The sequence below is a fragment of the Anomalospiza imberbis genome, chromosome 1 (genome assembly GCF_031753505.1).
Source record: "Anomalospiza imberbis isolate Cuckoo-Finch-1a 21T00152 chromosome 1, ASM3175350v1, whole genome shotgun sequence".
Classification (NCBI taxonomy): Eukaryota; Metazoa; Chordata; class Aves; order Passeriformes; family Viduidae; genus Anomalospiza; species Anomalospiza imberbis.
The window spans coordinates 23,590,700-23,712,595 of record NC_089681.1 but is presented as its reverse complement, the minus strand read 5'-3'; the positions used below and the strand labels follow the sequence as shown (position 1 = coordinate 23,712,595).

Here is a 121,896-nt window from a genome sequence, read left to right as displayed (position 1 = left end):
TTACAAAATACACTAGTTCATGGTGTTTTGGAGACTGTCCAAACTAAATTTTAAAAGTTGTATCAGGTCTGAAATAAGCACCCGCAAAAGGAACACCATCAGCTTAAGTATATTAGGTTATCTGTATAGATACAATAATACAATCATAATTGATCAAACCTTCTCCTGAAGAATACTGTACAGCTCTCAGCATAGATTTGCTGCTTTGATAAATGCACAGGACAAAATCTACATTTCAAAGGGAAAGATTTTACTCATTTCTTGCTCTGAGAAGATGGATGCCTTGTTGCAAATACCTTTTCACTGCTGTCAGTTAAATGGATCATTTTGTCACCCTGCTTGTTTGGTGGGTGAGAATTAAATCAGGAACTACTTGTAACAACTCAGCCCATACAAAACCATGGAAGCCTGTACTTAATGTGCTGAGAGAGCTAGCTGATGTCAGTTCAAGGCCAATCTCCGTGATCTTTGGAAAGCCACAGAGATCAAGGATCCCCAGTGACTGGAGGCAAAAATCCCCACTCATTCATACAGTTTCAGGAAAAAGCCGTAATAACAACGTGGAGAAGATCACTGAGCCCATTTCTCACATGCAAGGATTTCCTGTATTTCAGCTTGCACACACTGCTTTTTATCCTTTCACTAGGCACCACCAGAGAAGAGTCTGGCTCTGTTGTTTTTATAGTACCCTTCAGCTGTTTATATACTTTGCCAAGATGACCCCTGACTTTTCTTCCCCAGCCTAAAAAATCCCAGCTCTCATCCTCTTCTGGTTATTTCAGTTCTTCAATCCTGTTGTGCCCTGGCCTCTTGCTGGATACCCTCTAGTACATCCATGCCCTCTTGCACTGGGAGCTCAGCACTGGATATGCCATTCAGATGTGTCTCACTGGCCCAGGGTGGAGGTGTAACATCACCTCCCTCCTCCTTGCTGTTAACACCTGCCTGATACAGCCCAGGAAGCTCTGAGTTTCTGAGCCAGCTCCTTCACCAGTCATGGGTGCATCCCATAAAACTGTGTATGGTGCATTTCTTTAATATTTTCTTACCTTGAGACTTCTCATCCAAGGGTTTATCTTCATTGCTTTCGCATTTCACATCCCAAAGGGTGGTCTTCCCAGTAGACACCGAGGCAAAGAAGACATGGAGTACCTCAGCCTTCTCCACATCCTTTGTCACATGGATTCTGGTCCCCTCCACATCCCTTGCCAAGTTCAGCTGCAGGTGACTTTGCTTTGCCTTCCCTAACCCCATCCCTAAGCATCTGCACAGGGTCTCTGCCCCCTCATAGGATACCTGTACTGGCAGCTTTCCATGGCAGGAAAATTATAGGCAGTGGGGCATGAGTTGAAACAAGAGAGGTTCAGCCAAGATATAAAAAAAAATCCCCCCCCACCCAATGCACATATCATGTGGTTTTTATCTCTGCCTTGTTCACCTACGGAGCTCCTGCATGTTGGTCAGGAAAGGCAGCAGAGATGTACATTATCACCTGATCAGCAATGGAAACCAAGTCCCAGAGCAACTGCTGTACTACAGCAAGCAATGAGACACTCAGCAATTGTACCTGCCACCTGGACAGGATGCTCAGGCATTTGGATTTTTGTATTTTCACTAACCTGTAACATTAAAGAACAGACTGAACAATTTTTAATAGGCCATTTTTTATTGAGTTAAGAGCATGTTTCCCCACAGTGCGCAGAACGCACTATGAAAACAAAATACAGAAGATCACTTTAGTAAATACACACTGGTTAAGCAATGCTACCTCTTTTGGCAAAGTGCTGTATTTTGTCTGTTTTCAGCTTGTGTTAAACTATTAAAAATAAGAGCCACAGATTCTTCCATATCAAAAGGACTGCTACAAATAGAGAAGTGGCTCTGGAGAGAAGCTGCCATATATGCATAGACTGAAGTACAGTATTAATCCCAACTGAAATGTCCCTTTTGAATCTTCAAGTTTGCTGTGTAGAAGGCACAGTTTAAAATGCAAATCTGTCCATTGACCAATACATATGAAAATACAATTTCAGCAAGATTCATGAATATCAATCAGTATGAGACAGTGCAAGGCCTCCACTTTTACAAGAAAAAACGCACACTTTAATACAATTCAAAAAACCATATAAAAAGCCATACAGCTCACTATTAAAACAGTAAACCAAAACAAATCTAATTGCCCAATAGCTCCAGGCACAAAACAGGGCTAGACCAACATAAATATGTAAAACAAATTAACAAAAAGCCATTGATGTAGTACTATCTCACACAATAATATGGTTTCCAATATTACAAATTGAGAAGCACAGCTTTGTGCAACAAAATAGTTTATATCCTGAAAGATATAGGTTTTCATCACCAGAAAGTCATCTAGTAATGCAGTATAAAAAGATCAGTATCTCCCAATTCTAGGAGCAGTCTAAAGTTGCATTTAATTGCCTACTGAGAAGAACAGACCAAGGCTCCCATTTTAATGCCTGGGAGCCTTATACTCTCAGCTCCATCTCCCCATTAGGAGTTAAAGGATTACTTACTCCGTCCAACACAGGGAGGTGGAGACTCCATCTTCCTTCATTGCACTTTAAGAAAATTAAAGCCGAAGGAAAGTACTTACTTTTATATAAAGAAAAGTAATACAGGAAAGCAAAGAATTTTCCTGAGCTAGAAAGTTGGCAGAGAGGATAAGGAAGTTTAAGCTAGACAAAAAGTTGGAGTGATAAAGGTAGATAATCTGAGGGAAGTAAGAGTACTTGTGAATGGATAAGAGACTGGTGAAACTACAGCTATTTGCAGATAAACCAAAGTATTTAGACCACATGAGAATTGTTGTATGGACATGGGCACATACTGCTAAAACTGCAGTAACAAAATATCTCTTTTGGAAAACCATGGTGTGACCAATTTTGTTTTCTTTCAGTGTCCATGTGAATTGAATTTGTAAAAAAAAAAACAAACCAAAACACAAACAAACAAAAAACCCAACAAAACAAACAAAAAAAACCCCACCAAAACCCCAAAAACCAGTGCGTCCAGGAGAGCACCTCTTGCTTTTGTACATTTAATTATTTTCAACATCCCTTACATCCCTTTGTAACAATCCTAATTGCAGTGAAGCAGCACATCTGCAGTGAAAGATAGGTTATAAATGCTGTTCCCTGTATGCTAAGTAGGCTCCACAACAATTCCAGCTGCAGAACACACAACAGTACCACTACATCAAGATCAAGGTCAATTTGAATTGTTGGGGTTTTGCTTCAGTGAAATTGAAGCATCTGGCTGAATTTAAATACTTCATAGGTCTGGAACAATTCACATTATCGACCTTGTCTTATTTCAAAGACTCCTTGTATCACCTTCTGTGTAAGGACTACTGGAAGACATAGGTGAGTGTAATATTAACACTGTAATGCCCTAGGCACTAAACACAAGGGAAAACAGCAAGTCACATTAAGCACTGGCAGAAAGGAAGATAAACTTACTTTTGGCTCTCCTCCTTCTTTCACTGAAGATTTCTGCTTCCTTATTTCCATACCCATTTAATCCACTTCAAAGACTGATCTATCAGGGTTCAGCAAACCACTGGCTGCTGTGTAACACAGCTCTTGTTAACAGGTGAACTTTACTTTGCCTGTAGTTGTAGTTGGCAGTGCCTGCCAACTTCCAAAATATATTGCCCAGTGTTCTTAAGAAAACTACTTGATAGTTTTGAATGGCTTTTCTTTCCTGTTGGCCCATGGAATTGCTATCAAGTCCTTCTGCCTTCAGTGGGCTGGGAGAACAACCATGGCTGATTGATCAATTTTTATACACTCTGTTATCACTGTGTTTAGCTCCGCATCCACTTCTCCCTGCCTCACACTGCCCTTCATTTCCAGTACCCATTAACTTGGATTTCATTTTCATAGAAAAAAAAGAGAGAAAATTAGGAGAATTTAGAATAAAAGCTTCCCTCTGGCTACTTCCACGCTACTCCCAATCTGTGAATATGAGAATCTAATAGCAATTTGTAGCTCAGAAATAGCTGTTCATTAGCCTGACTTCTTTGACGAGCAGTCAGCTACTGACAGGATTAAAAGAACGGTCAATCCACCATCTTTCTCCTTTAACTAGACTAAAGATTAAATGAGATAGGGTAGGGGAAATACATGTTTCAAAGACAGAAATAGTTAGAGAAACTCAAACTTTACCTAGTAAAACCCAGTTCAGTTCTCTGTGTTGTGCATCTGCACGTTACCCAAAGGCTCATTTTTCTTCCCACTCCACTGTGAGGTACTACATCAGTAACACCGGTGCCATATTGTACTGCAACAATATTGGTGGGACATTTAACCCTCTTTCAATATCCATATCAAGTACCCAGAACACCTACACAGACCCCATTAACACAAGTAATTCTAGGAATTTAGATGAGATGTCCTTCTTGAAACAGCTCAGCACAGCTATGTAATATCCACTGGCAGCTATAGAATTTCCTTGTCAGAAAGTAATCGTATATGCTGAATACAGACAGATACACAAGCTGTCAAGTACTGGTCATCAAAGCATATGGCTAACCTCAAAATTTCTAACTCCGTTTTGATTAATGCAAAATGTAACTGATTTCCATCTCAGTTAAGTTTCTTTAAAATACCAACTAAGAACCCATCTATACATCAAGGTTTATAAAACAGCACACAAACTATCATACTGATAGGCTTCCAAGACATGGATATGTAACATCAACATTTAGAACTTGATGCAAGATGGTTGGAGATTTATGTGTCTTTTGAAAATAATGCAACACTAGTTACGATTGTGTTTGAGGGATTGACAATCAACTTCAGATTGATCACTCTTACCTACACATGAAAATAAAAGCAACCTAAGAAACAATTAGACCATAGATTAAAACCACAAGAACCATCAGTAATTGAACTGACGCTGGCAAGGCTGGTGAACAAACAGTCCGTTGTGCTTGATTTGCCGAGAGTGGCAATCCCTGGTAAGGTTTTGGCGACGGAGACTGTTTCTGTTGAGATAGTGTCTTTCATTATGTTCTTTTATCCAGTGGGTAGGACGAAAGCTCTTGTTTTTTTCCAGAAAAGTTGAACTAGTAGCAAGAGCCGTGACATAGCAGTGAACACGCTGTCCCGTTTCATTTCGGGCCTCCTGTCTAGAAATGTAACAAGTAGGTAACAGTCACCACTGAGGTGCATTGGAAAGACAAGCAAAACAAAGGGTAGAACATGGATATCAGCATTCAGCATTTCAAAAGGGTACCCTGATTCTACTGGACAGAGAAAAAGTCAAACCACTTACCACACTGGTAAGTAATGTGTAGTGCTGCTAAATCACTTTCTGTGTGAGGGCCCCACAACAGCCTTAAGACTTTCGGCATCTTACTCTACTGTGCTCTTTCTTCCCCACACCACCTCCCTAAGCCCAAGATGCAATACAGATCAGAAATATAAGGCAATGTGTGTCACACTGCTCCAGCTTTACAAGACTTGAGAGTTATCCACTAGGCAAAGTTTGGTTTAAAAACATCTTGAACATAGGTGGTTCAGCCTGAAAACAGAAGCACACTAACAAAAGTGCATTTCAAATGCCAGCCACACAAGTAAATCCAAACAAACAATGTTCATGCAGAGGAATGGAAAGGCAGACCAGTTGTGACACACATGAAAAATAACTTAGAAGGATTGTTCCTCAACCAGCCCCCTAAATTTCATGAGCAGTGAGTCAGCAGTTTTGGCAAACCCTTGCTTCATCATGCACTAGTGAAAAACAAACCAGCAGCCTATGCAAGCAGCGACTGACATATTGGAAAAGGACTTCCCTACTTGACAGAACAATCACTGGCATTTCCTGAAACTTCCAAAGTAAAGTTGAAAATAGCCTAGCCATTTTAAAAGCAAAGCAAAGCCCTAATCTGAGTGCTAGAGCTGGTGTGAGACCAGTGACAGCAGAGTTTCTTGCCTTTTCTTTCCCCACTCAGGGCCCAACAATCAGCTGTCAACTTGTCAGTGGTGCCCAGGAAAGATGTCTGCAAGACCAGGAACTTGCCCAGGAATGAGCAAGAGGTCTCTTGGGAAGTCTGTCTTTTAACATTAGCATGACTTTATGATAAAGTCTCTTCTGGAAGAGTTTAACTTGCAATTATTGTATGATGTCTCTCTAGACATAAGTCAGGTCTGCCATGCCCATGGTACACCCTTTATAGCCTTACTCTGGGATGCTGCAGGTGCCTGACATGAAGTAAACTCTTTTGCCTCCTCCCACTCCACACTGGAGGGAAATACTCCTTGTTATCAAGGGAATACTCCCTTTTACTTTTTTATTTTAAATATCCTAATCTTGCTTTTGGATCCTTGGGTAGTTTGATATGACTGACTGAAGACTAGAGACTGCAGAACAGTCACATGTGACATGCTGGTCTTCCCCTGTTTATTCACTGGATATTGTTCTAAACCTAGCACTTGAAATACCAAGTGAAATGTAAGTGAGTAACAAGCACAAATCAATTCACAGTGCCTTGTAAATACATTCTTTGCAGACAACACCAGTTTAATTTACATGAGGGTACCTGCAAATATGGGACTACTATTTTCTTTGTGGAGTGATACCCTAGTGCATCCAACAGTGCTGGAGGTGGAACTGCAAGTGAAGCCTTTCTAGGGAAAGCTATTACAGAGCCAGGAAGACACACCACAGTTATTGCAACCTGTATTTCCTAAGTATACCCTTAGCTAGCAAAGGGCAGCAACTGTTAATACAAGCTCTTGTGGTTTTGTTATGGAAAAATATGACTAATCTGACAAATAGGGAAGTTTATACAACATCCTTTTGCTTTGAAAGGAATTTAAAATGAAAAAAAGATTTCCTCCATGAAAAACTGGTTTAAACTTGCTAGCTGAAAATACTTCAGCTTTCCCCCCCTCCCCTTATCAAATACCCTTCCAGCAATGGTTTGCAAACCAACACTCTTCTATTTGTCAAAGTGACACTGGGATAGCAGAGGTGGTTTGATTTAGGTAAACAGCCACAGACTCTTCCAAAATGCAGCCTTCAGTACCTTAGGTGCATTTGGTAGGCTGGCACTAGTGAGCTCCATGCACTGAGAGAACAGGGTTGATGCGACTCCATAATATTGTCAAAATGGAATTTTAGAGGGGCTGTGTCTTAAGCCAGACCATCACTACATACATTTGCTGCTGCACTTCCAGTGTCTACTTTGCTAGAAAGCAGAAGTGTCCTGCTCATTGTGCTACACAACCACACCTCACAAGAAACATTAAAGGCTTCAGACGCCCAACGCAATTATTTCAGTAATTTTTCTGCACGTAGCATTTTGGCTTGTTAAAGCAGATGTAGTTAGGCTTGATCAAGTAATCATTTGGCACAAAGGTTAGTCCTAAAACCAGTATTGCTTTGGCAGACAAGGCTCTAGAGGAAGCAGTGATGCTAGCAGCCTGATCAAACAAAAAGCACTGTTCCAAAACAGTAGTACTTACTGTGCCAGTGTGCCTTAAGCAGCTTTTCTTGGCCCTACAATATTAAATGGCCAACCATTAAACCACTAGAGACTTCACAACAGCTTTTGAAATGTACTCCAGTATCACTGTAACCAGTGTTCCCAAATTCTGCAGTCTACCTCAGCTTTAGACTTAAGTCTCACCCCAGTTGTCACACAAAATACCCTGTACAAGAGCCTAGATCCTCTGATAAACCAACAGCACAGAGTTCAGTGTGAAGAAACTTAACTACACACCAGCTGAAGAGCACACCTCTAGCTTCCTCAGACATTGAAGCAGCTTAACTGTAAAGTATAACACAAGACAGGATCCTTCTCTGGCTGAATTTCATCAGGATCCCCAGTTCAAATGACTGAAAAGTCAGTATCCAACTTTTGAGTGTTACTATTTGCTGCAAATTGGTATTTTAGATAAAGTGGTTTACTGTCTATTGCTAGGGTATGCCTTGTAGCCTACAGCACTCTTGCAGATTCCTTCAGACTCTCATTTTAAAGGTGCTGTCTGCTCATAGTTTCCCCCAGTTTAACTTAAGCTAGACCCCTGATGCTTAACATCATAAACTGGCTTTCCCAAATAATTATACAAATCCCACGCCAATATCAATAGTATCAGCACTATACTTCAACATAATACAGCAGCGTGTCATCTCAAAGTCACCCGTTTATTTCAACTAAAAACTCAGATAGGGCAAGGGGCTGATCAGACTAGTCAATAGGCACCTACCTACAGCAACTCAATTGCTATACTGATTTCCTCCTGTATATCAAAGCTTAGTATACTGTGATCTTTCTTTAGTGTTATTGTTTCTAAACTTAAGAACTAGATGGTATGAAAAGTCAGTCTTTGTTACTAACTGGGATTCACAAAATACCCAATTATTTCAAAACCAATGAACACACGGGGTCATAATGGAAAGAAATAATGTGTTTGCATACAGCCATGTATACTATACTGGTGTAGCTGCATACACCAACACCAAAGAATGGCAGCACATGGCAAACGTACCTCTACAATAAACCCACATGGATAGATTCTTAGGACCAAAAAGCACTTACTTCACTAAAAGTAAAACTTTGCAGCACAGATTTTCACATTGAGGGGACTAAGTTTTGTGGAATCTTTCAGTTGACTTTTGCTCCATAAGCCACTTGTGAGCAAATTTAATCCTGTCCTTATCATTAGGTTGAGGAATGAAAAAAAACCCCATAGAAGCCTCCCACCTAAACCCCAAGGCACTTCCCTGTCAGGATCAATAAAGTTCTATGTTTCATCTCACAAGATGACTGAAAGAATACTGACTTGCAGTTATGAAAACACACATAGCTGTGAAGGGGGCAAAGTGCTTTCATATCTACGTTACTGGCTATACGGTTAACTGCCACCAGTTTACACAGAACTGGAACATACTCTGCAAGGGAGTAATAAGATTTCATTAATATTTACTGCAGTGCCAATATGCATACCTAACTGTTTGCCAACATGGCCATCTTCTACAACATTTTTCTGAGCAGGCAGGCATCTGACCACTCTACACACCTTGTGGGGCATTCATGCTTTATTCACCTCCCCTGAAATAAGCTGGAAAATTCAGTATTAAGTGTCTAGGCTGATCAAGGAGAAACCAGATATTTTCAGCACCAGAGCTCCTTGACAAGAGAATTCAGACATACCTGGGACTACCTGGGCTGTGAAACTCCTCATCCGCACATCCAGTCTCATTAAGGCCGTGACAGGTATTGTGGACAGCATACACAGACATGCTGGGGTGCTCTATTAAGAGGTTCTCCATCGGACTGGTCTCCACTTTGATAGTGGTTAATCCACCTGCAGTAAAACATGGGGGAGGGGTAATAAACCAGCTCTCCTCCATGGGACATGACTCAAACTGGATGAAGCAAGACTCGCTGGCCTCCGGCAAGTGTTCCAAGGGAGACGATAAACAAGAGAAGACGGGCGAGCTGTCGGTGGCTGATGCTTCAACAATGTCTGCTTCCTCCACGGAGCAATTAGTGCAAGTGTCTGCTGTAGGGGACCATTCAACCATTCACCAGTGGAGAGGAACCACGGATGTTGGTGATCGCAGAAGGTCAAAAACAACACAGTTGCACACAGCCAGAAATGGGATAGGAAATAATAAAAAAAAAAGCCCAGTTAGCACATACACAAGTCTTTACTTTTTAAAAGTAGGGGAGGGGAAAAGGGAGCTCCCAGACAAGCCATGTTAGACATGTGAAACAACTGTTATCAGTAAAACTATATAATTGCGAAATAAGTCAAATACATTTGATTTGGACAAGTGGTTCTGCTGAAGCCTGTGTCAGGCTTATAAACCTGACATCATTTTTCTCACCAATTCACACAACATGTAACATTTGTTTGGAAGACACCCTACACTCTAACCCCACACTGGTTTTGCTGAGATAAAGTTTCCCCAGGCTACTGGTTTGTTCACATGGAAGTAAGACAAGTAAGAGCCAGAGCAAGACAAAGGCAGAACTTATGTCTGACAGACATCTTACCTATAAAGTCAACCAGAATCCACTCGTCATCTTCTTTCTCACTGAACTCTGGCTCTTGGCTGGACAAGCTATCAATCTCTCCCATGAGCATGTTATTTAACCTCTGGAACATTACTAAGGCAGGAACAAGACTTTGGCTGGTAGGTCTTTATATCCAAGGCACAGCTCACACTACTAGCAGAGTGGCATAGACTTGATATTAAAGTGCATAGATGCTTTATCAGCTTAGGTACAGGACATGCAAAAGCATGACTTGTAAACAGTTTACGTGAAACCTGTAAAAAATGATGACAAGCATCTTAATGACAAAACCACAGGTAACATCCCTAGGGAAACAAATTAGAAGCCCCTTGTTAGTGCAGTCTGAGGTACCATTGAACATTTTTCCCTAAGAGGAGAGGCATCTTCAGTGGCATTTGCCATCCCCTCCCAGCTAGATACATACAAAAAGCCCAATCCTAGGTCTCTCCCTGGGAGCTGACTGCCTTTGTCTCAGAACTCCTCCCCAAAAAAGGTCTGTTTAGGTGTCAGTCCCACCTTCTCCTACGGGAGGAGGTGTACAGGACTCTTGTGTCTATGCTCCTCCAGCTCCTTCCATGTCAGAGATTCACCAAGGGCAAGGGCATGTTTTCTGCTCCAGACAACTCATCTTCCCTGTTGACACAGGGGAGGGCTGTGAGGGCTCCCAGGGAAGCCCAAAGCAGTGTTTCTTCTCAGTTCCACCCTGACTACAAGTTAACACAGTAGCAAGGCACATGCTGTCTTCAGGTTCAAAGTACACCACAGAGTCACCAGTGAGATCATTTTCATAGCAGCCACCCAACTAGCCATATATCCTAAGTCTAAGGAACATGCAAAAGTATTGGATATGTTTAACTAAATCCAGTGCTTATTTCTCAATTCACTCCCCTAAATTTACATGTAATTGGTTACTGTAAGCCTGACCTCTGCATCTGGCAGTTAAGATAAAAAATCCCATTAGTACCAAAAAGCTGAATGTTTAAACACCCCAGATCAGCACATTTAGAGCCTTTGATATAAACACCCCAGATCAGCACACTTAGAGCCTTTGATATTTATGCATGAGCCAATAAATAAAAGCCATTAAAGCAGGTGAAAAAGTAAAAACTATGGGGAAAATATTCACCAACTTCACTACAAGTTATTTTTGCCCATAGCAATATTTGAATCATCACAGCAGGTCAGAATTATTACAGATAAAAATATCTGTTTGATAATTAAATAGGAAAGCATATATCCATGTAAGACAGTATGAGGACCTGCATTCAGAAAGGGAGCAAGACACTTGACAGTAGACAAACACAGATATTAAAAGATGAAACCCATAAAGAATATTATTTATATATAGGCCAGTATACCTTGCTTCACCCTAGAACTCTCAGGCCACACTAAAGAGTTGTTTGAGGCTCCTGTGTCATCTTATCCCAGGAAACCAGACCCCATCACCCACTTGTTCAAGGTAAGGACAAACACTTGCTCCATGCAGCACTGTACACATTTATGCAGCTTCCTCCTTATTCAGACAGCACAGAAAGATAGGAGCAGGATTTAAAGTAGTCTTCAGGAGCAATATGAAAAGGTACAGTGAAACTCAAGAAGTTATGTTCAAGAGAAATGACTGACTGCAGGAAAACACAAGACTAGAAACAACAGGCTCAGCTGTAATAGTGATACAGGTCTATTTTTAAGGACCATACTTGAAAATGAAATATCAGGTCTCTGCTAAAGAGACCTACAAAAAAAAATCAGAAGTCTAAAGAAAATCAACAAAATTTTAAAAATGGAAAAGCTTAATAGAGGGAAGGAAAAAAATTACAACAGTAGTCAATTATGTGAAGAAAGAGGCAAACATTTATTGCCTTCTTTTATACCCAAAGCAAGCAGAAGTGGCTTTAAACTGCAGCAAAGTTCAGCTTTCAGTGGTTACTAGCAGGAAACACTTTTAACCATTAAGGTCGCTAAGCCCTGGATGGGTTACCTAAGGAAATGCCAAATGTCTACAGTGCTCCTAAACCTTCTTGAGAAGGTTTGAGTGCTTCAGTTACAGGCAGAGCTTGCTATGGATAAGGAAATGAACTCTAAATGAAAGCTTGAAGTCAGTAGTTTTTCAGTCACCTTCCACATCTTTCCCTCTCTCCTGGCACCAGACCAATGAAAAAATGAGTTTGTTTTTTCTTTAGGCTAACTAGTAAGCCATTGTGTGGCTGCTGATCAGCACTGGCTTTCCCTGTACTCCCACACACGTGTGCTGCCTCCTTCCTAGATCAAGCCTGGAGGCACCTTCAGGCAGAAGCTGTCTTTTTGTTCCGTGCAGAATGTGAGAGCTCACACTCCTCTAGTAAGGCTCCCAAAGCATCACAGCAACATAAAATAATTACCCCCTAACAAGGAAGAGAGAGATCACTGTTCCTGAGAATGTGAGCTAAACAAACTTCAGCTTTTGACCCACAAATTACTTTCTGTAGATCAAAAGCAGTTTGTCCCATTTTTCCCTTCCCCCGCCCCAAGGAGGATCCAAAAAAACATCTGAATCATTTTGTCCTGGTTTCATCTCCAGCTGGGCTTAAAACCAGGGCACATTTAGAACGTGGTCGATGCTCTGACATCCTTTTGGACAAGCGCCTTTAAAAAGACCACGTTTGTGTGCTATTGTGCAAGCCAGCCAGCAAAAGAGAAGCCAGGCTGTTATCAAGGGCCATCGTCCGGGGAGGAAAACAGGACAGAGACCGACACAGGCTTTCGAGTTCTTAGTCAGGAACTGTCAGCCGCAGGAAAACACAAGCCTGGGAACAACTGACTCAGCAACAGTAATGATTAAGAGGCTGTTATAGATAACACACCGAATGAATGTCAACAATACAGTATCGCTGCAATAAAAAAAACATTGCTTCCTTTTTTGCGTTTTTTTTTTTGTTTGCTTCAAATCTAGCAAAGGAGGTGAAGTACGTGCTAAGCAAAAAGAAAACACAAGCAGAAGAAGACCCCTCCCGTCGCAGCGCAGTCCCGTCTCAGAGCCGAGCCGCTGATCCCCGCGCCCCCAGCTCGCAGCTCCGTGACCGCCACCAGGAGGCTCCACACGGCCGCGTCCAGCCGCGCTGCTGACCGGCGCAGCCCGCAGCAGCTGCGCACCTTCCCGGCTACGCTCCCGAGGCTGGGCGGGGGGCGGACGGACGAGACCACCGGCTGCTCCACAGCCGGGAAAACGCCGAAAGCCCCCGGCCTCGGCGCCTATCCCAGCGGAGAGAAGCCGGGATGGACCCACGGGAAAACGGGGGCTCCGCCGCTGCTGCTCCCCACCGCTCAGACCGCGGGAGACCATCCCACCCGGGACGCCGGCAGCGCGCCCGGTGCCCGCAGGTGCCCGCAAAGCGCACTCACCCGGACCGCGGTGACCCCAGCCCGCGCCGCCTCCGCGGAGCCCTTTGTTGTCAGGGCCCGGCGCAGCTGACGGACCGGCCGCCGGCCACGCCCCCCCGCCCCTCCGCCAATGGGCGCCGCCGCCGCCTGTCGCTAACGCACGTGACGGGCGGGCGGGCAGCGCAGGGGGCGGGGCGGAGCCGCCGAGCCCCGCCCCTCGCCCCGCCCGGCGGATTGGGCGGGCAGGGAGCGGGGCGGTGGAGCTGCTCCCGGACCCTGCCGGGCGCAGGGACACCGCCGCCTGAGCAGGCTGCTCACGGCCCCGTCCAACCTGGCCTTGAGCGCTCCCAGGGATGGGGCAGCCACAGCTTCTCTGGGAAACATGTTCCAGTGCCTCCTCACCGTGGAAAACTTCATGGTCTCCCTCGAGCCTTCTCACGGCTAAACAATCCCAACACTCCCAGTATTTCGTAGCAGGAGAGATGATCCATCCCTCCAGTCATCTTGGTGTCACTCCTCTGAACTTGCTCCAACAGGTCACAGAATCACAGAAGGGTGAGGTTGGAAGGGAGCACAGTGGGTCATCTGGTCCAACCTCCCTGCTCAAGCAGGGCCATCCCAGAGCACATGGCACAGGATTGTGTCCAGATGGTTCTTGAGTATCTCTGGTGAGGGAGACTCCACAGCCTCTCTGAGCAACCTGTTCCCATGCTCAGTCACCCACAGAGTAAAGAAGTTTTTCCTCATGTTCAGGTGGAACTTCTGTTCCTCAGTTTCTGCCCATTGCCTCCTGTCCTATTGCTTGGCACCACTGAGAAGAGCCTGGTCCGTCCTCTTGACACCCTCCCTTCAGAAACTGACAGACATGGATGGGGTCCCCTCTCACGTGCCTCCTCTTGAGGCTGAACAGGCCCAGCTCTCTCAGCCTTTCTTAATTAGAGAGATGCTCCAGTCCCTTCACCAACTTTGTAACTCTCTGCTAGACCTGCTCCAGGAACTTCAGATCTCTCTTGTACTGAGGTCCATGTCCTTCCTGTGCTGAGGATTAGATGCAGGACTCCAAGTGGGGTCTTAGGGGAGCAGAGTATAGGAGAAGAATCACATCTCTCAACATTTATTAGGCTGAAGCACCTTAGCTGGGCTGTAAATCCCTAGAGAACTCATGCCTTAGATCACTTACCCCATCTTTTTAGGAAAAAAAATGGAAGAGGCAATGAATGTAAACGCAGCAAATTTCATTTTAGCTGCTCATCTCTCAGAAAGGAATTTTCAGACAGTGAAGTTACAGTCCAGGGGAGCTGGTGTGGTTGTACTGCACAGCTTCAGTCACTTAATTTAAGTGGGTATATCAGAAAGTTAATAGTCACTTCAGGCTGCAGTGAGTACTGGGTGGGCAAAGATCTGTGTCCTTCAGAAGATGCTGAAATGAATCAGTGATATGTAGCCAAGCAGCATTTTACATGCAACATGTCCTACCAATTTAGGATATTTCACTGTTTCAGTTGTGCTGTGGAACTTGGTTTATTACAAAATAATAGCATTTTGTAATAAAATACTGTGTGTGCAGCACGAGTGTGCTGATTGCTAGAGTCCAGATAAACTTAATCTTTGAACCTCAATGTTTAATGGTATCTTTTTTGTCTGCTTTTTTGCTTTCTCTTTTTTTCCCCCCTTCATTTTTTTGTAAGGACAAAGCTTCTCTATGTAAAACAAAAATAGAGAAAGTAGATTTTGGAAAAATGCTGCAGAGTGCCTTCCTGTGGCTGGGAATAGGCTGTGTGAGTTGACCAAGAGACTGCCTAGCTGGACAATCTGTAGTATTTTTGCAAAAGCTTCAATTAGCTAGCATTTGATGATACTTTCCTATGCAGAACTAGCAGTTCCTCAATTAAAAGATCAACTTTATAACATCAGCACTATCAATGGACATAAACAAATAATATATTTGATTGGGCTTTCAGTTCATAAGTTGAAGCAAGAAGTGAGAATGCTTACACAGTCTCTTCAATTTTCAATGATAGTGGCTTCAGTATAGAAGGGGGAGGGGAGAAGTAGCACATATCTGCAAATTCAAGATAGGCGGCGAGACAGAAAATTAAATGTACAGAATAAATGCCCCAAAGGACTAATCTGTATTGCAAAATTACATTGTGTTAGAACACGTTAATTAAGGTGATACAAACCACTTAGTGTAGACAAGAACTGTCATGTTTGGCAGCTGGGTTACCTTGGGTCAACAACAACAAAAAATGTCAAAGCCTCAGTCTTTGTTTGTACTGACTGTTATATTAAGCATTAAATGTTATCAATTAACATAATATATTTTTCCAGTGTAGGCAAGCCCTAGGAAAGTTTGGATTATATTTGAGACATAGACTCCTAATGAAGATAAAAAGTCACTGTTTATATTTTTGAAAGTCCCCTGAGAAGTAATTGAAGGAATAGAAGCTCTCTTCTTCCTGTAGTGTTGCTCTCAAATTCTTCCATTTTCATTTCACTTATTTCTTAATTCTCTGTTGTAACAAAATGGTGGGAACAATGAACTTGCTTATTCTTTCTCTCATATATCATTGCTGTTAGCAGGAGAAAGGCAGTTCTGAAAGATACTCTCTTTCTCAGCCTGGCAACCATCACACTTTTGTTCCATATCTGGCAAGTACTTAAGCATATGAACGGTTTATAATGAAATAAATTATGTGTGTGGACTCAAATACCTGATGAGCAAGAGCCCAGGTATTTCATCCTGCACTCACTGAGGTCAACGATAAATTTTCTGGTGATTGCAGTAGTGCAGGTTGTGGCCTTAGATGCTTTATCCAAAGCCTTTCAAATCAATTAGCCTTTCTATTGACTCTAATGGTTGTCAGAGCATGCCCTCAGCAAAAGAGATACAGTTGCTTAGGTCTGGGACTTGCTGGACACAAAAATTTACTCAGAAACTGGCCTTCCTTTGAGGAATTTGATGTTTATATTTGTATTACAGAAAATACTCTGAAGAGATCTCTGGAGCAAGGGAATATTTGCAATAACATGTGCCCATGCATGATTCTGGATTTATTGGTATGAGTTAGCAATGAGCACATTGTACTTTCCGTGTGCTCAGTGGCAGCTTAATGGCACAGCCATTGCTGCTCTGTGTGTCCTGGGAATAGTAAACAACTGGGCAGCAGTCCCATGTTATTTGAATTGTATTGATTTTTCAAGATCCTACACATTAATGCAAGGCATGACCTATTGTCTGGGTTCCCACTGAGATGAAATACTACAGCAGTATTTAGCAGGCACAATATGTGTCTAGCCATGGAGTAGAGAGTGACCTTCCTACCACAAGACCTGTGAGTTACAATGAGTGCATTGAGCTTACAACAAAGCACTGCCATGTGTTGTGCCTCTTGGAGAGGCCCTACTCCACATTCGTGCTTCTTTCAAGGGTACGTGAGAATGCAGATCTGTCTCTGTATTAGAAATACTGAGTAGCGGGAGGGAGTACCACACCAAATAGACCTTGTACATACTAAAAAAATAATCTCTCTCTAAACTTTGGACAAGATATATCCTCCAGACAAAGATAAATAAGAATTCTTTCCAAACAATGTGTAAAAACCAGCTTGACATCACTCTGAGTGATTTGCATAAACCCACCCATTGTTCCCACACAGAAAAACCTGGCATATCAGTACAGGAACCTCCACACCAGTCACCTTTGCTGAAGTGTGCCATTGTTTTAAGGTCAGTCTAGCACAGCTATCAAAATGAAAGTTTCTGTTTAATGGTAAGTTATAAATCAATGCTCTGAACTTAACCCTGGTTAAGACGATGTCTAAAACCTTCTGCCCTACCGCTTCCATCTGGCTGTGGCAGGAAGTCCTGTGCTGTATGGGAAGAGATTCTGTGTGATTCTGCAAGATCACAGCTGTCAGATAGATCCTGGTCTGTCCTACTGAATGCATTATGCAGAAACAGCCAGGGCTTCTAATTTTAAAAAAACTCAAGTTTATGATTAACCACAATGAAATACTGTTGTGTTGGTTTGGATTTTTTATTTGTTTTTCCTATGGAGAAGATACTAGCTACTGTTCAAAAGAGCCCAAACTATTCTGTCCAAATTTAGGTACAAACATTTCAAACCTGCTGTTTAAAGCATGAACAGTCTAAACAGATCCAAGCCTAAAAAAGCACAGTCTGACATTTGTGTGCTTGTGCAAATGTCAATCCCATTTTTGAAGTGCACTTCTAGATTTAAACATCAGTCTCAACTAAAGCAGGCACTTACTTTACTGCTCTTTTTCCCCTGACTTTATTTAGTGCAAAGATTTCTTCAACATTGGCTTCAAGATGATAGATTGACTGTTTCTGCTATAAGTCACAAGTTTCTAATGCTATTTTCCCAAACAGCAAATTACAATTTGAGTAAGAGCAGGCCTTTCCAGACTTTTATGCAAAACAGGTGTTAGAGACCTGTTACTGTATTTCTACAGCATGAATTCAGCAAATTCAAGAATCCAATTTAGACATGACTAGAACACTCATGATTTGGCTGAGCAAGATCCAAGGAGGCAGAAATTACTGAATATGATCCTCCAAGACAGACTGAAAAAGTTGAGGGATTCCATTTCCAGGAGAACTATTATCTTAAAACATCCAATGTGTTGCCCTTTTCAGCAGAGTGCATGTTAGAAAAAAAACTCATTTTCCTTCAAAACTGTCAAAATGCAAATCCTGCTTTTTGTATTGTTTGAGAGCAAAACCAGGTACAACTCTGCCTTCAAATTGCCATTGGCAGGAAGCCATTATAAATCATAGCCAGACTGAAAAAATAATGGTAAGCTTTAGCCGCACTTTTCTTCTTGTCAAAATAAAAATCCTCTCAGAAGTCAGTACAGACTTCAGTGGTCTGAATAACTCTGTTTTTTTTTTCTAGAGCACCTTCAGTGGCCGCATTTGAATTGTTAGCTTGGGCTAAAGCGGGTTGGACATCACAGTAGGTAGTGCTGTACCGCAATGGCAGCCAGCAGAGAGCCAGCTCTTCTTGTCATTATGGGAATGATTTTTCTCCTGAGCCCAGAGGCATTCATCAAATATTTTCCATTGGGATTGTCTGTCCTCTCTCATATTTGTTTCTTGTACTAGAAGTCCAGTGCATTTTCACTATTCTTGCCTGAACCTGTCCTCTCCTTCAGCACTCAGTAATAAAAAACTCTACTGTACCTCTGGGTACAGCCAGGAATACTCTTCTTCTGTTCTCTTCTTTGCCATGTGATTAAAGAGCCTTTCCAGAAGCAAACCTCCCACCTAATACAGCCAAGCAAAATGTTCTTAACATCCAAAGGGGAAATGAGCTGTGAATTTTTGACTATGGCATTGAACATGCATTTGTTACATTTATTAAATTCTTGCATGCTTCAGATGCTGATGGGTTATTACCATGGTTATTAACCCTTCAATTTTTTGTTCTTCGTTTCAGTGGTGATGTTAGGATGATCAGCACCCCAAAGTCAATGTATAGGCAAGTCTCCTTTATCAGTTAATACAGGTTGTGCTTGCCTTGGTCATATAATTTATTTTCCTCAGCTGGATTTACCTTTTAAAGACTGTCAGATAATGTTCAGTGAGAGAATAAGCAGTTTGTTTAAATCATGTAGGAAGGACGGACAATGTGCAAGATCACTTCCTCCTTAAATTGTCAGCTCAAAATGTGGGTTTTTTTGTGTGGCTAGCCATGCTTACCCTTTCTTTAATTTTTTTTCTGCACAGAGTCAGCAGAAACACTGCTCACATCTCTGAGGCAATTTTAGTCTCATCAGTGATCCATTTGTTTCCTTTTTGGCTCTCCCACTGATTCATATGCTTCCTAAAATAGAGCCCACTATCTTTGTTCTGTTGTGACAAGTTACAAAAGAATTAGCAACATCAGTTTAGCACCAAGTAACATGAATCATATCATATTCTTAGATGTGCTTAGAGTTCAACTATAAGAATCCATCTAAGTGTAAATTACCATTATTTTTGAAAGATTTCTTAGTCTTTTCAGGGTACAAAGCCACACACCATAATTCTGCATTGTTATTCTTTTCAGCCATAGATGCTTCTTACAAATACTGAGCTCAGTGTTCCTCACCATAGCTCAGACCAGTCCCCATTAAAAAAAAAAAAAAAAAAAAAAAAAGCCAAATGCTTCTGAGAGAACAAATAATGTCTATTGCAATGGAGGCTGAGGTGATCATGGTGCATAAAAAAGACATGAACTTTCCTGCATCCAGGTTTCAGGCACTGCCTTTGTAACAAAGCAGTCAATACTTCACAGTGTCCTTAGCTTGCATGTTCCAACACCATTTTAACATGGGATATATACAAATATATATGTGTCTTTGTGTATTTCATAATTTATTTATGCAGTGCATTACAGCATATATGCATGTTTATGAAGCTCACACACAAGAACACCAGCACTCTGTGCCAGCTGAGTGTGGCTGAATGAATAAATAACATGGGAGGTCTTGTCTGTGGGGTTAAGCATTTCACAGGAGCCAGGTGCGAGCATCATCCTTGCCTACTGAATCTCTGCAGCTCAGGATCTGGTATTACAGCTATTTTTTCAGATAGCATTTCAAATTGGTCCTGCACAATAATGAATTTATGAGGTCTCAGTCTCTTCAAAATTAGTGCTAATGAAGCCTTCAGGCAAGGGACAGATTGCCCCTTCTACACGTCCTTCCAGTTTGGAAAAGTCAATGTTCACAGAAAGGTTTAGCTTCCCTACATAACAATATAACTCCCTAGGTGACAGCAAAGTTACAAGCACGTAGAAAAACTTGCTAGCAAGGTCATGTTGTCCAGCCATTACAGTGAGAGAGCTGTAGCTTCAGATTTAGTTGTTAACCTGTTGCGTGACTTTGGGCAGACTACGTAACTCTGCCTGAGTTCCTCATATGGAGGATGTGGTCAGGCAGCCAGGTGCTCCACTGGGATGATGCAAGAGAAGTGTTTGCACTTAACCCTTTTTTCTCTAGGCTGCCTAAGAACTTTTCAAATGGCTGTAAGTTGCTGGAAAGGTTTTTGGGTAAGGTGAAGTAGAGCTGCTCCTGGGATATTCTTCCAGCTGACAATTCAGCAGGTGTGAAGTCCAAAACATAGAGAAAGTAAGTTAGTATTCAGCTCTTAAACAAATACACCAAAACATGTGTGACAGTATGACAGAATGTGACAACTTGAGAATGTTGTCCTTCTAGGATCTGGTATTTCCCAGGGCTCAGCCCCAACAGCTGATGTGCTACAAACCACTTCTCTCACCCGTGTCAGTGCTTCAAGGCATGATACCCAACATATTTTAAAGATACACCTTTCATCCTGCTGTAGTGAAAGTGCTGAAGTATAAGAAATAGGTTTTTATGAAAAAATTTCTGGCTGAAGCAGGGCCTTACACTGTCTTCCAGGGTTTTTGGAAAAACACAATGAGTGGTTGTGACAGAGTGTGGAATGTGTTGTAAGAAAACAGGCAGTTCAAGAGAACAGATAAATAAAAGACTCTGAAGTTGAAAGAACCCTTTTTCTCTGGATCTGAATTTTGGACGTAATATCACTCAAATGTCAGTGTTTGAGTTATTAAAATGGTGTAATGAGATGTAGTGGTCAGAGCTGCAAGGACAGTAAACATAACTGCACTATTATCAGGACAAGCTGAACTTCCAGTGGTGCAACAGGTCAAACAGCTATAATCATAACACCGTACCTGGAACAGGGTAAGGGGAGGCTGCACATGAACATAATGTACCTGGGCTCTGGGACTATAATTAGAGCAAAGCTGAAGGTTTATAGATCCAGGCATATACCAGCATGATAAAGTTTAATAAAATTTGAATGTAAAATGGAAGAAATATAAGCTTAGCATTCAACTAAGCAATTTAACACCAGTTAACATAGCTGGATTGTTACTGAAAAAAAATAAGAGGCTATTTAACAACAGGAAATCCAATATTTTATGTCTGGTCAAGAATAATCCACTGCAAAAAACACAGACTGAGGAGAAAATGAGTAGGGAGCAGCCCTGAAAAAATATTCTGGATGTTGCACACTCTTTCAAAAAATGCAAACTACATACTGAGAGGTACAAATATAAATAGAGGCAATAAAGCACATGAAATGATTCTTCCACCTTCCTCAGTATTGGAAAAGATCAACAGGAACTCAGCAAGCCTGGCTTGGGCAACTATGCTTGGGAGAGATAAAACATTCATCAAGCTACAGAGGAGACCAATGTGTATGATCAGAGTTCTAGAAAAACACAAATTACATGGGAAGACTGGACAAACAGGGGTGCTTGCTCTAGCGAAGAGAAACCTAACAGAAATGTGAGCACAGTCTTCAAAAATAAAGATATTGCAGATTAATAAGACATTCCATTGCAGGAGAAATAGCCTTTGGTTAGACATTAGGAAAAACTTTCTAAAAATAAGGCTAGTGATGCATTAGGCAAGATTGCCTGGGGACTGTAAATCTTTTTAAAAGAGATCAGATAAAACTTAGTCAGTAATAACAGAGATAAAATTTATCCATCTGTAAAGAGTGGGATGGTATAGATAACTTCTTGAGATACCTTTTAATCTCTATTTTCCATGTTCATCCACAAGATGAGTGTTTGTTTTTTTTCAGACTTGCTTGTTTATTCATGCTAGTCACTTGCTTCATCTTAGAAATGGAAATCCCATTATTCAGTCCCAGTCAGGGCTGAGTTCAGGTTTTTCTTGTACTCTGTAGCAACACAATGTGACTGTTCAAGGTGCAAAGACATAAAGACAAAATTTAAAACTGTGTTAAATTAATAACTATGAGCAAACAATCATACCAGACTTATCATTGGCTTAAAATCAAAAGAGTTCATGAAAACAAGTCCTAAGTCATGAGTCTTGGGTAATTCACACAGTCCCTTTGACACTTCAAAGAGACTGTGATGCTTGGATGAGATGCACGGTTTTACTGGGACAGGCAAGACGGAGTCAGGAACAAACCATTTGGATCCACTCTGCAAAGCAGCTGTTCCCACTCTTTCCACATGGGAAGAAGATCTGCCATGGTTTCACTGTGCTGCCAGCACCATTGACACTTTTATACATATCCACATCCACTGCCAGCAACATGGAGCCCCTCTCACACAAAGGAGGTGGCAGGTGGATTTCAAGTCTGCCAAGGGTGCTCCTACTGAATTACTGGGGTCTTCAGCAGGAAGACTTGAGATGAGCTCAGCAACATAGGCCTCTTCTTGCCACCACGGATGACTTTGGTGGTTTTCTTCCTCCAGTGCTCCTACAACAGTGGAATCCAAGCATTGAACAGCTAAGCCTTCTGCCTGTATTCCAAAAGATTTGGTCAACATTTGACTATGTTTCTGTTTTGATGTCATTTTGGTTGCTACTGAGAGAATTTTAGCTTGGCATCAAATTATTTGAACTCCATTACAGTGATCCTTGTTATGACATGTTAAGGCACTTACCTCCTGAGCAAGTGCCTTACAAAAAGGATAAAGTGCATCTATCTATTATGATTAATATTATTTTGCTAAATATGGAGGGCACTTTGGCTGCCCTCCCTCCAGGTTGCTACAGCAACACACATCTGCAAAGAGTCATTCTTCTAATTGTACCAATTAGGCTTATATAAGGGTATTTCAGTGATCCAAATGCTGTGGAAAGCACAGTCTGAGGTCTGGCTGAAGACAAGCCTCATGCTCCAAATGTCTAATAATAATGAAATTATTTTAAACCTTCTTCTGGTGTAACTGCATTCGTCACAGTGAGCAAGGAGCAGTGCAGTCGCTCACTGAGCTGGGCAAGTTTGCTTTACCCTCTGAGGGAAAGAAGCACAACAGGAGACTTCTGAAATGCATCTCTGAAACAGAGAAAAAAGTGAGCTTGCAGTTTGTTTGCAAACATTATTTTGCTATCAAATAAAGGAAATGAGATTAATGATTAATACTTTACATCCAAATGGTGCCAGATTAATGACTAATACTTTGCAGCTATACATAACTTTTTGAATAAAGCCAACCTGTGAAATACAGCGAGGTGCACAGGATGGCAACAGTGAAAGTGCAGCAACTGTCTGATTGACACCTTTGACTGGAGCAATGTGGGCCTTGGGGAAACCGTGCAGGCAACAGCAGAGTCTTTCTCATGCAAGAAAACTATTATTTACCACACAATAAAATTAAGCTAAGAAGTTTGTAATAACTAGCTGCTTATTTTATTAGCTTTATCCTCCAAGGGTGTTTTTGCAACCCAGATCATTATGTGTGATTAAGAAAAACTTTGTGAAAACCTGGACCACTTGAGACAGTTGTCATTAAACATTAGCAAAAGACACTGATTTGCAGTTATGTGACATTATAACACCACACTTGACACGTTTTGCCAATGGTGTGACTCATCATAGGAGTTTCCTTGAGACCAACTGTTGGAACACCATCCAATTGCCATAATTGCTGTCTGAAACCTCCTGAAACAAAGAAAATTATATCAAAGAAAATGAAGTGAGACAACTGTGTCTAATTACAGCCTGTGATGGTCATAAAATAACTGTCCAAACATAACAGTACAATTGTTCAAATACATAATTATATTAATCCAAAAGAAATTTAAAAGTTTCAAAAATCAACATGCTGACTCTTTCCAATTTTCATCTTGTGTAGCAATGGACTTACTGGTCAGGCTGGAATATTACTTATTGTGTAGAATATGGAGATACAGTCTTTGCATACATACAATGTTTTCAGATTATACAGTCACAGAATCATGGATCAGCTTGGGTTGGAACGGACCTTAAACATTATCTAGTTCCACCCCCCTGCCTTGGGCAGGAACAATTTTCTACAGGAAAGTATAACAATGTCACTTAGAATAAAAATTTATTCTCACTTTGTTTTTCATCCAGTTACTGGAGGCCACAAAGTAACTCACATATGCATCTTTGTATAAGATGGACCTTGAAATGTCTTTATCTTAAAAGGTGATAGTGGTTTATGTAGAGTAAAAGATGACAAAAAGACCCCTTACAGATGACAAATCCCAATGCTACCTACATTTAAGAGCTTCCTAACTCTCGGTTAAAGTGTGACTCATCGGGTTGGAGCAATTTATTTTACCCTTGCTTTAGGCTGCCTAGCGCTGCAGCCTTTGGTTAGGAATTAGATTGCGGAGCTGAATGTGAAATGACAGCACCAAAATGCACTGGCTTCCCTTCGTGAAAGAGGGAGTAGGGAGGAGGCAACATGGTGTAAGAAAGCAACCAGAGAGGTTCCCCAGCTTAGCATTTCCAGAGCCAGCGCTGACCTACATTGACCTGCCTCTCAGAACCGAAGCTTTGCCATGCTGGTGCTGAAAGGATTACTTCCCCATGGTTTTCGGTCGTCAATCTTCCAACCTAAAGCTCCTTTCTCCTTAAGATTCTCAATAATTGTTCTGCTTCAGCAACCAGAGAATCACCATAAATCACCTTTCTACAGTACTTTTTACCCTTCTACGCTCTCTCAGGGTGTTTTGTCATTGATCTTGTCTGCTCTGCAACTCTTTTCACTATTTTAGCTGCATTTAATTAGCATGACCATTTATAATGCTCAGAACTGGAGTGTTTGTGGATTTGAAAAGAGTTGATTTCTAAAAGGTGTTTTAGAAATGCTTTGAGATTTCACATCACCAGAAAAATGTGGGGAAGTAAAAAGCAGGGCAGTAGCTAGGCACCTCATTCTTTCCAGCAAAAGCTGTACTCTGCTAGTTACTATGGTTGGCTGATAAGGAACACTTTTGAGGGTGTTTGTTTCTTCTTACCACTGCAAATTTCAGTATCAAAATTCCTATGTTTACTTGTGCCCTGAAGCCCTCTGCAGAAGATCCTTCTGGCTTCTGCCCAAGTGTGTCCCCTCTCCTAGGCCCCCTGGATCTGACAAATTACTTTGTCCAAGCAGAGCTGGGAGGGATTTTCTTTGAGGAGTAAGAACACCATCGGTAAGAATGCTCATGTGGATGGTTGAAAGAATAGGATCCCACTGTGAGATGGAGCAGAACAATGTGACAGGGTGGAAGCACTCTGTGTGCCCTCTGAGGAACCAGGCTGAGTTTTAGAAGGGGATGTTTCAGAATTTATACCTGAGATAAAGACTAGGCAAAAAGCAGTTTGAGTGGACAGTCAGGCCCAGGTTGTTGATCTGAGGAGCTGGAAGTGCCCAAGTTTTTGTCAGAAAAAATACTTAAGACACCCAAGATCCTGCTTTTCCATGTGACATTATCTTGGTACAGCCAGCTGCCACAGGACCTCTGGCACATCAGCATCCCTTTCTTACCTCAGGAACCAATCCCAGGAAACCTCATAATCTCTCAGCAACCATTTTAAAATGAATACAAATATAACAAATGCTGCACAGTCTCAGGAGCCTAGGCATGTGTCTTTACATTATATTCTGCAGTACTGCCCTACAATAGTTCCTTATGGCCTACATGGTATAAAATTGTCAGATCATTTAAGGGTATTTTAGTTGGGTTAGCAACCCTGCACGCTTGCAAAATGGGTTTCAATTTTTTTTTTTTTTTTTCAAAAAGAAGCTTGCAGGATTTGGGGCAGTCTCCTGCTAAGCAGCTGACTCTACAGCCTGTTCTCACTGAGACTGCCAACACCTGCCATGAGGGTCTGGGATGCAGAAAGGAGAGAGGAGGAGAGGTTAGTTTCATATCATGAGTGGGGAGGAAGACTGCCACTGTCACAGAGAGCAAAAGTCAAGATGCAATGAATCTGTCTGTGTCTTTGTAGCTCTACAAGTTTTGAACATGTTGCTGCCAGTCATTTGTTACAGGTGAGCTTCTCAAAGCATTGTCTTATCCCTGGAAACTGGCACACTGCCTGGTCTGCAACATCCTAGGAGTGTCTCTTCTGCACAGAAAGTTTACTCTGAGCCCTTTTACAAGCTGTTACAAGGGCCTTGGAGGCAGCAAGGGTGCATGGGTTGCTGTAGCACTGCCAGCAAACCTGTAATGTTTTGCCCAGCTGCCTGGCAGCACACCCAACCCTGAAAGAGTTTGGAGCCTGGTTAAAGCTCTTGGACAGGTCAGCGGTTAGGCTGAACTGACCATAATAAAAAGGGATCCCCTTGGGCCACCATTTTTTTAAACAGCAGAAGACATCAGAAGTTCCCGGCTTGCGTCTGGTGGAATGTATCCAAATGCCAAAACATGCCGTCATCTTGGACTCTGCCACTTTATGAATTATCCTTGCTGACTGACAAGGCTTGAGCAGATCAGGTGAGGGATCCTTCCTAGCTCTTGCAGACACAGACCCCATGTGACAAGCAGCCAAAGGAATGTGGGTTCTAATTCTGTCTTCTTTTGGTGAAATGGCATTAGATAAATTCCCTTGCAGGTCACTCCTGATGCCAAGTTCTACCCTTTACCTCATTCTAATGCACAAAAGTAACAAGCCCCAACATGCCTCCACAGGGAGCACAAGGCAGAAGAGCAGTAGAAGAGGGAGCTGTCTGTATCCAGCCACAGCAAGCACTGCTGGTCTCATCTCTTCTGCCTCAGTTAGCAAAGCTGGACACAGGTCGGGGGATCTTTCCCAAATGGGACAGCTCTCATACCACCCTGTATCCCCATTAATATGCAGTAGTGATGTGGCCTGTGCACTGAGAAGGCCCTTAGATGTGAACACTAAAGATGCAAGTCAGTTAAAATGACCTGGCCTAGGACCATTGCAGACAGTACATGTGTTGCCACAGGAAGTCAATGACAGGACTTCAGAAGCCCAGCTGCAACTTTGTGCTTTAATTACTCAATAATGGTCCCTCCTGTATGTTCCTAAAAAAGAAAACATAGGGAAGTGTGGAGACCTCAGTAGAACACGATAAGGTTCTATAACAAGTTGTTCTCTCCACTGTTGTTGCCTTGCCCAAATGCCTGAGGCCTCTCTCACCATCCTGTATCTGCTGTCACTTCTTTCCAGGCTTGTCAGGGATAAGTCCTAGTGATGCAGTTTCTCATTACTCACCTTCCCTCCTTCTGAGTGCTAGTCTGGTTTGCAGGGCTCCAAGCAAAGAGATATAAACAAAAGCAGCGTACACAACAAATAGACCTGCCTTCAGCACAGCAGACAGAACATTTAGGTCAATTTAGGTTCTGGTGAAGAAACATTCACTTGGTGAAATCATTGTTATATTTGCAGTTGACTTCATCTGCATGCCCCAAACAAGTTTGCACACCCTCAGCTTCCTCTCTTTCTCTCTCTCATCTCCCTCCCAACAACTTCACAAGAATTTCAAAGAAAAGGCTGGCAACTTGTTGAAAGAACACAAAGACCCTGTCCTTGCTAGCCAGAGAGAAAGTGCTGGTACCTGTCTGTCAAGAACTTGTGGCTTTTCAGTTTGCATATTTCTTGCTAACACTGTTTATCCAGGTAGCCCAGATGGGGGCATATCATTTGGCAAGCTTACCCCTAAGCTTTTTACAACAAGGATGATAACAGGTGCAAGATAAGGGATACAGACAAAACCAGGAGTTCATTACAAATACATTTGCATCCAAAGCAGCAGTAGAAGGACTTGGCTTTACTTTATCTTAAAAGCACACACTTTGTGAATTCCATTCAAATATTCACTGTATTTGCATTTGATACTCTAAGTGTGTGACACCAGACAACAACGTGGAACCAAACTGTGTTTGTGTGGGCTTACACTCCTGTGCAAGGATGGCCAAGTAAGTAATCTCTTCTCATGGCAATATGGAAGTTTTACGATGGGTGCTGAAAAACTAGAGACAAAATTCTAAGGAGAGTACATGGTCTCACAGAGAATAGGATTTTTGAAGGAAATTGTTAGATTAATAGCAAAAGCTTCTTAAGTCTGATGGTCTTATTTTGATCCCAAAGTTGAAACTGGGCAGTTATGATGCACGAAACACTTGAAAACTTGGCCTCAAGTTCTGCATCCATGTGTTTGTGTGTCAAATAATGTGGCACAGCTATGGAGAGGCTCCTGATCAGAAATGGTCAGTAACCTACATCAAGGAGAAAGACTAAGCTGATTAGCTGAAGCTATTCCTTATTCTGAACTACTCTTTGTAGAAGTCCTATTTTAGTCTGCTGTCTGAAAAGAGATGAGACTAACCTAACAAAAGATAGGTATCAAAATGTTGCATAAGACACTGTTTCACTCACAAGTCTGCATGCAGTCTGAATCAGAAGTAATTGGAAGCTGGTAATATCTGGCTTTTTTTTTTGAAGGTGTATGTAAAGTGTGTTGATAGATCCATCCGTTTCATGGGAGTATACCTGAATCCCAGGTAAAACCCCAGGAGGCTTGAGAATATCAGATGAGCAGCCATTCCTATTGATAGCAGTGGCATATGCCCACGGTTGGCAAAGGTGCCAGCGGATAAGGAAAAACTGCTGTTTCCTTTCCCTCTGTAGGACAGTTGCTCCAGTCCAGTCCTGCAGCACAAAGCCAAGGAAGCTTGCAGTGGTTCTCACTCTCAGTAAATCACTGAGACCTTTGTCTCCCACTGCTTTTAGCATATTACCTTGTACAACCTCATTTGTGCTTGAAACTGGGAAGTGAAAGAGCACAATAATAACAAGAAATAAACAAAGGTTAACTGCAATTCATCTACAGAGAAACATACCAAAATTTAAAAATGCAGCAGCAAACGAAGATGGAACCCCTTCACTGCAACATCCTTTGGGACAGCTTTTCATCTTCTTCATAATTAAAGACTGAGATGTTTAAAGCATGAAAAAATGAGAAAATGTGTTTTAAAGTGGCCCAGTATTTATTAGCACACACATTAATGTATTATTCATTGGCCAGGACTTAAATGACTGCCATTAAACTAATTTTCTTAGTGTTCTCCTTAAACAGAGATTTTTGATTGGATACTTTTAGTAGTTCAGGTAAAAATAATTGCATACGCCTGTTCACTGTGGCATGGAACTCGACAGGAAATACTATCGTTCGTACACACGGATTTTTCCTTAACTCTGATATTGGCATTAATCCAGGATTATTCAGAAAAGGAAAATGAGAGAGAGGGAGAATATATCCTTGGCCATGTGAGTGTAGAGAACTGTCAGATCTCTTTCTGCTCTCATCGCTAGAGATGAGAGATCCCAGTGACTGTCCCCCATATCCCAGTTAACACCCCAGTCTCCAGTCACTGGATATTCTGTGGGAGATCTCTCTCCTCCCTGCTCTGTTCTCCTCTGCATGAAGACTTTTGTGTCTACATGAGTATATGTAGACATCCTAAACTTCAGCCTCTGTTTGGCCAATGGGACAGCTGAGGGGCTCTTTTCTCATTTCTCTGTGGACAAATTGAATCTGGATGCTCTTATAACAAAGGTGGGCTATAGCTGATCAGTATTTCCTTGACACAGAACTTGGGTTTTTTTCCAGAAATGCCAAGTTAGAGTAATAACTGAACTATCTCTGCCTAAACTAGCCATTGCCATCACTAGCACTGCTGCCCAAGGATTTCAGAGTTTTGTCTGAGAAGTCAGTGGGACAAAATATTCTGTAGGAAGTACACATCAGAGAGGCGGTCACCTTTCTGCTTCTGAGAGAAGTATTGAAAAAGGTGATGGAATGTGTTTTTTAACACAGTGAGATAATGAAAAATAAGTTTAGGGATGACTCTTACAAAGCTTCAATTTTCATCTATAGTGTTAAAAACTTGCTAAAACATTAAGCCAAATCATTACTCCCTGAGCTGGTGGCACAAAAAGCTAACTTACTGGAATCTATACAGTATTGAGGAAGATTTTAAGTCATTACACATGACACTTAAAATATTTGTTTAAAGAAAAAAGAAGTACTTTAATAAGAACAGTAAAGTACAGAACAATAAGAAACAAATGACTGAGAACAAGGTCAGGATTAATATTTTATATAAACGACAAGTTTATTATTTTCTTAGTATGGGTTTAAATCAGTTCAGCACCCTTTTTGTTCAGAGACTAAAAAAAAGGTTAGTATTTTATAGGATTTATTTATAATACCCTTGAGGTTTAGAGTATGTTTATGTAACCCTTCTGCCAGGAATTGGCAGCAGCTGAAAGAGCTGGATTCGTTTATCTAGGGGTTCTCCCTCTGAAAACTTAAACAACAGCGGTTTCAGCCTCCACCCAAAGCTAAATGACCTTCTTTGGGTGCCCTGACAAACAATAAATCCTGCTCAATGCATAGCAAGGGTTTAAAACAAGGTTCAGAGTTTCAAGACAGAGAGAACTTTAGGCATGAGAAAAAGGGAAGAAGAAAGGCTCAGAGTAAACCCACAAGAGCCATTATCAATAAAAGAAATAATGTTAAAGTGTGATCCCTAACCTCCTTCTCTTCCTCATCTCTGTGACACAGAATAAAGGCTTGCTCTGATTTCCAAATAGATGCTTTGTCCCTTGACCATCACTGCCCACTCAAAACTGTCCCTGTATTTGCTGCATGGCTTCACTTTGCAGCTGAGCTAATGAACACATGTATTACTGCCCACAACCCAGGAGAGCCCACCGTCTCCCCAGCCCACAGCCCCTTGCTCAGCTGACCATGCAGTGAAATAAGTGAAGGCCCCAAACTGGCAGGAAAGGAACCCATGAAAAACAAAGGTGAGCAGTGGATGTGTCTCTGCTGGTCTAACTCCCTGTACTATAAAATGAAGATCAAAGTTGGCACCAAGGAAGAGGATGGCACAGCTGGGGCTAGAAAGAAGAGCCAGACTGCTGTTGTGCCTCTTCTTGCAAGAGCTAGAATGAGCTAGTTACTAAAAGCTTGGGCTGGTGTAGTTTTAAGATGAAACTGCTTTTAAGCATAGTGCCATTTTTGTATGAATCTGCTGCCTTATCCTCACATAGGACAAACTTTGAGGAAGCTGTTCTGTCCATGACTACATGGCTAACAGATCCATTGTGTCTCTAGTTAAAATCCAGCCAGCCTGTATGGTGAGGAGCCCCTCTGCCAGCTAAGAGGAGGAAATAGGGCTTCTGCTGCAAAGCTTAAACACATTTTACCAAGGATGGAGACCTGGGGCTCGTTTTGCTGCCTGGGCAGAACTGCTCTGCCCTTCTGCCTCGCACAGCACACCAGCCTGAGGCTTTTCCCAGTCCCACAGCCACTCCTAAGCCACACTCCTATGCCCAAAACAGGGAGGCTTTTACAACTCAGCTTCATTGAGTTTTTTGTGCACCAGGTTTAAAAACTTAATCACAGAATCAATTAGGTTAGAAAAGACCTCTGAGATCATTGAGCCAAATCTGACCAAACACCACATCAACTAGATCAAGGCACTAAATTCCATGTCCAGTCTTTCCTTAAATATCTCCATGGACAGTGACTCCATCACTTCTCCGGGCACCCCATTCCAACGTCTAATCATCCTTTCTGTGAAGAAATTCTTCCTAATGTCCAACCTAAACCTCCTCTCTCACAGCTTATGCCAATTTCCTCTTGTTGTGTCACTTGTCACCTGGGAGGCCAACCCCACCTGCCTACAACCCCCTCTCAGGCACTTGCATAGAGCATTAAGGTCCCCTCGAATTCCTCTTCTCCTTCCTTTTCTCCTAAACGCCTTCAGTTCCCTCAGCTGCTCCTAATCAGGCTTGTGCTCCAGCCCCTTCACCAGCTCCACCGCCCTCCCCTGGACACGCTCCAGCACCTCAATGTCCTTCTTGTAGTGAGGGGCTAAGAACTGGACACAGCACTTGAGGTGTGGCCTCACCAGTGCCGAATACGCTCACTGCCCTGGTCCTGCTGGCCACACCACTGCTGATACATGCCAGGATGCCATTGACATTCTTGGCCACCCGGACACACGCTGGCTCACGTTCAGCCAGCTGCCGACCCACACCCCGAGCTCCTTTTCCGCTGGGCCTTTTCCAGCCACTGTGCCGGAGGAGCCTCGGGCGGCGCTGCAGGCTGAGGCGCGGGCTGCCTGCGCCGGGCGCCACTCGCAGCGCACAAAGGCCCCGGCGCCCCCACAGCGTCTCGGCCGCGGGCGCCCCCTGCCGGCGGCCCGCGCGCGGCGCGGCGCGGCGCGGCGCGGGGCGGGGCGGGGCGGCCATGGCCATGGCGGGCACCATGGCGGGCGCCGTGGCGCGGGCAGCGCTGCGGCGTGGTGGGATCGGCCGCCGCCTGGAGCGGCCGCCGGCGCTCGGCGGGAGGGCGGCGGCGGGCTGGAGCGGCCCGGCGGCCGGAGGAGCGGTGCAGTACTGCGCCGAGCTGGTGCGGTGAGTGCCCGCCGCGGGGGGCTGCAGGCGCGGGGGTGCGCGCTGCGCTGAGCGGGGCGGCGCGTCCGGCCTGGGAAAGCTCGGCAGCGCTTGCCACCCGACGGGAACGCTGACGAGTTCCCGGAAAGGAATACTGGGATTGCCCAGGCCGCCCTCGGGCTCTCCTGGCCCCGAAAATCACCCGTGTGGCCGGCGGCGGTGGGCCGGCGGGACCACGCCGTGTCGGGAGCATGGAAACCAGGCGCATATTTTGGGCTGCGTGGATGATTCAGCCTGCACACAGAATCACTGATTAGTTTGTGTTGGAAGCGACCTCTGGAGATACCCAGTCCAAACCCCCGCCCAGGCAGGGTCACCTAGAGCAGGTTACACAGGAACGTGTCCAGGTGGTGTTGAATGGGCCCAAAGAGGGACGCTCCATCACCTTCCTGGGCAGCCTCCCACGGCAATACCCTCCCTCTCCTCCCGCCCCTTCGTGGCTGCCTTTCTTCACAAGTACTGAACGTTCTTGTTTCCTTGTATCGGTGTTTTGGAGAGCGAAATCACCGAAGTGGATGTTTAAAAGCATGGGGTGTTTTCAGATCTTGGCTACTGAGAAGTAGCCATGCTTCCTGAGTGCTTGGGAAAACGGGCCGAAGGACATCTGACAGCTGGAGCAGCTCAGTACCTTCTCTATCCTAAACGCAAGAGGAAGGCTATGTTTCCAAAGCATCCTTTTTTTTTTTTTTGTCAAATCCAAAATGCTCCAAGAGGAGCAGGAGTGCCGTCAGACACTTCCAGGTCAGGTCACTTTTTGTTCTTGGATTCTGGGCCGTAAACTATGTGTAGGGCCCCTTAGCTGCTTTGGAGTTCCCAGAAATTCAGTTCTTTGTAAAGTAAGATGTTAAACAAGTCTCTTAGTAAAGACCTAGGTAATTTCTCTTTGAATACTGTTGTTCCAGATGATTGACAAAAGCTGGGAGAAGGGTTCCATGTGTGCATAGAAAGAGTGGAACAGGATTATCTTCTCCAAACTGGTGCTTGTAAAAAGATAGAAAGGTGTGTGTGGTCTGCCGTAATGTCTGAGGTAGGAAAACTGAGGGAAAGAAATGGGACAATCTTAAATGTTCAGTGCAGCACCAAGAAGCTGACCCGTTCATATGTACCAGAATGGATAACCACATTGCATTTTTCATGATTTTCAGAATACAGCTTTCTTTTCCTAGTCATTCTACCCAGGATTTGTTTCCCTGATACTCAGGAGACCAGAGGCTGTGTGTACAGCCAATATACAGGTAAAGTTAACATCTGCAGGTGAAATGTTTCCAGTAACAAGCATTTGTGAACAGAATAGGTTCCAATGAGATGGTTGAATTAAAACGTTTTTTATATGTATTTTTGTTAAACGATAAAAGGACTAATTAGAAAAATACATAAGCATTCAGAATAGTAAAATGAAAGGTGGTTATGCTTTTGGCATTATTTAATTGAAGCTGCTGTTCCCAGTAGTTCAGCTATTGCATGGAAATAATAACTGCAAAAAATAAGTGGAAGGAATTGTTATTCAAACAGAAATAAAACACTTGGGGCTATGCAAGTGTCAGCAACTCCCTGTTTTTGAATTTGATTCTCCAGCACATTAGGAAACACAACTGAGTTGTGCTTTACTAATGTATATTTATTTTGCAATATGGAAGATGCCCTTTCTCTTCAGTCTTCCTTTTTCTTAAACAACTAAACTCACTTCAAGCTATTTGACTAAAAAATGTTTTCCTTATAGGTATGTTTTATGTCTTTTACTGTCAAGGATGCCTGGTCTCAAAGACAAGCTTGTGGATTTATAGCTTTATTATAAATTCATTATATGGAAAGTCCAGTTATGACCATTACTAATTTTTCTTCTGTCTTTGGGTTCATATATAAGTTCGTACTTACTTGAAAAAAACTCAATTATTTTTCAAAAAACTCAATACTTGACTTAAGATCATTCCTTCCTTTCTACATTCCTTACACTGATACATGAAGAAGGTTGGGGTGGAACGTGATCTACAGCAATATCAGTTTTATTTTACTGAGGCTTAATGGATTATGCTGCACTAAATTTTTAAGCTTGGAATAATTGAAAAAAAACCCAAAACAACCAAAACCCCACCATGTCAACAGCATTACCAGAGGGAAGACAATTTTCTCTGTTGTGTTGCTGTGTACTTTGTGTAACGTATTTCTTTGTTTTCTTTCTGAAAATAGAGGTAGTTCTGGGTTGTGTGAACAACACAGACAGACTGGAACTGGGAAAATGTGGCTGTAAACCATGCAGCTCTGTCTAGGGTGGGGTATTTCTACAGTTAATCTTGGAAAAAATACTAGGTTTTGAGCTGATAATACTTTTCAAAAAGTGTCTTAATTGAGGGAGGTTTAATGTATCTGTTCTGTAATACGAAGGTGTCCTTCATAGCCTACAAAAGCTCAAAAATGTAATCTTTTTTTGGTTGATATTTCTGTATTTGCATCGAGGTTTAAAAGTGTCTGACAACAGTTGTGGAAACAAAGCATTTGCTAGTTTTCAGCTGCTGTGTATTGTAGGGTTAAGCATCTCTGTTAAACTTCACTTCTTTTTTGTTTGATGCTAAAAGTAGCAACCCTAATAACCCTTGGGTTTAGTTTGGCTTTCTATTTTAAGGTCATATTCAAAAGAAATATGAGTACATGCAAGAACAGCAAACTTAATGAAAATGAGTACATGTGTTTTCCTTGACAACCTGCTTCTCCACTCTCCAGGCTAAACTTGAGAGTTCGTCTTGTTCTAAGGAAGAATCAGGTTTCAGGCTCATCAGAAAGTACACAAAAATGTTGTTCAAAACAAGCAGTTTAGCTTTTCAAAGGTGGTCAGGTGTTTTTGTTAGCTGGAGTGATTTTGTAGTTCAGGATTCTGAGCACTGTGTTTTTAATTTTGTGGCACACCCACGTGGCCAAACGAAGGCACATCACTCCAGGTTGGCAAGGAGTTACCTGCAGCGAAACTGCCAACTTCCAGAGGTTTTATGCTTTGAATATAGTTGCCAGTAAACAAAAACTTAATGGTTAAGCAAGCAGTATTCTGCCAAGCTCCAAAGCACAGTCTTTTAAAGAAATATGGTTTCGTGTTTGGAACAGAAATCTGGAAGTTGGACAATCTGGATTCTATTTGCAGTTCTGCCGCAGCCTTGCTCCATGCCTTTAGCCAGATGTCTTGAGATGTGGATTTCAGAGGTGCACTGAGAGTTCAGACAGCCTGCCCTCTCACTTGGAGTTAGTCTTACTTTAAAACAAGCCTAAAAGCCGCTACTTTTGCAAAGTCAGAGTTTTGAGCTATAACTTACTGCAACCCTTTCAGGAGTTTGGTGCTAAGGAATAGCACATCCAAGTGACTTAGAGCTATAAATAATGTGCATTTTGATTCTTTTATAGGAAGCGTGACTATGAAGGGTTTCTGTGTTCTCTGCTGTTGCCTGTGGAATCTCGAACCTCTGCTTTTGCCCTGAGAGCCTTTAATGTGGAACTGGCTCAGGCAGGTATTAAAATACATTTGTGAAGTCTGGAAATTTAAAATAACAATTTTGATATTCTAAATTACACTTGTAAGTACTCTTTCTGTAGTCGGTGGTGTTTTGCCAAGGTCAACTTTTATACAGTCAAGGGCCATGAATAAATAGTGCAGTACAAACCTCCAGTTTTGAGTGGCCCATGGAAATTACCCAGCCTGCCCTATTATTTTGTTTATGTGTATAATTTTTATGACATTTTTTCTTTATGCATTTAAAAATCGAATTATAGCACACAGACAGTGGTTCTTGATACGGTTATGTGATTGCATCTAAATCCTGGCTTCACATGCAGTTAATAGGTAAAGTGCAGCTAAATTTTAACTGTAGAAGGTTGGTCAAAAAACAGGATGCTGTAATCAGGACCAAGCCTTTGTTGACAGAAGCGAGGTGATGAAAAGGCTGCAGGAGGGAAGTTTGTTATTAGAGAGCTGTGGGAGAGGAGTGGCTGCAGTCTCTCCGATTTGTGAGGTGGCCAGAAACTGCCAGTGCAACCAGGAAAGTTGGCAGTGCTTGTCCGAAAGGAGTGATCCAGAAAATGAGCTGACCAGGCCAAACCCCTGACCAGCTTCTATAGGCTGGGCTTCTGGCAACCCATGGTGTGCCCTCCCTCGCTGCTGTCACCACTGCTTTTATTCCTTCGGGGAAGAAAGCTAAAGTGAGGGTTGCCCAGCACTTAATCTCTGTGGGTTTTTAAATCAGGTTGTGATGAAGATTTTGCATTTACTCTATGTAGTGTTCCTAAGCTTTATGAGGAATAAATGTCAATTCAGAACTGAGCTCTTTCTCTGCTGAGTTTGACTGTGCTCTGTGTCTGTCTTTTCAGCATAGATAGGCTAAGTGTCCTAAAGACACTGAATTTCACTCCTGATGTATCCTTTCCAGATTAAAGACTCCATAACTCAGAAGACGACAGGTTTGATGCGGATGCAGTTCTGGAGGGATGCTGTGGAGGACATATACAACGATAACCCACCACATCAGCCCGTTGCTACAGAGCTGTGGAGGGTAAAATATACCTTTCTTGTCCTAAAATTGGCTTTAATATTACTGTGGGAGGTAATGTCAGTATTTTGTGTGTGCTGTGCTGCATCCATTCTAACCAGCAACACTTTTTCTAGACAAATCCAGAACACAGCGCCATAAAAGTGCTGTGAAGAAAATTAACTCTATCCCAGCCAAAACCAGTAGAGTATTCAAATAGAAGTCATTCTGATTCTGGGATACCAATTGCAATCCTCTCCAGTAGCTAAGGCTGCCAGATGTACTCCTTTCTCACAGAACAGAAAATTGGTTTTGAAGTGGAAGAAGAATGGTCTTTGGTAAGATTTCACCTCAGGTATGATTCCTATATAGGAAGACCAATATAATACAATCCAAGCAAAACTGCTTGCAAAATAAGATGATGAAAAATAATCCAGAAAGTATTTTTAGGAGCTCTGATAGCTCTGAGCACTGCAGAGCACTGGAGTGAACTAACAATTCAATGTGACTTGGTGACTTTTGCAATCAAGATGGGATTTTATTTCCATATTTCAACAAATACCCCAAGAGTGACCTATTTGAAGCCCATGACTTCACAAATGTCCAAGAATGTCATTGCAATTCTTAGAAAAAAGGATTTGGAAAGACACCTGAACTCACAAGTGTCGCAGAGCTATTGATAGAATTAACGTGTCTTTGCACAGCATATTCTATGTATATTCCTTTGTTTCTGTTGAGTTTATATGAGGACAGTGTGGTTTTCTGGAAATAATTTAATAATAATTCTGGTTTTCCAGAAATTAATTTAATGATATTTAAATGTGCTCCTGAAGTTTTGTATATGCCAGAATACTTGCATTTGGGTTTCAGATTTTTATGCACTGGTAAAGTAGATAAATAGCCTTTAATTTCTAGAATTATTAATAGCTCAGCTCTTGGTGACTTTAATATAAACTTACAGAGCAACTGTATGATGCTTGATCTTTTCTGTTTATTTTGAATGTATGTAAAGTGAGACCTAGTTCTCTTTTCATTTCTGTGGAAGAAGCCAATTTTTTCAAACTTTGGAGAAATGAGGACCCATGTGTTTGAATGGATGTAATGTACAAATTGGGTAATTTAGCATAGTTGAGTTTGGTCCTTTAAGTCTTGATCTGTTAGTATTTCAAGGTTTTCATTTACAAAATGATACTTGAGATGAACAAGTGAGACTAAAAACTGACATTTGTAGTTATAACTTAAAATTTGCCTTTTCCTATACCAAGTACTATCTCAAGCAGAATTTATAGAATCAGTGAGATCTGGTCTTGTCAAACCTTGAAAAAATATGTACTAATATGATGGATGTGAAGAAGAAGTTGAAAGTGAGGAATAAGGACTAAATTGTGAGAAATCTGCTCCGTAAATTTTGTTTATAGATGTTTTTACATGTGATTGTAGTCTTTCTGAAAATGTGTTCTGAAAAATTCAAAGTGTGGAATTAGAGGATTGAAGGTAAGATGATAGAATGAAGTGGCACAGGAAGGAATTCAAATATAAGACAAGAACCAAAAGAAGAATGCATGAATATGAGATGCTGTGCGATATTTTTTAAACAAACCCATAATATTAATTGTATTGTTTTGTTAGCATTCTGTCTTTACAGTACGTATTGGTATGTTGTACTGACATTTTCTTGAGAATTTACAGGGGAAATATTTTTATGGCTAGACTCTGGAGGAAACTCTGTTCTTTTTGGAAAGTGAACATAGTTACCTGCAAATATTTTGTGGGAATATATGACTCCAAGAATAAATTAATTTCATAAACATTTTTAAAGAAATACTTTCAGTTTGCTGGCGTGATGTCTGGTATTTCATTTTCTGTATGCAGCAACTTGCAGTAAATGCCAGTTGAAAATTTTTGTATTTGAAGAAGATTCTCATTTTCCACTGACTTGCCACTTTGATTTAACCCAGTGAATACAATTCTTTTATTAAATACCTAAAATGTATTTCAGCCTTCGGAATGCAGTACTGCCATCACTTTGTATACATTAACGTGGAGGTTTTATTTGATAATTTTCAGGCTGTCAAGAGGCATAACTTGACTAAAATGTGGTTCACGAAGATCATAGATGAAAGAGTAAGTATTTACCCTTCAGAGTCTGATTCTGGCTTTAGTCATATTTGGATTTTCTTTTCCTTACATTTTTATAGGTTTGCATGTAAAACAAAAGCGTATGTAATTTTCTAGACAGTAGTATTTCTCTTTAAAAATGATACTGCTACATTTTTTTTAAAATTCTTCCTTGATGCTACTCTTCATAGTTTCTATTCTTTCTGCCAAAATGGCTAATAGAATTCTTTGTTTATTTTTTCATCTTAAATTGATGTAGTTTGTGAGTTCATGTGGCTATAAAATCTCAAAAATTAAATGACCTATCTTCACCCTTCTGCCACACTTTCATGTTACTCCTTATCATGGCTGTGGAGTTTTTTCTAAGCAGTGGTGTAAACTGGAGCAATCAAATTACATGAAGTTTAAAATAGCCACCTTTTCCCTGGGAAAAAACAAGGAAAGAACATCATTGGTACAGTAATGTTGCTACAAACTCTGACACAAGGACAAGAATGAAAAGCAGAGTGCAGGAATCTCCTAAGCTAATTTTGCTGCTAAAGTAAGTGTCTCGTGAAGCTATAAATTGACCAGATTGATGGTCAGTTACTTGCAGAGCGTCATTACTATGAAAGACTTCAGACTTTCTTAATGTTAAGACTTTTTTAGTCTTTAAGAGTGGTATGTTTCAACAGAAACCACTAGGACAGGAGGAATGCTGGAGGATGTTATAGTTTTGGGTGTATTTCATTATTTTGGGTGTATTATTTATTATCACCACTAAGTTGTTCAGAGGCTAGAACACCTCTCCTGTGAGGAGAGGCTGAGAGATTTGGGGAAGAGAAGGCTCTGGGGAGACCTTAGAGCACCTTCCAATACCTAGAAGGGGCTTACAAGAGCTGGAGAGGGACTTTTGATAAGGGCATGTAGTGATAGGACAAGGGAGAATGGCCTTCAGATGAAGAAGGGTAGGTTTAGATTAGATCTGAGAAAGAAATTGTTTACTGTGGGGATGGACAACAAAGAGTTTGTGGGCTCTCTATGAGGTGTTCAGAGGTTGGGTGGACCTCTGAGCAACCTGGTCTGGTAGAAGGTTTCCATGTCCATGGCAGAGAACTTGGAGCTAGGTGATCTTTAAAGTCCCTTCCAACCCAAACCACTCTATGATTCTGTGAATCTATGGTTTTTCACATGACTTTAACACTTCTGTGCATTTCATAGATTTATTTTGTTTTTAAAAAATGCATTCCTATTTATCTAAATTTCTCTCTGCTTCACATGTAAATTAAATATTAAAATTGACAACCCTATAATGTAAGAATACCATAAAAGGTTTTGGTTTTGCTGTTTCTTTTTTTATGGAGAATTCTAATTTCATACTATTGCAGAAAGTTGTATTTGCTCCTTGGCTGCAGTTGAGCATAGTTATTTGTTAGGCTTGCTATAAGCTTTAATGACTGCTTCTGTCTGAGTTTATACTCTCTGTCTCTCAATTTTGTCTTTTTTTGTTTTCGGTAGTGCACTGGATTGACATGGCTGTAGTAGTAAGCCTGTACGAACAGCAGTTATGTTTGCGTTCTACTGAAGCTCCGTGTTTATGTTCCAGGAGAAGAATTTGGATGATAGAGCGTACCGTAGCATCCAGGAGCTCGAAACGTACGCTGAGAACACTCAGAGTGCTCTCTTGTACCTCACCTTGGAAACGCTGGGTAGGTGTTTTCCCCTTTCTAGGTTTTGCTGCTGACTCGTTAGTGCAAGTACAATATTTACTGATATTTCAAAAAGCCTTTTCTTTTCCCACTGGAGTTTAATTTCAGTAAAAGTTGTCCTAGGTAGAACTTCAGATATCTTTTGAATGCTGAACCATAAATGTGGAATTGTACTGCAGCTCTCCTAGAACTCTGTGCTTTCCTTGGGAGCTGCACAGTGCAGAGCTCATTGAAGTGCAGTTTCCTACTGTTCTTTGTTCCTTTGTTTTCTCTGTTCTTGCTCCTCTTACAGAATGTGGAAAATTCAGCTCTTCACTGTATTTAGATTGTCCTACTTGTCAGAATACAAAGTGCTGTAGGTGTCCTGCAGCTGTTGTTCTATATTGCAGTGATGGACGCTGATTATCTGGAAACAGCCAGCTTCCCAACCTATAAACTTCCTTCGGTGATGTTGTAAATTTGGGTCTGAATCCTCTCCTCTTTCTAGAAGTAGGTTAACTATCAATAATTGAAGAGCTAGAAAAAAATGCAACAAAGATGATCCCTGTGATCAAGAGCTACTGTCTGTGTCATGTCTAATGTAAGAACCACAGATTGGGAAAGAACTGTTCATTTGTAGTGAAGAAAAGGGTAATTTTCATATAGGTGTGTGTTGCATTATGGAGGTATTCCCAGTATGAGCTCTGATTGAAACAATGGGTGAAAATTATTATTATTATTATTATTATTATTATTATTATTATTTAGTGTTTAGTATTGTAGTAGCAATATTTTCCTCTTGCTTATCAGACTAATCTGATGAAAGGCAAATACTGATGTTAAAAGTTAAAAAAATAGAAAAAAGAGAAGTAAAGAGAGAGATGGTGAGTACATTCTTTGGAAGAATTGAGGAACTTATTTCTTAATATCTGGTGTTTGCTTCCTCAGTAGGAAGTCAGTGAAATGTTGCAAATGTCTTTCTGAACCTCTTATTGAAGAAATGTAGGAGTATGAGAAATGTTAGTATCTTCCATTCTGAGAAATCCTGAATAAGTTCAGTCATGCTTGGATCACTCACTCCTCGTACAAATCAGATAAACTGTCTTTGAAAATCTGTATGGAGACTCTGGGTATTCTAAGTGTCCTATTGTCATATTTAACTTCTCTTAAATATACAAGTGTAACACAATACTTAAGCAAAAGTATCCTTCACTGCATATTAAACAGTTAACTTTTGTTATTTATTTTTCCTCACAAATTGAGAAACTAATCAAATACAGCCCCTTTCTTGGTGTTGCCCATCAGCAGCGTTTTCTAGACTAGGTGCACCTGGTTTCACTCAGGTCATCTTTGCTAAATTTCTTGTGCTTTTTAGACTCCTATTCCTGACCAGTCTCGTGTTGTATCTCTCCCAGTGTGTACTCTCCCAGTACTAGTGCTGTTTTATTCTTACTGATTTCAGGTTATTTCTTTTGTCAAGCTCATTTTGGCTGGTAATCCTGTCGTCCAAAGTCCTGATACTTTCTCTCAACTCCTGTCATTTAAAAATACTAATATTTGTGCTCTCTAACTAATTACCTAAGTAGTTAGTAAATAATATCTGTTGATTCCTCCAAGCCACACTTAGCTTTCTGCTGCCATTGCCAAAATCAGTCCCTGTAGTGTGGGTATGGTCGCTCTTTCACACAGGGTTCTGAGACCCAGACAGGCTTCTGCAGTGAATCTGCTACCCCCAGTGTTATTTCCAGATGTCAGTTAGGCTCATTGATCTGTAATTGTTGTATCCTCATTTCTTTCTTTGTAGAATGATGCTTCTGTTAAGAGTTTTTATAAATTTTAATTTAAATTTTAATTTTATCCTGGTTCAGCTTTATAATCGGTCTAAGCCAAGCTTGTATGATCTTTCCATGAACAGCAATGGTGCTACTCTGCCCCACTCATCTCCCTCTTTCAGTGCTCACAGTTATGTGACTGTGCAGTAACTAACATTAGTTTTCTGTTGTTTTGGTGATCTGATTGAGTTTGCCTCATTGCTCCTGACAGCACAAGGGAGGGGGCAGAAATATGGGATCATTCTCTTTGACTTCACTACACTGATGAATCAGCTGCAGCTAATCATGAAACCACACTGTAAGCATTAATGCTTGTCAGGAATCTCACACTTGAATGACTTTTTCTGGCAGGAAAAGCAGTTCTTGGAATACTGTTATCTTGGGAGTGGATATGCCAATGAAAGTAATTTTGTGTACCAGTGTGTTATATCTGAATAGGTGCAGCTCTGCTAAAGTATACCATTTGCAGATACTGCAGCAAGAGGCATCTTGCTCCTGGATGTGGAAATGAATGAATTTTCCCGCTGTTCTGCACCTCTGAGATGAGATCTCAAGGCAGTTTATGCACATGGAGAGTTGTATCACAGACCAGTGCACGTAGCTTTCCTAAAGTATGACTGTGTTTGGCATCAGAAAAGACCGCATCTCTCAAAAGGCCTGACTGCATGTTTCTAAACATATTGTTTCTGTAATTTTAGGTGTGAGGGACATCCATGCTGACCATGCAGCCAGTCACATTGGGAAAGCACAAGGCATAGTTACCTGTTTAAGAGCAACTCCTTATCACTGTACAAGACAAAAGGTCTTTCTTCCCATGGACATTTGTATGTTGGTAAGAGAAGCAAATAGTCTGAAATTGAACAGTATAGTTTTTCTAACTCTTGTTTCTCAAGGCTAGGTATGAGATGCTAATTTATTATGCCAGAAATAAATGGTATGTTTTTTCTTTATTTTTGTTCATTCTGTTGTGGCTTGCTAATTGTCATGGTTTTATATCTTCTGGGAAGTGAGAGGAGTGATCTTCAATAAACTTCAAGGAACTCTAGATTTCCCTTTGGGGTTTGTTTGTTATTATTAAATGTTTTAATATTTTAGGTTTCAGGAATTTTTCCAATAATGTATAAAAAATGCATGTACAGAATGGGTCCTGGGGGTTTGTGTTTTGGGGTTGGATGTGGGTTTTTTCTTTTTTTTTCTTTTCCTATCACCATAAAGGAAGCACTGTGAGAAATTTTACTTTGAACAATCTTCTTGTGCTTCTCTTTACTACCTTTTCATAATGTGTTGGTGGTTTGTGGGTTTTTTCTGTTCCATTTTTTACAGTTATAGGCCTATATTCCATACATTTCTGTAGGAGACAGTATAGCCCTCCAGTTTAAACTGGACATCAAATTTGCACTGCAATTTAGCAGATCTTTCAGTTTAGGTAAAATGGGATTAAAGCTCAGAATTTTTCATTAATGTTTCATGGATTAATCTGTAGGCATCTCAGCTGTTAGTCCTTCATTTCCAGTCTTTACTTTTAAATGTTAATGCTGTTCTTTTTCAACTTAACCAAAATTTCTGCAGTTATGGTGATGCCTAAGGTGGTTGTGTTAGTATTTTCTGAATATAATTTCAATACAGTTAAAGGTTTGGATTGGAAGTTTAGTAATGTAGGTAGCTGAAAAAAATGTAGATATTAATATAGGTCAGGGTTATAAGACTGCAGAAAGGAATTGCACTCTCCTTTCAGCCGTCCTGGGACTGCATGTTATGGGAGGCCTTCCAGGTTTTCAGCTTTTCAAACGTAGCCTGAAAATTCAGTCATTCCTTGCCATGGTAGGTGTTCTGCAGTGAAACTGTAAAAACAGCCTGTATCCCTTCTCTGCAGACAGTCTTGTAAGCATTTCAGCTGCTGGCAAGAAACGTGGAGTTCTCCTGAGTCTGTACCTCCTGTGAAGCCTTTCTGCCCACCTTCATACAGCTCTCACATGCCTGAGTGTTGTTGAGAGGAGTGGGGACTGCTGCAATTCTGAATATGCCATATTTTGTCTTAACATTGGTCACTGTAGTCGAAGAATAATTTGGAGTTGGCTTTTTGGGGTTTGGAAGGGCTCTTTTTTGGTGGTTCTGGGGTTGTTTGGTTGATTGGTTTTTGGAGATGGCTTTGTTTGATGGTTTGTTGGTTGATTGGTTTTTTTGTGAGCCTGGGATGTGCACACCAATCCCAAGATTCAAAAGTCAGCATGGCTTCTGTGGTAGCTGTCACTGGCTTGCTTCTGCTTAATATTAATTCTTGAATTATGGTTTTAAAAATTGTCTATCTAAACTGATCTAAATCCCCCAAACTTTGAAATCTGACTTTGTTATCTTACTGACTACAAAATTTTAGGAAACAAACTTGTGCAGATAGTCTGTACCAACTGTTCTCTTTGTTCTCTTGATTTTGTTTTCCAAGTGTCTGACCAAAAGAAAGGGAATTAAAAAATGAGAGAGCAGTGGTAGAACACTTAGGTTGTTTTAGTTTTTAGTCCATAGCTTTGTTGCTGGGACAGGTTTTTGAGAAGCAAATACGGAAACTTGTTATTTTTAGAGGTTCTTTTCTCTTTTTTGATTTTGGTTTTCCTTCCTATGTCTAGCATGGAGTTTCACAAGAGGATTTCATAAGAGGCAAGCAAGAGAAAAATGTGAGAGATGTAATTTATGACATCGCCAGCCAGGCCCATATTCATCTAGAACATGTGAGATTCCTTTCCTTTTATTTATCTAAATAAACATAACTGATGCTAGTCTTCACAAAGCATTTGTTGTTAGAAGACTTAAAGCTGCATACTTAATTTCAGATATTTTGCCTTTTATTATTTTGAGAGTTTACATTAAAAAAAAACCCCACCATGCTAAAGATTCAAATATTACAACTACTTCTGTATGAATATTATCTTAATGTACAGGAGACAGTTTACGCACAGCCAGGTCCAACTTCATATATATAAATGCTGCCTAAAATAATTATTATTGGAAGAGAAACTTTAGGTAGACTTTTATAAATGCAGCTATGTGGCTGCATGGGATGAGCACCATAGAAAGAACATCTACATATGGTATTTCACAGCACAGTGGAATGGCTGCCAGGAAAACAGAGCATGTAGCCTTTAACTGCTGGTTCATGTGTGTGGGAGGGGGGATTCATTCCCTGACGTGACCAGCCATGCCCAAAGCTATGTTGAGAAAGGTGCTTTCTGTTTATTTCTTTTCTGGCATGCAGCCAAGTCAATTAGGAAAGTCTGTTTGGTTGGAACAGTGGATGATGAGCCCTGAAGAACTGCAGAGTCCTACTCTATTTTTTTTTTCATGCTTTTATTCTAGCTGCATTATGAGATGCTTGCCTACTGCACAGTACAAAAGCAGAAGAATGTTTTATTGGCAATGCTTTGTCTTCCTCTAGCTGGAAAACAAAGCACTACAAAGAGTTTCCTACATCTGCAAGTACATGTGCACTCTTGAGTATTGCACCCAGTGGTTCCAGTCAAGGTAGTCTGGAAAGATACCACTTCAGAGTAAAGAAATGCCAGATTTATCTCTGTATTTGCACTATTAATATAATCCTCAATTACAGCATTATCTGTGGTCACAGTATCTTATGCAATCGGAGAGTCCTTCATCTTTTTTCTGAAAGTCAAATATGGCATCCCTGGTTTGTTTCAGTGCCTACTGAGCTGGTTAATGTTTTTCTTTTTTGTTAATAATATGTATATGTTGTAACAGCCCTCCAGTACCTAAAGGGAGCCTACAACAAAGCCAGAGAGGGACTTTTTACAAGGGCATTAAGGACAAGGGGAAATGGCTTTAAACTGAATGACAGCAGGTTTAGATTAGATGTTAGGAAGGAATTCTTTACAATGAGGGCGGTGAGACACTGGCACAGACTGCCCAGAGAAGCTGTAGATGCCCTATCCCTGTAAGTGTCCAAGGGCAGGTTGGATGGGGATTTGAGCAGCCTGGTCTAGTGGGAAGTGTCCCCTGCCCATGGCAGGAGGCTTGGAACCAGATGATCCCTTCCATCCCAAACCATTCTGTGATCCTTTTTACCCTTCAGCTTCATTTTTCATACACTAATTATAATTCACATTTAAGGCATTCCTGTTTGTGTTGTTTAACCTGATGTCTTAATTTTTGTGGACACATGCCCAAGAAAACTGTTTATTTCATTTAGAAGCAGGGAACGGAGACAAAGTACAACATCAAAACTGTCAATTATCTTTGTTCAAGCTGAAATATTTAGATTTTTTTTTTAATTCTCCACCCTTGAACCCATAATGTACAGTGTATAAAATCCATTGCCTTTTGGCTAAGAAAAATGCCAAGTGTATGGCCTGAAATGCTTCATATCAGGGATGGGAGGCATGGAAAATGAGTCATGTGTATTTATTGTCCACATATTTAAATTTGGTTCCTGGTATTGTATGGGAACTTTGGGACAGAAGCAGGAAGAGAATTTGGTTCTTGAGAACCTTTCAGGTAATTTGATATAATTCATAGTGCATTGGTCCCCTGGTTCCCAACATGAGCCTACCAACTTCTGAAGAGAACAGGCCTCCTTTCTTCCCACTTCATTCCTAGAGCCCTGCCCATGTTATGCACTGGGAGGGTCCTGTGGAAAGTATGCAATGTGATCATGTAATTGGAGACTAAAGAGAAAAGTATAAATACAAAGAAACCAGATTAGGGCAGCATTAGCATTTTATTCAACTGAATGTTGGTCCTGGCACTTCTCCCATTTTTCTCCCCCTTTGTATGTTTTTAATGGATGGGTTATATAACCTTAATTAAAATTTTAAAATATTCCTCTCTGAATACTTGCTTCTAGTCTCCCATCATCAGTGAATTGTTGACAGTGCAGGAACTGTAGTGTTCAAACCACTTGAACTGGCCATTGCTGGCAGCAGTAACAGAGTATTGGCCTCCTTCATAATCAGATGGTGTCTGTTAATGCAAGGACAAGGATACTTTCTGCTTAATGGATGAAATGGGCTTTTGCTGGCAGCATTTTTGCTGGGTGTTTCAGGACCTTAGGTGAATGTAATGGGCTGGTGCCTTTAAATGCATCTGTTCTGCTGTATAAAATCACCATTTTGTTTTGCCTGAGGGTCTTCACAACCACTTATCCTTTGTTTTAGTTGGGATTACAGGGTAGGGTAAAGTTCAAACCTGCAGAGAGGTTTCAGCTATCTCAGCATTTGTTATACAAACCATGTATTTTAGAGGATGAGGGTAACAATTACCACCCCCATTTCAAAGCCAGAAGACTCCTAAATCTGAAATGCTGGATGGAGTCTCAGCCATGTCACATGAAGCATATTGTAGTCGTGCGGCCCTTTATCTTGAGAAAAAATTTCTGGAGTATGGTCAGGTCTTCCTGACACTGCAACTGCTGACCAGCAGGTGGCAAAATATGATAATGAAAATTGCAGTTTTCCTTAGGAATTGTGTGTTTTATCAGCATAAAAGCATATAACAAAATGTTCAGTCAGTCCCCCAAAGTGTTCCCTTTGAAAGCCTACAAATACATTTACACATTCTCCCTCTTTTTCTTCAGCACCCCTTCCCCAACTCCTCTTGTGAAAAAGGGTCTCCCTTTTGGCTTTTTACGTTTATCTCTTGTCCTACATCATTATGGGACTCAGTTTATCAAGGGAGATAAAATGCTTTCTGAATGACATGTGAGCGATTATGGGTTGAGAAGGTCAATAAAGATTACTTTATTTTTTCATCTTGAAATTAATAATAGAAGGGCAGAGCATTAGATCAGGGAAGAAAATTTTTCTGTTCTAGAAATAAATATACACACACAGGTGTTATTATATCTCAACGTTTTAAAATAATTTATCTTCTGAAAAGATTGATAATTTTTTCCTCCTAAAGTTTCAGGCTCATTTTCTCAGTTGTCTGGAAAGATCCATGAAAAACTAAACTTTACAAACTCAAACATTCTTATCAGTATTTATAGAGAGTTAGTTTGTTTTAGGCTGTAAGAAAAGGCAACATAGGAAGGAAGGGATTTTTTTTTTATAGACAGGCATTAGAGGAAGACTTTTGCAGCTCTGTTCGATGTACTGACTTGAATATGAGTTTAAACTGCAGATTTGATGCAGCCATGCTTTAGATTTTCATATGTAGATACTGAGGAACTGAGATCATTTTGATGTCTAAGATACGTAACCAAAACATTTACAACTGGACTCCTGGAACTGATGGCAACGTTGAACCAAAAAAGATGCACTCAGAAAAATCCATTTCTGGTCTTCCATCATTTCTGTCTGTTGGGGGGGGGAAAAAAAAGTTAAACTGTATTTACTAAACCAGATGCAACTTGGGACTTTGTTGGAACAAGGCATGCTAATTTACCTTGGTTTATAGTATATAGTCTTGAGGTCTGTCAAATCATGTAAGTATTTTTGCAAGCCTCTCCCAGTATTACATACTGTTGTGTAACTACTTTTGTACACAGCTTTCATGGAATGAAATGTTACAGTTTCAGGATGTCAAAATAAAAAGGGATAATGATGGTAATACAGTGTGGCCTCTAAGCATTATATATAGTACTTGATGTTTAATCAGAAATATTAAATTCTTCTGATAAGTACTTTTTTTTACGTTTTGTTTTTCCCTCCCACCTTACCCCATTTACTTTTAGGCTAGATCTTTCAGTAAGAAAGTTCCTGTGAAGGCGTATCCTGCTTTTTTCTGTACGGTGGGTGTGATATATGCACTCTTTAAGTGATGGACTTATTACTGGGCTGATACATTCGTGAAGAGTATTCAAATTAAGCATGGTGAACAACCACTTCACATGTCTTATTTTGGGAGGATGTAATACCTAAAACTCATAGAAATCATATGTGCCTGACCGTAGAACCTTACAATTTTGATCAACACTTCTAATCCTTCTCTTTTAACTACATCATTCCACCCAAGATGTCTATTTATTCATAGACTGCTGTTCTAATGCAAGAGCCTCAAATCCTGTCTATTTTCATAATTTGGTGTTTGGTCTACTAAAAGATAATGCTTCTCTTCACAAAATTTGACTTTTTTATGTGCTTGGAATGTGATGATTCACTACCATTTAATAGCATAGGCAAACTGTCAAGTCTTTTTTGCAGTTTCTCATTCAGTTTCTCATATTGCTTTTTAAACTCAATGCCTAATTACTTGTGTGCATCAAGTGTATTAAGCTTTTTTCTTCTTTTCTAGGTTGCTTTAGATGATTATTTATATAACATGCGGAAAGTGGACTTCAATATATTTCATCCAAGCTTACAAAAGAAGAGTACATTATTACCATTGTATTTGTATATTAGATCTTGGAAAAAAACATATTAAAGTTTGTTTGGTTATTTTAATATGGATTCAGAGTGCTGAGTTTTTTTCTTTAATGTCTTAACTTGCTAGAATTGCAAAGTGTCTGACTTCACACTTCTGCAAAATGCAGTTCCAGGGAAACAGATGCACATGAACTGTAGCTGTCAGCTTGCTGGCAGTAGCTAAGTTTCTTCTTGGAATTTTAGGCTGATATCTTTTTTTTTCACTTGTCTGCCAAGTCATATGTCCTTGTCTGAGATTGCTTTTCTTGTCTTTCCTGTAATAACAGCAGTGTGACAGAATTCTTGAACAAACACTGTGCTAATGGATACTTCTGACAGTTCTGATTCTTTGCCGAGGAAAGGAAATAGAAAAAAGACTGTTTTGTTTGTGCCCAAAAGCAGTTACAGTAAATGCCCTATAAATCAGCTAAGTAGTTCTATTTTGTGCAAGGAGCAGGCTTCCTGCAAGTAGTGGTGATGCTTCGAAGTTGTAAGAATGAGCATGTATATTTGAATACAAGAAAACTGTCAGGAAAAGCTTTAGCAGAAATTATTTAACTGTGTGTTGAGATTGAGCATTGAAGTGACTAGAGGTAGTGGGAGGATAGCTTTGCAACCAAGGAAGAGAACCCATACATTAAAATATATGGATTAGCATGGATCAAACAAAATACATGTCTCTCTGGTGTTTTCACTCTGCTCTTGGTTTGGCTGTGTCTTCCTCCTGGCCTCGTCTCTTTTGTTGCCCAGAGCTGTCATCGCAGTGGGTTCGACTGCCCCTTTGTTCAGTATTCAGCCCATGTTTCTCAGGACATACTCCTGTGTGGCTTCCCTGATTTCCTTTTCTTTGGTACTGTGAAAACATTCCTGAACGTTTCAGGTAATTTTAGTCATCTCTCTCTCTCTCTAAAGATACTGGTCTTTTTCATGGGAAAAAAGATACTGGGTTACTCTCTCTCTCTAAAGATACTGGGTTTTTTCATGGGAAATTATGAGTAGCTTTGTACTCAGCATCTCTTAGGATCAAGGTAAGTATTTTTTTTTTATTTATTTTATGGTAAAATAATGCTTCCTAACATTCAGCTTGATTCAGTACAAATCTGGTAGTTTGTTCTGCCCTCATCCTTGTTCTAGTAAATAGCTGATTTTCCTAGAGATTTTTTTTTTCCCTTAAACTGGGGCTAATCACCCCAGATGCTTGCCTGCATAACAAGAGACATCCTGTATTTTGGTGTAAAATGCTACATAATGAGTTTCTGTGAACAAGATATGTGGCTTTTTTATCACAAGCTGTCAGCATGGTAGAAATCTTAGGAACCTGACATTAAGTTCTTCATTTGGTGATTTTGCTTTACATGTTTGAAGTTGGTTTGTGATACAGATCTTGGTTAATCTGCAGTTTTTTATTCCTAAGACATTTCTCTTTGAATTTGTTCAGCTCAGGATCATGGTTTCTATATTACTTGAGGTGGAATAATCAAGGTGATACAAACCAAGAAGAATCAGTATGTACTGGATTGGGAGCATACTGGCTGTTTTCTTAAGGTAAAATCTTTACAGGTTCTGTCCACTTTTCAGATCAGCTGTAGTATCATATCACTGGTGTTTCTGAATGTGGCAAAGAGGTCTGGTGAAAAGAAAATGTTTAATTCTTATGCAGGCACTGCAGCTCTTTGTCCCAAATGAAGAGCAAAGGCTTAGGCTCTGTTGCTGCCACCAGGCCAGCTGCACATTCCCTCTGTTTATTTTGTGATCTGGAGTAAGCATTACAAACGCCTCTTTCTGCACTTGGTCACGTTTTTTTCCCAATGTGCTGAGTCAGGACAGTTGAGGCAGACCTGTCTGTCCTCTCAAAAGGAATCACTCTCCTGTAAAGTCTTCTCCCAGGCAGCTGGCGACAAGATACAAGGACACAGCCTCAAGCTGTGCCAGGGCAGGTTGAGGCTGGACATTGGGAGGAATTTCTTTGTGGAGAGGGTTGTTAAACATTGGAACAGGCTGCCCAGGGAAGCGGTGGTGTCACCATCCCTGGAAGTGTTCAAGAAGCGACTGGATGTGGCACTTAGTGCTATGGTTTAGTTTACAAGGTGGAGATCAGTCAAAGATTTGACTCGGTCTCAGAGGTCTTTTCCAACCTAAATAGTTCTGTGATTCTGTAATAGTTCCTTTCTCATCATGGCAGGTAAACAGCAGCCCTCCTGTGCCTTGACCATCCTACAGCTCTTCAACATAGCAATTTCCCAAATTTTCCTCATAGCAATATCCTCTGAAGGCAGGTCCTTCTCCAGCCTTCTCCAATCCATGCAAAGCTGTAGCTAGGCCTGTTCTTGACCCTTTCCCCAGCTGTAGCCTAGGATGGCAGCTTCTTTCCTACAGGGGACTGGGGTAACCTTATAACACTGTGTATACACAATTCTAACACTGGATTTGAAAGAATTTCAGAAAAGCAAGTATTAGTATTTTGTCCAGGATGAACTTCAGGTCACTAAATTTCAGGTTTAAAGTCATCATTGCTGAAATCAGTCCTTTTCTGGTTCCTATACATGCAAACAGCAAACCAAAACAACCCCACCCCAATCCATCATAAAAACTGCTAAGACATTAATAACCAACATTATTATGAGGTTGTCAGTGGGCTATATTAAAACATAAAGAGCCCTTTTACATTAAAAATTAGGAGAGAAATTAGTCTCCTAAAATTTAGTTTACTAAAAGCAAGAGGAACAGTCTACACCAGCTGTGGAAACAAGTCATAGTCCATTACAGGTTGAATTATTTCACAAGCTAAATATCCCTCCCATAATTATTTGAATAGGCATTGGTTAACAACCAACTGAATTTGCAATGGTACAAGTATCAAGAAAATGTTCCACTTTAGTATTAACAAAATTGAAATCAGACTTTCTCTAAGCTGAGGGTAATCCAAAAAGTGCTCCCCATGTGTAAATTTTCTTTGCTTTCCCATCACATACTCGTGATTCTCCTTCCACCTGAGAATATCTTGCATGAGCCATAGGGTCTACCTGAAAATCTGCAGTACACAAATGCCTTCAGTCAGTATTTCTCTTTATTTGGAATACAGTATCAGTGAAGTATCCCATATCTGGAATAGGTATGTCTGAAAAAACAAAGAGAACTGTTACCATTTTTTCACTAGGAAATGCTTGACTTTTACTTTCTGGCAAAAGTCACAGCTCCATAAAAATGAGAAACTTGGATACAAAAAAAACCATTGCACTAGGGAAAAATGTCATGTTGCCATTACAGCACTGTACGGTAGAACTCCAAGTAATTAGGTTAGGAAAAACATTTTGCATTGCAAACTTCAGGACATAATTATTCTCTTTCACATGTGACTCTGGGTCCACACTGCTTGAAATACAAATTTTTTACCTTACACTGTTTATTACTGGGAAGCTACTCATAGAAGAAATGAAAGCCAAGAGGTTGTTTTTCAATTAGGTACTGTTTGAAAAGCAAACTACAGAGTAAAAAAAACCAGCAGCTGCTGAAAAACATGAGTTTGGCCAACATAACGAGAGGGGCAGCAGCATTATGCAAGAAACTGCTGATTTGGGAGAGACACAACAGAAGTAACAATGGATTCAAGAAAGCAAAAACCTAATAAATACTGTAACTGTCCTTGGGAAGACAAGAGGAGCTAAAGGTCCAGTTTGACTTTCACTTGCTGTTTGAACCTGCATCTTCAGAAGTTTGAGCTCAATCCGACATTTCCCTCTCCTTGCTTGGGTATGACTGTTTAGGAGATGTGATACTCTTATTTGCGGAAGGAGACTTAGCCACAAGAATCACTTTCTTTCATTTTTTGATGCATTTTTCAGTTGTCTTTGACATTTTAATGTTCTTTCACATGAATATAGAGGGAGGATGCAAACTGAATTTTCCTGGGAAAAGAAGGATGAACACAGTTATCTGAACCATTTATATTGAGCTAAGAAGAAAATTCTGACTCGTTGAGGCAAGTTTATTCTGTAATTCTCCTGACTCAGCTAACAGCAGGTAACCACGAAGTAGCACTCAGGAAAAAAAAAACAAAAAAACAAAAAAACAACAAACCAGCTTTCACAGCAAAAACTCTCCTCCCATACTCTTTTCTTTTGGACAATTTGAGCTCAATAGCCTTTGAAAAAATTATTGCAGCAAAGCCTTTCATAAAAACTTAGTGTTTCATGAAAAAAACAAAAAACCCCTTAATTTCAAAATTAGTTCAGTGACCAGCCTCCAAAACTCATCTATAACATGTGATGAGGAAAAAGCAGAGGTACTTAATGCCACAGTCTTTAACAGTAAGACCAGCAGCCCTCAGGGTACCCAGCCTACTGAGTTGGAAAAAAGGAACTATGTTCATCTTCTTTTCCAAGGAATTTTCCCCCTGGCAACATACAATCTTTCACTGGATGCTAAGATTGATGAAAAAAAAAAAGACTGTTAATTACAGGTACTGTAAAATAGTTTAATACATCCTGATAGTGCTGCTACCTCACTCAGGTGTTTTAGGAATCTGTTGAGCATCATTACTCTCTGTCACTTCCCTACATGCCTGAGGGCCCCAGGTTGGATTTGACACCTGAGGTGCAGAGAAACTTGCAATGAGATGTGCAAGAAGTGGAGGGGTTGGTGATTAAACTGTTTTTACATGCATTTGAGCATGCACTGCAGTCAGCTTTTATTTCTCAGAGGCAGTTGCCATCCATTTGCATTTGTAATATGCTACAGTACTGCCTGTTGCTGCAGAAAATATTCTTCTAGAATTGCTTCCATGGGTGATTCCATCATGGGAGTGGGTACCTAACTTTGGTCTAGGCAAGGTAAGGTATATCTGAGGGAAAAGAGGGGAAAAAATTAATACTGTCATTAAGTTGTGAATGTGACTGTTATCTGGCTTTCAGGTGAGAACTAGACTTTGTCACACTTGCACAAGACTGCTGGAGTCATGCCCTTCTCATTTTTCTGGGATAGAAATCTCATTTAACTGCATGAAACAATAAGAAAATACTTGAAAGCAATTTTTCTCTTCCTTCTAATGCCACCCATATCAAAGCACAGACATCTCTTCTGCCTTTTTTCCTCCCTTGTTTATTTACTTTCTTTTCCTCAGCCTCTGAATGGCATTTCTCCTTTATCCTCTGAAGACTCATTTAGGGCCAGCGTTAACCTGGACCTGCACTCTTTCAGTTTAAATCTGCACTTCTTGCACAGTAACATAAAATATTCATACTGGTTTACTCTAGAGAAAGAAAGCATGTCCATCCTCTATCTTCCTTTTTGCCCCACGGTGGTTTTGCTCATGTTTTCCAACAGACTCACCAACTGCCCATGTCAGACACTCATCTCCTCCTATACCGTAATGATGTTCTTCTTACTAAGTCCTAAATGCCTTTCAGGAAATTTGGCACCCAATAGAAATCGTGTTGATGTCTGACAAGATGTGACAGTTGAGTCAGGCTCTTGGCGCACGTCTGGCTCTCTGCTATCAGCAGACTATGCAAATTCATGGTGAAGGATGGGACAAAGTAATAATGAAAAAATCCACATAGTTTGGTTTATTTTTCTGCACTTGGCTACGGCATAATGGAAACACAGTGACAGTTCTGTTCAATTGAAGTTCAGAATCTCACTTTGAGACATACATCGTAGAAATAAAGTAATTGGAAACAATTGACACCAGACCTGCAGAACAGTGTATCTTTTTGGACTTGTTAAACAGGAATATTAGGGTTTTTTGGTGCTTTGTCTTTGCAGTCAGACTAGCTTGACTTGTTCCTGAAACCATTTTGGGACTCTGATCATAAATTGATATAATTTCTTGCAGTAATAGCAAACAAATCAAACACTCCTATTAGAAAACCAGTGCAATTCAGTGGAAAACAAAACATCAGAAAAATAAAACAAAAAACCAAAACAAATGCAGTTTTAAGTCACAAGCCCTTGCTTTTGGCATGCTGTGGTGTTTTCAAAGTTTTCAAGTGGCTGCATGCAAAGAAAGGTTTGAGTTATTTATGCTTTCTTTACTCATCTGAACTGCTAACTTTGTCCTTTCTTTCACACTAGCTGTTTTTGATTACTTAGAAGCACAGAAGCTTGTCTGTTTGGTTTTTGTGTTTAGTTTTAGCTAATTCTGTGTGCTTTGTAATGTTTTACCTTGTAGGGTTTACCTACAAGGCAAAAATCACAAAAGTAGTAAAAATCCCGTGTTTGTTTCACAATATTTCCTTCATGGAAATATTCTTTGGGATGTTCTTTGTTTTTTTATTCTTATTATTTTTTACTAAAACCTAGTTGTTTAATGACTAGATCTGGTGCCCTTACATGAATATAATCTGTATAAATGGTGATACTTAGAGAATAATGCATGTGCTGTGATGTCTTGAGAATATTGCATGCTGCAAGAATTGTGGTGTTCAGTGTGTGTGAGACAGTGCACACATGTGGCCAGAAAAATGCATCAGTGCTTGTCTCCTGGACACCTTTATATGACTGCAGTTGTCTGGAAGAACTGATAATTAAAACCCATCCCATGTCCTTTGAGCTGCATGAAGTATTAAACACCAATTGAAGAGATTTCCTCTCAAAATATGTGTTTTTCTCACTTTCTCCCATATCAGGGAAAAGGAATTTAGCAGAATTTACTTAGAAGTTACTTACAGATTGGCTATATGATAATTTAAACATCATTAATGTATTTTATATAACCATAGGACTTATTAGTGTACTCAATTGCATTGGCTGGTAACTGATTAACTGAGAAAAGAAGACTGAATGTTTCCATTGGCTGAAATAATAATGTTACTACAGTTCTACCATGAACTTTTTGCTTGGAGTGATGGTCTTTATTTCCAATCTTTAGATGTATCAAATATGTTAGCTGAAAAGTTCCTTTACATTTTCTGCTTAGGTCAGATCCAGGCCCCTTCAGTTGCTGCTCCCTGCTGAGCCTGCTGTCAGGCTTGTAGTTACCAACACAGATAAAGGACATCTTTTTTTCTTGGTTCTGAGTCCTGATGGGCTTCTTCCCCCAAAAAATATGTAGATGGCATTGAGAGAGATCATGAATTCCTAGAGCCTTTGAAGCATAGGAGCCAGCCCTACCTGTAACCTCTATGGTAATAATACTTTTATAGGACTATAAACTAAATGCAAGTAACATGAATGATAAATTCATTTTTTAAATGTCTGCCGTTTTAGCAAGTAATAAATACATCCCATCTTCCACCCTCTCACAGTAGTCTCCTCTTGATGATTTTATACCATTTACTGGCTTGAATTCCTAACTTCTCTCCTAACCAGTAACTTCACCCAGAGAGAAGTTAGTGGCTGAGGTAATGAAAATATGAACCCATTGGACTTGGACCATTTCTTTAAGCAAAGGTGTTCTGAAGACAGGCAGGGGAGGGTTAGAAATCCAAAAAGCCTCCATTTAAGTGGCAGTAGATGAGAAGGTGTTTGAGCTGCAGAGGTGAGGCAGAGATGCCACTGTCAGTTGTCTCTGCATGATTTTCCAAGGATCCTCAACCAACAACCTGGTGAGGTGTTGTGAGCACACAATATTTTCCTGCAAGTGAACCTGCAGGTTCAAGCCAACAACAGTAACAGCAAGGAAAGTTCGTTTCTAGCTGTCAAAAAATTATTTTTTTCTAGTCTGACCTACTTTCTTACATCTAGTGACCATCTGCAGAAAGCAAATTGTTGCCTCCTTCTTCTGGTGGTATGGCTACAGAGAGAGATTTAGCCTTCAAAAATGTCAGTGTTTAGTTTAATTTGGACTGCTCTGAAATGTGGTTTATTCTTTAACCTGGAGATTGGTGACTCTTCACTGTTCTAGAGAGTGGAAAAGAGACTGGTTGAAACATCAGATCCAGCCAGCTCAACATGTTCAAAGGTAACACCAGTGAAATCCCCAACGAGACAGTATTGTTGTGCACCAGAAACTTCTGGCACTGTTGAACATTTCTGGCACTACTGAACTTCATGCTCTCAATTCCAGATCATGTTGAACATTTCTGGCACTACTGAACTTCATGCTCTCAATTCCAGATCATGTTCACCCATGTTCACTTCCTTAGTTTGGCTAAAAACTAATTTATCAACAATGATTCTAATTATTGACAGGTAATGAAACAGTGTTTCCTCCAATCCAAGGAACATCCCTCCCTGCTGAAAAGATAAAGGGACTTCTCAGTGAGCAAATCTGCAGATTGGGAATAGAAAAGACACACAAATGCTGAAGTCTTCCTCTTGAGCTTCTATAACATTTCTGTTGTCAGTATTCTGATCAGTCAGAGTCATCCTCAGTTACACACAGTGCAGTCAGTGAGCACGCAGATTTGGACAATAAACATTAAAAATGGGTGTCAGGTACCAGTAGAGGCCAGTATACACCAGTTGAAATCCATCAATAGGTCTGGTAGGCCATGGACTAGAAGGGAGTGGAAGCAGACTGACCCTTCTGGTGTGTTCTACATTCAGAAAGCAGCAGCTGTCCTGCCTTCAAGCAGAACCTTTCACGTGTTGTCAGGCATTATGTCAGCAGCTGAAAGAAGTTTTGGTGTAAGCATATGCAGAGGCAGAAAAAGAACCCAGACCAAATTTGGGAGGAAAAAAAATGGGGAAAAGGTGACTGTTTGAATTAATGTAATTTATTTTGTGTGTGCAGATAAATGTAGCCTCAGCCTTTGGAGAATCAAGCTGGAAAGCAGAGTAGCAGTGCCTGTGCTGGAGAGTCGAGGCAGCAAGAAAAAGAGAAAGAAAAAGGAGCAGCAGCAGCACAGACAGCAAAGCATTGGAAATGGAAGAGAACTGGAAAAGAGCTAAAACCACAAACATGGGGAAAAAAACAAAAGAAGAGCAAAGAAAAAGAGAAAGATGATCAACAGGTGACATCTTGTCACTTTACAGAATGACAAATGATTAAAAAGTTACTCAATTTCTCATTCATCAGGCCTTCCATCCCTGGAGATATGTGCTGATTTTGGACATGCAGATCCATAGGAGACACAAACCCATCAAGACATGGGTGTGTTCTGAAAGGACTCGACACCAAGGGACACATAGCCAGTGCATGGGGACACCCAGGAAACACACATCCCTCTGGCATCAGTCCAGCATTTACTGATTAAGGTAGGGACACAGTGGTGGAACAGTGCTGGTTGAGTGGGGAGGTCTCAGGAATGCTGGCTCAGCAGGCACAGGGTGCTGGGATGAGCTTGTCTGGGTATGGTCCCCAAAGGGGTTTGTATATGGGGGGAATGGCAGTAGGTTGGGATGTAGCATGGGATTCCAGGGTCCCTGAGCTGGAATCAAAATCCTTGGAGAAGTTCCTATGTCACCTTGTGTCTCCCTGGTTGCCTTCAGTCTCTCCTGGACCATTCCATAGTGGCTTTTTAACACCATGCACTGTCTCTTCTTGTGGACAGGGAGGACAGGAATTGTCCCTGTCCAGGGACAGCTGGGGCTGGAGCACCTTGATCTAATTTCCAGCTTCTAGTGCTAGTTTCAGTCTAGTGTCCTCTCATGTGCTGCCTGAACATGACAGGATGGGACTGGAGCCATGAGGAGGCTGCAGGGACACCCCCTGACTCAGACCACCCTTATTACTCCAGGCTTGCCCTCTGGAGCAGGCACTGAGTCCCAAGAGACACAAAATGCTGGTGTGGGAAAGCTGGGTTGAGTGCAGATCTTTATGGAAGATATTGTGGGAATGAGAAATCCAGAAGTTGAAGAAAATTTGCAGTTGCAGGTGAGCTCCTGGAAGACACAACAGTGGGGCTCAGCAGGAAGTCCTGTATGGCACCACTGCAGGAATAGGGTGTGCAGCAGGAGGCACTGAGGAGTGTGGGACAATTAAATTGCTTCTGCAATTTCTGCAGAGTTTGAGCATGTAAGCAAGAATGGACCCAAAACCAAGGCATTGCAACCATTGCAATGGGGGTGCTCCTCCATGAGTGTCATCCTCCATCTTGAAATGGCTCCGCCAGAATGGGATCTGATTACCACAACCTTTCCACTGGCAAAGCCTTCCATTAGTGCCAGAAGCGTTCCAACAACTGAGCTAACAGAAAAAAATCCATTCACCGGTTTTCATTCACTGGTTTAGTAAATTTTCTTCAGTTCCACATTGTGGCAGCACATTTCTCTCTCTCAGGATTTTTCATAGAGGTGCACAGAGAGAAAGAAAGAGAAAACAATTTCTATTTCTGCTCCTTGTTTTTCCTATGTGGAATGTGTTTAGAGAATTGTTTACCTGGGGTGATTGCTTGATTGTTTTCTGGTGAGACTTGTTTGAGCCTGATGGCCAATCAGATCCACCTGTCTGGACTCTGGAGAACAGGGTCACGAGTTGTGAGTCAGATATGGTAGTTAGAGAAAGTAGGTATGTAGTTTTAGTATCTTCCTTTATATAGTATATTAATGTATTATAGCATAGTTATAGTAAAGAAATTATTCAGCCTTCTGAACTGATGTTGGACATCATCATTTCTTCCCATTGGGTTCGCCTGCATTTTACAATACCGCATAACCATTTCCACTGATCCCTCAAAAAGGACAAGTTTTTAATGAAAAGATGCTGATTTGCAAAAGACTCATTTTGAGACATTAAATGCAGACAAGATAATACAGAGCTTGGGCTAATTTCAAGCTTAGTGAATTGCTTTCAATTCTCATTTAAAAATCATCTGAAATTCACTAGCACTGAATTTCTACTTTTCAGGTTCAATGAAGGTGTCACAGCAAGTTAAATAGGTTGTGGTCTTCTTTTCACAAAGATCAAGCACCTTCTTGATGACATGTCTTGGGACATGTCTTGATGACAAGACTTGTCCCACCTATGGACCTGGTCTTTGCTGGCACGTATGGGAGCAAGAGCATTGATCTCATCCAGGAAAACAAATGAAGGTCACATCTGGTAGGCCTACAAAGAAAACAGGAACACTGACATCAGGAAAACAGCTTTGTTTGAAAGGGAAAATACATGAAAAACTTTATGTTTACAAGAGCACTGGAACTGTTAGTTTGGTTTTTTTTTTTTTTTAAGGGGATGGTGCTTTGCAAAATTTTCTTGTTTGCATTATAAATATTTCCCAATACATCCCAAGATTTCCAGACCCCCAAAACCCCACTGGAAAAGCAAACACTGACAGTCCCATTTCAGTGGAAGGACCTGACAAAACTTGAAAAAGAGTTTCTTCTTGACCACAGAAAATTAGTTGCAACTCAGACAGAATGTGTGGCACGTTTCAATCTTACCTACTTAAATAATAAATGAAACTGTCCTTCACATTCTCCTACCCATTCACTCAGGCAGTTGACACCATTTCTCATAAAAAAGATTACTCCCCCATCGCCCTGGCTACATTCATTAGCAACTGCACAAGCTACCAGAGTCTTTCCAGTCCCTGGTGTACCATAGAATAATAAGTCTCTGCAATTAAAAAAAAAAATCACACAAGAAAAAAAATCATAATGGAAAAGTGCCTATTATAACCCCCATCCCTAAACAACACAGTTCTGCTCTCCTCAGCAAAACACTTCATGGATAACAAACACAGCGGTAACAGCTAAAGTGTGAGAAAAGTCAAAAAGGGCTCCTACACAATTCAACAAGGCAGCAAATGAAATTAATAAAGAGGATAATGTGTATGTACAAAACATTGAGAAAAGATAGTAACATCCCAGAAGGACACATCCAAAAGCTGTGACATACCAACAGGGGTGGTTACAACACAGTGGAGCCAAACAAACTTCCAGCGCAGAAGCTGAGACCAGGATAACTTAGAAATCACCAATTCTGCATATCCATTCTCGTTTTCACAAAAGGCAAGATTTGAGAATAAAGCATTTAATTGCCCCTTAAATAGCTTTAAATTTCTGGGTTTGGTCTCCCTTTGCAGGTGATAAAGAAGAAGTAATCTAAAGCTGGGAAGGTATTCTGCATTTCCATCAGCTAGAAAAACCAAGATGCTGCTGCTTCAAAATGAATTTCATTTCATAAAGAAGCAAAGGACAAAGATTTTCTTGTCATTGTTTGAAATACTTTCTAAAGTTACTGAAAGCAAAGCATTTAAAGTCCCATTTGAATATAACATGACTGAATTTTGCTGACTAAGAATATATAATGTTAATAATTAAATCTCTAGTAATTTCATTTTGTAACACAGAACTCAGCTGTTACTCTTCTGTAAGAAGTGGACAGATTCTTATTTTATCCCAAGCACAGAAAAGACTGCAAGGTTCTGATTGCAAGTTCTATCAATTGCAAAACTGATGCTTGAGCATTTGAAAAAAAAAAACAGAGTTAGTGGGAGAGACAAGTGGATTTCCATGAAGCAAACTACAGTTGGCTACCAGTAGGTAATTCATTGTACATGAAACTCTAAAGGACAAAAATCTCCAACTCCAGCTTTTAAAGGCAAGACACCTTTAAAGGCTAATCTTGCCTCACAGTAAATCTCTGAGCCTACATATATGCTAGTTTTTATAATTTTTTTATATATTGCTTTTTAAGTTTCTTAAACCTACTTTTTACTACTGCTAAAAAAATAACCCCATTCAACAGTGCTGAAAATTTTGGAGCATTTTTATATGTTAAAGAAAGCTACAGCCTCAATAAGGTTCCATCAGAACTTCGATGTCAGCACAAAGGAAAGCTTCACAAGAATTTTCAAATTGCTTGAGAGAAACCTGTAAGCCAAGGGGGTTGTAGACAGTCCATTATTGGAAGCTTTCATAAATAGTGTAAATGTCTCACTGACATGATGAAGTAAAAATCCTTACTGAAACAACTATTTGCATTGGCTCAACACCAGACAGATTTGCTTGAATTTTCATGTGATCCCTGTGAAGATCTGAAGTGAAAATGCAAGCTTTGGTACAGCTGTGTGCAAACACTGTCCATTCAAAAATCATAAGGCAATTCAGGAAGCACAGTATAAGACATCTGCTGCAGCATATCACTGCTATTTCATATTTTCTGAAGAAGATATTTCCTCCACCCTTAAAGCACAGCTCTGGCGCAACTGACAGTGAGATAATTAGAGAGCAAAAATAAATGTCATTTTAGACTACGCTATGCTTTGGAAGGAGTTTCTTTCAGCTAAATTAAAATTAAAAATAAATAATCACTCTATGTGAAATAGTAAAATAAATTAGTGTCTATTTCTTCCAGTAGAACACCCCATGATCTCCCATCCTTTGCCTTCTATGCATCTTCTCTGTACAGCCATTTTTTTGCAAGATTGCTTCTGCAGTACTAAGATACAAATTTGACATGTAAGAGCAAAGGTAGATAAATACAAAAAACTCCATTGAAAATGACACACATGATTTGTATGACATTTCTATATAGTGAGCACAAAGCAAGAATTACTGGCATTTAGCCAAGTTTTTCAAAACTACTTAAAAATTAGGTCAAGTGTTTACTTTTTTATAGATATTTAGGAAGAAGTGTTTGCGGATTTGCAAACAAACTGTTTTCATATTTATTGTCCCCTTTTGCTAAACAGAGTAAAAAAAGAATTCTGAAAATATAGGCAGTTAACAGAAAAAAAAAAATTATGGTAGGCTTTCACAGCACTAAAGTTGCTTTGCATGATAACACTGTCATGTTTAGTTCCCAGCCTTCCCCAGACAACAGGTTACTTATTCTCTTAACCCAAGTTAAGGTCTTGTGCTGATTTTCCATGACTACCCATGGTAGAAAAAAGCATCTCTCTGCTGTTAGTTACACTTTGTAAACCTTTCAGAAAACAATGTCAGTTTGCACTTCATGAAGAGAATTAAAACACAGACACACAGGCAGAAACACTAGGACTGCTTCACTTTGCCTGTATCCAACTTTCTGCTGCATCTTAACTCTACTGGGTGTTATAAAATTATTTGTAAGCATGAAAGAAAAGTTAATTACCCACAAAGCTGCTACTGGTGCCAAGAAAACTGATTTAGACTACAAGTTAAATCTACAGAAGTTTACAACACAAAGAGAAAGGTTCACAGCAATTTTCTTTTTGGTTCACAAGAACCAGTCCAGCCCATACATAAAAGATCCTCCGGTGTGAAGAGCTCTCTGCAACTGGCAGTTACAAAATGAAGACACCTGTGGCCAATTTAAATGTCGGCTGTCCCTGAATTCTTTTCACATGAAGCACCGGCCAAATACACTCTGCTGCACACAATCTGAGATTCGTGGCTTAAGCCACAAGCACCTGTTTCCAAAAAACTCATGTTAAACGGCTTGGCCCACACCTTACATAAATCAGTGCATTAGGAGTAATTACAGGGCAGCTCAGGCTGACACACTGGATGGATTTGAGGGAGACGTGGAAGACCAGATTGTCATGCTGTAGGGTGCTCGGACCTCCATGTCCTGCTCCCTCTCCTGTGTTCCTCTTCCACAGCAGGAGAAACCCAGCTCAGTGACGTGGCTCTTGCCTATCTCTGTCCCTGTCTAAGCTGGGATAGAAAATTCAGCTGAAAGTCAGAAAGTTCAGCAGTTTCATGATTCCTACTGGAAAGCCCCACTACCTATTTTTAATCTGCAGAAAAGCCAACCACGTTATTGCTCAATAATGTGAAATTTGAAAAATGAAACTGCTATATAGCATGTAAGCGAAATTTTCTTGGGAAAAAAAAAAAAGCGCCCATTGGGCCATTTTCCAGCGCAGACTTTGGCATTAGAGCAACACCATCGAAGTTAATGGTGCTGTACCCTCTTGCCTCTTCTTGCTCTTCAGAACCTTCCCAGCCACCCTTCCCCTCTGACAGCATCCATAGACGGCTGGAAATCCTGGAGGATCAAGTGAGCTGCCGAGCAGCCGGCTAGATTTGGAAAATACTGCTCTGGATGACTCGATGTGTACACAAAAAATTCTGGCACAGAAGGCGGAAGGGGCTCCTTGCGTTGACAGTGCTTCTGGAGGGATCCCTTCTGCCATAGTTTCTCTAGGCTGACCAGCAGCTCTTCAGACTGAAACATGTTACTAATTCCCTTCCGAGTGCTGCGTACAGAGAAGCGCTTAAAAACGTGCCCATCCTGAATTACCTGCGGGCGAGCACACTTAGAGCCACGGGCGCGAACACAGACCCGCGATCGTCCACAAAGGACTTCTCTTAAAGAAACCCCACGAGGCAGGTCTGGTGCCTGCAGTGTCCCGCTTCCACGAGGTGCCACTCGCGGGTCGGGATCGGCCGAGCCGCCGCCGCCGGCCCGCCCAGGGCGGCTCTCCGGGCGGCTCGGGGCTGAGGCGCTGTTCCTTCCCGCCCAAGATGGCGGCGGCCCCGCCCCGCCGGGCGGTGTCCCGGAGCCCGTCCCCCGGCGCGGGGTGTATGACCGCGGCCGTGCGGCGAATAGGGCAGGCGGCGGCTGGAGCGGGGTGTACCGGGTGAGCAGCGCTGTCCGGCCGCGTTCTGGGCGGTCGAGAATCGGCTCGAGTCGTGGGCGGCCGGGGGGCGAGAGGGAAACTTTCCTCGCGGAGCTCTTCTCCGCCGGGACTCCGGCCGCTCTCCCGCGGCCATGTTGGGAACCGGGGGCTGCCTGGGGGGGAAGGAGCGCCCCGGTGGGAGGCGGCGCTGGGCTCCGCTGTCCCGCCGCGGGGCTGGGGCAGCGCCGCGTCCCGCCGGCAGGGCGGGAGGCGGCGGGGCGGGCAGGACCTGGGGAAGGAAGCGACGGCGGCGGGTGCTGCCTTGTCCCAGGACACTGAGAGAGTTGGGGGGTCTCGGAAACGAGTTCGTCTTCGGGAAAGGGGAGAAACAACAACGGCGGCGGCCCCGCGGCGTTACGTAAGTGCCCGAAACTCCTCGGCTCGTGACTCCGCCGAGGCGCCTTGAGGCGGCGGGACGGGCGGGCGGGCGGAGGGCGCTTCCTGCCCCGGCGGCCTGGCGGGGCCGCGCTGCCCCCGACCCTTCGCTCGCCCGCTGAAACTCCGTGTCGATCTCGGAGCGAGTCGCCGGAACAGTGTTGACACTGTTGTGAGAAAACAGCGGAACCGCGAGTCGTGCGGCTGCGAGCATAAGGTGCTATTTTTTTTTCCTCTATGAAATTCACCTATTTTGAGGGGAATGTAACTGGTCTGCCAGAGCTACGTATGGTTTATGAGCTGTTTTCTGAAAGTAGCTCGAGAAAAGACAGCTGCATGTTTTTGCTCTCGCCTCATTCGAAATACTTATGTTCATAGGCACCCATGTTTATAAATGGCAAAACTGCTCATCGCGGCAAGAAGGCGATGGGTGATTCTACTGAGCAGCACGTCCTGGCATCGGCTTTGTTCCTGCTGAGGGAAATAGCTGTAACTCGAGTTTTGACATAAAGCATCAGTGCAATGGTTGTTGATAACCAAAAGGACCTTTTATATCCTTAACCACAGATCAGGAATCGTCTTTTGGCTGAATTGAAGGAAATGGTTCCAGAAGCATCATTAAGTTTTAATTCAGGCTGTCCTCAGGCTGTACTAAGAGTTTCTGAAAGGGTTGGTGCTTATTTGAGAAACACTATATCTGAAGATTCAATGTGCCTAACAGCTTAAGGTCAGATGAGGTTAATACAGTAGGCAAAGTGACTCTAAAACCAGACCCACAACACAGGAATCTGTTTCAGAACTGACTGCAAATTCCTCTTTCTCTCCTGAAATAAGGAGAACTTAAATATCCAGATCTTAAGTTCTGATACTTGTATATTGAATTATTTTAGGGATGCTCGTCTGAAAGAAGGGAAGTATTTAAAAGCAGCAGTGTAATTGGTGCTGAGATCCTGCAGATTAATTGCTTTGTGTGCAGTCATCAGCAATGCAGAATGGAATCGGTTCTTTAGCTCAGAAGGCAGTGCTTTTGCTTTTAGCTTCTAATCTAAAAACTGTTGACTAATCCCAGTGGGTAATAGGAATCCCAGTGTTGTAAAGTATCTTTTATATTAGCTCAGTTTCTTAAATAATACTTTTCCAAGAGTTTTAGTGCCACCAATTTTGTTGAAAACAACAGTGAAAGTGAAGTGTTGTATGCCTGAGTCCCAAATTCTTCCTTCTGAATGCAGATCAGCTGTGTGCCGTTTGATGTGTCTGAGTTTTGCTCTACATACAAACCCACATAGAGGAAGTCCCTTAAAAACTATATGAAAACTGTTGTGTAGAAATTTTTAGCTGGAGAAGCTGGTTCTGTTTCCTCTGTTGTATTATGTGGAAAGAGAGTAGCATCTTTTCACCTGAAAAGCAAGTTTTCATTAGATGCAGTGCTGAAATATTTTTTCAGCTAGAGCTTTGTTCTGTTAGCCTTAAATCAAGGGCTGAGCTTTAACCATAGTAATTAGACATGTCCCCAGAGTGACAGAAGGATTTATCCATAGTATCTTAAAGCCCTTTAGTTTACAAAAATTATCATTGGCAAAATGTTTGCTATACTCAAAAGGTATGGTGACTTTTAAATTTCACTGTTGTGCTTAGTGGATGCAGGATAGTTTCAGAGCAGTAAAGAGATGGAACTGCAATTTCAGGTGAGGCATAATGTGACAGAGCATTGCCAAAAGCCCCATGAGAGCAGTTATGGCAGAATACAAACACTGGTTTCATACACTTACAGCATTTTTAGTGGCTTGTCTTCACCAAAGAGGGCTAGAGGTGTTTAAGTGAAAGCTTAGGGTCAAGGCATAGCACATAGATAAGGCAGAGTTGAATTTTTTAGTACTTGCAGACCTCATTTTCTGAAAATATATGTTAGATAAAATATTGGAAGTGGTGTCCTAGCAAACTAATGTCATGCCAGTGTTTGTTCTTAAAGTGCACTTATTAATGGGTGATGTCAAATAAGGAAATCCCAGTACTATCAACTAATATGATTCTTAGATGATGGTAGGTAAAAATAAAATTTTTTTATTTTGATACTAGGAAATGAAACCTTATTCTGTACAGCTTCAAATGGTAAAAGTACATTTGTGACTTATTTCAAGCTGTGTTCATATTCAAGATTACTTTTTTCCATTTAATTTCTGTGTTTTTTTTAAGTTACAGATTATGCTTATATATGTATATTTTACTACTTTCCTGAATTAATTCAGTATTTGGATGAAAGTATGATATTCCAAAAGAGAATGCATACAGGCAAATATGGATTTCTGAAATAGAAAAAGTATTTAAAGCTTTCTCCCTAATGCAGCAAGTGCCAAGTTTGCTGTTGTAGGATAACTTTTGTCTTCATGATTCATTGGAGGGCTTGTTTTTGTAGTTGAGGCGGGCGAAAAGCTACTCTGTAGATAGGTGTGGTAGAATATGTTTACTAAAGATTATCTTATTGTTGTTGTGAACTGTAAGATATAATTATGTTAGCAAGTAGAGTCCTGCAAATTCAGGGCTGCAAGAGTAGTCCAGTTGAAATAAATGAGTCTGTACACATGAGAAATGGCTTGATTGAGACTTTTGGTTTGACAGGGAAGTGATTTTTCTCAGGGAGTTGGGGTCAAACCAATCAGTGGTCAGGTTTGGATACTGACACTTGGAGTGACCCCCGACGGTTAAACCATGACATAGGACAAAGATTCTCTTTATGAAAATAAATATTATTGTGCAGAAGTATTATTGAACAGAAGAGTACTGCATGTTTTTCAGCCTGCCACTTTAATGCTACACAGTCAAAAATGCACACATGTTGACTTTAGTTGCATTCATAGGTAAGAGTACTGCTTCTTTGGGCATAATATTTTTTTTGTTCATTTGGTTGGTTTTTTTAGCTTGTTAAAGTAAATAATCTAAGGATTTTAAAAATAAAGTGGGAGCGATTTTCTATTTTTTCTCTTTGCATAATTTTATTTTACAGTAAAACAGTATTAAGCGTATTGTGTATGTAATGTAGCAGGATTTTGGCATTTGTCAGACTGTAAAAGAAGAAAAAAAAACAGTTGAAAGTTAGGGATTTAAAATACAGGAATGTTATTGCTGCATCACCCTGCCCTCCAATCCCCAGTGTAAAGAGGGTTGTAAGAATGTGGGTGAATGTAATAAGATGACATGCAAACAGTTAGTTACTGTGTGGAGAGGCAATCTCTTGAGAAATTTTACTGATTCAAACAGACACAGGGGGCTGCTAAATAGTGATAAATATGATCTTTGTATCAGCAGCTTTAGCTTTCTTTAAGTGCTTCTTATGCTTCCAGTATATAGTCTAGATGTAACTGTTTTGCTTTTAAGTGCTTAGTATGCCTTCTGAAGAAGGAAAAGTTACAGCATGTTCTTTAACATCTGCATTTCTAAAGTGTACACATAATTTGCTAACCAAATTAACAGTGTACCATACACGCAGCTGTTCAGGTTGTCAGCATCTTCCTTGTGCAGGTTAACTTCAGTGCAAACCTTTGTGCAGTTTTTCCAGTTGTCCTCTATATAGTCTGTACTCAAGTTGCTTTCCATGTAACTAAAATCAAACACATCTGACAAGCAGTGAAAGGGAAAAGGGCCAGTGAATGCATTTCCCAGGAAGGCCATCACCTACAGTAAGCTGCTGTGATTAACGGGTTCTCTTAGGAAATAACTCCTTGTTTTAACCCTTCTCCTCTTGCTTTAAATTTCTCCTGCCTTAGCTGTCAATACTTGATAATGTAAAACTTCTGAGAGTGATTTTCAGTGTACTTCTGTTCTGAAAGCTGTGTGTGACAGTGATTAGTTCCCCCTCTACCCCTCTCTCTGATCTAGGTTAACAGCATTGAGGCAAGTGAACTGCCCTTTTAACACACAGGTTATGTTTGAAAGGCTGGTTACATTGAAGATTGACTAATTTTATTTATGGTATCATTGTTATAGCTTTCCTTTTGGCTTTTATTAATAGCTGTCAGATGTTGGTTTTCTAGACCTTCATCATTCATGCATGTGTCACCAGGTAGCATAAGATGTTGACGTAAGAAAGGTCTTATGTCCCTTGCTCAGAAAGAGAATTCAACCCTTGCCATATTGGCTTACATGTTTTTAAGTAATGCTGGATAAATATATTTTAAATACTGCTGGGGATCAGCAGTGACAGGTCCGTGATTGCAGCACTTCAGTGTTGTCAAGCTTTCTGAAAATCACATGTAGTTTGATTCCAGCCCTAAGCTGTGTTTTGGCTGCCTGCACCTCTGGGATGTCCCGATGCCAGCTCTGCACATGGTTACTGGGGTGTGAGCCATTTTTGTTACCAATTTGGGCAACTTGTTTCAGGGGTTTTAAATAGTAGGAAAAGGATTCCCTGCAAGCAGTCTTACTTGTCTTTAGTCCATTCTTGCTGGTGAACTAGTGGTAGAAGTTACTTGAAGCTTTTTTTAATTACGGAGTGAAGAATTTGAAAAAGTTCAGTATGTCTGTATGTTCTGTTTTTCCTACTATAATATTGAAAATGTGCTTCAGCAGTGTTTTGTCTGATCCTGTTAAGTCAGTGATCAGCTGCCTGGCCTCCTGAAGGTATTTCTACAGTATAATATATTATTAGGGTTACCTCTTAAAGTAGAAATTTCTTAGCTTAGGTAGGTCAGGACCAGGAGAAAGTTGAGGTGATTGCACCTGCTCAGAGAAGAGAAGGTTGAGTGTTGTTACTTGGCTTGTCTTGTTTAGTTTTGTGGAAATGCTTAAAATTACTGAGCTGATAAAAGAAACCTCTTTGTTGTGCAGGTTCTTTTCTTATAACAGGATTCAAAGAACATATGCAGATGAAAAAAAATTGATATAATAAAAATGAAGTAGCAATGATGTTTTGCTGTGCTTGTAAATTGTGAGACTCCATGGGAAAACTTTGCTCTCTTTTAAAACATGGCTTGCTAAAAGTGAAAGTCCTTTTGTATTGTAGTACTTTGTAGAAAATTAATGGCTCTGACTACTTGATAACTCCAGTGTGGTCATGCTGTGAATTATTACCTGTCCTCTAGTCCTTGTTAGACTGTTACTGAAGTTAGTAACTTCTCTCATAATGGTAATGAAAGTGAACTGAAGAAAACTTAAAAGAGAAAGCTTTTTATTTTAAACACTATCTTGCTTAAGTACCTGTACCTAATAAAAATGTGTGAGCCACTGAACGGGCTGGTGTGTCACAGGTTTGCATTTGTGGGGAAAAAAAAGGAAAAATAAATTCTGTGAAACTGATGAAGGTCTTTGGAATATGTAGCTGGTCTGGTAGCTCTCAGGTGCTGAAACAAGCAGGTGCCCTGAGATCCAGGAGGTGCTATTTTTCATGTATAGTCTGTGTCTTACAGATGCATGGCGATCTTTCTGTAAATGTTCTGTACTTTTCAGTTAAAGTTGCTGCAAGAAGCATGCTGAAAAATACAATTTATTTCAGTCACTGGAAACCAAATCCTCTTTTTCACATTGACCGTGAGATGGTCTGGGTAGCCATTAACAAGTTACCTCCATGTGTGCTGTAATAATCCATAACAACAACAACAAACCACACAGCCAATCTGGTTTTGGAAAATTGCTTGCAAGATGGATTTGGCAGTAGTTCTTGTAGAACAGCTGCATCTGTGTTTTTCTATACTAATGATGCTGTGTCCCCTCCTCAAAAGAATTTAAATAGGTCTTTTCTAAAATTTAAAGTGTTGATGCAGTGGGTTCTCTTTGTTATGCTGGGTTGATAAAGCTGAAGTAGAATCTAGCTTGCTCAGAAATTGGTCAGGTCCTTTTGACTGTGGTTTTTTTTTTTTTTTTTTTTTTTTTTCATGTCGCTCACCCAATGTCCATTTAATGTTAAGTGTATATATCTGTCAAGTAATTTGCTAGCCCAGCTGTCCAGATGTGTGGCCCGGTGCTGCCGAAGTGGGCTATCACCAGTTAAGCTGTTCCTTGAAAAGTAGTGTATTGGATGGGAGGGGCACACCCGGCGCCTGTCCAGGCAGCCTGGAAGGGAGGGGTGAGTCCCTGCTGCCAAACTGGAGAGTAACATTTTGTGGGAGAGACTCTCCAAACAGCTAAACAGTTGGAGTAGGGAAACATTAAATTGTAAACAGAAAAATACATCCCAGTGTTTGGTATCACTGCCCGGTCAAGTGATCTTTTAGGAACCGACCCAGTAGATGGGGTTTGTGTCTCCTGGAGCTTCTTGAGGTGGAGCAGAATCCCAGGCTGCTGTCCTCTGCCCTTGACTCTTCAGGCTCATTTCAAAGGGGTTGATCTGTTGTCTGTGTTTCTTCTGATGTCTTTTATATACTTAGAACTGTGGAAAACTTTAGAACAAATTTCAGCTTTTTTGAACTTTAGCTCTGTGGAAATTGATTTTGAAACTGTACTCTGGTATATGTCCCCAGTGCTTTGGTTAAGATGAAAGATGCAGTTTGCTAGCACCATAAGTTAAGCTAAACCACATTTAGTGCTCCTAAATGGCAAGTCAAAATACTAAGGTGTTTTCCCATGACAACAAAAACTTGATCTGAATACTGGACTTTTTTAGTCAGTTGTTTGTTAATTAATTTTAAAGGGCACACTTGTGTCACGTAGTTTGTTAATACATAATTTTTAGGTATACAAAATATCAGCCTTTTCACTTATCCCTGTTTTAGTATGCTGACAGCTGCAAGTATTTGCTGTGCCTGTAGTTGCCTGGATCTTGCTTTCTGTGCTTTGAGAGATGAGTTCGTTAAAGTTGAGCATTATTCATGGTGGATCAGGCCTGCCTGTTCATCTCTGCAGAATTCAAGCTTTCAGGTTTTTTGGCTGTGTGCTGTGGTTTGGTTTTTTTTTTTTTTGTATATTTTTTGTTGGTTACTTTTATAACAATTCCTTTAATGCTAGCTATTTCACATGCTTGTGCTAGCCACCTCCTCTTTCACATCTTGGACAGTGTTAAGAATTTCTTCATCTAAATGTGGCAGCATCTCAGCTCCCAAAGTGCTGCTTAAAGCCAGGTAAGCCTGTGTAGGTGCTTGGAAAATGCTCAACTTATCAAGAGCTTGGTAAGGACACAGAGAAGTTAGTTTAGATAGTTGCTCTGTTTGCTCTAACCCCTGACTACCAGGTGGGGGATGGAGAATTATGTGTTTCTTCCCAGCAGCAGCTCTGTCTTTATCAGAAGACAAAAACAGTACCAGCTACCATGGTTTATTGTAAATAGAAGCCTGACAGTGGTAATAAGCAGCTGACTTCATTAAAAAGTTGGAACTCTTACAAGAATGTTCCTCCTGGACTTCTGCAGTGAGGTATCTTCTCCCTTAAGAGGCATTCAGGGATGACTTGCTGTGCTGCAGGGGACAGAAGGGAAATACAGCCCCTACCAATTGGTCTAGGAGTGAATTGAGGCCTCCTGATCATGTACTTCCCTGTGGTACAAACCCTTCAGTACTGCTTGCATTTCATTAAAAAGTTGGACCTCTTACAAGAATGTTCCTCCTTTCATGTTTTCTCCAAGCAGGAGAAGATAGTGGGAGCAGCTCTTAACGCAGTATTTCTCTTTCTTTCATGGGTGCCACATGTTTCTTGCTTGGAGCAGGGGTGCTGCTGTTCCTGCACGTGGCCTTGTGGCCAAGGTGGTTCCTCTCATCCTTCGTGCAGGGCAGGTTTAAAACAGGCCAGACTGTCTGGTGGGACAGCCCTCTTCCGCATGCCTTTATTTTCTTTGTGTCTCCTCTATGATTACTTAGAATTATAACTCTTCTGGATGTGGGAGTTGGACTTTCTGTTTACAAGCAGTTTAAGCTGCTGTTCTATTTCCAGCTGAGGTTTATGGTGTTAAATACCAAACCTTGTGAGCAGCTAATATGCAGAACTTAGACAGTTTTGCCTGCATACAGCAGCTCAAGGAGTGTGTCAATTGTTCAGCAGAGTAACCTGGATAGTAAAACAGCATTGCTCTGCTCTTACTGTGCTAATACATATGCTGCTTGGCAAAATAAACAGTCTTTTGCTAAAAATAGCTTTCTGTACCCAAATGAGCTTCTGAGTGGGTTAGGGAATATAAGGTCATACATCTTGAAAGATCTCCCTAGAAATGATCTCTTGTCCTGAAGATAGAATTGGCATTTCTAGGCAGTCTTAACTCAGGAATCCCCAACTTATTTGGGTAATGCAAACTTGAAAAGCAATGCATTTGCCATACAGGTTTGATAATAAAGTGAGGTTTTTTGTTGTTATGCATTTAGAATGATTTACATTATATGAGCAATTATTACACAACTGGTCAACTGAAGTGAAAGAGCAGTCCTTGCTTGTAAGATAGAAATTAGATTATACAAAAATTAACTGTAATTTGCTATAAGATGTCAGCCAGTTAAAACAAAAATTTCTACAATGTACTTTCAAGAAGAATTTTAGTGGGATTTGCTTTGTGACAGTCATGTGCAGAAGTTAAAAACAAAACAGTTAATTATAGTTTGTATGAACTGTCATATGGATCATTATAGTAATTACAGGTTTATGATGACATCCAACCAGACAAATGGATGGATTTCCTTTCATGACTTTCATGATATAGTTGGACATGACTATATGCTGGACTCAGAAATAATCCGAAGGTTTCTAAAGTTTTGTCAAGGCAGAGTATTCACAGGCTGCACAGTATGAAGTAATGTGGTTGCTGTTAACATATTTGCGGCATGGTTTCTGTGGTGGATGCCACAGCATAGGCCAACAGGTTGAGACAAATGAAGGGTTAAGATTGCTGGGTCATACTGGATATACCAGTAAGGGGGCGAGTTAGCTAATCTGTGTTTCCCCACACTGGAGCCATTGCTCCACAGGCTTGCACAATATAGGAAGATGTGTCTTCATGGGGGAAAGAAAAAAAATGCATTTATATAGAAAATCCTAAAAATATGAGAATCATAAAATGAGACTTGGGAGAGATCCACAGTAACACCCTCTTTCCTGCCAGTGTGCTACTGATTTCTGCTTACACTGTTTCTTTATAGTGTTCAGAATATGTTCAGAATAAAATGTTGCAAGCATCTTTGCACTGTAATCTGAAGAAGCCTTAGTGTTGCCATCATCTTTTCTAGTGTTTTATCTTGCAGCTTTTTTACCTTTAATAAATACCAGTATTTATTAAGAGTATGGGAAATGGTTTGAAGATTCAACAGCTAACAGCTTAAATTGCCATAAGGAAGAGGTTATTTGGTGTTTTTTTTGTTGTTGTTTTTTGTTTGTTTTTTGTCTGTAAATGAAGTCAAAGTTTCTGTACCACTATCAGTACCTTTCTGAACACTGCAGTCATTAACCAGGTCATTCAGAAGTGATTATCTGGATAAAGACTATGCTGAAGTTCAGAGGGATCTTATTGTCTCATTTCCTGCTATCATCTCTACCTTGATGAAGTCTCTTTAATACCTCTGCTTTTTCTTTTCGGTATTGCGATGAAGCTTTTTGTTGTACTTGGTACATCTTTGATATTTCATCAGGCTTATCCTCTATATCCTTAACAGCTGGTTATGGTAATGATAGCAAGACTGTTAAATACAACAGTTTGGGGAATACTTTTTTGAAGATAATCATTAAGAGAACTGCTTGTTAGAAGGCTGTATTTCTCTTTAAGTGACAGTTGTGTTATGTTTTAAATAGCATTCACCTAGCTCCAGCACAGGACAGGCATTTAGTTGTTGCTGTCATGTCAGCTTTTAGCAGTGATAAGACCTTTAGAAAACATTTGTCATACTCATATCTCCTATCAACATAATATTTTTGTGGGTGAATTTGTTTTTATTTGACTTAACTTTATGCTCAAATTGGTCTTTAAGCTATTTAATATAAAGCAACTGGTGAATAATGCAAATATATAATTAATACTAAAAAAGCCATCAGTTAATTGTTACAGATGTGTTTATGTAAGTGTAGGCAATTGAATTAAATTCTAATACATTAAAAAATGGGTTGATGGATACTTAACACCTAATTTTTCTCAGTATTTTATTTTACATGCTGAATTTTAGAAATAAAGTTTAATTAAATGCCTCTTTTTATATTATGTTTAATCTAGCTGTTATTGGCCCTGCCTGTCAAGGGCCATAAAGGTGGCTTGTGGCTTGGATTCTGATTACAACTGATGAGATCCAAGTCCATAGAAAATGTAATTTTGCCAGCCAGGACAAGTGTCAATATCATCCTTCTCTGGATGTACTGAAGGATGCAGGGTAGGAGGCTGAAGTAAGATTTAAAACATACTGATTTGTCTTCTCACTTGTATCAGATCTGCTGTGCATGTTTTTAGTTCAGAAATTGTCCACACTAAAACTATTTTCAGTGCATTAAACACGGATAAGTTTCCTTAAACAGGTTGCACTTCAGAAATTTACACTTGTGTTTTACTTGACAGTAGTATTACAGTACTGAGATGCCTTTATAGCTGGAAGTTTGTCCACAAAAAGTAGTGATACTACTGTTTCAGACAGAACTTTAAGTGAGGGATGTATGAGGGTTCTGGGTATCTTAATTGTTGGTGTTTATGTAACTATAACTCAAATTAGCCTGTCTTCCTTGCATAGGTAAAGTGTGGGAGGAAAATTGTATGAGTCTGATGTGATAATATATAATGATTATTTGAAACTTGTTACTAAAATACTTCCTTGTACCTAAATGACTGATTCTACCTGATTAACTCTTTTTAGGAAGAGTGTGATATTTTCCTCTGTGGATCCAAATAATGAGTTATCTTACAAAACAGTAATTTAATGCACATTAGATATCTAGTCTGCAAATAGTTCTTGTCTGTCTTTGGTTTACAATTTACTTGTTTCTGTCTTGCAAAATTTTTTGTTGTTCTTCTTTACCTTTCATATATGTTTAAGTTGTGTGATTAAAGTATAATGAAGCAAAATGAATTTCTGTTTGAAATTTCTGTTTTATTCAGAACCTTCAAGTTGTGGAGTCAAACATGATAAAACCTGTACCTTTTGCCTGCTATTAATAGACTTAGAAACTTTTTATGAATCATACCTTTAGGTAAGAAGGAGAATTGGTTAATTTGAATGTATGTGGTGTAGCATAGTTGCTATGTATGTGCAGGTGTGAGAACAAGGGCTCTCTGTGACAACTGGATAATTATTTAGAAGTTTTTTGGGTGGCAAGGTATAACATGCTTTGATTTAGATCTGCTGTTTCTGCCTTTTCTGTCTTTATTCCTTTTTGTACTCCTCCCTTTCGGACTCTTCTCTATTCCCTGCATTTGCTTCAGTGCACCCATATCTAGATCTCACTTGGCCATTCTGATGGTATGGTTAGTGACACTTTTTTTATTGGACTTGTTACTGAATCTGGCTTTGAAACATCCAGGATCCTGCTGCAGTTTTAGGACTGGATGGGCCTCTTTGTGATTAGTTCTGTGCTCTTGTGCTTTTTGCAGCAGCTTAAATATGCTTCTTTTTCTTTAAAGCTGTCACTTTAACTATGAGTATTCATAGGAGTGGATTAACTGCCTGTGTCCTGATACCATGGCTCTGAGAAATACAGACTGCCTGGTTTGTATTAATGCAGTGTGTTAAGTGTAGTTGTTAACAGCCTCTAATAGCTAATTCCAAAGATGATGATAGATGAACTGACAGTTATAACAAGACCAGTAATATTTTTCTCCCTTGAAGGAGTGTTGAAGAAAAATAATGCTAAAATTAGATGCTTATTAATTAACATTTGTTAGCAGGGACTGTACACTGGACTTGATTTGTTCTTGCCCAAGCCAGAGGTAATGGAACACTGCCAGTTCTGCTGTCTTGCTGAAGAAACTTGGGAATTTGGGTTGTGTCTCCCTCCTGCACACCCTCTGTGCCTGTCCTACAGCCTGAAGGGAGTGCTGGTTGTGATGGTAGCATGCACTGAGCTGGGGTGAGGAAATGTTTTTGTGATGAGCTGTACGCAGTCTGCATCACTGTGCCATAACAGCTTTTTCATCTCATTTCTCCCCTCCAGCACCTTTGCTATTTGTGGTTCTGCTTATGGTGCTAATGCTAACTGCTACAGTGCTAATATACTGGTAGTGAATTGGGTGTAACTATGTCAGTCAGGGTTGTAGTCTTTTTGGTTGACTCCTTATGTCTGTCCTCAGCTGCAGCAATTCTGTGCAGTTTAGTCTGGCCACTATCACAAGCAGAGCTAACATATGAAATAAGCATTCTATTTTAAATGAGATCTGTAGAAGCATTGAGTCCTGGGAGATCATTGGTTTGGTCTCCAGGATACAGTGGCAGGAAATAAAAATTATGTGGAAAGTGACTTGTCAGTGCACAGCAACCCTAATAGAATTATTTTCCTGCTGCAGTAGTTTGGAATGTTAATAATTGTATTAAGTGCATTACTTCCTCAGCATGGATTGTGTTTTAGGTAAGTGGATAACTTGTTAGTTCTCCAAAAATTTCAGTCTATTGTTTGATCACATTGAAGGTGGTTGTTCTCATCAACAGGATACAAGTGTAAAACTGGACTGAAATAGAGGAGCAAGAAGATCTTTATCTTGATAACAGAATTGTTCTTTCTCTAGAAGGTTCTTGTGAATAAAAGGGAAAATAACTTAAATGTCAAAAACAGTTCTTTATGTTGTAGAAGAGTTGGGGCTTTCTGTGTCATGAAATATTTTGTCACCTTTAAATAGCATATTATGCCATGGAAATGAAAGCCTTTGCCCAGCATTTTCAACGTGAAAGGTACTAAGAGTGTGTGTGTGTGTGTGTGTGTGTGTGTGAGGGACAAATGGAAGGTGTTGCAGCATTTTGAGAGTTGAGATTTATTTGGAAAGGCTGCTAAACCCTGCTTGTGAAGTAGCTCTTTGTAGCTACTTACAAAGTGACCTGTTTATGTTATTTTGGTTTGTTTGGGGGCGGGTTTTGTAATGTTTTGATGGGCAGCTAGTATTGTGCTGCCGTCTGGACACAGTACATGAATCTGATGTCTGTGAGGACCATCAGTCCATCACAAATGGATCTACCCTGTATAATGGCCTCAGAACTTCTAGGACATTAGGAGTTTGTGTGCCAGAAGTGTGAAATTAGACACATATGATGGAAGTCTGAATGATTTCACAGTATCCATAAACTGAGACTATGTGTAAGACACTCTCCCCTTAAGTAGGGCTATCTAACTTTTATTTTGAAGCCTGTAGTTCTGTTTATTCCTCACTTGCTTGAGGAAGGATTTGGGCATGTTTTCAGCAGTTTGCCGTCAATCAGGAATCACTTTGTTTGCTCAGGTCTTGAGATCTTGCATCTTCAGGGCAGTAATCCAGTGTCTGCTTCTCATGGTGGCCAGCAGTAGAAACTTCACAATAAATTTTAGCTGGAAGAGAGGAGGATATTGCCACCCAGTTCCAGGGCATGATGATCTGCTATCTCTTACAATAGATCTGAATATGCTTTAAGACAAGATTGTAATTTTTAAAGACTGGTAATTGATAACTTTGCTTTTGGACTGTGACATCTTGGGGTTAAAAGTTCCTTCGTGTGTCCAGACAATATTTAAATCTCCTTGGTCAGTGTGCTCATGAGAGGAAGAGGTGCATTCCTGTCAGTTAGGGATGTCTTCTCTTGTATTTCTGGTCTACTTTGGTCACGTTTCATGATTATTTGTAATCAGGATGTATTTTAGGTAGTTTTCCATCCATTTCTCAACTTCCTTTCTCAGAAAAGGCTAGTGAAGGTATATGAGCATTATCATGCATAAGATTTCAGATGGATTTTTAATTTTTAGTTCTTTAAAAACTCAAGAGACAAATATCTGAATGCTTATTCTAAAAAGTACAGTCTGTTAATGTGGGAAAAAACAATTAATGCCTTGGAAGGGTGGAATTGGCAGCAGCAGTCTCTGGTATTTATGGCCTTGAGGCTGGCAGGTGGTAATGTTTATCCATCACAGAAAAAAGTTTCAATCTAGAAGAGATGCAATTTATCTTGTCTTTCGTAATAGTCCTTAACTTTCCCAGGATTCTTGCTTAAGGTCCAGTTAGTGATTATTTTCACAACAAGCTCAAAATAGTCTTCAGCACAAGTTCTGGAGCCGTGTCTCTTGATTTCAAGCCATGATGATTATTAAATTATCTTGGTTGGAGTTGTTTTCTCTTAAATTGTCCTAGGGAACAGTTAATTAAAACCTTTAGTTTTTTTCCGCTCTTGTTTTCTTCTCCCGGTGACTTGTATTTTGAAAGCTTTTGCAGTGGCCTTGAACTGAGTTAGCAGTTTATTGGCCGGGAGTGCAGTGGCTGAGTTGGAGCTGTGGAGCAGCGACTGCTTCCTACAGGTGGCTGTGACTTCACACCAAGAGCTTGCTTCACTGAAACCCATCAATATGGTTGTGTTTGTGGGGGTGTGGTGGGAGTAGTGTTCCCCCCTGTGGACTACTGAAAGCATTTAACTTGCTGTAACTTGCAGATAATTTGTATAAAAGTGTAAGTTCATAAGTGGTGCATATTTATTTGTACCTGCAGAAAAATGTATTTTCTGGGCTGTCCACTTTGCATTCTGATGACAGATGTCCTTTCCCACTTCATAGAGAACGTGGGATTACTAAATAACTTTAGATTGACCCTGTGACTGAGGCCTTGCTTTAAGTTTGAAGGGCTGTTGGTTTGGTTTTGATGTCTGCAAAGGCTGTTGATTTATCTTATGTTGTTAAATGGGAGTAGTTATTTGGCTGTTAATGGCAATTAACTGTCATTCCAGATCCTGGGCTTCAGCATTCAGGCACCTGAATTTGATTTTTGGAGCCTAGGACAGCAGCAAGTACACATAAAAAAAGCTCCTAGTTTCTTTTCCATTCCCTTCTTACTGCTTTTTACTTGGCAGTTTGTATTTTTCTTCACCTTCTGCAGATCAAAATTGTTTTGTATTTGGTGGCTTTATAATTCTCCTAACCATGAAACCAGTTAACACAATACTCCTGTATTGTAACTAATGCTGTGACACATGTAAAGAAAATTCAAAAACAGTGCTGAGAAATAACTTTTAGAGGTTTTTCTGTCTTGAGTGTCAGACTTGGATACAAAATAATGTGTGCAGAGCTTAAAAAAGGTAGTTGTATCTTTGCAAGCTCACTTCTCAAACTACTTGAGTGTGAAACTAATTACACTTTCAAAGCAGTAATTTAGAATAAAATCTGTGTGATCACAGGTAACATACTTATTTAGGTGAAGCCTGGTGAGATCTTTCATCCCTAACTTGTAAGGAAGTATCTGTGCTTTGGTTCATAGGAGAAAGATTGCCTGGATTGGGTTGTAGCAGAGCGACGGAGTCTGAGCTGCATCAAGTGTGAGCCTTGTTTCAGCCCAGTTTCCTCTTGGTTGTAGGCTGATGCTGTATTGATGGCAGGAAGTGCAGATTAAAGAAGAAGTAGGTGATGTAGAGGGCTTCCCAGCTTGGGATTGTGTTGTGAAGCACAGGTAGATGTCACTGGAGTATTTGCTGTTCTGCTCTTCTTCACCATTCCAAAGCCATGGCTGTAGCAAGGGGTGTTGAGAACATCAGCCCTGTGTGAGGCATGGGGGAGCATCTTCAGCATGCTGAGAAAAACTCTGTCCATAGTACTTACCTCTCCCAGATGTCTCACTGCTCCATCAAGCACAACAGTTCAGGTTCATGGCTGTACTCACAAGGGATTTGAAGGGAGCAGATCTGGATTGGGCTGGCAGGATTTGCCTTTGCCAGACTTCTGCTTGGGAAACTAGGGCAAAAGGGGCTAAAGAATGGTTTGCCAAGGTATGAATCACTATAGTGACTTCTTAATTTTAGTTCCCTGTTGGATGCCTTAGCTATCTCACACAAGAAAAAAAAATCTTATTTTCTACTTGGGGAACAACAAGGTGGGGCTTTAATCTATAATTGGAGCATACAGTTCACTAGCACTTCCTGAAATAAAAAGTAATCTTTTTTAAACTTTGAGCTTGTGCAGGTTACTTAGTGTTTCTCAGGAGCAATTGTGAGCTCTGTGGCTTATCCTCTGTGTAGGTTGCCTGAATGTGATAGATGCAGATGTGGTTCATGTAGGTGAGAAGGGAGGGACTGTGGGACTCCTGCAAAATGAAGGCAGCAGCAAGCAGGTGATGAGCCACCAGCTGTGACTCACTCCCTGTTCCTGGCTCAAGAGTTTGCCATGAAAGCAGGTGTAGTGGGGTGTGCAAGCTGTGGCCTGTACAAAATGTTTCCAGCAGGTAGAATCATGGTTTTGGCCCATGATTTGAGGTTTACATACTGGAAAAAATGAGCAGTAGTGAGCTAGTGTGGGGAGTGTGGTTTCCTATGTGAACAGCAATTATATAATTTGTTTGTTGTGTTAAAACTAATGTGGATCTCCAGGCTGCTCAGTTAACTTGATGTTTTTGTAGCACTAGAATTTGAAATGATGGATGATATTTCCTGTTGCTATCTGGAGTAGGTGCAGGAGGATATACAGAGAAATATGAGCATTAAACCAGGATGCAGTAGCCTTACTGAGAGGAACTAGTTTGTTGGAGGCTCCCAAATGCAATGCTGTAAGTGCTGTCTGTATGATAAAGATAGCTGTCAGCTGCATAGAACATTTTTTACTTTTGGAAAAAAGACTAATCGGTTGCTAAAAATTCTTAGGTGTTAATACTTATTTAAATCTAGCCCAAGTCAATGCCTCTCAGCCAGCAGGTCCTGTTAGATATTTTAAGAAATATAGGGTTGGTACCTTCCTTGAGGAAGGCTGCTCACTGTTGAATTCAGTCCTCTTCTAATAACAAACTTTTTTTTTCTGATTTTAGGATACTTGTGAAAGATGGTGGATCGCTTGGCAAACAGCGAGGCAAATACTAGAAGAATAAGTATAGTAGAAAACTGCTTTGGAGCAGCTGGTCAACCCCTCACTATTCCTGGCCGTGTTCTGATTGGAGAGGGAGTCCTAACAAAACTGTGTAGGAAGAAGCCCAAAGCAAGGCAGTTCTTCCTGTTCAATGACATTCTTGTTTATGGTAACATTGTCATCCAGAAGAAGAAGTACAACAAACAGCACATAATCCCACTGGAAAACGTCACTATTGATTCCATCCAGGATGAGGGAGACTTACGGAATGGGTGGCTTATCAAGACACCAACAAAGTCTTTTGCGGTTTATGCTGCCACTGCTACAGAGAAGTCGGAGTGGATGAACCACATAAATAAGTGTGTTTCTGATTTGCTTTCCAAAAGTGGGAAGACCCCTAGCAATGAACATGCAGCTGTGTGGGTACCGGACTCGGAAGCCGCCGTGTGCATGCGCTGTCAGAAAGCCAAGTTTACGCCCGTCAACCGTCGTCACCACTGCCGCAAGTGCGGCTTTGTCGTGTGCGGGCCTTGCTCGGAAAAGAGGTTCCTGCTCCCAAGCCAGTCTTCCAAGCCAGTGAGAATCTGCGACTTCTGCTATGATCTTCTTTCTACGGGGGAGATGACTGCTTGTCAGTCCACTAGGTCAGACTCCTACAGCCAGTCACCTAAGTCATCTTTAAATGATGTATCTGATGATGATGATGATGAAGACAGTAGCGATTAAGGACCAAATGTTTTTCCATGTGTTGCAAGTTGTGTTTCAAACCATATGGAGCTGCTTTTGGGGAAGTCTGTAGTGAGATTCCTCAGAGAAATCCCTTTCTAGCCATGAAATATGCCTGAATATCTTCAACTGCATTGTGCCTCAATCTATGAATTCTCTAGACAATAGTTGGGTTTTTTTCCTCCTCTGCAGGGATAGACTGGTGCAAATGTTATTAGAATATTTTCCAATTTAATTTACTTGAGTTGTGTCTAGGTTAGACTTTTGTGGAAGATTGGAGAATGGAATGTACTTTCTTAATTTAACAACCCATACTTTTTAGTGTTTCACATTGGTATGTTATGTGGGGTTTCTTCAGAACTAGGGAGGAAAACTGTGAGCATGCACGGGATGATGATGTTTTTGTTAATCCTGGAGACTGTCTTATTTTTCTAGCCATGGTATATAATTAATTAGAAGGTCATCCAATGCACAAACCTAAATGTCACAAAACTTGGGAACTCTTGTTTTGCTGTTACTTATGACTTCCTATGCCAAGCAGTGCCTTGTACTAATTGTGCTGATTCAGGAAGAAACAAATCTGTTTTATGTCTGTATTTGCCTAAATGCTGGTATCAGAGAGATTGTTGGTGCTATTGAAAATAACTGCTGTGTTCCAAGTGGAGCTTTGACAAGGTCATAACTGCACCCCGTAGTGGATGATGGAGTCCCAAATGGTACGTCCTCACCTGTGCAGGCAGGCCTGAAGACTGCAGATTCCCACAGGCTTCAGCAACTTTCTCCTTGCAGAAGTTGTATTGTAGGTTGGGATCTCAAGATGAGAACCTTAGGGAGATTCTTCATGGGGATTTATATACTTTATTTTCAGAACAGTTTCTGAGTTTCAAATTTGGTAAATGCATACAGAAATTTTAGTTGGGTGATACAGCATTTGGGTGTGCTAGCCTACATATTTTTAGAAGAAATTCCCAAAGATGTCACAAATTTTTTCTTAAAACACTGGTGAGAGTACTGGGTTTTTTCTTTCCCCCAGGAGTTTTATTGGCTTGTTTAAAAATAACCTCATATTTTGAACAAGAAGCCTGCAAGTATCCTTGTAAAACTAGCTTTTCTTTTTACACAGCTGACCTCAGGATAAATGTGAGATGCAAGTTACTTCATTTTAAATGTATACCCAGGACCAAGAAAGATGTATCTAAGGACTATAATGAAATTGTCAGTGCAGAAAATGTCTCTATCATAGTGTTCACTTTAATTTCTAGAATACAAAAGTGTCATGTTCCCATATAAATGCAGAATTTACACTTGCAAAGACATATTAAACCCCCAAATATATGTTTGTGTATTTTTATAATGATAACCTCAATTTTGAAGCAGAAAAACCTCTTTGAAATAGTTGTATGGATATAGTAGCAACTGACTTTATACAAAAAAATGTTGAACTTTTGTATCTATAAATGACAATTTCTGCACTGTTTGCCTTGGTTGGCAATAATTGGGTTAAGTATTTATTGAATAAACAATCAATGCTGCATGTTGCACTAGTCTCCCATTCTGTATGCTGAAAGTGTCAGTCATATTTTTTTATAAAATTTAGCAAAGTACTTCAGAGCCGTATCCCTCCATGAGATCTCTGGTAGCTAAAGATGCACTTAGCATCTATAGAGAGGCACTCTACATTCATACTTTGCAAGACATTGCTTCAGGTGAAAATTGCATCAGTATTTTTAGCCTAGACAATTTCTCCAAATAAGGCTTTCTTTAGAAGCACTGAGGAGTATTTGCTCTACTTAGAAATAAATGCACAAAGGGAAAAACACTTTGATACAGACTTGGGACCAGGAAGATTCTGTAAAATTGCCAGATTGTATATATTGAAAGATTAGTGGAAATAGAGTGGCATATACTTTTTCCTTGAAAGATGAGGGAGTGGTGACCCTGCAGCAGGGAAAATGGGCTGTTCTGAGAAGGCATTTTGCGTTAATAGTGCTTACTTTTTGTACCTTTTGGTATTTCTCTTTTGGGAGTGGAGACTTGCTAGCTTCAGTTTTTCTGTAGAATCAAAGTCCAAGCCCCTCTTGTACATACTTTCCAATGACTAACAATAATTTTCTTCCTTATCCAATTGTTTCCTCTTTCTTAAGCTGTCAAATATTAACTTGTCTTATTAAAGAGTCCATCTCCTTGTGTACTTTCCCCTTGGTTTCCATATGTTTTGCTTTACAGCACCTTTCGGTGGTGGGAAAAGGCTTTCTGAGAGTTAGATCGCATCCTATATTTTGAGAATGTACTTGTACCTACTTCATATATCTTTTTATCTGTGAACGAAACTTGCACTGTGCTGCACTGACCCCTGAAGCTGTAACCAAACCAATGCGTGTGTGTGGAATTTTTCATCTGAAATTGTTGTATATGGTCCAAGCTTTTTAAAAAAGCATTAAAAAATGTGTTTTATGGAAATATCCTATTCCTCAGTGATATCTGTTTAAAACTTTACAAAATGGACTGAACATTGACTTCTCTTGTAGTTAAAACATTCTGAAAGGGCTCATTTCATACTTTGTAATCTTGTTCTGTTATTTTATTTACAAATACATGATATAGCTTCAAGCCTGTGTTTTAATTTTTTTTAACTGTGGGCCTTCAAAGGTGAGAGAAAATAGGGCTGCTGGTTTTTATATTGACATGTAATTTAACAGCAGGCTTATTCACTGTCAGCAGATACCAATAAACTGGGAGAATAAACCTGCAGAAGGAGTTTTAGGACTAATTTTGAAGTAAGTGTGGTTATGGATTTAGAAGCCACTTATGCACTTAAGGAATGTTTTAAAGAAGTATGACCAAGCACATAGCAAAATTTGGGTTTTGTTGGACTGGTGTTGGTTGCTGGAACTGACAGTTCCAGTCACTGGAAGAGGCTGCATTTGAAGTGGCCCAGCTCCAACGCTACAGGTGTCTGTTCTTGGTCCTGTCAGACCACCCCTGGGGATAAGACTTCTTGGGGTATCAAACAGGAGAGAAACTTGGTACTTTTCCCAAAACTTCTGCACTCTCCAGATCATAAAATAGTGATTACGTATGGGCAGTCTTTGTATTTTATGTACTTTTTGGTTGTGGTAGTTTTAACCTTTTTTTTTTTTCCCCCAAATTCAGTGAAATAAAAGCAACAGTGTGCATGTCTCTTGCAAGGCGCTGCAGTCAGTTTCTGCTTTGTTGAAGATTCTGTATTGGAAAAAGAAATGTTTGCTTTAGCTGAGTTCACATTTTTTTTTCTCTTTGCCAGTGCTTCATAGTTCATTTGCTGGAAATATTAAAGAAAAGGGAAGAGTCTTTCTTTTGAAGATTTTAATTGAACATTACTAGTTTTAGGTTTTGCACCTAAAGTGCCATTAAGATAAATTCAGCTGTTCTCCGTTCAGATTTGATGCAGTTGAATTTGCCATAGCTGTAATCTGAGGGTCAAGCACTGCTACTCAGTTGAAACAAAGTTTAACAAAATGGGAGAGTGGATTAATGAGTGCTGAGTGTGCAGTGGGGCTGTTAAGGTCCTGCCTCTAACAGGCAGATTATGAAAATCACATTCAGAAACCTTGTATTTATGTGAGGCTTTCTCCCCAGGGGACACGCTTAAACTAATCTCTTAATGCAAATGAACGGTGGTTGTCGTAGATGCTGGTTAATGTTTGTGTGGAAGCAGATTATGGATTGTATTGTGATTTTGGTGTTTTCCTCTAAGCCCTGAACTGAGAGAAGCATGCCTGGTTCTGTTAGCAGATACAGTCAGAAAAGAGAGTGTTGATGTCCTCCAATAGCAAATTACTGTAGTAAATATTGGAAAGTCTTTTGGCTCTCTATTGCATTTCATTTGATGAAATTCAAGCTTCTTGTTTGTGCCTGCAGCCGGTCTCTTGCCAGAGCTGGCTCCTGTGACTCATCGGGTCTCTCCCAGCACTGGGAAGAATCTCTGCTCTGTTCCCTTGCCGTGATGGAGTTGGGAGCTGCTCAGGAGCATAGCACTGGGTCTGCTGTACTGCACCGACCTGAACATTCTCTGAAACTCATTAATGAGTAAGAAATTTGAACCTCGGACTTTGGAATAGAGTTTAGTTGCTATGTAAATTTTTAATTGTCTGTGAAATACTACATGTGCCCAGAATAAAAACCAAAATGTTTCAACTGTACTTGGACACCTTTAAGATAAAAACTAACAGAGTGAATCAGTTGAGTTGACAGTGAAATGATATGCTAAGGAGCAGAAGGCTCCTTAGTCACTTAGTGCATCTAACTGGTCCTATCTAAGTGAATGAATCTGTCCTTTGAGATGAAGTTTTACATTTATGAAACTCACAGTTACTTGTACATTGTATTTTTAAAAGCTCCATCTCCGGTTAATTTCTGCAAACGTAGACGGCTAGCACATAGCAGCAGCAGCAGCCAAGGCCAAGGTGATGCCAAGAGGCCTGATTGCTGTGAGTACAGCCTCTTCCTTTGCCCTGTTCAGGGTCATTCTCATACAGAAGGTAACTGGATTAAATGGTAAGAACTTCTCTAAAAGGAGCCTCCTTTACGAATCCTTTTAGACAAGATGATACACCCAGACTAAATAAGTGTTCAGGCAGAAAGCAAGAAATTATTTTATTCAGATATTCCGAGGCATAATGCTAATGAGTTCAAGGGCTAAAATCTTTCAAACAGTCAGATCTTCAAGAGCATTTGTTGACATCTCTTAGGTACTCTTTTTTGCTGATGAAAAGTAGATGTGGTCAGCTCTATCACAGGTGTGTCTTGCTGCTGATTCATTTTAGCATCTGGCTGCTAGACTTAATATTTAGATTTTTGTCTCCAAAAGCTGTTGCCTTTATGCAAATTTAATCATAGGCTGTGCTGTAATAAGAGTTAGGGCTTGCTGGTAATTTTATTTATAGAGCCTGGTGCTACTGTTGAGCACTTCTAACCTCTGGGCTTGAAACAGATTTGCATAACATCAGCAGTCTCTGAGAAATGTGTCCAGCAGCAAAGGAAGGGGATGTGCTTTGTCTGTTGGAAATAGCAGTCAGTTCCTTCTGGTACCTGTTTGCCCCACTCCAGGCTTGTGCTATCTCCAGAATGACAATTCCAAAATGAGTTGGGGTATCTGCTTCCATCTGTGTGAATATATAGGTAATTTCCTGCCTTCCCACCTGGTTTGCTGCATACTTGCTTTATCAGGGTATTGCCCTAGAAGATAAATGACTGAGGGCTGAGCCTGCCTCTCCGGTGTGACCGGGACGATGTGAGTGCTCCTGTGGTGTTACGGCAGGTTGTGGGATGTGTACACTGTGCTGGGAATGAGGAAGACAACTGAGCTAAGTGCTACACTGAGAAAACAAACACTGTCTGTCAGGAAAGACCTGGCCTCTCAGTCTACTGAGAGCATGTAAAATGCTGTGGTGCTTACTGCCAGATGCAGAAGGAAAGACAACCAGCTTCAGTGGGAATGGGCTTTGGAGGGTCTGCAGTCTGGAAACTAAAGTTACTATTAAAAGAAAAAAAAAAAAGACTGTAATAGGTCTGTGAAAGTATTACTTATATGCTTCTGACCTGAAAGTTGCTTATAATAACTTGACTTTTTGAATAGATGGGCTTTAAGGTTGGAAGGATCAACCTGGCTTTTAAACAAGAGTGTTGTGTAATGTTCTTGACAGCACTGAAACAAGAGCATATGAGAGGAGGAGCACATTTTGAATATTACTCTCTTTGGCTTTTAGTGATGCATATAGTTTATCTCACATGAGACAACTGGAAGTAGAGGAAATTTGCCTTCTGTTGAGGTATTTCCTAGTTCATGTGTTATTTCCCTTGATGGAAGTTAAATGTGGTAAATCCAAGAAAATCTCATCTTTCTGTGAGTAAACTAATCTATCTGACTTGTTGCAGGGAATATTTAATGCAAATCAATGAGCATAGTGCAGTTCTGCTGATTCCTAAAATGAGGTTTTGATGTGCTACATATTGGTGGCTTCAGGTTTACAGGTGCTGACAGCAGGTCTTGAGCAGTACATGAATACAGTGTTAAAATGGACCTTCCTTGGCACCCTTTTCCAAGGGACAGGAACAATTTGGAAAGGAAAAAGTTATCGCTGTTGCTGGTCAACATGTAGAGATTAATGCTGGCAAGTTCAGTGTGTGATTCTTAGTGGCTGCAAATGCCTGAAGATCCTTTGATGTAGTTTTGGAGACAAGTACCTTCCTGCCGTGCTGTCCCAAAACCACACATGGGGAAGGAACGTGCCTTATCGGAAGTGCCCTGTGCCTGTCTGCCCTGGAGGAGGGTGCCCAGCATTGTTGGGTGCTCTACAACACCTCTCCAAAAATGCAGTCAACCCTTGCTGCCCAGCTGTGCCCCTGCAGTCCTCAGCTGAGCGGGCTGGGTAACTCAGAGCTGGTTAGGGGCTGCGGGGAGGATCACCCCAGGATGCAGGTGGGTTTGGTGAAGTTTGCAGTTGGTAGTACAGCAAGTGCAGAGACCGCAGTCTGCTTATAGCACAAGCGTCAGCATGTCTTGTGCCTGTCACTTGGCTCTGTCAGGTAGGTGCGGCTCAGCAATGAATACTGGCACTGGAGCTGCTGGCTGAGCAGCTTTATCTGCAGTTTCTGTCTTGGATCTGGTGTTCTTTGTTGGTACCCATGTTAAGAGGCTGTTTTGGTTGTCAGAAGAGTGTCAGGCATGCAGGCAATTGTCCTGCTTGTGCAAGCGTCAGTGCTGGTGTACAGGTGACAAATGCCTGGGGCCAGCTTCTGCCCTGCTGCATTTCTGGCTGCCACTGTTCACTACAGCACACAGTGGCAATGTAAGTTGATTTTTTTATTTCAGGTTTGCTGATCCCACCTGTGTAGTTGTGTTCCTTCATCCTCCTCCCCCCAACCCCCCCCCCCCCCGCCCCAATAAAAGTTATATTTTTATGTGTTTTGAAAGAGGAAAGAAGTGATTTTAAAAGTTGCTGGTATTTTTTTTATTTGTACCCAGATTTTTCACACAAGGATGTTTACCCTGTTTCTTTTGTTCCCTTTGCTCTGCCATGCATTCTCACCCATACTGTGTTTCTAGGTGGCAGAACTATTACCCAACCTCTTAAATACTTTTCTATTTTCCAGCAGAAGAGCTGACACTGTTTTGATTTGGCCTTCCCAACATAGTGTGAGGATTTGATTTGCTCCAGCCAGGAGTTCCCATGCCAAAAATCTTGGCTGTGTTTGGGATGGTAACATCCCAGATGACGCATGGCCGCTGCCGCACCTGTGGGCCTGCCCGTGACTAAAATAGCACATCTGTGGGTGATGGCTCCATGACAGCCTGTGGCAGTGGGGGCAGGACTTCCCTCACCTCGGTGTGTTTGTCCTCAATGCCCAAAGCAGCTTCGTGCAGGCAGTGGTGTGGTAGCTGCTGCACTTGCAGCCATGCAGAAGGTGGGGAGAGGATTGGAGCTCAGAGCGAAGCGGGATGGGCACTGGCCTTGGCGTTAAACACTCGTGCCTGCCCTGGAGAAGAAGTGTGTCCTGCAGGCGTCACCCGCCTTGGAGCAGGGAGGCTGGGGAGCAGGGCCAGGGAGGTGAGCAGGGAGCGGCGCTTCTCCGCCTCTCTGAGGCTACACCCCAGCCTGGCTGTTACAGAAACAGCCCTGCATCCCTGCTGAGATAAGGGCTCCTTTGTTGCTTCACTTCGTAGGAATGCCGAAACCTGCCTTCTCTAACAAGCTTGGAAGAAAAAAGGGCAGATAAAGGGGAAGAGGAATATGAGTCACAGAGAAACAACTGGTTCAGGGCAATTCGAGAGAAGCTCAGGGCAGGGTTTGAAGACTGCTGTGCTGTCTTCCTCTTGACTCACTTTCTCTGCTGTGTGCAGTTTTTCTCCTCTTCGATCAGAGATTTGGTAATCAAGCCTGACCCCACATTTCCCACACAAGCAGCACTCTCAGCCCTCTCACGGGGAGGGAGGACAGTGCTGGGCTTCTGGGTGGAAATCCATCTCGCCCATAGCATGCTTGTGCACTGGGAGCACCCTCGACACTGATGTGGCTCCAGAAAGGTTGCAGTGGACTCCTCTTTGCCCTAGTCCTTCACTGTACAAAGTGCATGACCCATACAGTGGTGCTATCTGGATGTTAAGAGCTGTATTTTGTGGGTATTGGGATGTGGGGAGGAGGCAGTGGGTACCTGTTAGTGACCAAGCAACCAGGGCTGTCTTTATGCATGGAAAAGTCAAAGCAGGACTGCAGGTAAGTTTTTCATGTAAGGACAGGAGAGGAGCTGAACCAAGGTTAAATAATAAAGAAATGCTGCAGGTTGGATTTTCCTTTTACAATTTGTGTAAATTTTCCTTTTTTGTACAATTTTCCTTTTACAAAATGTGTAACTGCTTGTGCTGGGAATTGCAGAGGCCGTGGTGGGAAGGAGAGGGTTTGCAGGCAGCAGCTGCCGGGGCTGTTATAGCAGGGGGGTGCAAGGGTGCAGCTTATGCTCAGCAAAGCTCGAACTGGGCTAAATCCCTGCTGCGTCAGAGCCTTCAGTGGAGCCTAGTTCACAGAGCAGTGTGCGATGCAGCCTTCAAGGAAGCTATTCAGGGCCTTCAGAGAGCTTCCCCCAAATCTTTGAGTCCCCTGCTCTGCCCAGATTCATTCCTCTGTCAAAGACGCCATTGATCTCCCTTTCCCCTCGCACACGCTGCAGTTCCCTGTGCCTCCGCTCGGCACTGTCAATAACTTGAGCTGTGCTTGGTAGATTTCCAGCGCAGCTTGATTTAAGAGCAAGGTGGGGTAATGGGTGCTGCAAAAGCTGCTCTGGTCAGCCCCTGTGTGAAAAATGCATATTTTATGATTGGCTTTTCACAAGTATTATATGTATTATGTTATATTGATTAGAAGTGCTGTATTAACATTTTAATAGTATGGTATATGTAGTTTTGTAGTTAAAATAGAGCCTATGTATGTGGGGGTTTTTTTTACTAGCTCAAGCAAGAGATGAGATAGTGAAGAAACTCTTCACACAGAGATGACAATGATGGGGGCCCATAAAGAATTACTGCCTCCTTATCGGAAAAGACAAACATTCTTCCACCTTCTCTCCGTCTTTATGGAACCACCAGGATTAAGGGGAAGAAGTTGACAAAAACCAGAAAAGTTCTTAATTTGCAAGGAATTTATGCATCATGTATGAGATGTATGAATATGCAACAGGCTATTGCTTTTAAAGATTATTCCTTTGTTCACAAGGCATGCTTATTGGGCTTAAGTGCCCGAGAGCATCCGGATGTCCGTAATTCTTTGCTTTTTATTGTCTTGTAATTGTCCTAACTCTAAGTTTTCATTACTCTAATTGTATTACTATTTTTATAACTATTTTATTATTATTAAACTTTTAAAATTTTAAAAGCAAGAGATTGGCGTTTATAACACCCTGTGAAGGGGGTGCTCCCTGGAGAAGGCACTACAGCCACTTTCTGTCCTTTCCTGTGCCAAGGCAGGGGCTGTGCAGAGCTGCTTCGATGCGCTCCACTGAGGAGAAGGCATGAACCTCCTTGTAACCGTGAGGGAGGGCAACTCTTCCAACCCAGAGAACAACCACAGATAAGGGAACACTTGAATCTGATACAAAGATGGAGGCTTTTTCCCAAAAGGTTCACAGTGGAGCACCTGTGAAAGAAAGTTGGCTGCTCTTTTCTCTCTCGCTAGCATGTTGTGGTGGGAAGCCAGAAAGGTATGGAGGGGAAGGGAAAGGCAGCCAGTTTCTGCTGTTTGCCTATAAACTGAAGACAAAGAGGAAAACCTCAGTTTTTAGGTGCTGCCAATTGTTTTTGCAACACAATTCTTAGTACAAGTAATAATCAAAGCCCTTTTAAGGAACCCTTATCGCTGTGGGTCCAAGAGCAAACTAATGTGCAGATGGATGCACAATTCACTGGAAATCTTAGAGGTCTTTTAGAACCTTCATGATTGTATGAAACTCATGAATATGAGCTCCTCCCTGATAAAATGCTGAGGGTAAGTGACTGTCAGTTGTTATCTGTCCCATAAGGAAGCTGTTTGGTGACCTGGTGTTACCAGGGGATGCCAAGCTGTTAGTGGCACCCAGCTCTGGACTGTGTTTCTCCACCAGTCACTGTCATGTCTAATACTTGGTGGTGGCCAGGCCTGTGCGTAGCAGCATGTGGTTACTTGGGTTTTGTGTGTCAAGTTTCAACTCTTCACAGACAAGAAGCTTTAAGATGTCATTTGTGTTTTGGATTTGCTGCTTGCAACAAAGGACTGCTCCAAACAGAGCAGTACTGCTTAGCCCCAAACATGTGCCATTCACAGGTCTGGGCTTCTCACTCTTATAAGTAAAAGTTTCCATACCTGAAGAAAAGTCAAGTAACTTTCCAGCAGTCCCAAAGCACTTTGCAGAGTATGCTGGGTATTGTTTTGCTCAGGATGGGGACATCAATGAAGTTATGACTTGTTGAATGTCAGGCTGAGGGCTGGACACAAACCTTTTCTGCTGTTTTGCATGCAGATGTTTTACATGATGGACTGTGTTCCTCCTTTGGTGAAATGATGCCAGCAGTAGGGGAAGAAGAGTTTGCCTCCCCTTACCAAAAGCCACTGCCTTGCCCTGCAGAAGGGGCTCCCAAACCCATGGTGGTATGCAGAAACAGTTGGACATTGGCTTCTGGTTGATCCTCAGGTTGCATCCTACCCTGGGACTGGCACTCACTTTTGCAGAATCCACAACCATTGCAGGATCCACAACCAAGAAAGAGGATGTATCCCATATTCATTCTTTCCTCTCTCTGTTTTAAGCCTGGACTTTTCAGCCATAGTCTCTCTAGAGATTTTCTTTAGTCTGAGTCTGTATGAATGTGGCCCTTCCACTTGGTGGGGAAGGAGAGGAGATGGCATCCATCTCCTCTCCTGGCCAGAGACAGCTCAGGCAGCCCATGCTGCCATGCCAATGAACTGGGTTGGAGGGCAGAACTAAAGAGCAAGTGCAGAAGAGGAGCCAGACCTCAGCAGGCATCTGGCTCTTTCCCAGCACATTACCATGGTATGCAGTGGCGCAGCTGCCTCGCCTGTTTTTTGTAAAGTACAGAACTGGTAGCTGCTTATTTATCTCATGAGCTGAGGGAAGTGCTAAGAGAGCAATCTTTTTCCCTGCAGGCTGCATGTGTGGGTTTTTGCTTTTAACAGGGAGAGAAGAAAGATTTAAAGATATTTGATCTGCAATCTAGCTCTGAGTTGGTTGAATATTTATTTTGTTGTACATGCAGTTAGTTATTGAAAGTCTTATCGTGGAAGCAAATCAGACATGGTTCAAACCCAGGAGGCACCCAGACATGGAGAACGTCACAAGGAGACCGTGCCACACACAGAGAAGCCTGCTCATTGCCATACTCTCGCCTGTGTCAGGTTTTCCATGGAGCAAAGGGCAGTTCATGGTGCAGAGTCACCACGTCCTCCGGGCCCTTTCTGCATGGAACCCTCCAGCCTGTGGGTAGTGAGGGTGGCCGTGTGGTGCCAGAGCCCCTGTTTGCTGTGGGAAGCTGCCGCCACACAGGACAAGAGAAATGTTGCATGTGTTTCTGAAATGCTGTAACTGTCCAAAGTAGGAGTTCTATAGAAGCCCTGTAGATGGGCAGTTGTGTCAACCAGTAGAGATGGGGTTCTGTTGTGGGATTCCCTGATGCGGGCTGCAGGCTGGCTTTCTTTATCAGCCTATTCTGCCATGAGGGTGATGGCAAGATTTTTAATTACTATTTCTATTTTCACAAGACTTCTGCAAGCTTCAAGGCTTCTAATTATCTTTTTTTTCCCCATCATTATGTTAAAATATGGTGGGCAGATTCAAAACCTGTTTAAGCATGTTAAACAGGGGAGAAGGACTGCTTTCCTCAGATGACCTGGCTAAAATCGTAGTTCTGAGTCTTGCAACACAAACTGGATAAGAAACCAAGAATGAGCAGAGCTCTTGAAGTAGACAAGAATTTGGCTGGAAGCTATGCATGGGGAGATCCCCAACAGCAGTGTGAATTCATTTTTGGGTAAAATGCAGTGCTGTTTATCTGACACAGAGTGGGGCTGGATGCCTGTCTGCAGGTGGGCAGGACGCTGCTCTATTTACCCAGGGTGAGGACAGTGTGCTGCTTCAGCAATGCCTCCCAAAAAGCAGTGGGGAGTGAATGATGTGGCTGGTTATTAATTTTCTTCTCAACCAGATTCTGCCCCTCTCATGTTTTGCTGTCATATTTTTTTGGGGTTGGTAAGACTACACAGCGTTCCTCTTCAGCAGAGAAGTCAGGATGGTTAATTTGCTCCAGCAGCCCACGGAAGAGGAATCCTTTTGCTGCCTATTAGAATGGCAGCTGGCTGCAGAGGGCCATGAAAAAGGTGCCGCTGGTTCTTGATGGATTTGGTGTTTTACTTAAAGCTCCACCTTCCCAGAATAATATGAAGTACATCAAAATGTCAGGTTTCATTATGCAGTTAGTGGTTTGGGAGGAAAACTGAAACACAGCCCTAAAGGCTCCCAGTCTGAAGGAGAAGCCAAGTGCATTATATGTAAATTCTTGCTTTTTAAGCATTGAATTCCAACCTTTACATTCTCCAGACTTGGCACCTGTGCAAAGTGGTATGCTGCTCCTGCTTTTTGTCTTTTGTTTGGCAGCTTTGGTGTGTTTCCTGGTTAAGCCACGGTGCAGCTTAATGCCTTAGGGGCTTTGATGTTCTTTCCAAAGCCTGATACTGCTGCCTTGGGTGCATCTCCACCCTCTACCCCTTGGTTCTCCCTGCATCAACTCCTCACCCTTGGCTTCCTACAGCAAATAGTACAATGGTCTAAAAGTATGAACACTTTAAGCAAGGTAGCCCCCTCTTCTTACTAATTTAGGAGGATCATTCATTGCCAAAGCTCTATCAGTGAAGAGCTGGGGCTAGCCTGTGCAAAACCAGCCTCTCCCTTCCAGGTGTGATTGCTGCTGGAGGCACTGTTTGGGCTCCTGCCAAGGTCCAGAAAAGTGTCAACTGCTGTCTGCTTGGATGGAAACAGGGAAGAACTGTGAGCCTGCAATATAGCACCTAAGCTTGCAAGGCAAGAGTTCCAGGAGGGCTCATGAGGCTGTCATCTGCACTGCTGAGGACTGGCAGCCATGTCTAGGGGTGATGATTTACCCTGCAATGCTGCAAGAAGGGAGGGGAAGACAGCTGGAGAAGGTGCTGCAAAGGAAAAGCAGGGAGAGAAAGGCCTGAAAGTGAGATAAGACAGAAGAGAGAAAGATCAGAAAACAATAAAGTAAAATGGACTAGAAAAAAGAAGAACCAGGATTTGAGATGTGGTCAGGCTGATCTAGGATGACTCTTGTCCATTTGGACATTTCTTTTGGTGGGGTACATGCCAGTGCCTGGCCAACCTTGGACCAGGAGCTGCTGCTCGGACCAAGCCCTTTGCTGATGAGGTGATGACAGAGAGAGGCAGTTCAGGATGGGTCTGGAGTGGACATGGATTTACTGATGGGCACAGCCCCTGGGGATGAAAGCACTGCCCACCCCTTGGAGAAGCCAAGATTGCCTTCATGCCACCATCTGTGGGATAAAGTGCCAATGAGTCCTTTGGCCAAGCAAATTATCTGCTGCAAAAACTTGTCTCTCAGAAGAGGTTGCAGGGGTAAGTTTTCTCCAGAGTTCACAACTGAATAGCAGGATAATGTGGTAGAAATTGCTTAAAGGTTTTGATTTTTGTAGCCTCTCACACTACAAAATCATCTATTTCACCCCTCAGCATCCCTAGTCTCGCACCGCCAACAGAGAAAATTGGGCTTTAGATGACACCTGCACCTGGGAAAGGGGGGAGATGTCCAAGAATAATGAATGTGACATTAGCTGCATCTTGGAGAAAGAATCTGAGTCTGCATTAGTGTGTGATAAACCACCCCCACCCACTTTAAAACTACCAGTTATGTTTGTAGTTTGCTTTTGAGGTTTTTTTTTTTAAACATAAAGACATTGTTGCTGGTGGTGTGGCAGAGTGTAGGGAATCAAAATATAATTTTTAACATCTAGGCCTGACTTAGCCTCATTCTTAGGGGTCTGATCACTAATGAAGGGCAAGCTGGTGCATGGCTAAATACCCAATAACCTTTCAGCACCCCTGAGTGTCTACAGTCCGTTTTGCACAGCTGCTTGTCCAGGTTTTGAGTAGGGAGGTAAGAAGCAAAATAACTGCTTGAGGCCATGGAGCAGCTGACCTTTAACAAGGCAAAGCTAGATGTGGGTTATCATGCCCAGTAGTCCTCTACCTGATTGCAATCTTCTTGAAGTTAAAAGGAGTATTGAGTGTGTAAAACCAGGGATCTGGTTCCAAAAAGTGTCATCTTTCATGGCACAGCTTTCAAAATGCTGGAGAGCAGAGGACTGCTGCAAACAGCAGCTCCTTGGGGACAGTGCCCACATGCTGCCTCTGGGTAGTGGTGACACCTCAAAGACTGAACATGGGGAGAATCAGGGTCTCTGCGGTGGCCATGCAGCTGTGAGGCTTTTTAAATTTTGCATCCATGGCTGGACCCCCACAAGTTGTACCATTGCTACACAAGTACATCATCAGCAGTGAGCAAAAGCACATGGAGCAGAACTTGCTTCTCTCTTAGGACAGCCAGAAGCACTTGACCATGTGATGTCTCACTTGACTGTCCCAGTGGGGAAGGAGAGCCAGACCTAACCCAAGGACCCTGCAACGCCTCCTGCTCCTGGCTGAGCTTATTTGCCCCCAGACTGGTAACTCCATATTGAGGGGTGAAGTGCAGGTGGCTGCTGAGAGAGGAGGGGTGGGACATGGATGCTCCAGCACCTAGCAGGTAGGGACAGCGCTGCCATGCAGTGACACAGGCATGTGATGCTACTAGCAATTCCACAATATTGTTGGCTTGGGGGCCACCATGGGTCAGGTCGTCATATGGCCTTGACTAGGACCCCAAAACCCAAATCTCTTTCTTTTCTTATTAGCTATTAGCTATTATTAACTGATGGGTTTAGCAGAAGCTTAGCATCTTTAGCTATAAGGAAGTACTTGGCAAGCTCTGTTGCATCCCCTAAGGGCAAGTGCCCTCTGTCCTCACCCTCACTGGGATAAACACTTTCAAATTAGAGGGACTCCAACAAATTCCCTCCCTGTTCCCATAAGGAGTTTCCACTGGCTCACTGGATGAGTGTGCTGCCTTACAGGATTTGAGTGTGCTGGCGATAGTGGGATGGAAATCTCAGCCCTGGCTTCCTCTCCCAGCCTTGCCGTTTCTCTGGCTAACAAGGCAAGTGCCCTCCTCCAACATCCTGGCGTGAGCCAGCAGAGCCCACACAGCCTTCATAAGTCAGGTTTTAACTTAATTCCTGCCTTGCTGAGGGGGAATAAGCACAGAGCTCAACTGTCAGTGCTCTCTGACCTGGGGATCCTGCCAACCTCTTGCAGCCCTTTTCCTCAGCTTCCCATTTTGAAATTGACTCGTGGGTCTGGGTTGGAGTCCTTGGTGCTGCTGTGCCAGTCTGTGCTGCAGGTCTGGCCTCCTGGGAACCCCAGAAGCAGGGGGTGCCTGTGTGAGCTGGAACAGCTGTAAGCATGATGCATAAGCAAGGTCACAGTGTAATTTGCTTTCCTGAGCCTGCACTGTGTTTTAGGGCAAGGCCCATGAACACATCCCTGGGCTTCAGGTGCTGTATAATGCACCTGAGCTGCACAGCGTTCAGTGGATGTCTGCTCCATCTGGTTTTCCTTCAATGAAACAAAAGGACTGCTTGTGATGATTAGGGCTGAGTCATAACCAGCCTGGCCTATTTGTAAATTGTCATGTCTCAAACCAGAAGCCTGTGCCAAGGGAAGCAGATGCTCATGGCTGCAGTGCTGGGAAGGTGACTGGAGCTCCAGGACACCTGATAGGGCAGCAATAAACCACCTTTTATTAGCTGCTGTGAAAACAGGTTCTCTCAACTGAATCCTGGCCAGATTACAAGCAGCATGATAAATTAGTACTGGTTAATGTCCTCATCATAACTACTTCAAAGGAAATTACTAGGAATCACAAAGGAAATCTTCATTTAAATATTATTCGTTTATTTTAAATTGCCAAAAGCGGGCAGGTGGGAAGGAATGCAGGGAGTAGACAGTGATTAGATGTAATTGGCAAGGCTCCATGGCTTCATGCAGGGGATGCCCCTGGATGCCAGGGCATGTTCTGTGCTCTCAGCATGAAGGAAGTGGTAATTTTAAATATCACAACCATCAGGCCAGGCCTGTGTGGCATGGGGGCTGAGAGCTGGAGCTGCCTGGGTAGTTGAATGGTGCCAGAGGGCCAGCTCACACCACCCTTCTCTAAGCACTTAGGGGTGAGAGATCCCCTTTAATGAGGGAAATAAGGTCCCCCATCTTGGTCTGTATGGGTACTCAGGCCTCTCTGGGTTGAATTCATTTTGGACAAATGTCAAAGGCTCATCTAATTTTATCTTTGTTTCCAACCATGCAGACTTTCCTCCCCAGTGTTAGCCCCTCCAAGTCATATCAGCACAACAAAAATCAGTTCTGTATCTCTCAAAGGGCAGCTCACCTATGGCAGCACCACTCTACAGATGCTTTGCAGAAATTCTAAGCATGCCAAAGTGTCTCTTTTAATATTTACACTGGCAATGCCCTACAGCAGCAAAGGCACAAGCCTTATAAAAACATTGGGGCAGTGGCTCAGTGGTGAGTGGCCACTGGTGGGGATGAAGGGCAGGTCCTGCAAGCTCAGAGGAATATCCCTTGTTCAGCAGGTCTTTACTTACCCAGTAAATGGGAATCTAAATACAGCACCTTGCATTCCTCTTGCACCCAGCTCCACCCTGCCACGTGCCTGTGGCTCAAGCAAAACACTGCAGAAGCTAAGGCCATAAGGGACCTCAGAGGGATTTGAGGCTGAAGCCACAGAAATGGTGCTTTTTGAAAGTCTTCCTGAGAGAAGAAAACCAAATAAATGTGAATTTTTTTTCTTTTGCTACAGCCATTTCACTGATGAATAAAAGAAGTGCTTGTGTCTCTGAGCAGAGCAGCCAAAATGTCAAGGACTGGCACAGTCAGTACCTGTGGGGCTAAACCTGCTTCAAAACCACTCTGAAGCACATAGATTTGGGTAAAGATGTGGGTCCTCCTTCTGTGGGCTGCACAGGGGGAAGCTGCCAAGCTGGAGGCATCCACAGAGGCACAGGAATGACATCTGGAACCCTGGGATATGAAAATAGGCTGGAAATGTGGGGATGTTTGCTCAGGTGTCTCCTCCCAAGCTTGCTACTCTGAAAAAGGCACTGATGAGCAGCCCCAACCACAAGTGGGGTCTGATCCAGCCCAGCAGGTGGTTTTCCCCAGTTCCATGACACCTCATCCACGGTGGATTTTGGTCTGGCAAGGCAGGCAGCATCTACTAGAGATGGGCACTTCAGGCCCCACAGTGTCATTTTACACCCACCTGCCTGGTTGTGAACATTTTGTGGGACTTCAGGGTGTTTTTTCAGCAGGCTGATGTCTCAGAACAGAGCTTTGGTTTTGAATAAATTAAAAAAAAAAAAAAAAAAAAGGTTTTTCACTCACAGAGTGGTTAGTCACTGGAACAGGCTCCCCAGAGAAGTGGTCACAGCACCAGCCTGACAGAGCTCAGGAAGTGTTTGGCACATAGTGTGACTCTTGGATTGTCCTGTGCACAGCCAGGAGTTGGACTCAATGATCCTTGTGGGTCCCTTCCAACTCAGCATATTCTATGATCTATGATTCTATGATCCATAGCTTCTCAGGGTTTTTGGCTTTTCTCATTTCTGCAGAGCCTGAGCTTTTCTTCTGCAAGCTGAGTATTCCTAGTGGGAATCAGAAATAGCTCAAACCTGTCCATAATTCATCTAGCATAAAGTTGCTGTTCCAACGTTGCTGCAGTATCCACATCCAAGCAAGCAGTGGTGGACAGAACATTCCATGGGCCATGCATCCTGCCATGCCCTAAAGAGGCTTTCAGCTTTGAGTGCCTGTTTGCTTACTGTAAAATTTAGTAAGGGCCCCTCTGTGCAGGCCACGTGGCTATAGGGTTCATGGAAGATTCACTGCTTGGAAACAGCCTTTGAGCCAAGGACCAAGAGCAGGAGAGGTACGTATGGGTGCTGAGGGGAACAACATCACTTCTGAGGTCATGGAGGGGAGAAAAGAACAAGGGTGGCACTTAGCTGGCACTCATCATAGGCAGCAAAAATGCATCCTCCTTATTTTCTTCAAAAGGAAAGGAAACATCCACAAATTTAAAATTGCCATGTTTAAAAGCATCTTTTTACCCTGTTTTGTGGGACAGACAGAGCTTGTGCTTTGCTCTTCTGCAGCTCCACAAGCAAATGGAGGTAGCTGAAGCTTCTTCATGTCTGGGATATGGAAGGGAGGCACCTCTGGACTTGTGCTCTAGTACAGCATAACCCTGCATATGCTGGGGTAATGTTCTTTGCTCACAGTGTGTTTCCAGCTGCTGGAATGAGGAAAGGGAGTGCTAAGGTGGATGGTGGAAACAGGTTCCTTATTTTGCCTAATTTGCTTTCCTCTAAATAAGTTCTTTCAGGGAGATGGAGAACAACAGCCATGCTATTAGTTGCCCATGCCCCTTCCCAGTTTCTGTTAGTCACTGAAATAGAAATACACAGCTAATGCAGGAGAAAACAGCGTGAGCCTTTGTCTCTTCCCTCCTGAGTAAGACTGGATAATCCTCCAGATCTTACTGCTGATGCCATGTGGTGTGGTAGTTGAAAAATGACAGGAAGGGGAGTAAGAGGCTCAAAGCCTGCCCCTACAAATGGAGAGCCCTGCCTGGGATGGGAGGAGGGCTGAGAGACCTCAGGGTGCTGAGGAGTTGCTGTGGGACAATCAGCCCTTGCTCACCCCAAACACTTCAGCATTCCACACATCTCTCCCAAGCTGCTGCTGGGGACATGAAGCAGCTCCTCCTCTGGGCAGCTTTGTTGGCATAGTGGTTTCTTCCAAGGGCATTAATGTCACCCTTTCCCATGCTGTGTCTGTCACTGTCCCTTGTGGATTCCTTGGCACAAATATCTGTCCCCATCACCCCGTGTTTCCCCTTAAAAACATGAATGGGTCCTGCACTTCCCAAACACGCCTTAACTTCTTCTCTGCTGTGTGCTGCCTTCTCCAGCTTCTTCACCAGTTACACTCAACCTCCCATTGAGTACTCACTGCTAGTCGTGCCCTGTGCTCCTCAGTGTCACCTTTCCTCATCGCAGCATCTCCTGATTCCCCCCACCAAGTGGCTGTGATTGAAAGGGGAGTGGCAGTGGCAGCACAACTGACAGATTATTTCTGTGTTAAATAAGCAGTCTCTCATCTGCCTTAACGCCAGTCTGCTCTGACAGCAAGAGAAAGGTTTGTGAGCTTCAGGCACTCTCGCTGTCCAGAGGAAACACCTGCACACTGATATCTGCTATTATAGAGGTGATCCTCTTCTGTTTAAGTGCAGGATTCTTTAAATTAATGTAAAAGAACTGCAGGAAGAGTTGAGTTCCTTGCTCCATGTTCTATCTCTTATGAAATAGCTAAATACTGGTTTGGTAAAAAGACATATATGTACAAAAGCATTCCAAAGGTTCTCTTTCTTGATAGATTTTTCTCTATATATTTCCCATATTCCTTAGCTACAACTGAGTAGATCAATTGATCTGCCTATAACTGAAGTATTTGGAGTGGTGGTTGTTTAACATGTTGTTAGATCACTAATTTAAAAGCAGGTAAAGAGAATGAAATTGTACTTGATGTTACTTTCTTACTTCTGCAAAAACAGATCCTTAAAAAAGAAACCAAATTGAAAAAGTGGTGAGTGTACAGGAAATGAACAGACATTTCAGTGGGCAAAAGTTATCTGTAATTCTAAAAGTTATCTAAAAGAAATCTATTTACATTTAAAGGTTAAACACTTCAAGGAGGACAACTCTGTTGGGAATGGTTCTGCCAGTCTGGAATATGATTAGATACTGTGATTACTATAATTTAAAAATGTGGTTTAAAGGATGAAAAGGGGTGGAACCTCTGTGAGTCTTTCTCCTTCCCACCATGTGTCACTACCCCAGCATTTGCCTCTGAGGGGATCTGAAGTGCACATTTTTATACAGTAATAATAATGCTATAAAATAATCAGTGTCGATGCTGATTTAAAACCCTTCAGCCTCAATTCTTTGTATTTTAGCTGTGGGAACTACTGAACTAGAAATCACACAGGCAAAATTTTCCCTGAGGAACCAGCTTGGTTCAGCTTGCACCTGCTGGCAAGGCTGAGGGTTCTTTGTAAAACCAAACCTCAGCCGTGTGGGGACGCCCCTGTGTGTAGGACCACATGCGTTGACAGGGGACAGTGGGATGGGCAGTGCCATGGGTGCCTTGTGTGTGCTGGGGGTTGGTAGCCAGGGTTTGCAGCTGGACAGTGATGCTCTGGGAATCACAGCAGACCTGAGCACCTGGGTTTGGCAGAGGTGAGGTGGTGAGAGGCTGTGATTTTTATTTTAGTTTTGTAGCCTGTGGCATGGAGAGAATAAGTGGTGGGATGGGATCCCACTTTGCAGCTACACCCCTGAGTGCCCTGCCATAGCACCTCTGCTCCATGCTGTAGGACAGTGAGCCAGGTCACTCCCAAGGCATCATTTTCTGAGGTAGAGGTGGGGTTTAGCCCCAGGTTAAGCTATATGCTTATTTAGCTCACTAAAGAAGCCGGTAGTTTTTTTATCTTTTAAAATTTGTCATTTGCCCAGACTCTTTCCAGTGCTTATCCAAGAGGAATTCAAACCTGCTGCCAAACTGCTTTTCTCAGCTGTTTTTTGTGATGTGTATGAATGTGGAGGAAGCACACACCAGAAGCCACTGGAACAAGCAATGGTGGAGGCAGGTATGAAAGATACTTGTTTAAAATGCAAGCGCACAATGCTTTGCAAAAGCTTCAATTAGGTTAATTGTGCCTGTTGAATTAATGCAATCCTACATTTAGATAAGCTCCTGAGGTATGTCTCTTAAACCAGTTTTCTTAGGAGAGTATCAAAGTCTGGCTGACTGTTCTTATTTCTGGCTAACTCTAGACAGTGCTGAAAGGGATGACCATCTCAGCTGGTTTGATGCACCCACCAGTCTAAAACAAGCAAAGGCACTGTCAGCTTGCTCCCCAGCACGTGTTAAACCAGTCTTAGTGGGAAGTTGTCCTAGAGCCAGCTTGCCTTGCCTAGGTATAGTATGTTTTTGTCGTCAGACACATAATCAGTTTAGGGGAACACACCAGCCAAATATCTTCATGTTGCCTTTAATCAGTACCAAAGGAAGACTTTTTCTGGTGTGCAATTTGACTCAGATCTTATTCTGTTGCAATTCTGGGGGCTAGTTTTGAGAGAAGCCCCCAGAAGTGAACATTGGTGATGGTTGAGGGAATATGTATGTGCCAACCCTGCTCATCACATCCAGGTGTTAAAAGTGTGAAAATCACTGCAACAAAACCATGGAGCTGCATTAATGTCAGCAGTGGGGGAAAGCTGGCAGTGCAGTAAAGGAAAAAGAGTGTGCCAACACTTGGGAGCTTCAAAATCTTCATCTAGTGGATGAGACCTTTGAGTGTCATCCCTCTTTTGAGAATATAACACACTTACTAAGGAGCAGTCTTCCCTTCACTGGAGGTTAGTACTAGCCCAGTGGCTTCCCCTGCAGAAAACCTATCTAGTGTGTTATCATGGAGATGGGAAGGTTAAGTTTGTCCTGTGTGCCATGTACAAGGTAGCTCTGCAAGAGCAGAGTGCATTACAGGCCCTATGCAGGCAGCAGCATCTTAAAATCCATTCTCAGGTTGTGAAGCACACAGAGAGGTATGTTCCTTTGCGGTATCTTTCAAACTGAAACAAAACCAGTGGATTTAGTTCAAACAAATGGCGTTTGTGTATGTGCTATTGTCTAAATCAAGACTCAAGATCCCCATGGAAAATCTGGAATAATCCTGTTGAAGGGCGTATTTGAAGTGGAGCCTCCTGTTGGTGTGTGGCCCTGCCTGTGCTCTTGCAGGAAGGAATGCCTCCAGCGGGATGAACCAGCTGTGGCAGGCATCGCCCTGGTTCACACGGCCTGACCCAGCTGAAGATCAGGCTCTACGTGACTGGGGAACACACCACGGTTTTTTCCATGGCCCAGCAGCAACTGCTGTGTGCTGTATTTTGAGGAGTGAGTTGAAAGGATCGCTGTCAACAAGCAGCATTGCGTGGGGAGCATTCCCCTGCCGTGATGCGGAAGGATTTAGGTACGTAACTCCTGACGCAGCTGCATAATAGACACAATAAAGTGGTTTTGCATCAGTCCCTAATACTTTATCCATCTGCCTTCCCTGGAAAGCAATGCTTAGCTCTGTGGAGAGCCACTGTGGGGTGAGCAGGGCCAGTCTGGAGCTGCGCCCTCCAAGCACTGGGTGGGTGGTGGAGAGTGGATGCTGAATCCCTTCTTGAGTGCCTTCCTCCACAGCCATGGCTGCCCTGAGAGCCAGTTTGGTCCTTTTAAGAAAACTGCTGTGCTCCTCAGTGGGAATTTCCCTATTTAAAAGACCATCTTGCAGTTTCTCTAATCCTTCTGTCAAGGCCTCAGCAGTGACGAGGGGTGTGCTTGATCCCTGCCCAGCCGCCCAGTCGTTTCATCCTTTAATTCAGGTTAATGCTTCAAAGAAGTACTGTACTTATCCCCATTACACAACCACAGTCTGGAGGCATTTCAGGGCTGGCACACCTTATTTTAGCATCAACTCCTCTTAAAACTATTAAGTTCCTAATGCTATTTGCATCATGTTGATTTATTTTATGAATCAAAGGAAGAAAATTTCTCAAGGCTGTAAGCTGTAAAAAACTGTGTCATAAGACTGTGGCTATAGCTTATTCTCTTACTTGTTTTGCTTTCCTTGCTAAGAGGTAAATTAAAAAAAAATGACTAGCAGTTTATGGAGAGATTTTAAAAAGTATGCTATGCATGTGAGTACTCATTGTCTGAACTCCACAAGCTTATAAAAAAGTGCAGCCTGCCTCCTCCATCTCATCTTCTTCTGCTTTCTGGCTGCTGACAAAGCTTCCTCAAGCACAGTGAACTTGCAGCTTCACAGATGCCTTCTTCTTTCATGGTAGAGCCCAAAATCCCTACTAGCAGTGTGGGATTTAGGAGAGGAGGAGGTGTGGAATGGCCTTCATCTCACTGGAAACATCGTCCATCTCCTTCCCCTTTCAAACTCAGTGCTACTCTTTTTGGCAGCAACCACTGAGGAGCTCCTGCTGGGAGCCCCTTCCTTTGTATTTGAGGTGCATGAAAGAAAAATGGAGTCCCTTGGTTGGCAGGGTGGGTTGGTGCCATATATTAAAACTTCCTAGAGTATAATTAGCAGAGTGAGGGGAGCTCCTCAGGTGTGCCTTTCCAGTGAGCAGGCTCCTCAGTGCTCACTCACACCTACCTGGATGGCAGCAACCTAAGTGATGATGCTTGTACACAAATATGTTAATGGTCTATTATACACAAGTGCTGAATCAGAATATGCTACAGTGGAAAGATTTTCCTGAAAACATCTTTGCATTTCAAGAAGAATTTGGCTTTGTATTTTGAAAAACACAACAGATGTGGCTGTCCCACTTGTGGCCATGCTCTCAGACCTTTCTTTCAATCTGCAAACCCACACTTTTTATTTTTTCCCCAGCAGTACAGTTTCCAGAACAGAAAATTTAAGGCTGCTGACAACAGAATTGCTTTTCTTAGCTACCCTTCTTGGGCCTATTTGATGTGACCTCCTGGGGCCCAAGGACCCACAATTCTAGACTGCACGCCCCAGAGAACAACTCAGTCTCCTTCAAAATTTAGAAGGATGGCTGTCAAACGTGACAGTTGAATTGGCTAGATTTATTGAGAAACTAAATTTACTTCCTCAAAGTTTGCTTTGCAAGCATGCCTTAAGCTTTTCCCAGGCCATTTGGACAGAGGTAATGATTTTTCTGGAGGATGAATAAACATAGTTTTAAGTCTGTAAACAACAGCCAACAGAAGCCAAAAAAAAAGTGGGAAGCAATGTTTTATTTTAAAATGAAGAATGAATGTGCTCAGTTAAAGAAAGACTGTCAAAAATACCACCAAGTGCCTAAAGCCCACTGTGATGTTAGCTTATTGCAGTTCTCCCTTGTTCTCCCATGCTCTCCCATGTATTTCTCTTCTTGGCTAAGACACAGCCCAACCCATCAGTCAGCAGGGAGAGAAGGGTGTTCCTTCCCTTCCTCCTGGGACTTACTGGGCAGCTGGCATGGAACACGTGGTGTCACTTTTTTTGATGTATCCTGTATCCACCTCCCCTGCAGACAGGAGGGGCATGTCTGGTGGCAACCTATACCTGGGTTTAGCTTGAGCTTCCTGTAGGTGTAGTCCTGTCTCAAGGCAGAAGGCAATGCCTTCCAGCCCTGCGTTACTATCATGCATTTGAGCGTGGCTGTAGAAAAAGGAAAATATTTAATTCCAGACAAGTTAATGAACTCTCATTTTCAGCCCTTAGTCCTTTAAATAGCAGGACAGGAAATATGAGTAACTTGCAATATCGACAGAAAAGGAAAGTAGCTGCTTCATTCTTTTATGGCCTGTTACCCTATTGAACAATGACGTGAGAATGTGTTGGGACAAACCTGATGAGGTGCTCTCTGCCACAAGGTGCCCATTAGGCAGTTTGTTTTTCCCCTACTTAATAGTGTCATTTGCCTTATGATGCATCCTGAAAATACCCAAGGTAACCACATGCCCAGCACCGGCTGAGCACCCGGAGTAGAGAACTGTTATTGCAAAGTCTGCCAATTGATTTGACATCTGGAAATTATCCAGCTTACAAACATATACTTTATGAAGAAGTAATGTTCTCCAGGTTTTAGATTTGCAACATACCACAGAGATAAAACTCTTTTGTAAAATTAGAACGATTAAAGATTTTTGCTTACACTAGCAACCCTGGTGTGGAGCACCTGGCTGGATAATCTGGTGTTAAGACTGCTGACAGCTGTGACACCATGTCCTTCTGTGCTCAGGAGATGTGTGGTACCCACATTCAGTGAGCAGAACAGATAGACCCCAATATCCTCTTGACTTGAATTATTTTAGCCATTCAAATCCAGAATGCCATCTTTGCAATGACCTAGGACAGATTGCTTTGTTGCTGTTCAGGACATGCGTAAACTCTTTTATACCACTTTCCTTTTTCATAGTTTGTTTCCAGCCTTCCTCACTAGAATGGAACTAAATATAAATGTAGCATGGAGGATGGGGAAAGGGAAAGGGAAAGGGAAAGGGAAAGGGAAAATGAAGAGGAAAGGGAAAGATGTTTCAGACACACGTGTGAAGATGCAACTAAAAGACTTCTTTAAACTGCCTCTAGGTCTCAATCTTAGCCAAAATAATTTCTCAGTATACTTTGGGGAAGATATGAGAAGTGAGAGTCATCATTCACAGAAAAATTAATGTGGAGCAGCCTAGCATTTTGTGTCACTTCAGCCACTGAGGAGCACATATTGATGGAATGGTGCTTTGCTGTGCTGTAGACTCAGAGCAGATGGATTTCCCAAAATACACATGCATAAATCAAAAGGAAAAATGACATCCTATGTTAATGAGAAACTAATTACACTGCAAATAGTGTTTTGAAGCCATGTATCTGCCACTTCTAAACAAGACATCTCACTGATCTAAAGCACTTAAGACAATGCAGCAACAGCTTTTTTCTTTGACAAGGTGGAACCAGAGCTGTGCCAGCACTGATATAAAATCTGTAATCTAAAAATTAAACGAGATATTGCAGTGCATATTCAGATTCAGGAAAGGGTCATATTCCTTTATGGCTAGTAAGACTAATAATAACTCTTACTATGACAAAGTTTTTATTTTTAAAGACACACTTCCTCCTACTTCAGCATGCAGATTAATCTCTTCCTTCAAGTGCCAGTAAGCCAGACTGAATGAGACTGTAGTACACAAAGCATTATTTTGGACAAGTGGCCCCCAGATACAATCCCTTCCTAAACCCATCTGCACGTGTAAGATTGTACTCTGATAACACTGATGAGAATGGTCTTCCCAGGAAGGGCCAGGCAGCTATCACAGGCTGCTGGAGCAATTTATACACTTTTTCTTATCAGCATCCTGAGCAGCCCGCTCTGCCTAGATAAGGAGTTTTATGCTAAATTCAGCCTTCCTGTCTCTGGTAACTGCTTCCCCCTTCCTGTGAATGCTGTTTACATCAGGGCAGTCAGGACATGGAATTCCGAGCACACTCAGACTGCTGACTATCCCAAAGCTCCTAGCTGGAAGATATGTGCTCACTATCACATCTACTGCAATGTCTTAGAGTGAAGCAATATGGCTTGCCTTTAAACAGAGACTGAAAAATTCTATGGATACTTTATAAATACCCTATCACCATTCAAGAGTGAACATTTTTCCCCTCTGCAGGCAATCACATTTTCTAAGCAGAGAAATTTAAGGTACTAAGGAGCTAGAATATTATGTGCTGATTCGACTGTTGTGAAAATGCCTTTCCTCCTCTCTGCCGCCCAGTTCTTTAGCAAAAAAAGTTCTGAAGCTGCAAGGGTTTCGGTTTCACTAAACTCTCTTTAAAAACTTCAGTATCTTTTGCTGATATTTGAATAACAGTTATAAACCACTGTCTAAGAGGGTTTTACAAACCCTGAATATCTTAGCCCTTGTATCTAAATATAATATCTGTGTTAGCTATTATCTCTAAAACCTATCAACAGGAAACAGGTTTCAAAATACAACAAAAAACCCTGAAAAAGGGGAATTGGCGGGAGGGGGGTGGATTCACCCCCATCTTCTGGGCCAGCCTGTGGAATTGCAATCATAAGAGATTCCTAGAAAGGACACCTCCCATGTGAAGTTTTGTCCTTGCTTTTGGCAAATGGACATTTGAACTTCTCCCTGTAGCATGGTATTTTTATTTCTTTCACTTAAAAAAAGAAAGTGTCTTTAGTTTAGAAGCAAACAAAAAACAATGGCTTATTTCTTATCTGAAAAAATGTTTTATCAAAACATATGAAACCTCTCACAGTGTGCTACTCAGCCTTGCTTTTTCCTTTCTGCTCTATTAAGCTTTTAATTTAATTGTTTCTCCTATTAGAAATCACGTAAGTAATGAATGAAGTATCACAGAGGTCACTCTGTGACATCTATGGTGTAACTAGGCTAAATTTAGATCATACTCGCTATTTTAAGAGTAAAATAAGTAAACTTTAGTTTCATGGTTTAGGTATGCTTGTGCTTCTAGTTAAAAGCACCTTGTCACTTCTGCAGAAACAGACACAACTCCACTGGTTATTGGAGATAATGTTTACTTCCATGCACTTTAAATCTGCTTTGTACACTTGCTTTCTGGACTCCCAAGGAACCAGGAGAGAGTTCAGAGAGTGAGACTTCACTACCTCAGCTGTGGCTCATGGATGATGGACTGCAGGATGTAGGTCTTTAGATGATTCTCATGCTGTATCTCAGACTGCTCTGCAGCATTTCTGGTCTACATTGCTTTCCTACATAGACAGGAACAACTTTTTTTTTGTTTTTTGCATTTCTAAATTTTGAACTTTTACTATTTCCTTTTAAAGAGCTCTCACCTTGGGTGATGTACTATATAAATTTTGTATTGAATATTAGAAGATCCCAATATATGCAACCTCTACTTGCCAAAATTATTTAACATTTTCAGGGAAAATTAATTTGGGCAGGGTGAAAAAATCGTGAGGCAATTCAGGTTTTCTACTGATGTTATTAGAGGATAAATATACACAAATATACCTACATATAGACACACAGAGAGTTTTCTATGCTTCTTTACATGACAGTTAAAAATTTAGCCTACTTCAGCATTGGTCAAGGATCACTTGAAGATCATTTGGATGAATTGATACAAAAATCAATTAGAATTCCTACAGATCTGGCTACCCTACTTATAATGACACTAGTAGGAGACAAATGCAAGCCTTGGTTTGTTGAATACAAACCACTCTTACAGAAAAAACCAGGGGTATGAACAAGTGAAGCAGAAGCCTGAACTGTAACCCTCAGCGGTGCTGCTCTGCCCTCTGCAGACCGGACTGCATAATCACATATTAACCCTGATCACGCACTTCTAAAGCACATCTTACTCAACAGAAAAAGAAGTTATCAAAGTGAATGAAACACACATGAACATCACTGTCACCCTGCAAGTCCTAAATAAGTTAGGAGTACTCCTTAGGCAGTGGCTGGCTTCTGAGTATCCTCACTGTGTCCACACTGCCAATTAAGCTGAGGAAATAATTACTGCCTGAATAGCATCCATGCCTGGAATCCAAATTCAAAATGAGGTACAGGAAGTATTTATGTTTGTTACTCTAATGTAAGCCACATGGCATTTCTGGAAGGTGGAGAAACAAGTTCCAACTTCCATAAGCAGAGCAACTCCTCCTTGGTACTAAGAAGGGGTTTCCTACAGCAAGACCCGGGGCACGTGGACCACAGCAAACGCATGACTGATACACCAGGTTACCAGCACCCCACTCTGCAAGGTGTTTAGCTATATGCCACCCTGCACAGCACCTGCCTCCACCTTTCATCCTCGGTAAACATCCCAGAAATGTGGCAAATGCATTCACCTTTATGAACTCTCTGTATTCATGTGCTCATCTCATGTTAGCTGGTAAAGAATGTTAAAGCTTCTTTAATTCTCCTCTATTTGCTGCATTCCCATTGATGTGAGAAAACACACACAACAGTACTTATTGCTTCTTATGAACTGGACAATACTTTTGAACTGAGGACATGTCATAACCCTACTGACAGAAAACATAGTTTTTATAAGGCTTCTCTTGGATAGGAACAGTGCACTACAATTCACACAACACACGATTCAGATTAGTTTCAACTTTTCATTTTATTAAGTGCTGACATTTGAAAAACTTTCTCGAAGCACACATGCCAAACCCTAGGCATCAGATGTGGCCCTCACAAATAAGCAGCACCTGGTACTCCTTCACTCCACCTGCCTGCAGTTATCAGGTGTCACACCACAGACAATGTCAGGTCTTTTGAAAAAAGAGCCTGGCAGGAAGAAAAATTTGTGTACGCAGCTCCCAACATAGCACTCCTTGTGTTGCGTGACTACCACATGTGCTGGTTACATGACCCAAAGACTCACATGTCAGGAAACAAGAGAAGTGGCAGTCTTTCAGAAAGTGGCAGCATTTGCAGAATATCTTCAGTACAGAACTAAAATAGGTGTTTGGACAAAAAAAATCTTTATTTGATATAATACAATGCAGAGCTTGCAATATGTAAAGTTATTATGCTTCTGTAAGTTAACTTTAATGGCAGGTTGATTCTTAATAATGACTCTTCTGAGCTATATTCACCCTCCATAGTTTGCAGGTAAAACAAGTGAAAGATAAGTCAGAGCAGTATATTAAAATTTGATGGAATCTCATTTTGTCATCCTTCATTGCTTTTGTTTTTTTGAGGGATCTGCTGCAGACTAATGGGACAGGGTAGAAAATTTCCAAGCATATCAGTAAGAAAAATAAAAGTCTTAAATTTTCATCTTGTCCATTTCACAAATGGAAATGGTATTATTATTCCAAAGCAAAAACTTGGAGGAAAACAGTGATCATGTCTATACTTAGCAACACCATTCTCCAGTACTTCCAGTCACAACAGCTGAATTGCATTCTTAAACAGAATTCTTTACATATTCTTAGACAGAATTCTCTACATAATCCCTGCTATCTCAGATAACCAACACAGAAATATCACTTAGGGTCTGGACTACATCTTGAGAACCTTGTACAATCTGACAATACCTTCATCAAATGAACACTTAAGCTCTAGTTTTACCTTTCTTTACATTCTTTTCATCCAAGGACTTTGGAGTGGTTTGTAATGTGTAACTGAAGAAAGCAAAGGAAAGGAAATCAAATCTTAATACTGCTCCTCCTTCCAACAAAATAACTGTACCTAATGACGTAGCAATTATTCTCAAATCTAGAAATATGATAAATTCTGAAAACCTGTACCAGAAGTACCATTCTGTTTACAACTGTTTATACCTGTTTACAACTTCCCTTGGACAAAAAGCTGTCATATCCCACCACTCTGACCAAGGCCAGAAACAAGTTAATTAAACTTGAATAAACCTGATTATTTCAGGAGAATGTTCAGACTACAGGAGACATGCTCCCTTTCCTAGTCACATAAGACTTTGTCTCATGAACTGAGATGGGAATTAGGATTTTCCCCATTTCCGGCTCACAGGTTGCAAGCCCAGTTTGTTTCTACACTGTGGCACAATTTCCAGTACAATTCTAGCCAAAAGACACCCTGTGGAACTAGTTGGTCATGAGTTTCAAATAGCCTTGGAACAGAAAAGCCAAGGCAACGCAGCACTTTTTGAAATGCATTCTTTGAGAAGAATGGCAAGCAGGTTTCTTCTTCCCCAGAGAAGCTTGTTACCTACCTCTGGGTTCTTCTCTTATTCTTAGCACTGATGTTCTCTAGGCATGAAAGTGGCTTGGGCCCACCCGAAGAACACCCAGGAACACTCACTGTGTACAGCCCAGGCCAGGGCTACATCTTCACAAAGGACAGAAAGGCAAGCAGAGCTCTTTTACGAGCTGACTGAGCAGTAGTCAACTGGTCTCTGGTCCTGAAACTGCAGTTTTGGACTCTAGCAGTTGAAACTTCAGCCTGAAATACTAAATTCACTGAAAACAATACCTGACCCTAAATATGTCTATACCATCATGCCAAGTAGTACCTCTCCAAAGCCAACTCACCTCTGACTCTACAGCAAGGCTGCATGGGCACTGGAAGGAGCAGTCTGGAGCGCTGAAGAAGCACTGCCAGACTTCCCAAGCACACTGCTGGGCCTCTGCAGGTTCTAAAACAAGCACTCAGGGAAGGACAAGGTAAACAGGGTGCAGAGTGCATGATGCCTCTGATCACTACTGAGATCTGCTCTTTCAGAGGGTGACAGACACAGGAATCACCTCTGTAAGACCATGCAATTGTTTTGGGAAGGCTCAGACACAGAACAAATGTACAGATTAGAACCATGAGCAAAACCTCAGAGAAAGGGAAATGGCTCTGAAAGGGAAATGACCAAAATAAGTAATTCTGAATTTATCTGTAAAGATACACATACTGCACAGCAAAAACACTGACAGACTTCCCATATTGAGACACTTTTCAGTGTAGTAAATTGTTGTGATGCACTAAAGAGAACTCCTACAGTAAATGACAGGACTGGTTATTCTTTCCTCCCTCTCCCCCTTCATAAAACCCAAATCTATCTTCTGTGTTATTTACTCATAATGAAAAGGAAAAGCTCATGAACTGTAGTGACTGACTGTAAGCAACTCACCAAGTAACAGTGTTACTGAGGGAAGGGACTGTGTTGAAACAGGACAGTTGAATTTTCTGAATACAAAAATTTTTAAAGAGAAGCTGAAGTGAAAGGTAAGTGAAACTGAAAAAAATCTGAACATCAATGGGGATATATATTTTCTCACTCTTAAAAGCTTGAGCCTTTTCCCCTTGAAAATACTGATAAAAGAGTAATATACTCTTCAGAATCTCTTTAAAATTGCATATTTAAAAATTGCACATTTAATAATTGCACAATAATTTTTTCATCTCTTGTGCAGAGAGGGCTGAAGAGAAGTTAAAGAAATTCATTGTGGTAGAAGTCCTTAGTCAGCAGAAAGTGCTCTGAAGAAAGCAGTAGGAACTAGAAGAAAATGTTCAGCACCTGCAGTTTTGGCTACTGGTGGGTAAAAGTAAGTAAAGTTTTGGGGTATGCTGAAACCTTTAAGATGAGAGTTGATCTGATCCTGTAGTAATTTTTAAAGAGATAAACAACCACTTGCCCATTAACAACTATAAGCAAAGCAGAAGAGCAGGATTCACTTCTGTGCAGAAATTGATATGCTTGTGCATCATGGTTGTTTCCCAACCCACCATTTTAAGTCCAAGATTCTGCAGACATGGGAAATAAGGCTCTCTGCTAGATGTGAGGAAGAGTCTCAAGGTGCTTTGCCCCTGCCCAAGTCTGTAATTTCCTCTTCTTTTCTTTAACACTACTGAGTATGAACTTTAACCTCATTTAGCTTCCAGAAAGCCTCCAAGTTGGTTATTTCTCCTAAAAATTCAACTACCCAAACTGCTTGCGAGACAGTTAAATTTAAAATAAAATGTTTTCAGGTTGAAATATAGGTGTTACAATCTATTTCTGGATCTAAGTATTCAATTTTCCATATGTTCTCAGAAAACTGCATAGGAAACAAATTGACTTTAAGAGCCATTTCCACACAAGTAGGTATCCCACACAAGAAGACTTCATTCTCCATGTTTACCACAAACCCACCGAAGCTGCTGCTCTGTTTGGAGGTCAGTTAATTCATCAATGGATCTCCAGCTGCATTGACAAGCATATGCACGTGCTCCTTTCTTCTTTATCATCTTTGCTCTTAGTTTACTGAGCTCAGGCATGTTATTCCTGCCAAAGAAGTGAATTCATCTTAGGATCATGCTGGGTTGTTTTGGTTTATTTTTAAAGAAAAAAATATTCATGAGGCCATTTCAAATCAGAAGACATCTTGACATTTCTGAGTACCACTGTCATGGATTAATTTAGGGATATATTTGAATTCTGTTTTGAACACTCCTTTTCTGAGAGCAGTCTCAGTGTGTAGTTTCTGTGTTCTCTAAACAGTGTTATCTGTTTGGTTTAGAGATTTCCAGTCAGTCTCCAGAGAAAGAATTGTGAAGAAAACCAAGCAGAGCTAATTCTTGTGTTAAAAAATTACCCCAAAATATATTTATCTTATCAAACTTAATGCAAAAATTGATAAGCATAATGGGTAAAATTATACAGTTAAATTTTTCACCAGGAACTGCTACTCATAGTGATTGTTGAAGTGACTGAAATGAAATGGCCGTAAGAGGGTAGACTGTACATCAAAACAGAAATAATTCCTGTGCAACCATTAACCATAACAAAAGAAAAATCAGCATGCTATGACAAGAACAAGTTGTTTCATAAAAACCAAGTGAAAATATAGCATTTTAGCTATCTCTGCTCTCATGACCTCCTCCTGGCCACTGAATTGCTCAAAAACAACATTAACAAGCCCATTTAAATAAAGAAAATTCAAAACAAGTATCACGGGAAGAATTTTTAGCAAAAGAGATCAGACACCTATTGATGGAAGGAAAATGTTTGACCTTAAAGTTTGCTTTCTAAAATTTGGGTTTGTCAAAATTAACAGCTAAATATCTTGCTAAAGATTACAGATTTTAATCAATGTTACAGGTATCTGATACTAATGCCACTCATATGTTTTTTTTTTGTTTTGTTTCATTTATTAATTTCAAGATCTGAGAAGCAAAATAATTTTGTCTTTGGGTAAATAAAAGAATCCCAAATTTGTTTAAACCTTTTCCACTACCAAACTAATCTTAGGAGAATAGTGCAGCACGCTATTTTTAAAACTGCTTTAAATAATGGGAAAAATAATGATATTCAATAAAAAATACAGATTTTGAGACTGGAAGAAAAATATAGGAAGAACCAAAGAGGTAACACAGGAAAAATCATGGAAAAGGAGACAATATCTCCATTAATGTTCTTCTCTGACTGTCACATCCCTGTCCAAGCCGATACTCTGAACACATCCACCTCTACCATCAGTTAATGGGCACAAACAGAGACTGTACTAAAATAAGAGGAATGCAAATTTGATGACTATTAGGAATGTGCCTACTACACTACCTTTCACTTGGCATTAACTTTAGAGAAACTGGAAATAAGAACTCCTTACTTTATAATCTTCAAAAACTATGTAGATAATTAAAGACATCACAATATAAGCAAGAAACAAAAATCCCACCTCTCCATTTAACCAAACCTTGCTTCAAGAAAGAAATCTGTTATGAAATAAAGCTATTTGGTTTTCACTGAACATGACAGCACACCTGATAGTGGAAAAAAGAACATCTGCCTTGAAACCATCACGGTCTGTATGAGTGAAGGTGAGGTGCAAAGCACATGCTGAACAGTCTGTATTCATGCTGCTGACATTGTAGATACCCTGCACTGGTTGGCAGAATCTAACCCATCACATGGATTACCTGCTTATTTCAGCAATAAGCTGACTTTTTCATCCATGAAACTTGAATTATTTTTAAAAGCAGAGGGGGAGTCATGGGAGAAGAGATAGAAACAGATGAAAACAGATTTTGGGAGACATTGCTTCCCCCTCCCCACAGACTGTCCCACGTGACCCCAAACAGGTAGCTTGCATGCTTTTTAGGTGACACAGCAGTGCTAAGGGCTTTTAATCTTTCCTGTTCTTACTGAGCTCCAAAGCATGGTAGCACAACATTTATACCCACCCCAGACAGACCTGAAAAAAAGATAATCACAGGACTGATCCCAGATGTAGTCATTGAAAAGTGACACACGGAAGTCACAAGCAGTGCAACGTAGCTGATCACACGTTCTGGACAAAGAAGAACAATCAGAGAAGCTGACTGATACAATTTACATCCATCATAAATGGGTCAAAGTACAGCACTCTCTCAGAAACACTAGAAGCAAAGTCACTTAATGCCTTTACATCTCTGGCATGTTCAGAATTATAGTATGTGCTTTAATTATATGCTCATGTATTATTTTTATAGGTTCCTATCCTCACTGAACACATAAAATAAACTGATATTCACTTGATATATTCTCCTTAGTCTTCTTCACTGGTACAACACCTGGGCAGCACCCAAATATGTATTGAGTGCATAATTACTTACTACAAAAAATGCCTCATGGAAATGCAGTACTGTTCTAAAGGATGTTGTGGATAAATCATCCAAGTACCTCTTCTGCTAAATTCAGCTGCAATTGCAAAGTACTCTGACCATTTTCAGTTCAGGTTCTGAGAGATTTCAACCAACCCAGTGATTTAAGTCACATACTTGGCATCACATAGAAGGATCAAGAGAGGCAGGGAAAAATAATGCAGCATCAATTTCCTTAACTACTTGTTACTGATTTTTGGTTTCATGTCTCATTTGCAAACATCTTTCACCACTCAAACAAACAAAACGTCAGGTAGTCAACAACAGAGGACTGGAAGGGACCAGTTGATTTCAAGTGCAGTTGCAGGCAGCCACTTCCTTAGATGACTGTAAGGCTGTCCTGCCCAGTTCAAATGCAGAATTTTGTACCACCACAGAAACACAGCTGTGAATAAAAATAATGCTAAAGCAAATAGCACATATTTTTTCAGGTTTCCTACCTTTTTGAAATATTTGTTCCTATCCCAGATGGTGAAAGGCTTCCACCTAAGTACACTGGACAGCATCTATATGGATTCATTAAAAAAAAAACAAACTAGCAAAACAGGTTGTAGAAAGCAGTATAACATTTCTCCTAGTTTAACAGCATGGTATTTATATATAAAAAAATAAATATAGGCAAAGCATCCAAATGATTGTAAACTACAGAATTTTAAAATTTCCATTATCAAAGTGCTCAAAGAAAAACTCTACAAAAAACACTCTTTATGCCAAATATACAAGGATCTACACGTTGCAGCAGTTGATAAATGTATATGTCCATAAGGCAAAGGAAGATGTTCCATAGCTTAAATAATTAATAAATTTATAATAAAATATTTTGACCACATGAAAACACATTAACAATTCTTTGAAACTACCTGTTTATCTTTGTTTTTTCTTTAAAAAGACTATCTCTCTTCTTGGTGTCTTTCTTAAGAAATGTCAACACAGATTAAACAGCAGCAGTATTATTAGCCTGATAAGAAGTTATAATCAAGCAATGTCCAACAAGCCAGAACAATTTTCACCTACCTTTTCCCATGTGCCTGTACAACAACACTATTTCTTTCAGGTGTGAGACTTGCAGAATTAGACTTCAATTTCTGTTTAAAAACAACCAAAGAATAAAATGCAGCATTACAGCAAAGTACAATATTCTGTTTTATGTAATAAGCAGAGGCCAGAAAATCTCAGTCACAGAGGAAGGGGTCTAAGACTTTGTGAATTTTCTTGTTCAAGTTTGTGAGGCTCTGAAGTAACAGGTAAGCAAGGAACAAGGCATCTCTTCCCCCACTGAATTTCCAGCTCTGGATGAAGGAATTCCACACCACATGATTACTTAGACTTTACAATCAAGACCACCTTTTACTAATTTTGCTTTTAAAACTGGTTATAATTTGGAACCTTCTTCCTTGATGTTTTTTAGCTTTTGTTTCATTAAAACCCATCAAAAATTTAGATTATTCAAAAAATAGAGTCTTTGAAAGGTTTCTTATTTGCTGCACACAGAAGAGTTTATCTGAATTCTAGAATATGAGAACTCTAGATCCTAAATGGGAAGTTCTAGGGATATAAAATGATAAAATTATACAAATTTACTGGCATAATTCTCTCTCTTTCAGATATACAGAAGTGTTTTTGTTGGTTCAGATTTAGCCACTCTGTAAAAAAATCAAAGACAAACAAAACAAAAACAATGTCACTTGTGAAAATAAGGGAGTCTGCAGGAGGTTATGAAGTATAAGTAACACCATTTTCTACTGCTGATGCCCAAATGAGTATCTATTTTTTTTCAATGCCTTCTATCACTGTAACTGTCTTGAGAATGTAAATTTGCAGCTTCATCTCCATCCTGCTGTGAAGTGAGAAGACATTTGCAGATACAAAATGGGGAGCAGTGGTTGGTATATCAGATGACTGAGCTGCTCTTAAGAGGGACCTCAAATGACTTTCAGAAATGGGGTGAGAAGAATCTCTTCAAGTTCAGCTAAGGTGAAATGCAAACTCCCAGCCCAGGGGAGGAATAATCCTTATGCACAGAACACCATGTGGGCTGACCAGCCAGAAAGCAGCTTTGCAGAGAGGGCTGCGAGTTGACCATGAGCCAGCAACATGCCCTTGCAGCACAGAGGGCCAACAGTATCTTGGGATACATTAGGAGGAATGTTGCCAGGCATGTGCAGGGAGGTGATCCTTCCTCTCTACTCAGCACTGAGACAGAATAATAGTCATTTCAACTGGAGGGGACCTTTCCTGGCTCCAGACAGTGTCAGTTTCAGCAGCTTGCCAAGGACTGTGTCCAGCTGCGCTTTGAAAACCTCCACAGACCGAGACTCCACAACCTCTCTCTGAAGATTGTCCCTGTGTTTAACCACCTTCATAGTAAGAAAAATGTTTTCTTGTGTACAGATGGTATTTTGTGTGTTTCAGTGTATGCCCATTGCCTCTTGTTGTGTCACTGGGCACTATGGAGGAGAGTCTGGCCCCTCGTTTACTACACCCACAGCCATTTCCACACATTGATTAGATTCCCCTGGAGCCTTCTCTTCTCCAGATTGAACAGTCCCAGCTCTCTCATCTGCTCCTTATATGACAGGCATTTCAGTCTCTTAACCATCTCCATGGACCTTTGCGGGACGTTCTGCAGTAGCTCTATCTCTCTCTTGTATTTGAGAGACCAGAATGGGTCACATTACTCCAGACATGACCTCACAGACATGTCTGGAGCACTATGTCCAGTACAAAAGAGGCATGGCCATAATGGAGTGGGCCCAGGAAAGGACCATGAAGGTCATTAAGGATTTAGACCATCTGACATCCAGGTATCAGTTAAGAGAGTTGGAATTGTTTAGCCTGGAGAAAACAATGGTCAGGAGAACCTTATGAAAGTAAGTCAGGGAAAAATAAAGAAGACGTAGCCAGACTCCTCTCAGTGGGATCACTGACAGGAGAGGCAATGGGTGCAAACTGAAGTGCAAGAACTGCCACTCAAATGTACAAAAAATCTTTACGACTACTGAGAGTGGTCAAACACTGCACCAGGCTACATTCTCAGGGATAACTGAAAGCCATTTGGACACAGTCCTGGGCAACTGGCTCTAGGCAGTCCTGCTTAAGCAGGTGGATGGACCAGATGATCTCCAGAGGTCCCTCTTCCAACTGTGACCATTCTGTGATTCTAAGCATTGACACTATGCTCTGGTTTGAACTAGCATTTCCTTTAATTGCCTGTTATTGCCTGGGTAAGAACATCTCTTTACATCTCTCCTGTTCCTCACTACAGGATTATGCATTTTCCTTTCTGCTTTATTTTCCAAGTTTATTCTGCAGCTTGTTTTCATTGATGTTTTTCTTTAAAAGTTTTAGCTTATGGTGCTTTTACTTCCGTTGT

The 121,896-nt window shown here is 41.4% G+C and overlaps 4 protein-coding genes and 2 long non-coding RNA genes across 22 annotated transcripts in view; 3 read left to right on the top strand and 3 right to left on the bottom strand.

Annotated features, from left to right (window-relative positions):
* Positions 1–1,647: 1,647 nt before the first annotated feature.
* TP53INP1 (tumor protein p53 inducible nuclear protein 1) lies at positions 1,648–13,564 on the bottom strand. Of its 5 annotated transcripts, none has more exons than XM_068184652.1 (5): positions 13,429–13,564; positions 10,034–10,308; positions 9,185–9,533; positions 7,494–7,527; positions 4,988–5,152 (listed from the first exon to the last, which is right to left on the bottom strand). In XM_068184652.1, the coding sequence occupies exons 2-5, from the start codon at positions 10,143–10,145 to the stop codon at positions 5,135–5,137; spliced, it is 513 nt and encodes a 170-aa protein (XP_068040753.1). In that variant the 5' UTR covers positions 10,146–10,308; positions 13,429–13,564; the 3' UTR covers positions 4,988–5,134. The 5 variants fall into 5 exon arrangements, with proteins under 5 accessions (XP_068040737.1, XP_068040720.1, XP_068040731.1 ...); XM_068184643.1 differs by having other exon boundaries at positions 9,185–9,536; positions 13,429–13,562; XM_068184636.1 differs by lacking the exon at positions 7,494–7,527 and having other exon boundaries at positions 1,648–5,152; positions 13,429–13,562.
* Positions 13,565–32,488: 18,924 nt separating this feature from the next.
* On the top strand, positions 32,489–50,203 carry NDUFAF6 (NADH:ubiquinone oxidoreductase complex assembly factor 6). Of its 8 annotated transcripts, none has more exons than XM_068184573.1 (10): positions 32,595–32,653; positions 33,595–33,691; positions 36,080–36,183; positions 37,099–37,221; positions 39,265–39,321; positions 40,901–41,003; positions 43,513–43,646; positions 45,436–45,537; positions 49,491–49,547; positions 50,051–50,203. In XM_068184573.1, the coding sequence occupies exons 3-10, from the start codon at positions 36,163–36,165 to the stop codon at positions 50,177–50,179; spliced, it is 726 nt and encodes a 241-aa protein (XP_068040674.1). In that variant the 5' UTR covers positions 32,595–32,653; positions 33,595–33,691; positions 36,080–36,162; the 3' UTR covers positions 50,180–50,203. The 8 variants fall into 8 exon arrangements, with proteins under 8 accessions (XP_068040641.1, XP_068040650.1, XP_068040657.1 ...); XM_068184563.1 differs by having other exon boundaries at positions 32,609–32,653; positions 33,595–33,719; XM_068184589.1 differs by having other exon boundaries at positions 32,619–32,653; positions 33,595–33,719; positions 36,080–36,179.
* A 4,397-nt stretch (positions 50,204–54,600) lies between these two features.
* LOC137470857 (uncharacterized) lies at positions 54,601–59,001 on the top strand. Its single transcript, XR_010997275.1, has 2 exons — positions 54,601–54,989; positions 58,835–59,001. It is a non-coding gene; the product is annotated as an uncharacterized lncRNA (long non-coding RNA).
* A 4,273-nt stretch (positions 59,002–63,274) lies between these two features.
* LOC137470815 (uncharacterized) lies at positions 63,275–65,295 on the bottom strand. Its single transcript, XR_010997257.1, has 2 exons — positions 64,452–65,295; positions 63,275–63,427 (listed from the first exon to the last, which is right to left on the bottom strand). It is a non-coding gene; the product is annotated as an uncharacterized lncRNA (long non-coding RNA).
* Positions 65,296–65,415: 120 nt separating this feature from the next.
* Positions 65,416–86,168, top strand: PLEKHF2 (pleckstrin homology and FYVE domain containing 2). 6 transcript variants are annotated; one of them, XM_068184494.1, is made up of 3 exons: positions 65,482–65,555; positions 66,348–66,399; positions 82,795–86,168. In XM_068184494.1, the coding sequence occupies exon 3, from the start codon at positions 82,809–82,811 to the stop codon at positions 83,556–83,558; it is 750 nt and encodes a 249-aa protein (XP_068040595.1). In that variant the 5' UTR covers positions 65,482–65,555; positions 66,348–66,399; positions 82,795–82,808; the 3' UTR covers positions 83,559–86,168. The 6 variants fall into 6 exon arrangements, with proteins under 6 accessions (XP_068040578.1, XP_068040595.1, XP_068040588.1 ...); XM_068184477.1 differs by lacking the exon at positions 66,348–66,399 and having other exon boundaries at positions 65,416–65,555; XM_068184487.1 differs by lacking the exons at positions 65,482–65,555; positions 66,348–66,399 and adding an exon at positions 65,798–65,952.
* Positions 86,169–110,899: 24,731 nt separating this feature from the next.
* CFAP418 (cilia and flagella associated protein 418) overlaps positions 110,900–121,896 on the bottom strand; it is a 13,117-nt gene continuing 2,120 nt past the window's right edge. The window contains exons 4-9 of the mRNA XM_068182957.1: positions 119,538–119,608; positions 118,964–119,029; positions 118,076–118,171; positions 116,035–116,166; positions 114,446–114,660; positions 110,900–111,169 (exon numbers count right to left, since the gene is read on the bottom strand). Coding sequence (XP_068039058.1) covers positions 111,108–111,169; positions 114,446–114,660; positions 116,035–116,166; positions 118,076–118,171; positions 118,964–119,029; positions 119,538–119,608 — 642 coding nt within the window. The 3' untranslated portion in view covers positions 110,900–111,107. The remainder of the gene's footprint in view (positions 111,170–114,445; positions 114,661–116,034; positions 116,167–118,075; positions 118,172–118,963; positions 119,030–119,537; positions 119,609–121,896) is intronic.

Excerpts from the sequence above, each read along its gene's own strand:
- TP53INP1 (XM_068184619.1), bottom strand. The coding sequence starts at position 10,145 with ATGTTCCAGAGGTTAAATAACATGCTCATGGGAGAGATTGATAGCTTG. Across the intron at positions 9,537-10,033 it reads GATTCTGGTTGACTTTATAG|CAGACACTTGCACTAATTGC; the intron begins GTAAGATGTCTG and ends GGTCCCCTACAG. Across the intron at positions 5,153-9,184 it reads CACAGCCCAGGTAGTCCCAG|ACAGGAGGCCCGAAATGAAA; the intron begins GTATGTCTGAAT and ends TTACATTTCTAG.
- NDUFAF6 (XM_068184540.1), top strand. The coding sequence starts at position 32,493 with ATGGCGGGCACCATGGCGGGCGCCGTGGCGCGGGCAGCGCTGCGGCGT. Across the intron at positions 32,654-36,079 it reads TACTGCGCCGAGCTGGTGCG|GAAGCGTGACTATGAAGGGT; the intron begins GTGAGTGCCCGC and ends ATTCTTTTATAG. Across the intron at positions 39,322-40,900 it reads CGAAGATCATAGATGAAAGA|GAGAAGAATTTGGATGATAG; the intron begins GTAAGTATTTAC and ends TTTATGTTCCAG.
- PLEKHF2 (XM_068184477.1), top strand. The coding sequence starts at position 82,809 with ATGGTGGATCGCTTGGCAAACAGCGAGGCAAATACTAGAAGAATAAGT.